The following is a 137,041-nucleotide window of genomic DNA, read 5'->3' as shown; positions in this document are numbered from 1 at the left end:
GAGATTAAATTCAAGTCATTAAATTTGTGGGCAAGGGCCTTTACCTGTTAAATCCTATTGTGTGTCCTGAATGGGGTTAAACAGGGTCTCACCAGGTGGTGCGCACACCTTTCAACCCCAGCTCTAGAAAGACCGGCAGGCAGATCTCTGTGACTTTGAAGCCACCCTTGTCTATGTAAAAAGACCCTGTCTCAAAAAATAATAATAATAATAAAATAATAATAATAAACAGGGTCTCACGTATCCCGGGCTGTCCTGGAACTCTGTGTGTAAACGAGGGTGCCCTTGAACTCATCAGCGTCCTGTCTCCACCTCCTAAAAGCTAGAAATAGTCTTATCCCACTGCAGCAGGCTTGTGGAAAGTCTAAACCAGTCAGCTCATCTACTTAATCGCCCTTGCTGTCAAATGCAATGACACTATTCTCGGGCAGACACCATGCTGGGCCCAGTGTGTTTGACCACGTTATTACTCACAGTCTGTATTATTACCAACAGTCAAATTCTAATTATGAAGAGTCCCGGGACAAGCGAAAGGAGCCCGCACTGGGAGCGCAAGCATTCGCGCGTCCCCTGGTGGGTACCTGTGGAACTACACCAACGTCAGGAAGTGGCGCAGCAGGTGCAAGACCATCCGAGAGGCGGAGCCAGGACACAGATTGTTCAGAGTTATTATTGGCTGAAATCACTGTCACTTGTGGGGAAAATAGACGGTGAGGGTTGCGGCTCGACTTCTGGATCGGAAGGCTGACCTCTGAAGCTTGTAGTCCCCAAATGACCTTGCTGTCGCTTTGATCTTGAGCACGACCCAGCGTCATCTTCACTGTCGTAGACAGCTGCCTCCCTGAGAATACCCTGGCGTGAGTCTCACTTTGAGCGAGCTCACAGTGCGGCTCATTTCCTTAAGGGGAGCCTGCTCACAATCCTGGTTGCCGGCCCCCAACAGTGCCCTTTCTTCCTTCAGAAAACCATCTTCTGTGTCATAGGGGCCCTGATATCATTCCTCAGAGGACCCTGGAATCATTCACCCCTCTTCAGGGCTCCTCACACATGGGATCCTGCCTTGTTCCCCATATCCTCGGGATTTCCCCAGATCACCTTTCCCATACTACTCAAAATAGTCACATACCTTTTTTTTAAATTACTTTGAGATTTTTTTTTGATGGCTTTCAATCCAAGGGGATCTTTGCAAAGACTTCGGTGGTCCCATGAACAAAAGAAGACAAAAAGCTTTCCCCTCCCTAAATTGGGAAGGAAAACCCAAGACAGATCACCTCCTGAGAGTGGAGCCTTCCGTTGGCTGAGAGCTGACTCGCCAGACACAAAGACCCGGGCCCCATCCTCAGCACTGGGGAACTGATCTGCCCCAGCTCTCTGCAGGAGAAAACAGGATGATCAGGTTTCCAGGTCACCCTCTTCTTGGATTCATAGAGAATTTGAGGCCAGCTCGGGATACAGGAGATACAGGCAGGAGGCAAAGCTAGCTGGTAAGGGAACTTAGCATTGTGTCCCTTACCGAATAGGACATTGCTTGTGGAACTGGACTCTTGTTCTTCATAGCCACAGGGAGGATCTAACTGCACTCGGCACATATGTTTTATAAAGGGCTTTTTTAGGTTTTTAGTTTTTTAATTTAGGTTTATGTTTATTATTTATGTACTGAGTGTTTTGCCTGCTGTGTGTCTGTGCGCCAACACGTTCACCTGGTGCCCAAGGATGTGGCAAGCCTCCATATGACTGCCAGGAATCAAGCCTGGGTCCTGGAGCAAGAATTAGATGCTCTTAATCACTGAGCCAATTCTCCAGTACCAAGTTTTTAAATTTTATTTTACATATGTAGGTGTTCTACCTGCACGTGCGTGCACCACAAGGATGCAGACTAGGGTGATGGATGTCCTAGACCTAGAATTACAGACGTGTGAGCTGCCATGTGGGTGCTGAGGATCAAACCCCAGTGAGAGCAGCCGGTGCTCCTAACCACTGCACAGCCTCTGTATCCTCAGTGAGAGAGCAGCCAGCGCTCCTAACCACTGCACAGCCTCTGTATCCTCAGTGAGAGAACAGCCAGCGCTCCTAACCACTGCACAGCCTCTGTATTCTCAGAGAGCAGCCAGCGCTCCTAACCACTGCACAACCTCTGTATTCTCAGAGAGCAGCCAGCGCTCCTAACCACTGCACAGCCTCTGTATTCTCAGAGAGCAGCCAGCGCTCCTAACCACTGCACAGCCTCTGTATTCTCAGTGAGAGAGCAGCCAGCGCTCCTAACCACTGCACAGCCTCTGTATCCTCAGTGAGAGAGCAGCCAGCGCTCCTAACCACTGCACAGCCTCTGTATCCTCAGTGAGAGAGCAGCCAGCGCTCCTAACCACTGCACAGCCTCTGTATTCTCAGAGAGCAGCCAGCGCTCCTAACCACTGCACAGCCTCTGTATTCTCAGAGAGCAGCCAGCGCTCCTAACCACTGCACAACCTCTGTATTCTCAGAGAGCAGCCAGCGCTCCTAACCACTGCACAACCTCTGTATTCTCAGAGAGCAGCCAGCGCTCCTAACCACTGCACAGCCTCTGTATTCTCAGTGAGAGAGCAGCCAGCGCTCCTAACCACTGCACAGCCTCTGTATCCTCAGTGAGAGAGCAGCCAGCGCTCCTAACCACTGCACAGCCTCTGTATCCTCAGTGAGAGAGCAGCCAGCGCTCCTAACCACTGCACAGCCTCTGTATCCTCAGTGAGAGAGCAGCCAGCGCTCCTAACCACTGCACAGCCTCTGTATCCTCAGTGAGAGAGCAGCCAGCGCTCCTAACCACTGCACAGCCTCTGTATCCTCAGAGAGAGAGCAGCCAGCGCTCCTAACCACTGCACAGCCTCTGTATCCTCAGTGAGAGAGCAGCCAGCGCTCCTAACCACTGCGCAGCCTCTGTATCCTCAGAGAGAGAGCAGCCAGCGCTCCTAACCACTGCACAGCCTCTGTATCCTCAGTGAGAGAGCAGCCAGCGCTCCTAACCACTGCACAGCCTCTGTATTCTCAGTGAGAGAGCAGCCAGCGCTCCTAACCACTGCGCAGCCTCTGTATCCTCAGTGAGAGAGCAGCCAGCGCTCCTAACCACTGCACAGCCTCTGTATTCTCAGTGAGAGAGCAGCCAGCGCTCCTAACCACTGCACAGCCTCTGTATTCTCAGTGAGAGAGCAGCCAGCGCTCCTAACCACTGCACAGCCTCTGTATTCTCAGTGAGAGAGCAGCCAGCGCTCCTAACCACTGCACAGCCTCTGTATTCTCAGTGAGAGAGCAGCCAGCGCTCCTAACCACTGCACAGCCTCTGTATTCTCAGAGAGCAGCCAGTGCTCCTAACCACTGCACAGCCTCTGTATCCTCAGTGAGAGAGCAGCCAGCGCTCCTAACCACTGCACAGCCTCTGTATTCTCAGTGAGAGAGCAGCCAGCGCTCCTAACCACTGCACAGCCTCTGTATTCTCAGAGAGCAGCCAGCGCTCCTAACCACTGCACAACCTCTGTATTCTCAGAGAGCAGCCAGCGCTCCTAACCACTGCGCAGCCTCTGTATCCTCAGTGAGAGAGCAGCCAGCGCTCCTAACCACTGCACAGCCTCTGTATCCTCAGTATACTTGGGGATGATTGTCAAGTCAAGCATTATGACATGTCAGCAGGAGGTAACATGAGGGGGGTAGAAAGGGCTTGTCCTGGTGTGGTGATAAAATTCCTGCACACAGTATAGCTGTTCTCCAAAGGTCCACACACTGGTACAATCAACTAGGCAATCTAGCCAGTTCCACACAGCCCCACATTGGTTTGGGATATGTATGTATTCAAAGGTGGAGGTGGGTGAGGTTGCTCTTGTATGTGGTGCTGGAGGTCAACACTGGTGTCCTTGCCTCTCCCTTCTCTGATTTTGTATGTGGGCATGGCGCACCATGGCTGGGATAACCTGCTCTGAGGCCGAGTCTCTTTCTTGCTTTGTTTTGAATCCTTACTTTGCTTGTTTGTTTGAAGCCAGGGTCTCATTGTGTAGCCCTGGCTGTCCTGCAGCTGCCTGTGTAGAGAGACCTTCCTGCTGAGACCTCCCCAGTACTAGGACTAAAGATGTATACCGCTGGGTCCTGCGTGTTAGTTTATTTTTAATTTATTGTATGTGTATAGATACGGAAGCACGTGTGCCCACATTGTTGGATCCCCTGAAGCTGGAGTCCCAGACGTGGTGAGTTGCCCAGTGTGGGTGCTGGGAACCTCACTCGGGTCCTGTTGGAGAGCAGCCTATGCTTCTATTCTAACGGTGAAATATCTCCCCGGCTCACTCATTGTTTTCACAACATTTGAACATTTATTAGGTCTGGGAACACACTAGTGTGTATAGGTCGGGGAACACACTAGTGTGTATAGGTCGGGGAACACACTAGTGTGTAGAGGTCTGGGAACACACTAGTGTGTATAGGTCGGGGAACACACTAGTGTGTAGAGGTCTGGGAACACACTAGTGTGTATAGGTCTGGGAACACACTAGTGTGTATAGGTCGGGGAACACACTAGTGTGTATAGGTCGGGGAACACACTAGTGTGTAGAGGTCTGGGAACACACTAGTGTGTATAGGTCGGGGAACACACTAGTGTGTAGAGGTCTGGGAACACACTAGTGTGTATAGGTCTGGGAACACACTAGTGTGTATAGGTCGGGGAACACACTAGTGTGTAGAGGTCGGGGAACACACTAGTGTGTATAGGTCGGGGAACACACTAGTGTGTATAGGTCGGGGAACACAGTAGTGTGTAGAGGTCGGGGAACACACTAGTGTGTAGAGGTCTGGGAACACACTAGTGTGTAGAGGTCTGGGAACACACTAGTGTGTAGAGGTCGGGGAACACACTAGTGTGTAGAGGTCTGGGAACACACTAGTGTGTAGAGGTCGGGGAACACACTAGTGTGTATAGGTCGGGGAACACACTAGTGTGTATAGGTCGGGGAACACACTAGTGTGTATAGGTCGGGGAACACACTAGTGTGTAGAGGTCTGGGAACACACTAGTGTGTAGAGGTCTGGGAACACACTAGTGTGTAGAGGTCGGGGAACACACTAGTGTGTAGAGGTCGGGGAACACACTAGTGTGTAGAGGTCGGGGAACACACTAGTGTGTAGAGGTCTGGGAACACACTAGTGTGTAGAGGTCGGGGAACACACTAGTGTGTAGAGGTTGGGGAACACAGTAGTGGGTAGAGTTCGGGGAACACAGTAGTGTGTAGAGGTCGGGGAACACACTAGTGTGTATAGGTCTGGGAACACACTAGTGTGTAGAGGTCGGGGAACACACGAGTGTGTAGAGGTCGGGGAACACACTAGTGTGTAGAGGTCGGGGAACACACTAGTGTGTAGAGGTCGGGGAACACACTAGTGTGTAGAGGTCGGGGAACACACTAGTGTGTAGAGGTCGGGGAACACACTAGTGTGTAGAGGTTGGGGAACACACTAGTGTGTAGAGGTCGGGGAACACACTAGTGTGTAGAGGTTGGGGAACACAGTAGTGGGTAGAGTTCGGGGAACACAGTAGTGTGTAGAGGTCGGGGAACAGCTGTCAGAAGTCATGCTTTCTACCCTGGGGTCAAATTCAGACCATGAGTCTGGACAGTGAGCACCTTTACCACTGAGCCATCTCTTTGACCCTGCTTTCGTTTTTGTTGTGTTTTGTTGTATATACATGTATATCATATATATTACACATATATGTATGTATATAACAATTTTATTTCTTATATTTATTTATTATGTATAGTGTTATTTATTTATTATGTATACATATTTATCATGTATACAGTGTTATTTATTATGTATACAATTCTGTATACATAACTATTATTGATTATAATAATAACTATAACTAATATAATAATAACTGTTATTTATCATTGATTATGTATACAGAATTGAACTCAGAACCTCTGGAAGAGCAGCCAGTACTCTTAACCTCTGAGCCATCTCTCCAGCACAACCATTTTAGTTTTTAGAGGCTTATTTACTTTTACTTTATGTGTATGGGTGGTTTGCCTGCCTGTATGCTTGTTCACCATAGGCCCTTGGAGGTCAGAAGAGGGCACCTGACCAATCCCCAGGAACTGGGGTTACAGAAGGTTGTGAGCTGCCATGTGGGTGCTGGGAATTGGACCCGGGTCCTCCGGAAGGGCAGCCAGTGCTGCTATCTCTCTAGTGCATAATATGAAGCTAGTTAACTTCGACTCTCAACTGACAGTGCAGAGTTACGAGAGGCAGTCTCGTTAAGGACGAACCTCAGACCCGATTAGCCCAGGCACCTCTGTGGAGCATTTTCTTTCTTTGTTTTTAAATAGGGTCTCTCTAGGTAGCCCTGGCTGGCCTCTGCAGACTGAGTGCTCGGGTTAAGGATTCAAGGACAACACAGGAGAACATGAACTAGAACAGATGGCTTTGCTAGGGGCTTCAGACCCCAGCAAGTCCTCCCTCCTTCCCCAGAGACCAGCTCTGAGTCAACTCTCTTTGCACCCAGACTTCAGCCAGTTCCTCTTAGTCTGGAGAGAGTTGTGCTTCATTTTCTCTTTCTCATTGATTATTTTGGCTTCCCGTTTGCTGCTGGCCATGGGTGCTCAGGCCTGTGTTTGCCATGCTTGGGCCTGCTAGGTCCCCTTACTGGGACTCAAACCTGGGTCTCCTTCCATAGCGCTGTGCTCTCTTCACTGCCAAGAGCCTCCCCTTTGGCTTTGTCCCATTTGTAAATGCAAACTTGCTTCATAGACAGTGTGGCACTGGCAAGTAACCATCAATACCTGAATTTGCCGCTTTGTTACTAAATGACCTTTTGCTGGGCTGACCCCACCAGAATGCCGTCCTCAAAAATCATGAAAAAGACCCGGCTGTGGTGGTGTGGTGGTGCAGCCTTTAACCCCAGCACTCAGGAGACAGAGGGAAGTGGATATCTGTGTTTGAGATCCTATGTAGTGAGTTCTAGGACAAGCAGAACCACAGAGAAACTACACACTGTGTCCAAAAAAAAAGAGTGAAGTCCTAGAGGTGAGAGCACAGCACCCACACTGGGGCAGAACCCCTGCCTCTCAAGAATCAAGCAGTATCATGTCTTTAATCCCAGAACTCGGGAGGCAGAGGCAGGTGGATCTCTGTGAGTTCGAGGCCAGCCTGGTCTACACGAGCTAGTTCCAGGATAGACTCCAAAGCTACAGAGAAACCCTGTCTCAAAAAACAAAAACAGAAACCAAAAAAAAAAAAGGAAACTAGACAAAGAATCCCCCAGTGAGGGGCTGGAGGCATGGCTCGGTGGTAGAGCTCCTGTCTAGAATCCTCTAGTGAGGCCTGGGGGTGTGGCTGGGCAGTGTGCTTAAACAGCATGTACAAAATCTTGAGTTTTTGAGTTTCAGCTCCAGCATAGTAGGAGAGAGAATGGTGGACTTGTTAATCATCTGTCATTGGCTTCGCTCTATCCAATCAGCTGACTTGTATTTTCCCTCATTACGTGCCTGCCCACATGCGCTGAGCCTGAATCACCACCACCTCTCCCCTGGATGGTTGCCAGCACCTTTGGCCGAGCTGACCTAAGATGACAGGCACATGAACACTGAGGTTTAACTTTGACCCCATCCACCTGCCCCTCCCATGCTAACCAATGAGTTTATTTACAGACATGCTGGGGATGGGATCAGGGCTTTGCGTAGGCTCAGCCCACATTGTATCAGAGAGCTCCACCCTCTGCCCTACCTGCTTGCAATCCTTCCTTGAAGGGTGACCAACTAGGTTCTTGTTTCTCATTCTTGCATGTGTGGCATGCACACAGATGTTTGGGGGGGGCGTGCTTTTCTGTGGAGGCCTTAACTGCAGATCCTGGGGGAGCTTCCTCCGCTGATTTTCACCTTACTTTCCAAGGCCTCAGGGTCTTGGGGAACCTGGAGTTGTGGGGTTAAGCCAGGAAAGCTGCTGGTTTGCCCTTGCTTGGGCTTTCCTGTCTCTGGCCCCAGTGAGCTGTGATTACAGACTACCACCTGGGTGCAGAGTACCCAAAGTGAGATAGTCCCCTCCTGTGGTGAGTGCTTTAACCACTGAACCAGCTCTCTCAAGGCCCTGTTTTTTTGTTTTTTTTTCCCCCTGTTTTTTTGTTATTGTTTCGCTTGAAACCAAGATCTTGGGCTGGCAAGATGGCCGGCAGGTAAAGATGATGCCCCACTCAGCCTGAGCCCACTGAGACTGACCTGAGTGGATGCCCAGGACCCACATGAGGACTGACCCCTTCGGGTTGTCTTCTCACAACCTGGTGCTCTCCTTTCTTCCTCTCTCAGATGTAATAAAAATTAAAAGTCAGATTAAATGAAAAACAGGCTCTCTCAAGTTCATTAGCCTGGATCCTTGGAAATCCTTCTGCTTCAGACTTCCAGTTGCTGGGATTACATGTGCGAGACGCCACACTCAGCTCAATAAGATGTTTTTTAAGATGTAGGCTGTGGCCGGGTGGTGATGGCGCACACCTTTAATGCCAGCACTTGGGAGGCAGAGGCAGGCGGGTCTCTGTGAATTTGAGGACAGCCTGGTCTACAGAGTGAGTTCCAAGACAGCCAATGCTACATTGAGAAACCAAACCAAACCAAACAAACAAAAATGTAGGTTGTGCACCACATGCGTGCAGTACCTGTGAAGGTTCCCTAGAACTGGAGCTAGGAATGGCTGCGAGCCACCTTGAAGGTGCTGAGAAATGAACCTGGGTCCTCTGCAAGAGCAACAAGCGCTCTTAACTGCTGGGCCATCTCTTGACTCTAGTACTCAACTAGATTTTGACTGACCTAGATGAGTGGCGGGGGTGTCCAGGGCTGCTGAGTTTCCATATTCAAAGTGAAAAACTCCCAGGCCTTGTAGCCTGTGCACACGGAAAACTGAAGTTATCAGATCAGGAGTTCGGTGTCAGTCTGGATTCCACAGGCAAGTGGATCTCTGTGAGTTCCCGGGTCTGTTTTAGAAAACAAAACCAGAAGCAGTCAGTAAAATGCTTGCTGCACAAACAAGGGAACCTGAATTAGATCCCTAGTACCAAAATAAAAATCCAGGCATGGGCTGGGCGGTGGTGGCGCACACCTTCAATCCCAGCACTTGGGAGGCAGAGGCAGGCGGATCTCTGAGAGTTCGAGGCCAGCCTGGTCTACAGAGTGAGGACAGCCAAGGCTGCATAGAGAGACCCTGTCAAGAAAGAAAGAAGGGAGGGAGAGAGGGAGGGGTGGAGGGAGGGAGGAAGGGAGGGAGGGGGAGGAAGAAAGAAATAGAGAAAGGAAGAGAGAGAGAGAGAGAGCATGCAGGAGAAGCTAAATGCTCCCTTTGGGGCGGAGGTTGTAGCTCGGAGGTAGAGAACATAGCGTGCAGCAGGCCCTAGGTTCAAGCCCCAGCACCACCCTCAAAACCCGCCCTTGGTTGATCCAGCTGCTAATGCAGGGTGTGCTGCCTGAGAGATGGCCAAAGTCCCATCCTCACAGACAACAACAGATGGGAAATGCACTTGATTCTGAGAATCCAGCAGCTTTAGAGTCAGGAAACTGAACCTGTGAGTGGGGGCTGTAACCCTCTACAACAAAGATCACCCGCTCAAGAGACAGGGGTGGCACCAGCAAGTTAATCGCCTCATCAGTCTGGACCTTTCATTGCTGTGTACGAGGACTTAGTTTCCCATACCCAAACGCTGAGCAGAAGCACCAGGACGGGGCTGATGAGATGGCTCGTGGGTAAAGGGGCTGGCCATCAGCCCGATGATCCAAGATTGATACCTAGAACTGACACCTGTGTGGTCTCCTTTGACATTCACACAAGTGTCGTGGTGGGCTTGTTCCCCCAATGCAGAAATAAGTGTAACTGAAGTAATAAAAAGGAAGATATATCGGAAGTGCTAAAAGGGCTACCTAGCAAAGGCTGCACACGCAAACCAAAAGTATGCTAGCGGGCTTCCTCGCAGCTATCCAAATCCTCCTTCCTTCCTTCTCTCTCTCTGTATGTGTGTGCATGTGTGCTTTTCTGAGTTTGTTTGCATCACAAGCTTACAGGTACTCATCCAGGCCAAAAAGGATCAGATTCCCTAGGACCTGAGTCACAGATACTTGTGAGTTAAACAGGTGCTTGGAACTAAACCTGGGTCCTCTGCAAGAACAGCAGTCTTGCCGGGCGGTGGTGGCGCACGCCTTTAATCCCAGCACTCGGGAGGCAGAGGCAGGCGGATCTCTGTGAGTTCGAGACCAGCCTGGTCTACAAGAGCTAGTTCCAGGACAGGCTCCAAAACCACAGAGAAACCCTGTCTCGAAAAACAAAAAAACAAAAAAAAAAAAAAAAAAAAAAGAACAGCAGTCTCTCTCTCTCTCTCTCTCTCTCTCTCTCTCCTACTCCCTCTCCTCCCCTCCTCTCCTCTCCATGGTCTCTCACTGAACCTGGAATTTACCATTTCACCCAGGCTGGCAGGCTATTGTCTCTGCCTGCTTTCCACATGGGTGCTGGAGATTCATTCATGTCCTATCGCTTGCTTACTGCAACCCTCACTGTTGGGTTTCTTTCTCTCTTTTTTTCTTTTTGTTTGTTTTGAAACAGGTCTCTCAGTGAGGACCAGGCTGGCCCCAAAGATCCACCTGCCTCTACCTCCCAAGTGCTGGGATTAAATGTGTGCACCAAGAATAAACAAATAAATAGCCAAGCATTGGTAGCTCTCACACCTCTAATCCCAGCACTCAGGAGGCAGAGGCAGGTGGATCTCTGTGAGTTTGAGGTCAGCCTGCTCTTCAGAGTGAGTTCCAGGACAGTCAGGACAACACAGAGAAACCCTGTCTCAAACAAAACAAACAACGGCGTACACCACCACACCTGCTGTAAGGGCTCTACTACTGAGCTTCATTTCCTGCTTTCTGACTTTATTTTTTTTAATATTTATTTATTTATTATGTATACAATATTCTGTCTGTATGTCTGCAGGCCGGAAGAGGGCACCAGACCTCATTACAGATGGTTGTGAGCCACCATGTGGTTGCCGGGAATTGAACTCAGGACCTCTGGGAAGAGCAGGCAGTGCTCTAAACCACTGAGCCCCTCTGAGAGACTTTAAAAGGTCACATATAGCCGCATGTTTGTCTGTGTGTGTGCATTTGTGTGCAAGTGCCTCAAAGATAGCAGAGGCATCAAAGCCTGCTCTTGTTTTGAATCAGTTCTGGTCCTTGGGAAGAACAGCATACACTCTTGGCCCCTGAGCCACCTCTGCGATCTAATGTATGTAATGTGTGTAACATATGTCATCTGTTTGTTGTCTGGTAGGCTCTTGCCATGTAGCCCAGCTGGGCTTCACAGAGATCTGCCTGCCCTTCCCGCCATCACAGCCCTCCTCGGTCAGCTTTCTATCACTGGTTTACAGGCTTGTCCCTTCTTCCTAACTGTACTTTACAAGTCCTTACATGAGGACTCTGAGTTAGGTGAAAAGTTACCCGGCCATTTAGGAAAGAACTTTTTTCTATTTTCAAATGTGTGTGTATGTGTGTGAGTGTGCATTGTGTCCAAGTTCCTTCAGGGCCAGAAGAGGACATGGGATCCGCTGGAGACACAAGTGTCTGTGAGCCACACCCAGCATGGGTGCCAAGGAACTAAACTTGGCCTTAGAGGGAGCACAAGTGCCGGTCACTGCTAAGCTATCTCCAGCTCCTGAAATTATAGTCTCCAACTTCCTATATAGCTGAAGATGACCTTGAACTTCTGTTCTTCTATGCTTTTAAAAATATTACCAGCTGCCGGGCGGTGGTGGCGCACGCCTTTAATCCCAGCACTCACTCGGGAGGCAGAGGCAGGCGGATCTCTGAGTTCGAGACCAGCCTGGTCTACAAGAGCTAGTTCCAGGACAGGAACCAAAAGCTACGGAGAAACCCTGTCTCGAAAAATCCAAAAAAAAAAAATATATTACCAGCTGATTAGGGCTGGAGAGATGGTTTAGCAGTTAAGAGCACTGGCTGTTCTTCCAGAGGATCTGGGTTCAATTACCAGCCCCTACATGGTAGTTCACAACTGTAACTCCAACACCCATGGCTAAAACACCAAAGCAGATAAAATAAAAAATAATTAAAAAAAAGAAAAAAGAAGCAAACAAACAAAAAATATTATTAGTTGGGCACAATGGAGCACACCTTTAATCCCAACACTCAGAAGGCAGAGGCAAGTGGATCTCTGTGAGTTTCATGCCAGTCTGGTCTACAGAATGAGTTCCAGGACTGCCAGGGCTGCTACACAGAGAAATCCTGTCTTGAAAATCAAAAATAAATAAAATAAGTAAAAGTATTAACAAGAGTGAATGCTTTTAATTCCAGCACTTGGGAGGCAGAAGCAGGTGGATCTCTGAGATGTAGCTAGTTTCAGGGCAGCCAGGAAAACATGTCTTGAAAAATCAAGTGTGTGTGTATGGGTGTGTCATATGTGAGTGTATAAAATATAATTATTACTATCATTTTTTTTTGGTTTTTCGAGACAGGGTTTCTCTGTGGTTTTGGAGCCTGTCCTGGAACTAGCTCTGTAGACCAGGCTGGTCTCCAACTCACAGAGATCCGCCTGCCTCTGCTTCCTGAGTGCTGGGATTAAAGGCGTGCACCACCACGACCCGGCTATTACTATTATCTTTGAGGCAAGGTCTCACGTGTAGGTCAGGCTGGCCTTGAGCTGAACTCACCCTCCTGCTTCTGCCTCCTCTGCTGTGACCACAGGTGTGGGTCAGTAAGGTTTATATGTGCTGGGGATGGTACCCAGGACTTCATGCGTGCTACGTGAGCTCTCTATCCACTGAACCACACTCAAGGTCCCAGAAATCTTTATTTTGCTGCCTGGGTACAAAAAGGACAAGCAGGAACCAGGTTTGGTGGTATACAACTGTAATCCCAGCTCTCAGGAGGCTGAGGCAGGAGGGAGGATCAGGAGTTCAGGATCTGAACTGAAGGCCATCCTGGGCTACATGAGACCTTGTCTCAAAATCAAGCAAAACACAGGAGGCCCCAGGAGAAGTGGCACAAAAGTTAGGTCATTGGCTTCTAATGCACCTAAAACTGACAGACGCTTTGTGGCCCACGAGGGTACAAGATGCCCCATATGAGCAGAATGCACAATGGTACGCGGAGAAAACAGACAGGTTTCAAATACCAGCCCCGATCAAGATCCGAGTGTATTTCAATCGAAGAGCTGCTTCTCCCTGAGGGATCCCATCACCCTCTGAGGTCCTATGTACAAGACACTGCTAAATCCGTTTTTAATTTCCATGGGAAAGTTAAAGGGTTACTTAACAAAATAACTATCCAGGGCGTAGAGGCCCAGTGTTCTCTGTGCAGGCTTGTCCCTGGGGATTGCAGCTCCTGAGGAAGCCTCAGCCTCTTGGCCTCACCTGGCCCCTTCTTCCCCTTGTCCCCTAGATTTGATCACCAATTTGTAGGGACCAAAGAAAACACGTGTGACCCCTGTTTTGCCTGCCCCCCCCCCGAGAAGAGTCTGAGTGCTGGTGGCCTCATCCCTAGCCAGAGGGTACAGGGGCCTCTCACTTGTGAGGGTGCCCCCGCATACCGCACCGCAGGCAGACTGTCTTGGATGCTCCAGGGGCTGTGACAAACGGGCATATAGATTTAGTTCTGCTCTTCCACAACGTCATCCACACGGCATCCCAGCCGCCCTTCCTGGAGAGGGATGCTTTCTTCTGCTGCCTCCTGTCCCTGTGTTCTGATTGTGGGTTTGTTTGGTTTTCCTCTTCCTTCCTTTCTTTTTGTACAAAGTCAGCGGTGGTCTGGATGGGCTGTTGTTCTTACTTGTCAGTGTTCAGGTAACCCAAGTGCTTCAGCAGGTACAGTTCTGTTGATCAATTTGCTTCCGACAGGGTTCCATGGTGACGGCAACACCCACCCCACTGCGGCCAGATGTCATCCGTGTCACCTCGCTCCAGGTGTCAGTGTCTGGGTCATAGCATTCCACACTGTCCAGAAACGTGTGGCCATCATAGCCTCCTGCAGAGAGAATGAAGAGATGGTCATCTCCCCCAGAGGACTCAATCAAATGCCCATGAAAAGACAACAGAAAACAGGAAGGGGAAGCCACCCGTCTGTAGCACATGGGGGATGAGGTGGAATGAAGCCCAGTGGTAGAACCCTTGCCTAGACTTCCCAGTGAAGCAGGGTGGAGGCGTGGGGGGTGGAAGGGGGGTGGGGAGTAGCTCAGTGGTAGAACCCTTGCCTAGACTTCCCAGTGAAGCAGGGTGGAGGCGTTGGGGGCGCAAGGGTAGTGGGGCTTGACTCAGTGGTAGACCCCTGCCCAGAATCCCCCAGTGAGGGCTGGGGCTTGGCTCGGTTACAGAACACTTGTCAAGCATCCGGGTGTTCCTCAAGTTCCGTCCTCAGCACCGGATCTTTTTTTTTTTTTTTTTTGGTTTTTCGAGACAGGGTTTCTCTGTGGTTTTGGAGCCTGTCCTGGAACTAGCTCTTGTAGACCAGGCTGGTCTCGAACTCACAGAGATCCACCTGCCTCTGCCTCCCAAGTGCTGGGATTAAAGGCGTGCGCCACCACCGCCCAGCTCAGCACCGAATCTTAAGAAGAGATATGGACACAGAGTCCTCTCCACCCCGACCCACTTCTTAGTCCTCACCGAGGACATAGATCCTGCCCTGGTGCACAGTGATCCCCAGTGCACTCCGTCGGTGCTTCATGGGGGCTACAAAAGTCCAGGTCTCTGTCTCCACGTCGTAGCGCTCCACGCTGTTGAGCTGGTCCTTCCCGTCGTAGCCCCCTGCCGCATAGATACAGTTGTGTAGCACACAGACCCCTAAACAGAAGCACAGCGGAGAGTCACTCTGAGGCCTGGTTTAAGGGGGCCCTCAGAAGCCACCTTCCTCCCTCAGCATTCTTTCCAGGAGGAACCCCTTAGAAATCGAGCTGGAATTTGGTGTGGAGGAGCAGGCCTGCCATCCCAGTGCTGGACAGGCTGGAGGATCGTGAGTTCAAAGTCATCCTCAGCTACATAACGATTCTGAGGACAGTCTGTTTGATCCTGACTCAAAACAAAACAAAAACAAAACAAGATGGAAGAGAGGAGGGCGGTCTTCCAAGACTGGGCTGGGTAGGGTCTTTCCCGCACACCCACTCACCTGCCCCACTTCGGATGGTATTCATCGGTGTGACCATCCGCCACTCATTCCTCTCGGGATAGTAGCACTCTGCTGAGTTGAGCCGGTTGGTCCCGTCAAAGCCCCCCACTGCATACAGCAGGCGGTTGAGCACAGCCACTCCCACGCCTATCCTCCGCGTCAACATTGGTGCCACTAAGTGCCACTCATCCCGATCTGGCTCGTATCTGCAAAGGACACGATTCCACCATGGTCACCCCAGGAACCACAGCTGGCCTCCTTACAGTGAGCCCCACCATCTACCACCACTTGTTTTTTTACTCTATTTTAGAGCTAGGGTCTTGCTATGTAGCCCATGCTAGCCCAGAATTCCAGATCCTCCTTCTTCAACCTCCCAGTGCTGGGGTGACAGGCAGGCAGCACCTGCTGGCTGATGCTTTATTTCTCTCAAGGGAGGGGTGTTAGCAGCTCCATCTCCAGAGGAAGAAACTGAGGCTCACAGCCATCAGCTATGGAAGTGACAGCCAGGTCCTGTCCCTCAGCAGGTTCACCCTTTTTGCTGCATCGCCTGTGAGCTTCACCTCGCCAGAGCTCATGGCCTCACATCAGAAATGCGGGGTAGGACATTCAGGATCACCAAGGGACATCAGTGCATGTGTCCAACTCCAGAACCCAAGAAAGTCTGACAACTAGGCTACCGCTCAGACAGTACTCCTCCAAGCAACATGATCAGAGATGGGGTGAACGCGTCAGGTTGGCCAGCAGCATCCAGTCCATACCTGTGTTCCTGGAGTTATTAATAGTGCCCCTGTCCTTCTTGAAAGCGGCCCGCTCAAGGTGACACATCGCCCCACCATCCTATTCACAGACCACACATTAGAGGCCCCTAGGGCATAGGTTTAAAACTCCCTTTGCAGGTTGGGGATAGGGTTATCAGGGGCAGAGGGCTGGCCGAGCATGCACAAGTCCCTAAGTTCTATTCCCAGCACCAGGAATATTTTTCAGTTTTTCTCATCTTCCTACCTTGCTTCAAGCCCTAAATGTGTGGGGGATAGTTGTCTGTCTGGAGACAGGGTCTCTTATATCCCAGGTTGGCCCTGAATTTGCCATACTGCCAAAGACAACTTTGAATTCCTGATTCTTCTGTCTCTACCTCTCAAGCGCTGGGATGACAGCGCTTATATGGTGTTAGGCAAAAGCTCTGCCAGTCACAGCCCTGGCTCTTTTCTTTCTTCCCTTCTCTCTTTTGGCAGTACTGGAGTTAGAACCTAGAACTGGGTGCAAGCCAGGGACCAGTGCCCTACCACTGAACTACGTCCCTGGTCTGATGATACATTTTATCATAATTATACACAATTAGCATAACGTATTTCATGTATTGTGGTAATTCCCATAGTCCCCAGCTGCTGATGATTCCTATAGGTTTGGGACAGCCCTCCAGTACTTCCCAAGTCTGGACACTGAGGATGAACATGCCATCTGCTCTGCCTCCTCTGGGGGTGGGAAGAACAGGTGCCCTCCCTTTGGGACCCCGTGCTCACCTCTCCACGCTGCTGTGGTGGATGCAGCCGTGGGACCCCCCGACTGCGTAGATGTGGCCGTCTATGACCCCCACCCCGATGCGGTTGCGCGGCACGCTCATAGAAGCACAGGGTGACCACTGGTTGGTCATGGGGTTGTAGCAGTCCAGGGCACTGGAGTCGGTGTTGCCATCGGGCGAGTTGTTGCGGCCGCCCACAGCATACAGCAGCCCGCCCACCACGCAGCCAGCCAAGCCGCTGCGTGGCACCTGCAGATCGGCCAGGCGCAGCCAGGAGCCGTCGCTCGGGTTGTAGGCCTCCAGGTAGCTGAGCGACTGTCGGAAGTAGCCGCCCGCTGTGTAAATGAGGCGGCCCACCTTGGGCGCGCGGCAGGGCACGGACTGCGTGGGCTTGTGCAGCGTGAGCTCCTGGAAGATCTGCACCAGGTAGTCCTTGCAGCGCGCGTCGGCCTGCAGGATCTCGCACTTCTGCAGCTGCGTCTGCAGGAAGTGTGGCGTGAGCGCGTGGCAGCGCACAGCCCGCAGCAGTGCCTGCACGTAGAAGCGCCGCTGAGGGCAGTCGTACTTGACCCAGTCGATGCACGCGTGGAACACCTCCGACTCGCAGCGCACATTCAGATCATCGCGGCTGATGAGCGTGGCCAGCTGGCAATGCGATAGGTTGAAGAACTCCTCCTGCTTGGCCACCTGCAGGGAGCGCAGGTGAGAGGCTGCGCTCTGGGAAGCCCTCCTGGCCTAGCACCCACACAAAGGGTACAGGGCACACAGTGGGGTCTCTTTATGCATCTGTATTGTTTGATTTGGGTTTTAACTTTTAAAAAATGTATAGCTAGGCATAGTGGTTTACGCCTGTAATTCCCCCATCACTCAGGAGGCAGAGGCAAGAGAATGTCTGTCAATTCAAGGCCAGCCTGGTCTACGTAGCCAGTTCCAGACCAGCCAAGAGGACACTGTAAGATCCTGTTTCAAAAATAAATAAATAATTGAATCTAGTCTGGCCTTTAATCCCAGCACTTGAAAGGGACAGACGGGAGAATGTCTGTGAGTTCCAAGCCAGACTGGTCTACATAGTAAGACTTGCTCTCAAAAGGTACATTTGTTTATTGGTTTATTGTGTGTGTGGAGCATGCCACAGTTCATGTCTGGTGGATAGTTTCTCGCCTTCCATGTGGGTCCCTGGGATTGGTCTTCAGGTTTGGCAGTGAGAGCCTTTACCAGCTCAGTAAGGAACTGGGTTTGTTTGCTTGGTTGAATGGCTAGTTTTTGAGGACTTCACTTCAACCCCCAGGATTCATATTATGGAAGGAGAGGATCAACTTCTGCAAGTTGTCTTCTGACCTCCACATGAACTGTGGCACATGTATGCCCCCTAAATAAATACAATAAAAACTTTAAATTAATAAGAAAAAAAATATAGGAGGTCAGCATGGTGGCACACGCCTTTAATCCCAGCACTTGGGAGGCAGAGGCAGGGGGATCTCAGTGAGTTCCAGGCCAGCCTGATCTACAGAGTGAGTTCTAGGACAGCCAGGGCTGTTACACAGAGAAACCCTGTCTCCAAAAACCAAAATAAAATATAAAATAACCGACAGGCTGTGTCTCAGACTGGCATTTTTCCGATGCAGGGCTATTTTGTACAGATGATAGACACCTCAGGAACGAAACAGAAATTCAAGTGGGCCCTGGTGGTCCAGGTCTCACACTTGGGACCCTGACACACGCGAATCTCAGTTTCCAGACAAGCCTGGGCTATGAAAACCAGCGGTCTCAAAAATCTAAATAAATAAGCAAAATACATTTATGCTGGTCCATATGGGTGTGTGTTGGGGAGTGGCCTGGAACTTGCTATGTAGTAGAGCAGACTGGCTCCAACTCATAAAGCTGCCTGCCTCTGCCACACACCTGGTTTATGTGTGGTGGGAGGGAACCCAGGGCCCATGTGTGCCGCCAGCTAAGGCATGTTATGCGTGTTTTGACCGCCACCCATCTTGTGAGGTCAGGTGTGGAACTGTCCACCTGAGGGTGACATATGCATATTCAAAAAGATGTTAGAGCATTTCAGACTTGGGATCTGGGGACTGGTGATGTTCAGAATGCACTGTCATGTCCAGGGCACAGCCTCTCTGGTCACTGCCACCTGTGCTGCTGACTGTGACGTTTCCAGGGACTTTCCTCTTACCTTCCCTTGAAGACTTCCCGCACTAAGAAATGAAAACGAAAGCAGTAACATTACCTGAGACCAAGAAAGACCAAGCAAGGCTGTAGCGCTCTCTCTCTCTCTCTCTCTCTCTCTCTCTCTCTCTCTCTCTCTCTCAAGGTAAGGTCTCACTGTGTGGCCCAGAGTGGCCTACAACTCTCAGTGATCCACCAGCCTCTGTCTCCAGAGTGCTGGGATTAAAAGCACTGGCCATCACATCTGTCTTGTTCCAACTTCTGACCCCAGAGAAAGCAGGCTGCTGACACACTGTGAGAACTTATCTTCCCTGTTCTTAGTGTCTCCCAGATTAGGGGCTCATAACCTGAGTTTTCAGTCCAGCAATATGGCTTTGTGGGTAAAGGCACTTTCTGCCAAGCCCTATGACCAGAGTTAACCATAGAAGCATATATAAGGTAGAGAGAACCAGTTCCTGCCAGTTGTCCTCCGACCTCCACACAAGACCAGCCTGTCCATGTGTACAAACACACATGTGAACAAATGTAAAATTAATTTTTACTTTATCAGGGTATGGTAGTGTGTGCCTCGTGATCTCAGAATATGACAGCAAGGACAGGAGTTAAAAAACAGCTTCAGACTGAGCAGTGGAGGCACATGCCTTTAATCCCAGCACTTGGGAGGCAGAGGCAGGTGGATCTCTGTAAGTTCCAGGCCAGCCTGGTCTACAGAGCAAGTCCCAAGACAACCAGGTCTACCTGTCTCCAAAAAGAGACATTGTCTCAAAAAAAAAAAAAGAAAGAAAGAAACCAAACAAAACCAAAAAACAAAACAAAACAAAAAACAAACAAAACCAACAGTACACCTAAAGAAGACAATCCAAAAAATGAAGTCCTGGGGCCGTGGCTCTGCAGGAAGACTGCTCACCTAGCAAGCACAAAGCCTGGGTTCCACTTCAGTCAACTGTGAGCGTGAATGTCTGTAATCCCAGTACTGAGGAAACTGAGACAGGTGAGACAGCTGCAGAACCAGATTAGGGCCAGCCTGAGCTACAGGAGCCCCTGGGGGGGGGACAAGAGGGCCAGCCTGAGCTACAGGAGCCCCTGAGGGGGACAAGAGGGCCAGCCTGAGCTACAGGAGTCCCTCGGGGGGGACAAGAGGGCCAGCCTGAGCTACAGGAGTCCCTCGGGGGGGACAAGAGGGCCAGCCTGAGCTACAGGAGTCCCTCGGGGGGGACAAGAGGGCCAGCCTGAGCTACAGGAGCCCCTGGGGGGGACAAGAGGGCCAGCCTGAGCTACAGGAGTCCCTCGGGGGGGGGGGGACAAGAGGGCCAGCCTGAGCTACAGGAGCCCCTGGGGGGGACAAGAGGGCCAGCCTGAGCTACAGGAGCCCCTGGGGGGGACAAGAGGGCCAGCCTGAGCTACAGGGGCCCCTCGGGGGGACAAGAGGCCTTCCTCCAGACTCCTTGTGACAGCTGAGCCCTCGCCCTCACTCACCTCCCCGAAGTGCATGTAGATATACTCCCGGGCACGCTGGTGAAGTTCAGTGCAGCCAATCTGCTCGGCGAAGTTGGCGATGCCAATGGCGTTGCTGGGGTCCAGCTGCTGCACGAGGAAGTCGCTGCAGGCTCGGACCACGCTGTCAATCTGATACATGACTGCCCCGTTCATCACATGCAGCACGCACTTCTCGCCCACGGAGATGGAGGCCGTGTAGGCAAACTCAATAAGTCGCTCCATGACCTTAGGGTGGATGCCTTCTATGGACACCACCTCCATGCCCTGCTCCCGAAGCCCATTGGTGAACATGGCCTTAAAGACCGGGCTGGAGGAGGCCAGCACCACCTTGTGAGCCATGAACTGGGCAGCTGGGGTGTCTTCGTATTTGACCTGCAGCGTCACATCACAGAGCTGCTGGCTCAATCGGAGCTCGTTCATGATGCCGAAAGCCTGCTTGGTGTGGTCCTCTAGCGTGTAGCTGAAGGTGCGGTTGCCATCCTGGGAGGGCGTCACCTCGGCCTTGCACTCTGTGGATGCATACATCACCGCGTCCCCTGACCCCTCGGGGCACTTTGACCCTAGAGGCAGGAACTGGCTGCTGCGGGGAGCCCCGCTAGGCCTGGGTTCTGGCTGCATGGGGTTCCTGGTGAGAAGGTACAGTTCCACCACTAGTAGTTAGGGGCCTGGAAGGAGGGAAAAGACAGGGCTGGGAACTGCACGGTTAGGCCAGAGCCTGCCACGCTTCCTTTTTCCTTTTGATCCTTTCTTTTTATTGATCCTTCTTTGTGCTGGGATTACGGTGTGTGCTACTATGCCCATCCAGGCTTCCTTTTTTGAAAAACTATGCAATGGTTTCTAGAGCAATTCGCCAAGCCAAGTAAACTGGACACACCCGGCTCCATTCAAACTAAGTTCTCCCCAACTCGCTAGCCTGAAGGCCCGGCTAAGAAACGCGCCACATCATGCCCCTTTCTGCTCAGAACCAACACCCTTCACCGAGCCCAAGAGTGGAAACCCACCTCTGGCCTGCCAAGTCCCGTGGAGTCAGCCCCTTTCCAACCTCCTCACTCCTCTGTCCCAGCCGTCCTGCCCTCCCTTCCAACAAGTCAAACTCCTTTCTTCAACACCTCACCAAAACTTAGAGAGCCTGCCAAGTGTGTACTAGACACTGTTCTGAGCTCGAGAGACAGAGCAGGAGGACAGAGAAGGCCTGAAAATACAACCAAGTGTGTAGAGGAAACACGAAGTGCCCACGTTCTGGGACAGAGTGGGGCATCAGGACCGCCCACGGTGGGCAGCAGGGACTGAGGAGACCCTTGGAGACCTGGGGCCAGGGGCCGTGGAGAGAGGGTCTGCAGCTGGCTCCCCAGGTTCTGGGGTTCAGCTCGAGTCGCACCCCCCACCCCGTGTTGTGTCTATTGGAGCACCGTGGGGGGGGGGGGATGAAATGCTCCAAGGGCCCCAGTAAGTGAGCGACTGTCACGCGTGACCACACTCTGCCGGAGCTCAGGCCTGGCATTACGCAGGGGGCTGTGCAGCGGCGACCCGGTGCCCGGTGCCTGCTCGAGCGGCCACTCCGTCGCTCGGAGGCGCAGCCCAGACGCCTGGAGAGCCCGCAGGGCCTGGTCCGGGGCCCGGCCCCGGTGCGGCGCACTCACCCCGCCATGGCCGCGCTCCGCCTCCGCCTCCGCCGCGCGGGTCACGGTGACTAAGCACAGCGCGCCACCCTGTCACAATAAGAGTCCCGGGGCGCCGGCCGCGGGCGACCCCTACCCTCCACTCGCCGGCCGCGGCCGCCAACTTACGCGGGCGGACGGGCTCGGCTAGTGCGCACTTGGTGGGGACACGCGCTCCCCCCCACCAAGTGCACGGCCCCACGCGCGACCGCGGACGGCACTCGGAGCTGACTCCCCACCGCATCTCCGCGGGCGATCGCTCACCTCCGTCCCACCCCCCGGGTGTCTCTGTTGGTGCCACGCGTCCAATCCGCGCCGCCGGGCCGCCACGCGCCACGCTTCCGGGAGGAGCCGAGGGGGACCCGGGGGGCCTTGAATCCGGGGCAGCAGTGCTGCGGGGTCGCGGGCGGCACGCGTGGGAGGAGCGGGAGGGCGGAAACGAACGGCGGGCACACAGAGGCGGTTCCAGCCCTTCCTGCAGGTGCCGGGCGGAGGGAGCAGGGCGTGGGTCTGGGCGGCCCTAGGAGCCTGCCTCCGGGTTAGGCTGTCTGTACTCCTGCACCCTCGGACCCTCCCACACCCCACGCGGTCCAGCTAGACCCATCAGCCTGGTCGAGATATACATATATCTATTATATATATATATATATGTATGTATGTATATATATAGCTATAATATATATTCTTTTAAAATAACTTTAATGTTTTTATTTCAATTTGTAATTTACTTTGGTGTATGGGTGTATGGGTGTTTTGCCTGTATATATGTCTGCATACCATGCGCGTGCGGTGCCTTCTGAAGTCACAGGTGATTGTGGGCCGCCATGGAACTCTGGTCCTCTGCAAGAGCAGCAAGTACTCTTAAATGATGAGCCATCTCTCCAGTCTTATAACTTACTTTTTTTTTTACTTATTAATTTTATGTATGAGTGTGTTTTGCCTGCATGTATGTACGTTTGTATGTACAGCACATGAATGCTTGGTGCCCACGGAGGTTGGGATTGTTTGGAACTGGGGATGCAGGTAGTTGTGAGCTTGCGGGAGCTGGAAATCAAGCCTGAGTCATCTCTAAGAGCAACCAGTGCTCTTAACCACTAAGCTGTCCCTCCAGCCCTGTAGCTTCTTTTTGAGACAGGGCCTTATTGTATATCCCTGGCTGGCGTTAAACTCACAGAGACCCTTCTACCTCTGCCTCCTGCGCGCTGGGGTTAAAGACGGTTACATCACTCAGGGCTTGTTTACAGGAATTTTTGTGTTGTGTGTACTTGAGGGCAGGGGACCACTTGCAGAAACCCATCCCAGCTTCCCCTCGGTGGGGCCTGGGTAGAACTCAGGCTGTCTGTAAATTTGGGCAAGCAAGCACCTCCACCTGCTGAGCCATTTTACTCTCTCTCTCTCTCTCTCTCTCTCTCTCTCTCTCTCTCTCTCTCTCTCTCTCTCTTTCTCTCTCTCTCAGAGGTATGGTATTCTTTGAGGGCATTGGAATACCCAGGTCTGCCTCTGTGTTTCTCACAAACTTTTGATATTTTTATGGTAATAGATACTTACGGCATTTATGATGGAAAGTTATTTCCTGAACTGTCAAGATGGCTCAGTGGATAAAGAAGCTTTTGGCCAATCCTGGCAACTCGAGTTCCATCCCTGGCATCCAGATGGTAGAAGGAGAAAACCAACTCCTACAAGTTGGCCTCTGACCTTCATATACACGCATAAAAATAATTTTGAACAATAAAAGTATTTCTTTCTTTCTTTATTTATTTATTTATTTTTTTGATTTTCGAGACAGGGTTTCTCTGTAGCTTTTGGTTCCTGTCCTGGAACTAGCTCAGGCTGGCCTTGAACTCACAGAGATCCACCTGCCTCTGCCTCCCTAGTGCTGGGATTAAAGGCGTGCACCACCACCGCCCGGCAATAAAGGTATTTCTTATTGGTGCTGGAGAGAATGGCTCAGTGGTTATGAACACTGACTACTCTTCCAGAGGACCAGGTTCAATTCCCAGCCCCCATATTACGTTGGAGCAAACATTTGTAACTCCAGTTCCAGGGGACACAACATCCTCTTCTGGCCCCCACAGGCACCAGCACCATGAAGACAAAACACCCAAATGAATAAGGAAAAATAAAAATTATAAAGTATTTATTATACTACTATTATTTTGTTTTGTTTGTTTGTTTGTTTTGTTTTTGTTTTTCAAGATAGGGTTTCTCTGTGTAACCCTGGCTGCTTTTCTGGAATTTCCTCTGTAGACTAGGCTGGCCTCAAACTCATAGAAATCCACCTGCCTCTGCCTCCCGAGTGCTAAGATTAAAGGCATGTGCCACCATTGCCTGACAACATTTATTATTTGATTGATTGATTGATTGAGACAAGATATCATTACGTAGCCCAAACTGGGATTACGAATTTGTATTCTCTCTCAGCTTTATTTATTTTTTTAAGTTAATTGTTTGGTTTTTTTTTAAAAAAAAATTTATGTGCATTGGTGTTTGGCATGGGTCGTTGGGTCCCCTGGAACTAGAATTACAGACAATTGCAAGCTGCCATGTGGGTACTGGGAATTGAACTTGGGTCCTCTTGACCCTTGAGCCATCTCGCCAGCCCCCAACTTTACTTATTTATGGTTGAGACTGTGTAGCCCAGGCTGGCCTTGAACTCAGAGTGAGTCTCCTACCTCAGCCTCACAAGCACTGAGGTTTTAATACAGCCACCACGATTAACCATATACTTTTTATTTTTTTATTTTATTTTATTTTTATTTATTTGTTTATTTATTTATTTATTTATTTTGGTTTTTCGAGACAGGGTTTCTCTGTAGCTTTGGAGCCTGTCCTGGAACTACCTTTGTAGACCAGGCTGGCCTCGAACTCACAAAGATCCACCTGCCTCTGCCTCCCGAGTGCTGGGATTAAAGGTGTGCGCCACCACCGCCCGGCAACCATATACTTTTTAATTAAGCGTATTTATGTTTAGCACCTGTAAAAAGAAATGCCAGTGGAAGAGATGTTGGTCTGTGTGGGAAATTCCTGGAAACTGAAGTCCGCTTTTTCAGGACTTGAAACTAATGGAGAAGAAGCTGCAGTTCCAGGCTTCTCCAGGGGTGGTGTCTTATCACACTCTGCCTGGTGTCCTGACAGGCTGGCTAAAACCACAACAGCTGTATCTCAAAGTCCAATCTACAGGCCCTGTGAACTGGCTGAAGAGATTTATTAAAACTCATTCAGCTGGGCAGTGGTGGTGCATGCGTTTAATCCCAGCACTCGGGAGGCAGAGGCAGGTGAATCTCTGGGACTTCAAGGCCAGCCTGGTCTACAGAGCAAGTTTCGGGACAGGCTCCAAAGCTACACAGAGAAAGCCTGTCTCGAAAATCCAAGAAGAAGAAGAAGAAGAAGAAGAAGAAGAAGAAGAGGAAGAGGAAGAACAACAACAACCTCGTTCAGGTATTTATCACATGACAATGTAACCGGCAAAGGATTGGACTCAATTCCTATGTCTTTTTGTAAGTTTCTGACTTAATAGCTGGAGGTACTGCTGTAGTGTGGAATATTATACAGCCAGTTAAAAGAAGTGAGATGGAGCTGGACTTAGAGATGAAGGCCTGTCATTTCAGCTGCCGTGGAGGGAGTTGGGAGAATGAGAGGCTCAAGAACAACTTGGGAAATAGTAAGACCTTGCCTTACAATTATTTAAAAAGCAAAAGAGAACGCTGGAGAGTTGGTTCACCAGTTAAGAACTCACTGGGACCAGAGCTCACCACACCAGGTGACTCACAAATGCCTGTAACTCCAGGTCCCAGCCGATGCCCCATTTCTAACCAACACACACACACACACACACACACACACACATTTTTTAAAGAAACCTTTTTAAAGCCAGGCAGTGGTGGCCCATACCTTTAATTCCAGCACTTAGGAAGACAAAGACCAGCCTGGTCTACAGAGCAAATTTCAGGACAGCCAAGCCTACCACAGGAGACCCTTTCTCAAAAACGAAAACTAAACAAAAATAGGAGTTGTAGAGATGACTCAGTGGTTCAGTGCACTTGCTGCTTTTGCAGAGACCGGAATCTGTATTCTATTCCAGGTACCCACATGAGGGCTCACAGCCATCTGTTACTCAGTTCTATAGGACCCAAGGCCATCTTCTGGCCTCTATGGGCACCATGCAGGTAGGTGGTGCAAAGACATACATGCAAGCAAAATATACACATAAAAACATAAATAAAACTATCAAAATAAAAAGAAACCTGGAGGGACTTGGCTGCAAGATGACCAAAAAAAGGAGAAATAATGGTCGTGCCAAAAAGGGCCGCGGCCATGTGCAGCCAATTCGCTGCACTAACTGCGCCCGCTGTGTGCCCAAGGACAAGGCCATTAAGAAGTCCGTCATTCGGAACATCGTAGAGGCGGCTGCCGTCAGGGATATATCCGAAGCAAGTGTCTTCGCCGCCTATGTGCTCCCCAAACTCTATGTCAAGCTGCATTACTGTGTGAGCTGTGCTATTCATAGCAAGGTAGTCAGGAATCGATCCCGGGAAGCTCGGAAGGACAGAACACCCCCACCACGATTTAGACCTGCTGGTGCTGCACCACGACCTCCACCAAAACCCATGTAAAGTGGCTTCATAAAGATAGAAGAAAACACATTGGAAAAATAAAATGGAACTTAAACTTTAAAAAAAAAAAAAGAAAGAAACATGGACTCTTCCGGTCTCTTTGGCCTCGGCGGCAGAAGCAAGATGACAAAAGGAACGTCATCCTTCGGAAAGCGTCGCAACAAGACGCACACGTTGTGCCGCCGCTGTGGCTCTAAGGCCTACCACCTTCAGAAGTCTACCCTGCCAAGCGCAAGAGAAAGTATAACTGGAGTGCCAAGGCTAAGAGACGAAACACTACCGGGACTGGGCGGATGAGGCATCTAAAAATTGTCTACCGAAGATTCAGGCATGGATTCCGTGAAGGGACAACCCCTAAACCCAAGAGGGCCGCTGTTGCAGCATCCAGTTCATCTTGAGGATTTCAATCTGTCTAAATAAATGTTCTGGTTTCCAAAAAAAAAAAAAAAAAGAAAGAAAGAAAAGAAACCTGGATGGGATAACACACATCTGTAATCCCAGCATTTAGTAGGATTACCTCCAGTTCAGAGCAAGCTCGGCTACCTAGCAAGACCTTGTATCAGAAAACAAAAGAATAAATGATGAAAAAAAGAACAGTTTTAAAAGACATTTACCGGGCTGGAGAGATGGCTCAGAGGTTAAGAGCATTGCCTGCTCTTACAAAGGTCCTGAGTTCAATTCCCAGCAACCACATGGTGGCTCACAACCATCTGTAATGAGGTCTGGTGCCCTCTTCTGGCCTTCAGACATACAGACAGACAGAATATTGTATACATAATAAATCAATAAATATTTTTTTAAAAAGACATTTACCACAGAGGAATATGGAGCAGAAGGGTTGAATGCTTGAGAACGGCCCAGGCTACATAGTAAGACTCTACGAAAAAAAATAAAATCCAGGTGCCACACACCTTTAATTTTAGCACTCAAGAAGCAGAGGCAGGGGCTGGTGAGCCCTCTCTCTAGCCCATGTTTTTTTGGGGGGGGGCAGGGAGGGACAAGGTTTCACTGTGTAGCTTTGTCTGTCCTGGAACTCTGTCTGTAGACCAAGCTGGACTGGCCTTGAACTCACAGAGGTCTGCCTACCTCTGCCTCTGGAGTGCTGGGATCAGACATTTTTAAAAGTAATTAATACTTTTTGTATTTTATGTGCATTGGTTTTTTTGCTTGCATGTATATCTGTCTGTGCGAGGGTGTCAGATCCCCAAGCAATGGAGTTACAGTTGTGAGCTGCCCTGTGGGTGCTGGGAATTGAACCCAGGTTCTCTGGGAGAGCAGTCAGTGTTCTTAACCGCTCGGCCATCTCTCCAGCTTCTTAGGCTCTGAAATTTTAAAGACATTCTTGGCTACATAGTAAGTTCAAGGTCAACCTGGGCTGCATAGTGAGACCCTATTTCAAAAACAAAAAACAAAATGGGAAAAAAATTGCATTTCAGGTTATTTTTCCCACAGAATATTTCTGGAAGTTCCCTACAAGTCCCAGCTTTTTAAAACCAATATTTAAATAGGGAACTGGGTGTTTTTTGAATTTAGTATCAGAATTCACCGCCAAACCAACACTCCAGGAAAGATAGAAGTGTGTGTGTGTGGGGGGGATTCAGGCTTCTCAGGAACTTGCCTTCTGGGAAGGACGATCGGGTTTTTTTTAAAAGGTTATTTATTTATTTATTTATTTACTTATTTATTTATTTTTGGATTTTCGAGACAGGGTTTCTCCGTAGCTTTTGGTTCCTGTCCTGGAACTAGCTCTTGTAGACCAGGCTGGCCTCGAACTCACAGAGATCCGCCTGCCTCTGCCTCCCGAGTGAGTGCAGGATTAAAGGTGTGTGCCACCACCGCCCGGCCCTGTTATTTGTTTATTATACAGTGTTTTGCTTGCATGTATGCCTGCACACATGAAGAGGGCACCAGATCTCATCACAGATGGCTGTGAATCACCATGTGGATGCTGGGAGTTGAACTCAGACCTCTGGAAGAGCAGCCAGTGCTCCCAACCTCTGAGTCATCTCTCCAGCCTTGTTTTTGTTTTGTTTTGTTTTTTTCTTGCGCGTGTGGCCTGAAACCCCAGCCGCTTTTAGATGCTTGTAGTTCCCAAGATTACCTCAAGGAGGCGCTCTGCCACAAGTCCCTCGGCCACAAGTCCACTTCTGACTGATGCGATTCCCAGGGCTGCTGCAAGGTGGCGCGCTGCACTTCAAACAACTGCCGACGTCCTTCTCCGACCCACACCCTGCTCCCCGAGCCCGCCCACCAGCCTTGCAAGTGCCAGGGATCATGAACACGTCTGGGACATGCTAGGGATGGCATGGAAAACAAGCGTTGCATAAACACACATCAGACCTCTGTATCCCCCCCAGACAACAATGCAGAATCTTCGAGGGAGAGTTAGTCTAATCTAACCAGCCGCCTCTAAGAGCAAGAAATACCAGAAAGGCCCCTCCCACATGCCCCCCCCACCGCACCCCAATCCTCGCCCCAAGGTCGTCTTGCTAAGACACTGGCATGGGAACTCAGCGTTTACAGTTTTTTCATCTACCAAATGGAGGGTGTAGCTCAGTGGAGCTCTTGCCTAGCACGAATCAAGTCCGGGGTTCCATCCTAGCACAGTAGAAGCCGCGTGCGGTAAGGCACACGCCTTTACCCACAGGAAACAACTCACAAGTTTAATAAAGTTGGCTTTGGTTTCATAGCATGTTTGAAGCCAGTCTGAGCTACAAGAAACGTTGTCTCAAAGTAGGGTCTGGGGTGTGCGCTCGCGTTGGACCCAGAGTGAGCTGGCCTTGACATACAGAACCAATGAGTCCATGGACCTGCACGCAGCTCAGAAATGCCCAGCAAGCCACCGCCTTATCGGTGCCAAAGACCATGCATCCATCCAGATAAATATGGCTGAATTTGAGACGATCACAGGCAGTGGAGGAAGAAAACGGAGGAAAGTTGCCCTCTGATGTGGCCGCTGGGTACCCACATACATAACAAGGGCACAGAATACGTAAATAAACAAAAGTTTTAAAGACAGGGTCTCTCCCAGCACTTAGGAGGCAGAGACAGACAAATCTCTGTGAGTTCCAGACCAGCCTGGTTTACAAGATCAGTTCCAGGACAGTCTGGGCTGTAACAAAGACAAACACCAAAACAAATAGAATTAGAAAAATAAAAGAACAGGGTGTCACTGGTAGACCAAGCTAGCTTGAACTAACCTTCAATTTTAGCACTCAGGAGTTCCTGGCCAGCCTGGTTTACATATTGAGTTCCAGGCCAGCCGGGGCCGCACAGTGAGAGCCTGTCTCAAAATAAAGGACTAATAAACAATTTTTTAAAGTTTTTAAAAAGATTTATTTAGTTCGTGTGCATGAGCGTTTTGCCCGCATTTGTTCTGTGTAGCATTCGAACGTCCAGATGTGGACAGTGGATGACCTGGAACTGAAGTTACCAATGGCTATGAACCACCACTTAGGTGCTCAGAAGGAAACCAGGTCCTCAGCAAGAGCAGCAAGTATTCTCAACTGGTGAGCTATTTCTCCAGACCCAATAAATCAAACTTTTAATTTATTTACTTGTTTGTTTACTTATTTTGTTTTTCAAGGCAGGATTTCTCTGAGTCGTCTTGGCTATCCTAGAATTAGCTCTGTAGACCAGACCAGGCTGTCCTGGAACTCGCAGAGATCTGTCTGCCTCTGCCTCCCAAGTGCTGGGATTAAAGGCATGTACCACCATTACCTGGCAAATAAAATCTTAAAGATGATGATTAGGGCTCTCTGGTGAAAATAAATAAATAGATGAATGCATTTATTCTGAAAGATCCCAGTGAGACCGGCAGCTCGAATTGTTTTATTGTAGTTTGTTTGTTTTTGTATGAAGAATCTGACTCCATGCTCTGAAAGCTCGGCAGTTGAGATCTGGCAAAGGCTCCAGGGTTAAATTTTTGGAGCCAGGCTTGTTATCTTTCTCCACAACTCTGCCAATCACTCATCCTGCCAACTGTTAGCACACCCTACCTATCTAGACTTCATCAGCTTCTGAGCACCCTTTGCCCCTGGAACTCTGGGAGTCACAGGGTACCTGTGGAGGTCTGAATCCGGGCAAGTCCCACCTTTGTTCAGAAGTCTCTGGGTTCCACCTGCCTCGGAGCCAGATCACAGGCCTTCCTCAGAATCAGTAACCACAATCTGCCCTTCCATCTCAAGTCTCCCCATGCTGCTGCTCAGCTTCTGCTCCAGCCACACTGAACGGCTGCTTGGGGGTTCCCAGCTCAAGTTACATCACTGCCTGTCCCCTTTTCCATCACTCGCATCTGATGGTCCATGTCAAACTGCGAGGAGCGTGCATTTAGTCTGTTCCTGTTATGGGACATTCAATCCAGTTCCCTTCCTTTTTCTCTATCCCTGCTGTCTGTCTTCGGCTGTTTCCTTTAGACGATGCACTTATTAGGGGAACCAATCTGTTCTTGCGAAGGGTCACAGTGGGTTGAAAAGCATCAGTCCGAAGAAGCAGGCACCAGGGTCCGGTCGGCTGTGGCTGCTCCTGGACTGCCAGTGGAGCAGCTAGTGTCCACCCTGTCCCGATGGGGAGAAGAGTGTTCTGATGGGCTGGAGCTGCGATCCAGGCTTGGTGGCAAGCAGCGTCTCAGGCCACCACCCGAAGGCCCAGCAGCACTTGGGGACCGCTGCATGCTGTTGGAGGAGTCTTGGCTGCAGGGCCGGCGGCCACAGCAGAGCAGTCGCAGAAGCGCGTGACGCAGGTCTCGGTTGGTGAACGTGTAGATGATGGGATTCAGGAGCGAGTTAGCCATGGCTAGACCCAGGAAGGGGTCAGCTTGCAGGAGCACGGGACACGCGCGGGCTGGGCACGCTACATCCAGCAAGAGCAAGAGAAACAGAGGTCCCCAGCAGACCACGAAGGCCAGGAGCACCACGCTGAGCGTGCGGAGCAGGGCCAGCGACCGTGGCGTGTGCCGCGATCGCGAGGACGAGGTGGCCCTGCGGGACCCGGGCCGCGCACGCAGGCGACGCGCATTGGCCCGCACCTGGCAGTAAATCCTTGCATAGAGTGCACAGATGGCAGCCAGGATGCCCAGGAAGGCCAGCACACAGAAGAGCACGTAGGCCTTGGCATAGAGCGGCAGCACAGTGGAGCAGGTTTCCAGGCGTCCCAGGCAGTTCCAGCCCAACGCCGGCAGCAGCCCGAGCAGCAACGACGCGCCCCAGACGGCCACCGCCATCGCCAGTGTGCGAGCGCGACCTGCGGCGGGTGCGGGTCCTCGACGGGCCATGGTGAGGTGGCGCTCCAGCGCAATGGCTAGGAGGCTGAGCACCGACGCGGCAAGCGCCACGAAGACACCCCCCTCGCGCGCGAACCAGAGTGCAGGCGACAGGCGCAGCGTGAGAGGCCCCGACAGCAGGATGTTGGTGGCGTAGGCCGCCCCGGCCAGCAAGTCCGACAGGGTGAGGCTTCCCAGGAGCAGGAACATGGGCGCGTGGAAGCGAGGGTGGCGACCCAGCACCAAGAGCACCGCCAGGTTCTCCAGCACGATGAAGGCGCACACAGCCAGGCACACTACCGCATCTGCGCGCAGACCCGCGCCGGGCTGGTAGCGCGCCCCGCGCAGCTTGCCCGTGTAGTTGTAGTGAAGGGCGATGACCTCGCTCACCGGCGCGGGCCGCAGCAGCCCGGACTCCATGAGCCGCCCGCCGTTCACTGCGGAGAGGTCCCTGCTGTGTCCCCCTTGTTGTCAACCAGACCAATGTGCGAAAGTCTATGGGAGGCAAGAACAGTCAGCATCTAAAAATCCTGGAGAAAGAGCCCTGGAAGAGGGTCCCTAACCCCTGAACTCTCCCACACCCCCAAAATTGTCCTCTGATATCTACACATGAAAACAAACTAAATAAAGTTAATAAAGTATTTGTTTGTTTGTTTTAATAACTAGTCATGGCGGCCATATCCCTATTCCAGCAGTCCAGGAGCAGACAGGAGGACAGTCTATGGGAAAGACGGTGGAGGAGTAAGCAGGGCCTTTTGGTGCACACCCGACAGATGGAGGCAGGAGGATCAGTAAGATCAGCTACGTAGTAAGTCTGAGGCCAACTTGGGCTCTGAGACCCTGTGCCAAGATGAAGTAAAATAAAAAGGAACTCCCATAACACAGAAGCATACTCACTCGTAAACAAATGAGAATTCAGAAAATCACGGCTACACAGACAACCCCAGACAGGGACATGTAGCAAGGAAGGAGTGCAGGGAACCATGAGAATACATTTCTACACGAAACATTCACACACAGATTCGATGACAGAAGCCACCACAGGGGCTCAGCCCTGGCAATGGTCTCACACCCAGTAGCACAGGCCACAATTTCACAACCTCCACCCACAACCAGCCTGGGGCCCAGCGCCCCACACCACACATGCTTTGATACACATTGACTTTTGCATGTTTTTTTTTAAAAAAAAAGAAATGTCATCCCCATAAGGCCCCAGCGAAAAGTTGATCCTGGCCACTCCTTACCCAGTTTCACAGCCACAGGACGATGGGAACCTCGTAGAGGTGCACATGTTCTTAAATCACAATGACTCCCCTGGCCTGCCAACAACCCTTTGATCCTCTCAGCAATTCTTCCTTCAGTCCCAGTCTACAGATGAGCAAAAATGGGTTCTTAAAGAAATACCTTGCAAGGCTGGCAAGATGGCTCTGGGGTCAAGGACTAATAACTAATAACTAATAACTTCAGTTTTGTGTCTGGAATGCACACAAAGCAAAGAGAGAGCCAACTCCCACAAACTGTCCCCTGACCTCCACATTCGTGTTGTGGCATGCATATATTCACAGTCCCACCCAACCATCCACCAACACACACACGCACACACTCAAATAAGTAAATGAGATTTTAAAAGGGGTTTTTGTTTTGTTTTGTTTGGAGACAAAGTCTTACTTCTGCCTCCCAAGTACTGGGATTAAAGGTACACACATCACAATGTTCTGTAAAATTTTACAAAAAGAAATCCCTTGCATAGAAGCCTTGGGCTCAATTTAAAATAAAGTGCAAGGCCACAGGTTCCCTATGCTGGCCTCAAACTATGCGGCTGAAAATTACATTGAATTTCTATCCTCATGCCTCTGTCTCCTGAGTTAGGAGTTACAGGAACCTGCCACCGTCCGGTTTATATGACATGGGTCCATGGGCTCTCTGCATACTAGGCATGCCCTCCACCAACTAAACTGAATCTTGGATCCTCTTAGTCCAATTTTACATCTGAACAGAAGAAACCCACGCCGGGTGTGGTGGTGTACACCTTTAATTTCATGGATCCGGGGGCAGAGGCAGGTGGATCTCGGTGAGTCTGAGACCAGCCTGATCTACAGAGTGAGTTACAGGACAGCCAGGACTACATAGAGAAACCCTGTCTCAACAAACAAACAAGAAAACAAAACAAAAGTAGATGCAAAGGTGTCTGTTTCTCTCACACAGTCCACAAAAATAGTGACAGAATTCACAGAAATACCCTTAGCAGATGAGAAAACCCAGGCCTGGGGGACAGATTTCTCAATACCAGGAAGGCAGAGGAACAAAGAAGGTCCTAGACAGTTTCAGAGTCGCACAGGGGACTAGCTGAGGAGACAGACAGACTTGGAGGTACTGGTTGGGCCACTCTGGGTTCCGGAGAGGCATCAAATACAGACAGGGTTATACAGCATTTTCTGCTCTGGTATACTCAGCAGAGGGTCGGGACTTTTGTACCACACCCCAGTCCCCTGACCTGCTTGGGGAAATGAAAAGTTTGCAGGAGCCCAGCAAGGCTGAGTTGGAGGATTCCTGGGGTCCACACTCCTTCCCAGCAGGGGACCTGCGAGTACCTCTGGGGTTTTAGTTTTCTCTGCTGGGGGACGGGGGAGGTCTATAATAATGGTCCTAGAAACTTCAGCAAAGAACGCTGTGCCCTTCCAGCCCCGCAGTAACTCCAAGGAGCCGAGTCCCACTTCCTGCAAGGTCCCCAGTGCTGGACACTCACCTCTGCGCCCGGATAGTGCGCCCAGGGCTGTGCGCCTGGGAACACTGCACAGCTGCTACGCGGGCGGGGCTGGCTGAAGGTGGCAGGCCTGGGGGCGGGCCCGCGAGGCGGAGTGCAGGCGAACGCCAGCAATTGCCCCCTTCTCCTCCCAGCCGCGGTTGCCAGCCTGTGCCACCCGCCGCGGCACCGGAGAGCGCCCTAGCGGCGACTGGTACCAGCAAGTCCTAGCTTCTCCCTCGGGACCCCTCCCAGGGACACTCGGGGTGGGAGGGTCCAGAATCGCGGGGAAGGGAGGGCCTTTCCAAGTGAATTACTCCCCTATTCCAATTAAGGGGTTCAGTCTGTCCTCTGATACCTGGACTCCTGATCCTGTATCCCAAAGACACCTTAAGGGCGCAGTACCTGAGCAACGCAATTTATGAGATACTTTGAGTGGGCGTGACTGCAGCAATCTTCAGTCCTCACCGGAGTGGACAAGTCTCTGCTCTGGCAGCACAGGTCCCTACCCCATTTTCCGGACACTCTCAAGGGGCTAGAGAGGTAGGGACGGGTGCAAGCCAGATGACGATGGGGGAACTTCCAGGTCCCCAAATAAGTAAGATCTGATTCCTCCCGCCCTGCAGCTTCTCTGTCCCGGCCGCATTTCTCTGAACCTTTAAATCTCAACCACAGGATATAGCATTTGCTGTGTTTTGGGAGACAGGGATTTTTGTTTTGTTTTTTTGAGTCAGGGTTTCTCTCTCAGTAGCCCTGGGTGTCCTGGAACTCGCTTTGTAGAGCAGGCTGGCCTCGAACTTAGATCCTTCTGCTTCTGCCCCCCAAGTGCTGGAATTAAAGGCATGTGCCCCCACCGCCCGACTGGGGACAGGAATTTGACGTTGTCTTGAGTACTTTTGAATAAGTAAGGCAATGAATGGATGTCTATTTGCAGTGTGTCTTCCCTGAGGTCTATTTTTAAATTTCTTAAAATTACACTTATTTATGTATTTTGTGTGTGTGTGCATATGTGTATCATGTCACATGTCATGTGTGTGGCGATCAGAGGACAACTTGTCGAAATTGGTTTTCTTCTTCCTCTGCTGGTTAAGTCCCCAGGATTGAACTCAGGTTGTTGGGCTTAGCAGCAAAAGCCTTTCCGCTCCGAGGCATCTCTCTGGCGTCTCTCAGAGCTCCTTCGTATGTTGCTCTCTGTCTCTCTTCCTCCCTCTCGGTGTCGCTTTCCCACGCCTCTCACGGACCTCTTCTCCAGCAGGCTAGCCTCAGCTGGCTCTACGCCCCAACCTCCTTTAATTCTCAAGACGTTCCCGCCAGGGCCCAGCTCTACAAGTCTCAGACCAGCGGCCACAGTCTGGTTTCCGGTGTCTGTTTGAGTGACCTTCCTGGGACCATACCCTTTGCCCAGGGTCACTCCAGCCTCAGCTGGTCAGATGTCGGGGACCCCGTGAGAGGTGAGCACAGTTGTTCCCGGTGGGAGGAATCTCGAGAAGTCCCAGACTAGGTTGTGCCTCTGGTGAACCCCCTTGAAGAGGTCTCCAGTCCGGCCCCCTAATGTAGCCCTTTGGGGATTCCTTAGCTTCAGACCCAGCTGTTCCCAGCGGGCAGAACCGCTCTTTCCAGTTTTAACCAATCGAAACCACCCACTCAGGCAGCATAGCCAATAGGATGATTGGGGCCGGACCTTAGGTGCCTGGTTGTTCACAACTCCAAGGCCCAGGCTTTTCTCTGAGTGCCTGGGAAAAGAGCCCCCGGGTCTTGCCTGGTAACCAGCAGGCGCTCAACAAATGGTTTTCTTTATCAGAGGGGAAGCAGTGTGGGAGGTGGCTGCTTCACACCTCCCAGGCGACAATATCACCTCCTGTGAGTTCTGCCAAGCACTGAGAATTTTCAGAACCGCCACTGGCCATAGCTCCCAGACCCAGCGGCCTCCGCTCCTGCAGGCTCCTGGTCTTCTTTTCTACAGACTGTGACTGCGGGACTCATCCTGCTGCGACCTGGACAGATGTCACGAGTTCCCTGGACCACCCATGCTTCTGTCCCTCACTTCACACACTGCCGCTGGGATTTTTCCCTCACCTACTCCAAAGCCTGCCACATCCCTAAGTCTCTCCAACTAAGTAGCCCACTCAGCCCCATTTCCTGACAGCTACATTCTTAGTTCCAGCCCTACTAATGGCTTCCTTATTCTTCAAGGAGCCTGGGCCAGCGAGATAGTTCAGCCAGACAAAGCACTTGCTGTGGGTCTGCTAGGTGGCTCAGCCGGCTACCACACCTGATGACCCGAGTCTGATCCTGGGAAGAAGAGCCAGCTCCCCAGAGGTATCACATGACCTCCACAAGAGCACCGTGATGCTGGGGCACCTGCATACGCACACTCATCTCACACACATACACACTCCTCCCAGATGCGTGCACACTCGTCTCACACGCACACTAAATTCTAACACGTAGAAGAATAAAAACAAAAGCAGAACTTTAGAATCGGTCAGCACTGTTTCCTGAGTGCACCTCCTCACACGGGCCTTTCATAATTTAAACAAGAGGAGGACCGGCAAAGCGTTTAGAATATGAAGCCAGAGTCTTTTGCTTCGAAGCTGCTGAACAGAGATTTTCCAGGGTTCGCTACCGGACACTGATTGTGTCTAAGTTCTGTAATGTTGATCGTGGGTACTATTTGTCACCATTGTATCTCAGAGAGGAATTCGGAAGGGCGACAACCACACCCCAGGCATCCACAACACCGCACCCAGTCCCCACTGCCACCCACAGGTACAGCTAGAATCCAGCCCTGGCCCCCACACTCCTGCCACAGCCTGCCCCCAGGCTTGTCTAGGCCACTCACCTGCCCAGCCTGTTCTGCAGCAGATCCTCAGGCACAAAGGCTGCCACGCCCATGCTGTGCCCACTCTCTGGGAGGCAGGGCTGCGCCTCACCAAGGGGCAGAAATGTGCTCCCCCTCAGACCACCGACAGCCTGCATCAGAGCCAGAGGGACATGAGGGGCCGCTGATTCTCACTCTTCCCCTGCCTTCTTCAGGCTCAACGTGAACACGGCAACAAGTGTGACCTGAGTTTCACAGAACCAGAGCTCAAAGATGCTAGAGGGACACTCAGGAGCACTAACCCAAAGTCTACTCTCAAGCGCGACTCCTTAGCTCAATGCCTTTCCCTCAGATGGCAGGGGATTATTGTCGTTTGTTTCTCTTTGATTTAGTTGGTGTTTTTCTGAGGAAGGGACATGCACACCTCTGCACCGCATGTGCCTGTGGACATCAGAGGCCAATTCTCTGGAGTGGCTCTCCTCCCATGTGGGTTCTGGGAGCCCAACTCGGGTTGTCAGGTTTGATGACAAATTCCTTTACCCACTGAGCCATGTTGCTTTTCCAGGACTTTTGTTTTGGGAGACAAGCTCTCATGTAGCCTAAGCTGGCCCAATTCCGGATCCTGTTGCCTCCACTTCCCAGCTCTGGGATGACAGGCATTTTCCGTTCTGAAGCTGGAACAACACAGGACTCTGTGCACGACAGACAAGCATTCTGCCAAGTGAGGTCCAGCGTCAGCCCTGCTGGAGTTTGCTTCTTCCTAGGGGTCCCCTGTGGTCTCTAAGACCAGTGTGGAGGTGAGGTCAAGATAGCATGGTGCCGAGGGACACACCTTCTCCAAGATGCTGGGTGAGTCTGAGGAATGACTCCACCCCTCTGCTCTCGCCTGTCCCTCCTCAGGCTTGTAGAACTCTGCAGAGGAAAATCTAAGCTCACCTACCTACAAGAGCCCTCCTATACAGCTCAGGTATGTTTCAAAACAAAAGCCAAGCACTTGTGTGGAGAAGAGGCCCTGATCGTTTCCTCCCGGTGACCCCTTGAGCCCCCTTCCCTCTCAAGTACTAGATTTGGAAGCCTGGCATCAGCCTTCTCATTCCCTCTGTCACATTTGTTCTGCAGGCTAGGCGAGAAAGGGAGAGGAACGGACAATCGTGCAGAAGCCTTGGACCAGCACATTCAAAAGCCTGCGGGCTGGAAAGCACCTACAGTAAAAGACACTGAATTCACTTGGCATGGTGTGAGATCGGCTGAGGGCAAGGATGGAACAGGGAGGGTGGAGGTGGGACAAGAATCAGGTCTGGCAGGGCCTTGAATACCAGGCCTAAGAGGTGTGACTACCTCCTCACTGTGTGGCTGGGCACTGCTTGCTCAACCTCTCTGACCTCAGTTTGTTCACCCCTGAAATGGAGACACAAGAGTGGTTTTATCTGACAGTGCTCACCGGTACCTTAATCCCAATCCTGTCAGTGAGAGGGGAGCAGAAAGGCGGGGTTTAAGACCAGCTTGTGCTCTGTACCAAGACCTTGTTAGAAAATAGATTTTCCGCCCTCCTCAGCCAAAAGTAAAATCGGACTCTCAGGGCTGCGGCCGTAGCACAGTGAGCAGAATGCTTGCCCTGGGTGCCACCCCCAGCACCACAGGAGCCTGGCATGGTGCAGCATGCCCGTGATCCCATCCCTTCTAAGACGGAGGCAGGAGAATCAGAAGCTCAAGGTCATTTTCAACTCAAAAGTAGCCTGAGACCAGCCAAGACACATGAAATCCTGTATAAAAAAAAAAAAAAAAAAAAAAACAACAAAGGGGCCTGGTGTGGTGGCAAATGCCTTTAGTCCCAACACTCAAGAGACAAAGGCAGGCGGATCTGTGAGTTCAAGTCCAGTCTGGTCTACATGGCAAGTTCCAGGACGAAACAGAGAGTCTTGTCTAAAATAAAAAGTACTAAAGGGGCTGTAAGGATGGCTCATCAGGGGGCTGGAGAGATGGCTCAGTGGCTAAGAGCACTTACTGCTCTTCTAGAGGACCTGGGTTCAAGTCCTAGCACCCACATGGCCGCTCACAACTGTCTGTAACTCTAAGATCTGACATCCTCACACGGACATACATGTAGCAAAACACCAATGCAAATAAAATAAAGATAAATTTTATATAGATCGATAGATAGATAGATATCTAGATAGATAGATAGATAGATGGCTCAGCAGTCAAAAGCACTTGTTTCTACTGTGGAAGGCCCATGTTCGGTTCCCAACAGAAATGGTGGGGTGGCTTACAACCTCCTTTAACTCCAGCTCCAGGGGATCAGATGCCCTCCTCTAGACTCTGCATGCCCTGTACCCATGTGTACAGACTCAGGCACATAGACACACGCAAATACAGATAAATAAAAACAAATCTTTAGCCAGGTATGGTGTCACACGCCTTCAATCCCAGCACTCGGGAGGCAGAGGCAGGCAGATCTCTGTGAGTTTGAGGCCAGCCTGGTCTACAGAGCTAGTTTCAGGACTGGCTCCAAAGCCACAGAGAAACCCGGTCTTGAGTAAACAAAAAAAAAACAAACAAATGTTTCCAGTCAAGCCTGATGACCTGAGTTTGATTCCCAGGATCCACATGGTGGAGGGAGAGAACTGGCTCCTGCAAGGTGTCCTCTGACCTCCACATGTGGATGTGCTGTGGCACAGATGAACTTTACATACATGCATCTACACACAGATTATATATATTTTATATATGTGTGTAGTCCTGTCTGTCTTGGAACTCACTTTGTAGACCAGGCTGACCTCAAACTCAGAGATCTGCTTGTCTCTGTTTCTCAAGTGCTGGATTAAAGGCGTGCGCCACCCCTCCCTGGATAGAGTGTATCAGCTCTGAGATGATAGAATTTACATACTGAAAAAAAAAAGAATTAACCTACTGCAAAATTCTAGGTCAAATGTGATGGTGCACTTCTGCTATTCCAACACTCAGCATTCAGAAGGTAGAGACAGAAGAATCAGGAGTTCAAGGCCATCCTCAGAGTTACCCTGAAGTTTGTGGGACTGCTGTCACCGCCCCCAAAATAATCAATTTATTATCTTATTATAACCATGTACTGAGAATGAAGTGATATCTCACTGCTTTGAGCAGTTCCTATCTTCATTCATTTTTTTTATCATGATGTAGCCCAGACTGGTCTCAGACTCACAGAGATCCTCCTACTTCTGCCTTCTATGTAGACCAGGTTAGCCTCCAACTTGAGGCAATCCTCCTGCTTTTGCCTCCCAGTTGTTGAGATGAGAGGCACGTTCCACTCTCTCTGCCATGCTGCCCAAGGTGTCCCGGAAGCCCCGATTGTGCCTCAGCCGTCGGGGTAGCCAGGATGACAGGAGCGCGGCAGGTGCCTGGAACTCATTGATCACTGATCACGCCTTGCAGTCACCATTTTCCCTGCCCTTGCTCCGTTCACAACCCTCTGTAGCTCCCTACTGCCCTCTGATGCTGTTCAAGCCGCGAAGCCATTGGCATCTGGCTCTAGTCCTTGGGCCCCAATACTGGCAGCTTCTGCTGCTTTACCTTTGAACCTGTGGCCTGCTTCTCCTCATCTTCAAAACCCCCAGGAGCCTGGGGTTAGACAGGCAGGTCAGAGTTGGAGTCCTGGCTGCAGCTGTCTGGTGTGTGTAGGTGGAAGGGGTGCTTTCATTTGTGAGCCTCGGTTTCCTCATTAGGTTTTGATTTTTGAGACAAGGTCTCATCTTATAGCACATACTGGCTTGGGACTTGCTATGTTCAAGGCTGGTCTTGAACTCAGGGAGATCCACCTGCTGCCTCTGCCGCACAAGTCCTGGGATTAAAAGTGTGCACCACCACAGCTGGCTGCTTTTAAAGTTTTTTGTTTTTTGGTAAGTGTGTGGATATTTTGCCTGTATATTTGTGCACCAAGTGCATGCCTGGTGCCCACAGGAGCCAGAGGAGGGCACTAGAAACCCTTCAGTTGTAGATGGTTGAGAACCACATGTGTACTGGGAATCGAACCTAGGTTCTCAGGAAGAACGTACAGCAGCTATTGCCTTTGCTTTGGTTTTTGTTTGTTTGTTTGTTTTTGTTTGTTTTCTTTTGTGACTTGATTTCTCTGTGTTTAGCCCTGGCTGTCCTGGAACTCTGTAAACCAGGCTGGCCTCAAACTCAAGGATTTCACTTGCCTCTGCCTCATCCTGGGATTAAGGGCTGTGCCACAACTTCCTGTACTTTTTTTTAATGATTTACATATTTTTATTTTACATGCATCGGTGTTTTGCCTACATGTATGCCTGTGTGAGGGTGTCAGAGCCTCTGAAACTGAAGTTACAGACAGTTGCTAGCTGCCATGTGGGGGCTAGGCATTAAACCAGGGTTCTCTGGAAGAGCAGCAGTCAGTGCTCTTAACCACTGAGTCATCTCCCCAGGCCCCACTTGAACTTGCTTTTAAAGATTAAAAAAAGTGGGGGCTAAAACAATAGCTCAACATTTAGCACCACTGGAGTGCTTCCTGAGGGCCCAGGCTCATTTCCCAGCACCCACATGACGGCTCACAACCATTTGTAACTGAATTCCCGGGGTCCCCAAGGTACCAGGCATGCAGACAGACATGCAAACAAACGTTCATACAGATAAAATAAATATCACTGTTGCTGCGCAGTGGTGGCGCACGTCTTTATTTTATTTTATTTTATTTTTGGTTTTTCGAGACAGGGTTTCTCTGTGGTTTTGGAGCCTGTCCTGGAACTAGCTCTTGTAGACCAGGCTGGTCTCGAACTCACAGAGATCCGCCTGCCTCTGCCGGCGCACGTCTTTAATACCAGCACTTGGGAGGCAGAGACAGGCAGATCTCCGTGACTTCAAAGCCAGCCTGGTCTACAGAGTTGAGTTCCAGGACAGGCTCCAAAAAGCTACAGAGAAACCCTGTCTGGAAAAGCCAACCAACCAACCAACCAAACAAACAAATAAAAAATCCACCTGTTGTAAACAACCTATCAGCTGGAGTAGGGGAAAACAGGCTACTCTGATTGGCCAGGCTGAACAGGCTGGAGTTGAGCTCTTCTCAAGGTTGGTGAGCGCCTCTGTGGGCCCTAAGGAGTCCTCAAATGATAGTAAATTGCCTCTCTGGCATCTGAGTTAAAAAGCCCATAGGCTCTGGAAGGTCAGAAGTGCAGGCAGGGGTTGGTTGGGTTTGAGATGCCTTCCAGACATCACGTGGTTCTTCTGAGTCATTGACCCGAAACAAGCACACACTTGATGACTTGGTGTCTCATATTGTTTTTATTGCTTTTATGAAAACATAATTCCATATTGCTTTGTGGAATACAATTGAGAATTATAATTAATATGAGGTATCATTTTCCTACCGGGAGCTACCTGGCCTCCCTCCGCTTCCTGCCTCGACTTGACTTTCCATTGCATTTCTAGCTGTACAACTCAACTCTGTTTTCTTTTCTTTCTTTTTGGCTTTTTTTTCTTCTTTCTTTCTTTCTTTCTTTCTTTCTTTCTTTCTTTCTTTCTTTCTTTTTCCTTCTTTTTCTTTTTGATTTAATTATTATGTATACAGTGCTCTGCTTGAATGTTTGCCTGCAGGACAGAAGAGGGCACCAGATCTCATTACAGATGGTTGTGAGCCATGAAGTGGTTGCTGGGAATTGAACTCAGGACCTCTGAAAGAGCAGCCAGTGCTCTTAGCAGCTGAGCCATCTCTCCAGCCCCTGGTTTTGTTTTTTTTAGACAGGGTTTCTCTGTGTAGTCCTGGCTGTCCTGGAACGTCCTTTGTGGACCAGACTGGCCTCAGACTCAGAGATCCGCCTGCCTCTGCCTCCTGAGTCCTGAGACTAAAGTCGTGTCTGGCTAAGCTGGTGTTTTTGTGTTTCTTGGTTTATCTTTTTGCTTTGGTGAAGTAACTTTCACAGAACGTGAGAAGTAGTAGCAGTTTTGATTCATTCCATGTTGTGAAATGTTTTGCTTTGTTGGTCTTGACACTGAGTCTATGCTGTGTGTATGAGTATGCACCCATAACTGCCCCCAGCCCCAGGGAAGATGCCAACGATCCTGCTCAGCTGCCTTGTTCCTGAATCTGGTGTCCAGCAAACCCCAGAGTTTCCCACAGCACTGGGGTTCCAGGCATACTGGCCACACCCAGCTTTGCATGTGGGCGCTTGGGACTCAGGTTTTCATGCTTGCACATCGAACGTTCTTACCTGTGTGTGCGTGTGAAATGGAACATGTGTGAAGGTCACGGAACATTCGGAGGTCCCTTCTATCCTTCCGCCATGAGGGTCCTGCGGCTCAGACTCAGGTATTACATTGGCAGCAAGCAGCTTTACCCACTGAGGCGCACTGAAGGCCCTGTTTCTCCAGTCCTGACAAAGGAGGCAGTGAGTTTGTTTTTGAGACAGGGCTCATGCAGCCCAGGCTAGCTTCAAATTCCCCGTGTAGCCGAGGATGACCTTGTTATTCCTGAGTTGTTAGATTAAAGGGCTCTCTCTCTCTCCCCCCCTCTTTTCTTTTCTTTTCTTTTCTCTTCTTTCTTTCTCGTTTATTTCTTTCTCTCTCCTTTTAACGAGGGACTCACCTCAGGCACCCATGCTGTACAGACGGAAGAGGCATGAAGTGTGACTCTAGACAGTCACGAGGCGAGTGGTACAAAGCGATGGCTGTGAGGATGTACGTCTGTCTGCTCGTCACGTGTCTTTAAGCCTGTGTCTTTTATGGCAACAACTGCTCTCCTGGGAGGGAGTTCAAAGTGTGATATATTTCATCCAGGGAGTGGGAACTTGCTGGAGGTGAATGGAAGTATTTTTTTCTTTTGAATAGCAGAGAGACTTTGCTAATTTGAGGAGTTAGTGTCTCAATGTCCCTGGAGAAAACCCATCTTATAGAGAGCCATTCCACGGCAACTGTCATGTTTGGATCTCATGCTGCCAGATGAATTTCTTTTTCTCTTTTCCCCTCTTCCTTCTTTCCTGATATTTTTGGTGGAACTCATTGTCCTCCGCAGGCTAATGCTCTCCAAGTGTGTGAGGTAGTGGTCACAATCTCAATCACACTCAGGGCACTGAGTTCCAGGCCTGTCTGGGCTACACAGTTAGTGCCAGGCCAGAAAGGTTCACATAGTCAGGCCCTGTATCAGAAATCAAGGGCCGCAGCAGGTGTGGGAGCTTTTCAAGAGCAGGTGGAGGGAGTGGGGCGGCCACTCAGCTCTTGAAAAGGACTTGAGTTTGGTTCCTTGCACTCAGAGGAGGTGGATCACAACTGCATGTAATTCCAGCTGCAGAGTACCCAACACCCTCTTCTGGCCTTCATGGGCACCTGCACACACATGCACACACACACACACACACACATTTATTCTCTTTCTCATACGCACACACACACACAGAGAATTTAAAAAGTCTTAAGAAACAATATAAACCAAGAGAAAGGCCAGCTGTGAGAGGCTGGGACGTGTCTCAGGTGGCACACTTGCTTGCACAGCATGTGTGAGCCATGGGTTCCATTCCCAGCCCCACATAAATAAGTGTGGTGGTACAGACTTGGCATCCCAAGATGCAGGAGGTAGAGGAAGGAGGACCAGAAATTCAAAGTTGAAGATGATGAGAGGGCTCAGTGGCTAAGAGAACTGATAGCTCTTCGGTTCAACTCCCAGTACCCACAATTTGACTCACAATCATCTGTAGCTTTGCTCCAGGGAATTCAAAACTTGTGCCAGCAACAGGCACACACGTGGTACACATACAAACTTGCTGGCACTCACATATATAAAATAAAGATAATTAATTTTTAAAACATTGTCTATAAAAGAGTGTTCAAGGCCATCCTTAGCTACGCACAGTGAGTTGGAGCTCAGCCGTGACTGTACAAGATGCTCCCAGAAGGACTGGATTCCATATTCTTCTCCCTCCAGCCAGGTGTGCTGTGGCTTCTTGATATTTTCCCTCACCACCCTGTGGGTGGCCGAGTGCCCAGGCTTGCTTCCCCTGCTCAGTATTACAAAAGAGACCTATGGTAAATGTCAGCCAAGGAAAAGGTCAAAGTTCGAGATTAGAGGCACATTTTCTACGGAACCCCAGTTGCTCTTGCAACATATTTCAACCAGGAAATCCCGATGGGGAATCACTGGTGCACATCTCAAAACGGCAGATGGTGGCAAGAACTCTTTTTGTGCTGTTGTCTGAGTCAGGGTTTCCTTGAGAAGCCCAGGCTAGCCTCAAAGTCACAAGGCTAATTTTCAGCTCATAGTAATTCTCTTGTGCCAGTCTCCTGAATGCTAAAATGGCAGCGGGAGCCACCACAGCCGGTTGAATTATTGCCTCTAGAACATGAGGAAGAGGGCTGGGGATGTAGTCTGAACTTTTAGGAGTTGGTTCTCTCCTTTCACCATGTGGGGCCTGGGGTCGAATTCAGGTCATCAGTTTTAGCAGCCAGTGCCTGTACACTCTGAGATATTTAGAAATCCCCTGTTACACCCATTCTGATTGTTCATTGTTTTTGTTTTGGGGTTTTGTTTTCTTGTATTTCTTTGTTTGTTTTTCGAGACAGGGTTTCTCTGTGTAGCTTTGTTTGTCCTGGAACTCACCCCCATTGACTAGACTAGCCTTGAACTCACAGATTTGTAGTTGGCATTTTCTTTGGCCAACCAGCTCCCAAATAAAGACATAGAGACTTATTATTAGTTATGAATGCCTGACCTTAGCTTAGGCATTTTTAACTTAATTTAACCTGCTTCATCTACATTTTGCCTTGGGACTTTTCACCTTTCTTTTATTCTGTACGTCTTACTTTCCTGCTTTCTCCATGTCTGTCTGTCTGGCTCCTGGAGTCTTCATGTTGTCTCTTTCTTTCTCTCTTTTCTTTCTCCCTCTTAAACACCTCCTCCTCAGTCTCCCTGCCTGGAAGTCCCACCTATACCTCTTTCCTCGCTATTGGCTGTTCAGCTTTTTACTAGACTAATCGGGTGCCTTAGGCAGGCAAGGTAAAACAGCAATACATCTTTATAAAGTTCAGTGCAGCTGGGGTCACATCTTCTGGGTGTGAGACCTGGGACTAGTCATGCCTATGGATGGCTTGAATACACGGAGCTTGTTCTCACGCCAGAGAGGTCTAAGTGCTTCAAAACACTAGAAAAGGACCTTCAAATGGCTCAGTGGGGAAAGGTGCTTGTTGACAAGCCTGGGAACCTGCGCTCAGGACTGAAGGAGAAAAGAGACTACACCAAGTTGTGCGTATATATTCGAGCCCACCAGAGGCATGACAAGCCTCAGGTGTCTCACCCAGAAGTTGTGACCGCTGCTGCAGTGGAATTTGAGTGGCCAGGAGAGGAATCTCATGCTAGAGCTAGAAAAAGCCCAGCTTCCACAGCTTGAGGTCAAAAACCGTCAGCAAGGCTTCGTGAGGGGACGGTCCGGAGGTGTGGCAATGGGCGTGGATTCCAGGGCTATGACAAAGCGGCCTCAGATAAGGGCCTGCAGGGGCTCGCTGGCGCGCCTGCGCGGTGAGATAAGGTGGGTGTGGTGAGCCGAAAGGAGGTGGGCAAGTGCAGGGTGGGGCGGGGCTTGCTCTATGACCACGCCCACCCGTATCCGGGTGCTCCGGGCCGCCAAGATGGCGCTGACTATAGAAACTCGGGTACCCGCAGCGGCCGGAGCCGGGTCCGGGAGCCCCACACCGGGTACTGACTAACGCTGTTCTAGCCACGGGGCTGCGCTCGAGCGTTCGCAGTTCCCCTGACCTCGGGGGGCACCTACGTCCTTCCTCCCCGGCGCGTCCATGAACTCCGTGTCGCCGGCCGCGGCGCAGTACCGCAGCCGCAGCGGGAGCCCGGAGGACGCGCGCCGGCCCGAGGGTCGCAGGCCGAGGGGACAAACCCGGATCCCAGATCCCAACAGCCTGGGACCTTCGGGGTCGGGCGGGGCAGCTCTAGGCTCATCTGGAACCGACCCCGCCGAGCCTGACGAGGTGGACAAGTTCAAAGCCAAGTTCCTGACAGCCTGGAACAACGTCAAGTATGGTGAGGAGGGGGTGCAGAGGTGGGTGTCAGAGAGTCAGCGAAGCAAACCGAACCTTAGCCCTGGCTTGCGGATGGCCCCACCCTGGTGGAGTCACCTGCAGGTCTTCCTCCCTACACACTCGGGGACCTACTACAGGTAGGTTAGGAATCCTTTTCAAGCCCCGCCCTTTGCTCCTGTTTGACCTTGGCCAGATTTCCTTGCTTTCTGGCAGGCTGTTTGCTACCCTCCAAAAATAGGTGCTGTAGTAAGAACAGAGCTAGCAGGTGGTGTGGTTGACACCTGTAGTCCCAACACTGGGAAGGCTGAGGCAGGAGGGTTACCAAGAGTTTTAGGCTACTCTGGGCTACATAATGAGTTCCAGGCTGACTTGATCTCCTCATAAGACTCTGCCTTTTAAAAATTGGGAAATGGGGACTAGAGAGATGGTTCAGAGATAAAGAGCCTTAACTGCTCTTCTGTATGACTGGGTTCAATTACCAGCACCCACATGGCAGCTCACAACTGTCTGTAACCTCAGTTCCAGGGATCCAACACCCTCACACAGACAAACATGCAGGCAAAACACCAAAGCACATTTAAAAAAAATCAGAAAAAGACCAGTGAGATGCCTCAGTGTTAAATGCATTTGCCACCAAACCTGAGGACTTCAGGACTGTCCTGGTGGAGCCAACTCTAGCAAATTATCTACCCTCCAGGCCCAAGGTGTGGCACTTGTCCACACACATACACAGGCTCACATACAAAAAATATAATGTACTTTGCATATTTTACAACAAAAATCAACTGTTAAAATAGAATGGCCCTGATTCCCTGAGATAGTGGTGGACCCTTATGAGGGTGTAACCAAGTCCCACCTGTGTTTTAGACAGGCATGAATTTTGCACAGCTGCCCCAAGATTCTCAGCTAGCACCAGGCCCATCTCACCGTTGTGGAATGGAAGGCCCATTGCTGATTCTTGAGTGCTTTAAGTTGCTGGGAGCTGCTTTGTGTCTCCCCAGGTTGGGCAGTTAAAAGCCGGACCAGCTTCAGCAAGATCTCTACTGTTCACCTCTGTGGGCGACGCTACCATTTCGAGGGAGAGGGTGAGATGTCCAACCTGGGGCAAGGGTTGGGGGGGGTCTCTCATGGGGTTCTCCTTGGTTGACAAGCTGACTAGTTGACTCTCATAGGTGACATCCAGCGGTTTCAAAGAGACTTTGTATCTCGACTATGGCTTACATATCGCCGGGACTTCCCACCCTTATCTGGGGGTAGCCTGACCTCAGACTGTGGCTGGGGATGTATGTTACGAAGTGGTCAGATGATGCTGGCCCAGGGCTTGCTCTTGCATTTTCTTCCTAGAGGTGAGTTGTGTGTGTGTGTGTGTGTGTGTGTATATGTATGTGTGTCAGTAAAGTAAGACTTCAGTTGGGCATAAAGCAAGTCCCTAGAGACAGCAGTGCAAGCTCAGTTCCCTGGACTACATGAAAATCTTTCTCAAAAAATTAAGAAGCATGTGCTACCACACCTTTAACCCAGCACTTGAGGTGGAGGAAGGCAGGTCTCTGGGAGTTTAAAGCCAGCCTGGTCTACAGAGAGTTTTCCAGGACATCCAAGGCTACACAGAGAAACCCTGTCTCAAAAAAAAAAACTAATTAGGAATTGGAAGATGGCTCAGCTGTAAGATCATTTACTGTTCTTCCAGAGAACTTGGGTTTGATTCCCAGCACCCACATGGCAGCTCATACCCCTAGGGAACTGCAGTTTCTGGGTCTGGCACCCCCTTCTGGTGTTGAGTACCAGGCTGTCGCAGAGCTCTGAAATACTTGGAAGCAAAACACCCCTGTACAGAAGCTAAAAGTAAATAAAATTTTATTTTAAAAAATGAGTTTTGTGTGTGTTTGAAAATGGTAGGTCAGTTTGGAACTTACCTAAGTGTTAGGATTACATGTCAAATAAGAGGGAATAGGAAGGTTGTCCCCCCACACTACATGTTTTAACTACAAACTTCATCTCTTCTGCAGACTGGAGGTGGGTGGAGGGCACAGGAGTAGCTTCTTCTGAGATGCCAGGGCCTGCCTCTCCCAGCCGCTACCAAGGGCCTGGTCGTCGTGTGCCCCCACGGTGGACTCAGGGTACACTGGAGATGGAGCAGGATCGTTGGCACCGGCGGATTGTGTCCTGGTTTGCTGACCATCCCCAGGCCCCCTTTGGGCTACATCGGCTAGTGGAACATGGGCAGAGCTCTGGCAAGAAGGCAGGAGACTGGTACGGGCCCTCTGTGGTGGCACACATCCTCAGGTAAGATCCTTTGCAGGGCAGATGGGGCTGCTGGTTACCCCAGGGACTCAAGCCTGTCTGCTTTCCTGCCCTCAGGAAAGCTGTGGAGAGTTGCTCGGAGGTCACCCACCTGGCGGTGTACGTCTCTCAGGACTGCACAGGTGAGGCTGGGAGCAAGCTTCTAACTGGAGCCAGTGCTACCCCAGGCCCTCATTCCTCAGGGGCTAATGTAAGTTCTGGAGTGAGGGCATTTGGATATAGATTCTAGGTACAATCTGTGGAGGTGTAGTCAGGGTTCCCTCTCCTGCAGAACTAGAAAGTCAGATGAGGGCTTCAGGATGAGAAATTGTCTTCACCCTTCTACATGCCAACCTCACTTTAAAAAAAAACAAAAAACTATGTTTATTTATTTGTGTGTTTGGGGTGGGCCTGTGTCATGGTGCATATAACATGATAGGGGTGTGGGTATTCTCCTGTGTGTTCTAGAGATCAAACCTGGGGCATTATGCTTGGCATCAGGGCCTTTACCTGCTCGACCGTCCCATGAGCCCGGTTCACTCTTAACTAAAAACTATTCTGATGTGTCTGAAGTCTGGGCTCCTTGGGCTCATCAGGTGTCAGGGTTTAGTGACTCGGTGATCCAAAAAACTACTGGGTTGGCAAGATGGCTTAGTGCGTGAAGGCGTGGCAAAGCCTGGCAGCTAGAGTCTGACCCTGCAGCTGAGTTTTCTAACGTCCAGTTGTGTGCTGTGTAATGTACATCCCTTCATGGTCACATACAGACACACAATAATGCATTTTTTTTTTTACAAAAGGCCCAGATTGGTAAAGGCTCATTTGGCAAAGGTTTTTGCTGCTGAGCCTGAGGAAGTGGCTTGGATTCCTGAACCCCCATGGTTGAAGGAAGAGAACTGACACATACAAATGAATTAATAAAAAAGTGCTCACAGCAGATTGACCTGATGTTAGCTGTTGTTTTCTTCCAGGTCATCTGACTATATATAGCTTTGCATGTGTTTAGCTAGGGTCTCATAGCCCAACCTAGCCTCAAAGTCATATGTAAGAATTAAGAGAATAGCCTTGACTTCCAGACCTTCTGCCTGTAGAAGATTGCAGTTTAAAAGGAGCCTTTTGGGCCAGGAGTGGTGGCACACACCTTTAATCCTTAGTAAGACCCTGTCTTAAAAAACAAAACAAACAAACAAACACAACCAAAAACCGTCCCACTCCTTTAGAGGCCAGCCTGGTCTACAGAGCGAGTTCCAGAACAGCCAGAGCTGTTACACAGAGAAACCCTGTCTCAAAACAAAACCAAGGCGTGTGCACATGCACTTTTGTGTGGAGTAAGGAAACAGCTCAGTTGCAAAGAACTGAAGAACTGAGTTCCATCACCAGAGTCTAGGCATTGTAGGAGGTGCAGACGGAGTGATCCTTGAGGCTGTCGGCAGCCAGCCTCAGGCCAGTCAGAGACCTTGTCTCAAAAACCAAGGTGGGGTGGTCCTGAGGAACAAGACTGAAGGTTGCCCTCTGACCTCAAGAGTCCACACATAGGCATAGACATCCATACACACGTGAATATCCAGCCACACATGAGGGGCTGGGTGGGGCTGGGGATGTGATTTAATGGTAAAGGGTTTATGTACACTGACACACAAAGCTCTGAAATTGACCCCCAGCACCCCAAGTTTAAAGTGAGGCATGCTGGTACGTCTCAGAATCCCTGCATTACTAGGATTATGGCTCAGCTGGTAGAGCAATTCCCTGGCATGCATAAAGCCTTGAGTTCCATATTGAACACTGTATAAGCCCAGTTTGGTGGCACACATCTATAATCTCAGCACTTGAGGCAGGATGGTCAGGCCTCAGTCATTCTGGCTACCTAGAGTTCTAGGCCCGTCTAGGACACATGAACTCCTCAGGTCCTCACTCTTTTTCTTAACGCCTGGAGGCTCCAGGATTATCTGGAACTTGGTGCACTAGGAATACGTTCTTTGCTGATGAGCATTCTTTGCTCACCTAGAGTTGCAACTCTGGTGTGCTCCTGGGGCTTGAAGGCTGGGTAGAAAAGTGATCTGCTGACCTGTCCCTGTCCCCACAGTGTACAAGGCAGATGTGGCACGCCTGGTGTCGTGGCCAGACCCCACAGCCGAGTGGAAGTCTGTGGTTATCCTGGTGCCTGTACGACTGGGTGGTGAGACCCTTAACCCCGTGTATGTGCCCTGTGTGAAGGTAAGTGTCTCCTGGTGTGCACCTCTGCCTGGGGGCTCCACACTTAACAGTCGGGGTCAATCATGGGTGTCATTCTTTGGACCTGTCTGCTGTGTGTGTCTATGTAAATGTATGTGGTGTGTATATGCAGAAGTGAGAGAAGACACAGGGTTTCTACTCTGTCACTCTGCTTTTTTTTTTGTGACAGGTCTCTCACTAGCCTTGGAGCTGGGGTAGCAACCAGCAGTCAGTCCCCATTTCTGCTCCAACAGTACCAGGTTACAGGCATGTGTGGGTGTACCTTGGTTTTTACATAGGAACTGATGTTTTGAACTCATGCCCTTGTGTTTGTCAGCAAGTGCTTTTATCCTTTGAGCCGTCTCCCCACCCCACCTTGTTTTATGAGACAATTACATGCACATTCTACCATACTTTTGATAGAGGTTCTGGGGACCAAATGCAGGTCATGAAACAGCTGCAGCTGATCCATTTACTATCCTGGGGGCTGGGATTCAAACCCAGTGAAATGAGCCAAATTCTGAGTGTGTTGTGTAGAGTGAACATTCTGTTTGAGAACAAGCTGGAATGTTCTGGAAGACTGGGGAAGGAACTCAAGATGGAGCTCTGTGCCAGGTTGCACACTCACACTTGAGTTTAATCCCCAGCAAGTAAATATATTTTCTTATTAAAAACAGACCTGTCTTCCCGAATCCAAGCACTTGAGAGGCTGAGGCAGGAGGAACTAGACTCAAAGGCCAAACTCAGTTACTTAGCAAGTTCAAGGGCAGCCTAAGCTGTGAGGGAGGCCCCATCAACAAAAGTTTGGCACTTGAGCCAGGTAGTTGTGGTACACACTTTTAATTCCAGCTTTCGGGAGACATGGGCAGGAGGATCTCTCTAAGTTCAGGACAGCCAGGGCTACAGAGAGACCCTGTCTTGAAAAACAAAACAAAAAGGTTGGCATTTCAATGTGGACTTTAAAGGGCCAGGGGTGGTTCTGGTGGAGCCAGAGGAAAGCCCCTCCTTGGCCTTCTAGAAATTAGCTGAGGAGCTAGAGAAGTCTCTCAGGGAAAGGGGACAGCATGACAGGCTCAACCAGAAAGCCCCTGGCATGTTTGCACTCAGGACAACCAAGTTCCTTCTGTAAGATGAAGGCACCATTTCATCTGTCACCTTCACCCCTCTGCACTGTTCATTCCCAGCTACACTGACCAGTGTGGTGTTTGCACATGCTTTTGTTTTGTTTTTTTCAAGACAGGATTTCTCTGTAGCTTTGGAGCTTGTCCTGGAGCTAGCTCTTGTAGTCCAGGCTGGCCTCAGACTCAGAGATCCACCTGCCTCTGCCTCCTGAGTGCTGGGATTAAAGGTGTGTACCATCATTGCCCGGCTTGCACAACATTCTTTCTCAAAGGTCTTCACTCTTCTGCCTTCACGGGAGACTCCCCACATACAAACCCAGCCCTGCTAGCTCTTTGCTGACAAGTCTCTTCCTGAAAAGTGCTGGCTGTGTAGTGGGTCTGGAGAGCTGTATCAGAGCACTTTTTTAGCATTTGCAAGGCCAGGCTTTCCTCCCAGCACCAAAGTAATTCAATAAAACTTGGTGTGGTGTCCTGTCATACTCCTGTAGTCCTGGAGGCTGAGACAAGAAAATCTAGTGCTGAAGGCCAGTCTGGGCTCCATAGGGAGACCAACTCAAAATCTGTCCTCTTGCTACACTCCTGGTACTATATAGTTAGTATTAGGGAGGTAGTGGATGCAAGGAAGATCAGAAGTTTAAGGCAAGCCTTGGCTATAACTAGTCTATCAAAAAAAAAAAGTGCTGGGCAGTGGTGGTGCACTTTTAATCGCAGCACTTGGAAGGTAGAGGTGGGTGGATCTCTGTTCAAGGCCAGCCTGGCCTACAGAGTGAGGTCCTATTTTAGAAAACAAAACAAAACAAAAACAAGGTAAAAAGTGGTTAGAAGGCTGGAGAGATGGCTCAGTGGTTAAGAGCACTTGCTGCTCTTCCAGAGGTCCTGAGTTCAATTCCCAGCAACCACATGGTGGCTCACAACCATCCGTAATGAGATCTGGTGCCCTCTTCTGGCGTGTGGGCATACATGGAGACAGAATGTTGTACACATAATAAATAAATAAATCTTTTTTTTTTTTTTTTGGTTTTTTTGAGACAGGGTTTCTCTGTGGTTTTTTGGAGCCTGTCCTGGAACTAGCTCTTGTAGACCAGGCTGGTCTCGAACTCACAGAGATCCGCCTGCCTCTGCCTCCCGAGTGCTGGGATTAAAGGCGTGCGCCACCACCGCCTGGCCAATAAATAAATCTTTAAAAAAAAAAGTGGTTAGAGTAGTGGTTCTCATTCCCTTTGGGGGTTGTCACGGGGTCACCTAAGACCATCAGAAAATGCAGATATCTACATCATAATGATAATAATTATTCATGCCAGGCAGTGGTGGCGTACGCCTTTAATCCCAGCACTCGGGAGGCAAAGGCAGGCAGATCTCTCTGAATTTGAGGCCAACCTGGTCTACAAGAGCTAGTTCCAGGACAGGCTCCAAAGCTATAGAGAAACCCTGTCTCGAAAAACCAATAATAAGAATAATAATAATAATTCATAAGAATAGCAAACTTACAGTTATGAAGTAGCAATGAAAATAATTCTATGGCTGGGGAGCATGAGGGATTGTATTAAAGGGTCACAGCATTAGGAAGGTTGCGAACCGCTGGGTTAAAGATGGCTCAGTGGTGAGGAGGGAACATTGCTCATGGAAAGGACCAGGTTTGATTCACAACACACGTAATCTAACACCCTCTTTTCACACACTGCACTAAGGTGCATAACCAACGCACAGATAAGACACATATACAGGCCCACCAGCACTTGGGACGCAGAGGCAGGTAGATGTCTGTGTTTGAGGCCAGCCTGCTCTACACAGCAGGTTCCAGGATAGTGAAACCCTTAGAAAAACAAAAATTAAAAGCCTGTTAGGTATGTAGCCCTTCCCATAGTCTTCACATCTGGCAGCTAAGTTTCTGTTCTAGAATATCAGTGCCGTCAGGCTAGTTTGTTTAGCATGTTGGCTGCTCAGTGAGTCCCCTGGCTTTGTAGCTGCCAGCTATCTTGTCTCTACAGGAGCTTCTGCGGTCAGAACTCTGCCTGGGCATCATGGGGGGCAAGCCCCGGCATTCACTGTACTTCATTGGCTACCAGGGTAAGCCATGGCACCTTTCCGGGGTCACAGCCTTCTGCCTTCCTCTTCCCACCCCAGTTTACATTTGCCCCTCCCAACCCCCCACAGATGACTTCCTGCTCTACTTGGATCCCCACTACTGCCAGCCTACTGTGGACGTCAGCCAGGCTGACTTTCCCCTGGAGGTGAGCTGGTGGCTTTGGGTGGGAGCTGCAGGCACAGTCACAAAATTGGGGTCCCTCAAATCTCTCCCATCTGCCCAGTCTTTTCACTGCACCTCACCTCGCAAGATGGCCTTTGCCAAGATGGACCCCAGCTGCACCGTCGGGTTCTACGCTGGGAACAGGAAGGAGTTTGAGACTCTCTGCTCGGAGCTGATGAGGGTAAGCTATAATTGTGGGGCTGTCTTAGCAGTGGAGTCCCAGCCTACCATGTGCTGAGCTGACAAACACGGGTCTGGGACAGTAGCACATTGTCTGTGCTTGACATCGAGGTAGACTTTTTCAATCAAACTTCTTTTGTCCACCACCAGGAAGCTCATCTCAGAATAGGAGAACAAAATGAAGGGTGCCTGAAAAGCTTGTGTCACTGCTGGGGTGGGGGGAGGGTACCTGGGTGCTCACCACTAGTTCCAGGGTAGCTGTTCACAGGCTGAGCAGTTGGTTGTGCACTGTTCAGTTGCTGCAACTGATTCTGGATGACCCTGAACTGAGACCACTCTCTTTCATCCTTCTGCAGATCCTCAGCTCCTCCTCAGCCACAGAGCGATACCCCATGTTCACTGTGGCTGAGGGCCACGCTCAGGACCACAGCCTGGATGCCCTCTGCACCCAGCTCTCACAGCCCACATTGCGGCTGCCTTGCACAGGACGCCTCCTGAAGGCCAAACGGCCCAGCTCTGAGGACTTTGTGTTTTTATAGTGGGAAGGGATGGGGAAAGATGCCAGACTATTTATTTTTTTATTTATGTCATGTCAGGTATGGGATCTGGAACTCCGATGGCAGTGATGGATTCCCTGTCCTCATGTCCCCCATCCTCCCAAACACAGCTGAGACCTGTCTAGGCCCCCAGGTTGGGGCTGTGCCCTTTAGCTGCCCCCAAGTCCCCTCAGGAGCCAGGGATGGAGAGTGGGCTCCAGGGCACTCACTCAGGGCCTGATTCAAGTTCTGTAGCCTGCACTGGATCACTGTACTCACTGGTCCCAAAGCCCCTGTCCTGGAGAACCGACTGACTGCTGGGTAGAGGCTGATAAAGATGCAGACTTGAACACGCTGGGGTTGCTTGACTTTTCAGGCTGACTTGTACACAGCTCCGACAGCCTGTTTCTACACTGACAAGAGACAGCAGCATCCTTGCATGCAGCCAGATTTAGACAGGTTTGGGAGGTATATAGCCAACAACTTGGTTGTGGAGGTAACCTGTGGCCCTCATGGGTGGCTCTGCTGTTTCCTCCTTTGGCGACCCAACTGGCGGAAGTGCAGCCTTTTGGGGTTGAGACCAAAGGCCTGCAATCTCTGTCGGCTGAATTTGTGACCTCCAAGTGTCACTGTGGGGCCCAATAGCCTGGCCTTCTTGTTCTTCTGCCTCTGGGAAGCTGGCTTCTCTGGGCTGGCTGTATGTGCCAACTCCTTGGCTACCTGGCTCTCAGACTGGAGCCTCTTCCCACAGGTTCCATCAGGCATGGATAGCTGTTCCTGTGGGTTGGCCTTGCCCCGCGACTTCCCTGTGGCTTCTGTGGGCATGTCTGTCCTATAGGAGAAAAAGTCAAAGTTCAGGTCAGCTTGCTGTTCAAAACAGGCAATGATCCCCCACTTTTTCATTGTTTGAGGCGGGTCTCATATAAGCCAGGCTAGCCTCAAACTCTGCATACTGAAAGATGCCCTTTAACTTCTGATCCTGCTTTGTTTTTTGGGGGGGAGGGGGTAGGGGGGTTGAGGTATTGAGTCCGTCTCACTAATATAGATAGCTCTGGCTGTCCCAGAGCTCACTACTGTAGACCACACCACTGGCCTTGAACTCAGATCCTTCTGGTTTATACAGTGCTGGGATAGGGCTTTCTACTGTCAGGTAACCCTGCTCCAGCCCATAGTCTCTCTATGGATCCCGATGGCCTCAGCTTCCTGAGACAACTGTCATAAATACGACAGCTACAAATTAGCTAGACTAGCTGAAGCCATTTATGTTAGTCAGCTCCTTGTAACTTAAGTACAGTAAGAGTGTGTCCCAACTGAGTCTAGTAAGGAACGACAGCCATCCTTATAACAGCTAACAAGCCTGTAAGGTGCTTCTAAGAATTACTCTGTTCAGGCTTTGGATGAAACTCGGGACTTGAATCATGCTGAACAGTCTCACCAGATGTGGTGGCACACACCTCCAATCCTAGCCTTGTGAGGCAGAGGGAGACCATCCTGGTCTACATAGGGAACGCCAAAGACAGCCAGGACTATTCAGGCCCAGTCTTCACCCCATAATGACAAGCTGTAGCTGTGGAGTCGGGCTTGCTTCAAACTCATAAACCCTGCCTTTGCCTCCCTAGTGCTAGGGCTACAGGTGTGTACCACGTGTCCAGGTCCACTGATCCTTATTCTGAGTGTGCCATGCATGAGCTCAGTCTTTGAGCCATAAAGTGACCTTACTGAGAGGAACAGTAACTGGTCTAAAGATGCCACAGCTGGGTGTCAGCTGGCCCTGCTGCTACCATCCTCCCCAGGCCCGTGCTTACTCTTCCTGGCACAGTGATTTGAAGATCTGTCTCTTCTTCCACAAGTTCTGGGCCTTCTGGCTGTACGCCCGCTTCTCCTGCATCTCTTCTTGCTCTGACCTGTGGGTCAGGGGTGTTCCAGAAGCTGTGCAGACTGGTGGGCTCCCCCCATCCCCATCCCCCTGCTGTCACCTGTACATGCAGGTCTTCTTTAGGGAACACCAGCGGTTCAGTTCCTTATCATCAGCTGCAAGGATCTGCATGAGGAAGAAGGTGTCTGCTGTGTGGTTCTGGGGTCTGCCTCAAGCCTCAGTCACTCAGAGTTGGGGACAACTGAGTTTAGTGTTTTTCCTGTTTTTGAGGCAGGGTCTCATGTAGCTCAAGCTGGCCTTGGATTTCCTGATTCTCCTGCTTGTACCACCATGCCGGCTCTTTTTTTGAAAGTCACTGCACAGCTCAGGCTAGCTTGTAATTCACTGTAGTGCCCTACCCACCTCACCCTCTCTAATGCTGGCCTACATTAGCACTATTTAACTCTTCTTATTGAAGTCCAGACCTTGCCTCTCCACAGTGAATATCCACCTCCCATTCTCTGGGCTTCTCTACTTTCCCTGCCAGCCCTGGTTCTAACCTCCTCGGTGCTGAGCCCAAAGTCACAGGGCACCACAGTGCGGTACTTGAAGCGACAAGGCATGTCGTCGATGATGTCCTCATAGTCCAGCCGGTAGTATTCATCCAGGTACTCCTCAAAGGTCTTGTCCCCTGCTCAGGAGACACAGCCAGGGTGTGGCGTGTTCAGGGCCTGGGAGCCATGCGCCCACGCTGCCCGTCATGCCGTGTACCTTACCAGGGTCAAACATGGGTTTCTGCTGCCCCACTGCAGCTGCAAAGGGAGACTTGCGCTTCTTCTTGCCTGTGGAGGGGGCCTCACGAAGCTTCTTCCGAGGTTGTCTGGGGTCATAGTCAGCGTCCATCTGTCAGGAAGCACTGGTCAAATCAGGCCAGTCCTAAACACCCTCTGGACACTCACTGTCCTTAAGGTCTCACAGCCCATTCGGGCCTCAAACATGCTGTGCAGCCAAGCCTTGAGCTCCATCTCATGGAAATCTTCTGCTCTGCCAACTGCACCCTACTTGGACCTCAGATCAGTGGTACTTACATTAAAGTCAGGGTCCTCACAGTGCAGCCCCTGCTGACTCCAGCCTCCGTCTTGTTCAGGTCCGCCATATGTGTCCCAGTTCCAGTCATCTGGTTCCACAGAAGGCAAAGTAAGGACAGCACATAGGTTACATACCTGAGCCCTGGTCCCCTAGCTTTGTAAGGACACACACCTTCGAGGCCTTCTTCTTCCTCAAACTGTGGCTTCTCTTCCTCCGCCGTGCCATAGAAGGCATCTCCAAAGCATTTCTGCAAGGAAAAGCCAGGCCTAAGACAGCAGAATCCGCACACTTGCAGCTCAGCTTCTCCATGCCAATGCTAGCATAGCTCACCAGTCTACTGTTTGGTTTTAGGAGACAGGGTTTCATGTAGGCCAGGCTGGCCTAAACTCACTACGTAGTAGAGGCTAGCCTTGACACTGTGATCCACTTGCCCCACCTCCTGAGTGCAGGGATTACAAGTATATGAATGGTAGTTTTTTGCTTTTAATGAGACAATCTTTTAACCCAGGCTGGTGATCCTTCCTTCTGTTTCAGATTCCTAAGTGCTAGGATTATAAACTCATGCCCAACTTGTGTGGCTCTTGAGCCTCCCAAGACCTTGTTCCCTGCAAAGATCTCCTGTGTGCTGGAGCCCTCCACATGGCCACCTGTTGTCTAGGTTGCATTTCACACAACTCTACTGTGTTCTAGCTCTGCAGGACTCAACCCTGTCATCTGTGCCCATCACCTGTGAGCTGTCATCATCCAAGATCCTACCTACACTAGATATGGTACACACCTATACTTCGCACTAAGGCCGAGCCCAGGAGATAAGTAGCAGGCTAGCCTAGGCTACAGAATGGTAGGCATGGTGGCACACACCTACAACCCTGAGTACCTGAGAAGCAGGAACAGGAGGTGGTAAGATTGAGGTCAGCCTGGATACGTAGTGAGATTCTTTTCTCAAAACAACAAAAGACATCCTGATAACATGTCCATGACTCAAACTCCTATCCTCCTTGCACGACATCAGACTGACAGAACTGCGACCATTTTCTGTATCTAGTGTACTGTCTGGAGCGCTCTTGATAGACAACAGGTGGTGGCTGAGTTATAGCCTCCCAGCCCCACAGTAACTAAGAAAACAACTGACTGCACGTGCCATGCGCTAACCTGGGTCATTCATTAGTTTGGGTGGGTTTTTTCCCCACACCTCAATTGTTTTGGCACTTGGGGCTAGAACCCAAAGCTAGGGAGGGAGTTGCTCTACCATAATCATGCCCCAGACCCTCACTGGGAGACTGTAGGCAGGTTTCTACCACTGAACCATGCCCCTCCCTTCACATGCCAACCCCTCTCCAGATTTTATGTAGCCAGTCCACTATGTATCCCAGGCAGGCCTTGAAGTCATGCAGGAGCCCTGTGTGTAGCCCACCATTCCTCTCGGGCCAGCCCTTCCAGTCCTTTCCTTGGTCCAAGGCAGTGCTCCAGTAGGCCTTACCTTAAAGCAAGGGAAAGGTCCTGAGAGGTCAAGTCATTTCTTGAGAGCACATAGCCAGGAGGTGACCTCTGGTCCCACGAACAAGTTCCCAAGCAGTCATACCTGCATGAGCTGGTCATGCTGGGCAGGGTCAAAGTCATCCTCCAGGTCCTGCTCTTCAAGGCCCAGTGTCTCGTTGCCAGTGACCTGCCGCAGCTTCTCCAGCTTGGCCAGAATCTCCTTCCTCTTTAGGTTCTTTAACTGTTTCAGCTCCTCCTGCTTCCTGGCCTTCTCCTGTGGGACAAAGAAGCTCAGCATTCCTGAGAGGCAGAACCTTGCAGACAGGGCCTCCCAATACAAGCAGTTTCCCATTTTCTTTGAGACAGGCTCTCAGGTAGCTCAGGCTGACCTTGAACTAGGGATACTCTAGCCTCCAGGTCCTGAGCTCTGAGAAGACAGGCATTGTCTGCTATGCCTGGTTCCTGCAGGGATCCCTTCAGTGCTTAGGTGAAAGCTAATGCTTTGGTGCACACTAGTATTCTAGCCACTGAGTAGCTGAAGATGGCTTAACTCTTTCTGTAGACCAGGCTGGCCTTGAGCTCGTGGTGCCCTGCCTCTGCCTCCCAGTACTGGCAATACAGGTGACTAGCACCATGCCAGCGTAGTTTTACTATTTATTTTATTATTATTTTGACATAGCCCATCATGACCTAAAACTCAAGAGATTCTCCTGCTTCTGCCTCCTGAGTGTTGGGATTAAAGGTATGCACCACCATCTTCTTTTTCTTCTGTAACTTTGTTCCCCAGGTTGGCCTTGAACTCTCGACTTAGCTGGGGCAGGCCCAAAATTTTCAGTATCTGTGCCTTGGCTCTGGAGGGCTGGGAATCTCTGGCACGCACTGCCACAACTAGCCACACTCACCCTCTTCTTCCGCTCCCTAGTCTCTTCCCTCTTCTCCTTCCTGCGCTCATCCTTGCGACGCACAGATGATGCAATGCTACGTGGGTACGTCTTGACCTGTGGGCAGGAGAGGAGCCCAGAGGGACTTCAGACATCATATGGGGCTGAAGCTCCAGACCCTTGGGCAGCCATGTCCTCCCTGACCCAGGCCTTGGCACACACCGAGGCTGAATCAGGCTCCTCAAAGCGGAAGTTGTACTTGTGTTCAAAGTCTTCCTGCTTCTTCAGGAATAGCTCCCCTTCATCCGAGGAGTCGTCCACTGCCAGCTGGACTGGAGGTCCAGGAACCCTGAAGGACATGATGGAGTTATAAGGCTCAGGAACACCAAAGATCCCGGGTCAGACACCAGCTTGTTTTATCCCCACAAGAACTCTACAAGGAATGAGCTGGTCAGCTGGTTCAGCAGGTGTGTGCTGACGCCCTAGAGCCTGCGTTCCATCTGATGGGACCACACGGTAGAAGGAGGGAACTGATTCCCACGAGTGAAGCCCCACCCCTGCAAACACATAAATGTAATGAAGAAATTAGAAATAATAATTTAAGAAAAAAGCCAGGCAGTTGGTGACGCACACCTTTAACCCCAGCAGTTGGGAGGCAGATACAGGCAGATCTCTGTGAGTTTGAGGCTAGCCTGATCTACAGACCGAGCTCCAGAATAGCCAGGGCTACACAGAGAAACCTCTCAAAAAATAAACCAAAAAAACAAAACCCAAGCTCAGTGTCTGTTGTTGCCTGGCCTGGATGCCGGAGAGTATCTGAGGAACATGCTGGGAAGAGGAGGTGGCTGCTCACCCGTCCTCCATTTCTTCTTCTTCTTCTTCTTCCTCCTCCTCCTCCTCCTCTTCGTATCGTTTGTTGAGAATATAATCCCTTAGGAATTGTTCCCCCTCATCCAGTCCTGGGCTGTTCCAGTATTCCTTGAGGTGTGTCTATGGGGAGAGAGGGTGTAACAAGCTCAGTACCTTGGGGAGGGACCTCAAGAATTGTAATTTCATAGTTGATCTAGAGCAGATAGAGTAGCACCATTCTGTGCCTTTTCCCGTTTTGGGATCAGGTATAGCCCAGGCTGATTTTGCACTAACTGCAATCCTGTCTTAGCCTCTTGAGCACTGAGATAACAGATGTGGACAACCACACCTGGCCTGTATTTGCCTCATTTTATTCACTGAGAAACTGCAGCACAGAAATTGTTCATGTTTATCTTCAATGAATGTGCCTTTGGTTTTGGTGCTGGGGACAGAACCCAGGGGCCTGTGCATGCTAGGTAGGCACTACCCTCGAGCCACGACCAGCTGCTCACTGGAGGGTTCAGGGAAGATGCTCTACCACTGAGCCACACCCCAGTCCCTCAAGTGTCCTTGGGTACCTGGAAGTGGAGGATGAGACAAAGCTGTACCAGGTAATTCGGCCCCGGGGACCACATCTGAGGACTCACCAGTTCTTTCAAGGTCTCAGAGCTGTGGATCTCCTTTTGGCCCTTTAGCCACTCAACGTAGTCCACTTCCTCCTGGGCCTATGGAAAGCCAGCAGTGAGCTCCTCGCGAGTCCAGCTGCCCTGTCTCCAGTCCAGGCATTCCAGCAGATCCCAGGCACTAACCTTTTCTTCCCTACTCTTAGTGTGTTTCTGCAGCAAACCAGAGCCACCTTCCCCAGCGCTGTCCTCATCACTGCTGTCCTCCACGAAAGCTCGGAAGCTACACACGCCATGGGAGAGACTTCAGCACTGGTGCACGACCAGCCCTGAGCTCTGAGACGCTCAGTGACACTATGAGTGTATGCTGCTGGTACTGCAGCAGCTATCCTGTCCCCCACTTAGTTCCTGCGCCCGTTGCCACCAACCCCAACCCAAGCTCACCTTTCCTTCAGTTGCTTTTGTTCTTCTACGTAGCTCTTCGAGGATGTTTCCTGCAGAAGAGGAATTGATGTGGGTCTCAAGCCAGCTATGAGCCCTCAAGCCCCTGGCCAGCCATTTTTCTACCCACCTTGAGCCTCTGGTCAAAAGTCTCCCCATCAGAGTTGTCCTCGTCAACATACTTGCTGTGCAGAGAACCATACAGAGTTTAGCATGCAGTGCTCAGGCACAGGAGCTCAACAATGTCTTGACTTCACAATGGCTTTACTAGGCACTGATGTCTATTTAGTATCTCCTCTTCCCAAAGAAATCTTTTATAAGTGAAAGTATGTATGTAATGTGCGTGTGTATGTGCAGGTACATTGCATGTACATGGCTGCAGAGGCTGTGTCAAAAACAATAGAAAAAAATAGAGAGCCATAAAGGACATATGTAGTCTTGACTGGCCTAGAACTCACTATGTAGACCACAGTAGCCTAGAGCTGACAGTCCCCTGCCTCTACTTCCAGAGTGCTGTGATTGAAGGGCTGTGCCACCACACCCAGCCTTTCTTATTGCTCACTGCTGCAGCAAGGCTTGCTCCACCAAGCTCCTGCAATCCATAGGGGTGACAGGTACATGCTTGGCCATGCCCAACATTTAACATGGCTGCTAGGGATCTGAACAAAGTCCTCTAGCTTTAATGATAAGTGTTCTAACCCAGGGTCATTTAGTCTACCCCACCCTTGCTCCCAAGGTAGGGTTTTAGCATGTAGTTTTACCTGGTCTGTAACTGGCTACCTGACTAGTCTGACCTCAAACTTATGACAACTCTCCTGCTCCTGTCTCTTGAGTGCTGGGGTTAGAGGTATGTGTTCCACAGACTGGCTAGAACTCTTTAGTTATAAATGCATTTTTACTTCACAATATTTTCCTTTTCTTTTATTTCCTCTTTATTTAAACAATATGAGGAGCAAACCAATAGTTTTGCACATGGAAGACAAAGCAGTCCACTGAAGCCTATGCCCCTGACCCTTGTATTTTTTTTTAAATATTTATTTATTTATTTATTTATTATATATACAATATTCTGTCTACATGTATGCCTGCAGGCCAGAAGAGGGCACCAGACCTCATCATATTACAGATGGTTGTGAGCCACCATGTGGATACTGGGAATTGAACTCAGAACCTTTGGAAGAGCAGGCAATGCTCTTAACCACTGAGCCATCTCTCCAGCCCCTTGTATTTTTTTTGGGGGGGGATTTTTTTCAAGACAGGGTTTCTCTGTAGTTTTTGGTGCCTGTCCTGGAACTAGCTCTTGTAGACCAGGCTGGCCTCGAACTCATAGAGATCCGCCTGCCTCTGCCTCCCGAGTGAGTGCTGGGATTAAAGGCGTGTGCCACCACCGCCCAGCCCCTTGTATTCTTTAAATTATTTATTCTTCTTCTTTTTTTTTTTTTAATGTACATTGGTGCTTTGCCTGCATGTATGTCTGTGCGAGGGTGTCAGATCTTGGAGTTAGAGACGGTTGTTAATTGCCATGTGGGTACTGGGAATTGATCCCAGGTCCTCTGGAGAAGCAGTCAGTCAGTGCTCTTTACAGCTGAGCACCGACCCTCGTGCTTTTTTATATTACTTATGTATATGTGCATGTGTTTATATGCTACATGTGTGTGGATGCCTGTACAGGTAAGAAGAGGGTGTTAGATCCCTCAGAGCTGGAACTACAGACAAGTGGTAGCTGCCTGATTTGGATGCTGGGAATTGAACTCGTGTCCTCTGGAATAATAGCAAACACTCCTCACTCCCCTCACCCCAAAGGATCTCTCTCTGTAGCTCTGGTGTCCTAGAACTCGCTCTACAGACCAGGCTAACCTCAAACTGAAGAGATCCACCCGCCTCTGCCTCCTGAGTGCTGGAATTAAAGGTGTGCACCAACACTTTCTGGAACAAAAAGCACTCGTAATTGCTGGGTCATCTCTCCAATTTTGAAAAACATTAAAAATGTTGCTCCTTTCATCATGTGTGTGTGTGTGTCTGGTGGGGTTGTGCATGGAAGTAGGAAAACCTTTACTTAAGATTCACAAAGCACTGCGTTCTATGCTTTCAGTGTTTGACAAGGACAAAAGTAGAGGATCCCTTAGTGCTGGAGTCATAGATGGTTGTGATCTGCTTGGCCTGAGGATTAGGAAGCGAATCCTGGTCTTCTTGAAAAAAAGACCTTTTCTTAGCTGGGAGGTGGTGGAACACGCCTTTAATCCCAGCGCTCGGGAGGCAGAGGCAGGAGGATCTCTGTGAGTTCGAAGCTAGCCTGGTCTACAAGAGCTAGTTCTAAGACAGGCTCCAAAGCTACAGAGAAACCCTGTCTCAAAACAAAACAAAACAAAAAAGACCATCTCTCTAGCCTAAGATAAAAATTTTAATTTCAATTTATTTATTGTGTGTTTATGTGTGTATGTATGCATGCCGCATGTGCATGTGGGGGTCAGTTCAGGGACTGAAGCACCATTACTTGCTAATCCTCCCACAGGCCACCACACAGTGGAGGCTGGCCCAGACTCTCCATCTTCCTACTTTCTTTTTGTTGTTGTTGTTGTTGTTTGTGTGTGTGTGTTAAAGACAAGGTTTCTCTTCTCTGTATTTCTCTGGCTATCCTGGAATTCACTATGGAGACCAGGATGGCCTCAAACTCAACAGATCCATCTGCCTCTGACTCCCAAGTGCTGGGATTAAAGGCGTGCAGCACCACAGCCTGGCTCTAAGTTTTTATTTATTTTTTACTTTTTTGTTCCACATGCATTGGTGTTTTACCTACATGTATGTCTATGTGAGGATGTTGGGTCCCCTGGAGTTAGAAACAGCTGGAGCTGCTATATGGGTGCTGGGAACTGAACCTGGATCCTCTGGAAGATAATTCAGTACTCTTAACCATTGAGCCAGCTCTTGAGCCCCCTCCATCTTCCTACTTTTATCTCTTGAGTTCTTAGAGTTGAGCATCTCCATGTTTGGCCTCAATCTTAAGTGATTTCTAATTGCAATGGGTTTAGCAGTACACAGACCTACACATATATTCTCAGTGGCCCTCCAGTCTCTGTCCCCATGCGGTGAGGAACTGCTCTGAGCTCCTGGTGGGAGGGGCCTAAGACTAAGGGCAGAACACTGAGGTTCTGCTCCAAGGGATTCCCCTTACTGTGTAGTATTGGGCTTTCCTTCTCTCTTTTTTGCAGACAGGCTCTCACTAGGTAGCTCTGGCTGGTCTAGTATGAAGACCAGGCTGATATCAAACTAGCAGAGATCAGTCTGCCTCTGCCTCCCAAGCTATGCAAGCCAGAGGACCTGAATTCGAGAACTGGGCCCCACCCATATAAAGGCAGGAGAGAATGGATACCAGAGCTGTCCTCTGAGCTCCATATACATGCTGTGGCATGAGCACGTGGGCCCAGCCACTCTTCTCCCTACAATAATAATAAACAGAGCTGGCAAGATGGCTCAGCAGGTGAAGGCTTTTTGTTTGTTTGTTTGTTTTTTAAAAGAGATTTATTATTATGTATATAACATTCTGCCTCCAAGTATGCCTGCATGCCAGAACAGAGAACCAGAACCATGTGGTTGCTAGGAATTGAACTCAGGACCTCTGGAAGAGCAGTCAGTGAGTGTTCTTAACCTCTGAGCCATCTCTCCAGCCCTGTTTGTTTGTTTTTTGAGACAGGATATCACTGTGTAGTCCTAGTTGTCCTAGAACTCACTCTGTAGACCAGGTTGGCCTCAAACTGATGGAAATCCACCTGCCTCTGCATCCTGAGTGCTGGAATTAAAGGCATGCACCATCATTGCCCAGCTCAGGTAAAGGCTTTTAATGCCAAACCTGCAGACTTGAGATTTGATCACTGGCACCCACATGGTGGAAGCGGAGAACAGACTCCAGAATTTATCCAACTTGAACGTGTACTATGGAAAATAAATAAATTTGGAATGTTAAATTGGGGGCTGGAGAGATGGTTCAGAAGCTAAGAGTACTAGCTGCTTTTCCAGAGGTCCTGATTCAACTCCCAGCACCCACATGGTGGCTCACAACTGTCTATATCTCCGATTCCAGGGGATCTGGCATCCTCACACAGGCATAAATTTAGGCAAAACACCAATGCACATAAAATAAAAAGAAAATTAAAAAGAATGATAAATAAATAAAATTAAGAATGTTAAAAAGATCAGATATAGTGGAACATGCCTTTAATCCCAGAACTCGGGAGGAACAGATGGATCCCTGAGTTCGAGGCCAGCCTGGTCTACAGAGTGAGTTCCAGGACAGCCAAGGATACACAGAGAAACCCTGTCACAAAACAAAAAAATACCACAACCAACAACAAAAACCCACCACTAGCAAAACCACCCCAAAACACTTCATGGTCCCCAGAGAACTGGCGGCTAACAGGTGGGCTGAGGGCCTCCTTACCCCTCCTTCTCTAAGATGACCTTCCTCTCGTAGTCCTTCAGGTACATGGGCTCGACTTTCTTCTGCTTGCCGACTTTCTTCTGCTTGCCCGAGGCTGCTGGCTCCTCCTCACTCTCTGAAGACGAGGTTTCGGCTGTGGGCCAGTGAAAAGATACCTGTTGTTGCTCTAACTGCCCTCTTCCCCAGGCAGAGAATCCCACGGGCAGGGCTGGGAGCAGACATGAGTTCTGAATCCCTGCCAGTCACTTCCAATTGTAAAATCGTAAACCATCCTAATTCTACCTTTGTTTTTCCAGGGACAGAGTATAATGTAGCCCAGGCTAGACTAAAACTCACTATGTACAAAAGAAAAAAAAACAATCAACCAAACAAAATCTTTAGGTGCAGATATAGCTAACTTGATAGTGTTTGCCTATCAAGTCCGAGGCTCTTTGTTCAATTTCAGTTATGTGGCACACACCTAATCAGTATTCTAGTATTCAGGAGGATGGAGGCAGGGGGATCAGAAGTTCATTCACATTCTTGGCTACATAATAAGTTAGAAGCTAGTCTAGGTTACATGAGAAATGATCCTTTTTGTTGTTGTTGGTTTTTGTTTTTCAAGATAGGGTTTCTCTGTAGTTTTGGAGATGTCCTAGAACTCAGTTTGTAGACCAGGCTGGCCTCGAACTTACGGAGATCTGCCTGCCTCTGCCTCCCGAGTACTGGGATTAAAGGCATGAACCACCACTGCCTGGCTTGATAAATGACCTCAATAAATAAATAAATAAATAAATAAATAAGCAAGCAAGCAAGCATTTCTGGCCTGGTATTTTAGACTTATAAATTCATAGAGGTAGCTTTCTTAAGTGCACATGGATGCCAGAGGTCACCTTGCCCGTGACATTCCTCAAATGCATCCACTCACTTTGCTTTGTTTGGACTTTTCAAACAGGGTTTCTCGGTATAACCTGGCTGTCCTGGACTCACTCTGTGTAGACCAGGTTGACCTCAAAATCACAGAGACCCGCCTGCCTCTGCCTCCCCAGTGATGGGATTATGGCCTATTCACCGCCACTGTGGTGTCTGCCACCTCACTCAGGATGGGAAACAATTGAATTCCATCAACATTGTGGTACTTAGAGAAGCAGCCCCCTCCATACCTGTCCTCTGATAGAAGGTAGCATCTTTCTGGTAAATTCGGGGATCCTTTTTCTTCAGCAAGGACAGGGTCCTGTAAAAGTCTCTCTCCTGCTGGGGGTCAAATTCCTAGAGCAGGAAAAGGAGTGGAGCTGACTTCAGAAGGAAGGCCGGCAGGGCGTGAGTAGGGGCTAGTGAGGAGGACAGATGCAGCAGGGACCCGTGGGGGAGGAAGAGGAGTCCAGATGAAGAGAGGCAGGTATGGTGCTGGGCGCATGTGGGCAGAAAGAGAGCGGGACAAGGAGGTCTGTCCTGAAAAGGACAGGCTGGGCAACAGAGCAGGTGCGTTGGGAGCGCTCTTGGGTGGACCACTAGAAGGCCACGGTTAAAGCTGCTGTGGACAGACAGGGCTGCTCCATGGGGAATGGGAAGAGAGGTCCCTAGGGGACAGAAGGGTTGGACCACTAATCAAGATGTGGGGTCAATCTGTGATGATAGAGGATAAAGTGATAAATCATATCACAGGAGATGTGACAATCCCTAGGGATGGGTAAGGCACTGGCTGTCACGTAAGGGATGGGGGAGGTGTCTTAACTGCCTTGGGACTCTACTGATTTAGGGGAAGCTACCTCCTGCAAATTGATGGGCGGCCTGGAGTCAAGTAATGAGGATTTGGTGTCTTCTAGACATGGGGCGGGTGCTGCTGGTAACTCAAGGAACTAGGGTGTGGGTCCTAAGGTTCCCATAGCCCCTATGTGATTAAGGTTAGGGGCTCTGTCCTCTTGGGGAAGCAGGGAGGATTTGGTAATTCCCTAGGTACAGGGAGAACGCTGCTTGTTTCTCAAGGGCCTGGGATGGAGGTCTCGGGATGTGCCTGCGTGACCCTACGAGCGTGGGGCCAGACTCCCTCTGTGTATCTAAGAAGGAGTGCTGTGCGAGGCTTGAGGCTTGAAGCCAAGTAAGGAAAGCAGGAAGATTTAGTGACTACTAGGAAGGGACTATCTGTCACTCAAGGGGTTAGGAGATAAATCCACCCTTAGGATATAGCACCCCAGCGAGAGCTCAGTGGGTGGGAGGTTTGAGCTCTCTTCCAGAAAGAAGGGTGATTCCTGGGCTGGGGGGAAATGCCTGTCACTCAAAGGATGGAGGCGAGTCTTGAACGCTCCCAGACAACCCAGCCGGGTCAGGGAAAGCCCCAAGTACATCTAGGTAAGATGGGAAGCCTGGTGGCAGAACCTTACCACATGCTCTTCGCTGGAGTCAGACTCGGAGCTGGAGTCGCCGCCGCCGTCCGGATCCCCATAGCGATCCTTCACTGTGGGGTACACACGGGTTCCCCACAGCCACCATCACCTGATGCACCCTCCCCCAGGGCCCCACATCCCGGCCTACGCAGGCGCCCCTCACTCACGCCGCTGCAGTTCTTCACGCTCCCGGTAACGGCTGTAGCGTGCGGCAAAAGCTACGTTCACCCTCAGGGACGCAGAGCCGTGTGGTTCCGGCATGGCGGCTGTGCGGCCTAGTGCGCACGCGCGCAACCTCCCCCTCCCCCTCCCGGTGTGACCTCTTCTAGGCACGCCCGCTGAGAACGTCTCTGAAGGAGCAGCTCCGCGACCGACGCACCTGGCTCCACCCCCGACCCTTCCGGGATCCTGTTGGCCTTTGCTTTGCAGGCCACACCCACGGGCCAAGCCTCTGCGGGGAAAGGCCACAAGCCACCGCCCACCCTCCTCCACCCTGCCGGCTCCCGGCACCCAGCTGACATCTGGGGGCCCCTTTCTCCACTCGCGGTTTCCTGCCTCCCTTCCGTTCCGACAGCACCCGACAGCTGCCCCACCCAGCTCAGTTACCCTGACGCCCTGGGAATGACCGTGTCGTCCCTTCGCCCCACAACTCCCACAGCCACGCCATCCCCCCCCCAGTTTCATCACACCCACATCCTGAAACTCCGAATACCCCATCCCATACTCCCAAATCCGTCATCATGCCTAAGTCTTAAAGTAATGAGCCAAAACATTAAATGACCACACAAAACGGTTTCTTTCCATAAAGCAATAAATATATATATTTCAAACTCTGTACAACAGACTGGAAAACAAACTTCCAAGAAAAAGATTAACACTCACTATTCTTTTAACTGATTCCAAATGTTTTCCCCTCCCCCCTCCCATGCCCAAAGTAGGTGGCTCACACTTCAGGTCTCTGTGCACAACCTGCCAAGGTCACCAGCTTCCAGGAGTTCAGGAGGTGATGACCTCACTCTGAGGCTAAGGCTTTAGACCTCTGCCCTGAGGTCTCCGCAGCCAGGTGCAGGGAAAACTGAACCGTTTAGGTGGCTGTTGCCGGTAGGAGCCCCTTCTCTGTCAAACACACCAAATGGAATGAGAAAAACAAAGAGAAACGTCCCCCAAACACACTCACTCAAGAAACCAACACCAATAAACCACAGACAGCTCCTCCCACTCCTTTCTTCAATAGAAGGAGTGAGGAGCGAAAGTTTCTTTCCTCCTTTTGTTGACTCTTAACCCTGTGAGGCTCCCTGGCTGGAGACAGTGGCCCCGGGTCACACTGGGATCACCATGTGCCTCTGCAGGATGTCCATGAGGTTCTGAGCCCCTCTCTGCCGGGCCAACTCCAGGGGGGTGAGACCCGAAGCGTCCCTGTGATGGAGATCAGATTCGGGAGCTAGGAAGCTGACCACGGAGGCGTGGCCCTCTCGTATCGCCAGATGGATGGGGAGCGAACCAGTGCCGTCCAGGGCATTGACATCAGCACCATGCTCCACCAGGACCTTCAAGGTGTCCAGGAACCCGGTGCGAGCTGCATCGTGCACTGGACTGGTACCAGAGGCATCCTGGACATTGGGGCTAGCGCCTTGCTTCAGGAGTTCCAGAGCAACTGCTGGACTTCCAAACATCATGACCTATGGGGGTAGGGAGCAGAAAGTTAGGAGGTTCCCACTGGAAAACAAATCCAGAGTGCCAGTGAAGGGGTCCTTCAGTGAACAGGGACACCCCAGGAAAGACAGCCCCCCCCATCCAGGGAGCTGTTTAGGACCCGGATCACGCATACCCAAGGTTCACTGAAGATACAAAAGACCCTAACTACAAAAGTGACTCTCATGAAACTTTAAGGGGCCAGGCATTAGGACCACTCCTGTAATCCCTGCACTTGGAAGGCCCAAATAGGAGGATAGCCTCAAATTTAAGGCCAGCCTGATATACAGAGTGAGACCGCTCAGAAATAATAATAATAATAAAGTAATGAAGAAGAAACAAAAACAAAGAGAATAGAAAGGAAGGGGAATGGGGAAAGGAAGTGAAGATAAAAACTCTGAAGTAGCTGGGCGGTGGTTGGAAGGCAGATGCAAGTGGATTTCTGTGAGTTCTGTGAGTTCGAGGCCAGTCTGGTCTACAGAGCAAATTCTAGGACAGGTTCCTAAGCTATTTTAGGAACACTGTCTCGAAAAAAGCAAAACAAACAACAACAAAAAGAAAACTCTCAAGGAACCAGGAGCCTCTCTCAGGAACAGGGCTGTGGGAGATCCTAGAACTGCTAAATCCCTCAGGTAATGCAACTCCACCCATCTTCGGAGAACTACTTAGAATTTTTGCGAAAAAAGATGCTCTAGGGAATTTGGGTCCCCTTTGCCCAGGGAAAACTTCTTTAGACATAGGCATGATCTTCAGAATGTATGAGCATCCATGTAGAAGTGGAACCCCCCATAAATGCCACCCCACATTATGGGGTCTTCAAGCAATAGGGAATTTTTGTAACTGGGACGCTCAGAAGATTGAAAAAAAATTCACACCACCTTCAGAAATGAAGACTTCTCCTCACCCCCAAATAACCAGAGACCCTTAAAAAGGACTCCTACAAAAAATGGCTATCTCCTACTTTTCTGAGATCGAATGTCTTTTTAGAAGTTCCAAGAAATGAGCTGTCCCCAAGGACTGGCATGAAAAGAAGCTGAACCCCAACCCACCCGCGGAATAAAGGTCTGCAGCGAAACTGAATCTTCTAGGCTTGATGACTAGGAATTCTTTAGAGCTGAAAAGTCATCCCCTCCCCCACCCCGTCCGCACCACCCCACCCAACATTGGTGCAAACAAGGAATGGTGCTCAGGGGATCACCTCACCAACCCGGTCAGGAGACTAGGAAGGATGCGATGTGGGAGCCGGCTGTCAGCCAGGCCTCACCTGCAGGGCCGTCTTGCCGAAGCGGTTCAGGGCGTCGGGATGCACCAGCTCCCGGTGCAGGAGGCGGCGCACCTCTTGCACGTCGCCACGGGCCGCTGCGCCACTCAGCCGGTCGCCGACGCGGACTTCTTCCAGAAGCATCGTGACACGGGTGGTCTGTGAAACCCACCCAGTCTCAAGCCCAGTCCAGGTCAAGGCTGAGGAACCAGCAAGCGCTGGATCAGAACACTAGGGCTTCCCTTCCCAGGAGCTGCAGAGCCACTGGGGCCTACTCTATGGTGACTCCCCGGCCGCAGACCCTTCGGTCCCGTACGACCCGGTTCTCGCACCCGGCTCCTCCCCCTGTCACCGTGAGAGGAGGCGAGGAACCCCGCCCAGCCCTTGGGCGCCCGCCCCTTGGGCCAGGTCTCCCCATACTCACCCTCCCTCCTCGGCCTGGGCGGGCGTGGTCTGCTCCGAGCCGCTCTCACCGGCCGCTGTAGTCAGCCGTCAGCAGGCGAAGGAGCGCGTCAGACGCCCCGCCTAGAGCGCCCTTGTTTTCTTACGAACTCGCAACACAGTAGCGGGAGCCGGTTTGCCCAGCGCCCGACCTCCGTAAGCCCTGCCCACCTGGGACCCAGCCAATCAGAGTGCGTTGCCGGGAAGGTTTGTCTCGCCCATAGAGGTGGTGCGCCTCGTGATTGGCCAGCGGGCGGCAACCAGTGGGGCTGCCCGCCACCGCAGGGTGTTTGGTTTTTCAAACCCGACGGGCGGGAAAGAGAGGAAAGCTTTAACTGACCCCAGGAAAGAAGTTGGAGACAGGCTAGCGCGGGCTGATCCTGGGTCTTTAGCGCCTCCGGGAGGAATGGAGGCAGGACTGGAAGCTCTCAGAACTGGAATATTCTATTTATTTATATACCCCGGAAGTCCTAATGAGCTCTTACTATGAGTCGGGAACTTAGTTCATTCATTTTACTGCTGTGCAAGAGGAACGGCCTCCTGGCGGTCAGGTGCGCGCCTTCATATATTTTTTTGTTTGCTTTAAATTTATGAGACAGAGTCTCACTATGGCCCTGTCTGTCCAGGAACAACTCACAGATATCCACCTGCCTCCACCATCAGTGCTGGGATTAAAGGAGGGGGCTTTTTTTTTTTTAGAAAGTGTCTTGGAGCCGGAGCCAGGCAGTGGGGGGCCTTTAATCCCAGCACTTGGGAGGCAGAGGCAGGCGGATCTCTGAGTTCGAGGCCAGGCTGGTCTACCAAGTGAGTTCCAAGACAGGCTCCAAAACTACACAGAGAAATCCTGTCTCAAAAAACCAAAAAGAAAAAAAAATCCAGGAAAGCAAGACAGAAGACAAGGCTTATCCATTGAAAGACATCCTGTTCTTCCAGAGGACCCAAGTTTGGTGCTCAGCACCTATAGACAGGCAAGAGGAGTAATGAAAGACAGTCAGACCCTGTCTTCAAAAAAAAAAAAAAAACGAAAAAACATCCAGGCGCACATCTTTAATATCAGCCCTTGGGAGGCAGAGGCAGGTGAGTCTCTGTAAATTTAAGGCCAGTCTGGTCTACAAACCGAATTCCAGGACAGCATAGACTGTTACACAGAGAAACCTTGTCTTGAAACACCCCCCCCAAAAAAAATCAAAAGAAAAATATGCATGAGCAAACGCCCTGAGGTTCAAAGTGTGTGATGAGATGGGAAGGAAGAATGGGTGGGTGGGAAGGTGGGCTGGTGGCTGCGGAGTGGTGTGCAAAACAGACACCTTCCACTTTTAACAAGCTGGGAAGCGCACCAGGGTTAAGTGGGGCAGTTATGGACTGCGGGATTTTAGAGTGACCTCTGGTGGCTACAGAGGGAACCATAGAGAGATAGGGAACAAAGGGGAGGGTGCAGAGGAAGCAGGGTGCAAGATTGGCGACTTATGGTCAGTCCCAGTCCATAGCCAAGAAGCACATCCACAGCTGTTAGATTTATTTCAATGACACCTAAAGCTCAGATGGAGGGCCAGCAGGGCCTCGGCTCAGCAGCCCAGAGCTGCCCAAGGCAGGTCATTGCAAGAAGGCACTCGTGGAGGGGGAGGGGCTGTTCGGCCCTCTACATGTAAAATCAGGATGGGAGAGCTCCAGTCTAGACAGCTGAGTGAGAGGTACCAGGTGCTGGCTGCCAGAATGTGTTATCAGTGCCCTAACCCAGCATGAACACACACACACACACACACACACACACACACACACACACACACACACCCCATCTCTCTATAGTCTGCAGTTCAGATCTGGGGAGAGAGAAGCCTCATGTTCAAATCCCCACTTCTTCTCCTTTTTAGCTGGTACGAAGCTGATAATCTGCAGAAAAAGATGAGCAGGGACCATCTTAGAACCGAGAAAGGGGAAATAGAGTCCTCCAACACCCACAAAATCTATCCTGGGTCCCAACGCACAAAATTACCCCTGGAAATATTTCACAGTGCTTAAGGCTTACAGGGTTGGGACATGGGTGGCTGGATGGTAGAGTTCCTAACTATTGCGTGTAAAGCCCTGGTTTCCGTCCTATTGCCATAAAAAAAATTAAATTAATTGAAAAAAAACCTTATTTAGATCAGGATGAGTTCCACACAGGCGCCTTCCTCTGATCGCCAGGACCATATGCAGGCAGCATAAGTGCTAAGTGTCACCATCTTTTTCAGACCTTATGGTCACCATGTAGCCAGCCCACCACCCCATTTTAAAGATGTGTAAGCTGAAGCGCAAGGAAGCATGCATGGTAAGGGAAGGGTTTGGGGCAAAACATGCTCTTTTGGAACTGTCCCAAATATCATCAAAGTCATCAGTCCCCATGCCCTTCATCTTGTATCTCATTGTCCCAGAGAGCCAGGCTCTTACCCCCACTCTGGGTGATGTAGCGAACCCAGGGCAGGGCCTGGTACCCACTTTTCTCGATGATCTTCATGTAACGGACCTGGAAAACAAAAAAAGAAGTGGCCAAGAACTAGGGATGTAGCTCAGCAGTAGAGCTTCCTTCCAGAGTCACTGGTGAGGAGCTGGGGTCTGAGTCGTGGGAGAGTCCCTGTCTAGCCAGTCCCTGGGTTCAGTCCTGGTATGGAGGGTTATTGGTGGGGGGAAGATGACGAGAGGTGGAAGGAAAAGTGATGGCCTGTGTAAAGAGAACACACAGGGCATACTTTAGGATACAATATGACACAAGCTGGGCATGACAAGCACAAAGAGGGAGTGATCCAGGCCAGTAGGGAAAAGGAAGTAGAGAGAAAATACAGAACAGAGCTGGGGACAGGACAAGAGAATAGAGAATACTCTGTGGGCAGGGGAGGGCAGGTGAATAGTGACTGAGCAAGGGGAGGCAGAGAGGGGAGAGCCCCAGCCTGAGAACAGAAGAGGCAACATTCAGAGCAGAAGACAAAGGTGGGGGACCTGGCATGGGGACACATCCTAGGACTCTCATCCTGAGCTTGGGAATTCTAAACTCAAGGCCAACCTGGGTTGTGTGGTGAGTTTGAGACCAGCCTGGACTCAGTGTGAGTCCTTGGCTAATAGCCAGCTTGGGTTCCAAACAAACTAATAACACCTGCTGTGGGGGCGCACTCTGGAAACAGAGGCAGGCAGGTCTCTGCTTGAGTTCAGTGCCAGTTGGCCTACAAAGTGAGTTACAGGTCAGCCTGGCTACAGTGAGATCCTGTCTCAAAAAAACAAAAACGGGGGCTGGAGAGATGTCTCAGTGGTTAAGAGCACTCTGGCTGTTCTTCCAGAGGACCCGGGTTAGAATAAAACACTCTGTAACTCCAGTTCCAGAGGATCTGACACCTTCTGACCTCCACAGGGACTGTATGCACGTGGTTCACAGACATAAGCAGGCAAAACGCTGATACACATAAAATAAATAAAAGCTCAAATGAATAAGTAAGATGTGAGATGAGAGGTGATTGGAGCCTCACCTGGATGCCAGAAACGGTAAAGTATGGGATCTCAAACTTGACCCCAATAGGTGGCCGGCCCTCCACCTCCTCAGTTTCCACGCTGGGGAGTCCGAAGTGGGCACGCATCAAGTACTCTTTGCCACCCTGTGGACACACAGAGGCATCAAACTCTGTGGGTGGTCCGCCTCTGTCTCTCAGGCAACCCTCACAGCAGCCTCCACAGAGGATCATCCATTATACAGATTTCAAAGTTAAGAGAGCTCGCTGAGACCCATAGGAAAAGTCTAACTCCTGTCCCTCAACTGGAGAAAACAGACAGGCCAAATCTAACAGTGGCTGGGTTCAAGGCAAAGGTCCATAGTTCCAGTTACATTGGAAACTAAAGCAAGAGAATCAAAGAATACAAGTTCAAGACCACTCTGGGGTACAGAGTGAGCCCTTGTGTCAAGAAACCAACGGTCCTCAGGAGGCAGAGGCAGGCAGATAGATCTCTGTGAGTTTGAAGCCAGCCTGATCTACAGAGCAAGTTCCAGGACTGATGGGGGAGTGTCATATATCAATCTGTTGATTTCCTTGGTTAAGCAATAAAGAAACTGCTAGGCCCATTGGATAGGCCCACCCTTAGGTGGGTGGAGTAAACAGAACAGAATGCCGGGAGGAAGAGGAAGTGAGGTCAGACTCCACAGCTCTTCTCTCGGGAGCAGACGCAGGAGAGACGCCATGCTACCTGCTCCAGGGAAGACGCACACCATGACCCAGCTCCGACCCAGTATGGACTTAGGCTAGAATCTTCCCGGTAAGCGCACCTAGGGGCGCTACACAGATGATTAGAAATGGGCTAGTCCAGGTGTGAGAATTAGCCTAGAAGAGAATGGGCCAAGCAGTGTTTAAAAGAATACAGTGTCCGTGTAATTATTTGGGGCATAAGCTAGCCGGGCAGGGCAGGTGGCTTGGGTTTGGAGGACGCAGCCCTGCCGCCGCCCCTATTACTACACAGGACAGGCTCCAAAGCTACACGGAGAAATCCTGTCTCAAAAAACAAAAAGAAACCAAGGGTGCGCAGAACAGAGGTAGAACAATAGGGTGTTCAGCCCCCATGTCTCACTCTCACGTAGGCATGCATGCATGAATCACCAACCCTGAGGTGCAGCTACGGCTTGGTTGGTAGTGCTGCTCTGGGCTCTATACCCAGCACCACATAAACCAGGTGTGGCGGTACCTGTGCTCCTGGCACGTAGGAGAGAGAGGGAGGTCACACGAGACCTTGTCTCAAAAGAGTAAAGATGTGACTGGAGATGACTCAGTGGGGAAGAGCACTTGCTGCTCTCCCAGACAACCCACGTTTGGTTCTCAGAAGCCACAAGGCAGTTCACAACTAGCTCAGTTTCAGTGCCAGAGATCCAGTGTCTTCTCTGACTTCGCACATACTATATACAGGGAAAATACTTACACTTATGAAAAGATTTAAAAAGTCAGCTGGGCAGTGGTGGCGCATGCTTTTAATTCCAGAACTTTGGAGGCAGAGGCAGGTGGCTTTCTGTGGGTTCGAGGCCAGCCTGGTCTACACAGTGAGTTCCAAGACAGCCAGGGCTACACAGAGAAACCCTGTCTTAAAAAACAAAAAACGAACAAACAAACAAAAATTAAAAAGTCAATAATAAAAAAAATAAAGGACTGTCAAGATTATGAAGCAAGAAAGGCACTTCCGGCCAAGCCTGCCACCGAGTTCGATCCATTGGGGAGGAGAGAACCAACTCCTATAAGTTATCCTCTGGTTTCCACCTGTGCCCATGGTGCACACACACACACGAAATTAACACAGAATAAAGCCACTAGTGCTCAGAATGTGGAGAATGTGGTCACAATTGGACATTATAGCACACACTTGGGAGGCAGAGGCAAGCAGATCTCTGTGAGTTCGAGGCCAGCCTGGTCTACATAGTGAGTCTAGGCCTGCCATGGATACACAGTGAGACCCTGTCTAAAAAACAAAAACAACAATATCAGCAAAAAGAATGTGGGTCAGGGCTGGAGAGATGGCTCAGTGGTTAAGAGCACTGCCTGCTCTTCCAAAGGTCCTGAGTTCAATTCCCAGCAACCACATGGTAGCTCACAACCATCTGTAAAGAGGTCTGGCGCCCTCTTCTGGCCTTCAGGCATACAGACAGAATATTGTATACATAATAAATAAATAAATAAATAAATAAATAAAATTAAAAAAAAAAAAAGAATGTGGGTCAATTGTCATCCATCCCATTTCACAGATGAGCTGAGTCTATGAAGGAAACACCAGGAACCAAAGCCGTATCCCTAAGGACTTATGGGGAAGGGAGATGTTATTTCAGGAAGGTTCAGTTTCTCCACCTTGGTTTGGTTTGGTTTTTCAAACAGAATCTCATGTAGCCTAGGCTAGACTTGAAGTAGTTATGTGTTTGTTTTATCCTCCTGCCTCCACCTCCCAGCTGGAAGGAAGGCAGACACAGTCACACATCTAGTGTACCCCACTTCTTCAGCCTCCATGATAGCCATGTGCATACTGATGAGGTCTCATGTGGTGCAGGCAGGCCCCACCACCACTAAAGCCCCTCTCACCCTGGATCCCACCTTTCCTAATACTCACAGGGAAGGACTTGATACTCCAAATGACAACATTCTTCTCGGGCACATACTTGGCACTGCCCACACTGGTCTTGAAGCGTGGGGAATCTGCATCGCTGGGTACGGGCACAGATATTTCCACGCCATTGGCCACTGACTGCTTCTTAAATTGCCCCTTAGCCTGTCAGGAGAGAGAAGGAGGCAAAAAGAATTCAACCTGAGCAAGATTAGTGTTGGGTGCTTGTGATCCCAGCTACTCTGGAGGCTGAAGCAGGAGGATGTCAAGTTCAAGGCTAGCCTGGACTATAGAGACAGAGTTCAAGTCCAGCCTGGACTATAGAGACAGTGTTCAGAGTCAGCCTGAGTCAGCCTGGACTATAGAGGCAGTGTTCAGGGTCAAAAAAAAAAAATAATGACAGCTTGAATTTTGCAGGAAAATGGATGGAGCTAGAAAACATTATTTTGAGTGAGGTAACCCAGACACAGAAAGACAATTATCACATGTACTCACTCATAGGTGGTTTGTTAAACATAAAGCAAAGAAAGCCACCCTACAAACCACAATCCCAGAGAACTTAGACAACAATGCGGACACTAAGAGAGACTTACATAGATCTAATCTACATGGGAAGTAGAAAGTAGAAAAAGACAAGATCTCCTGAGTAAATTGGAGCATGGGGACCTTGTGGGGAGGACTGAAGAGGGAAGAGGAGAGGCAGGGAGGGGAGCAGAGAAAAATGTAGAGCTCAATAAATATAAATTTAAAAAAAAAGAAAAGAGGGGCTGGAGAGATGGCTCAGTGGTTAAGAGCACACTGGCTGCTCTTCCAAAGGTCCTGAGTTCAATTCCCAGCAACCACATGGTGGCTCACAACCATCTATCTATAAGGAGATCTGGTGCCCTGCTCTGGCATGCGGGCATACATGGAATGTTGTATACATAATAACTAAATAAATCTTTAAAAAACAAAAACAAAACAAAACAAAAAAACAAGAAAGAAACCTAAAAAAAAACAAAACAACAACAACAACAAAACACTAAGAACCCTACATCTTGATGGATAGGCGACAGGAAGTGAGCTGACACTGGGCATGGACTGAGCATGTGTGAGAGCTCAAAGCCCACCTCCACAGTGACACAACAAGGCCACACCTACTCCAGCAAAGCCACTTCCTGTGAGTTTATGGGGCCAATTACATTCAAACTATCACATCATATAAATTACGAAAATGTCATAAACTGGGTGGTGGCGGCAACAGTGCACACCTTTAATCCCAGTACTCAGGAGGCGAAGGCAAGCAGATCTCTGTAAGTTGGCTTCTGTTCAGACCAACTTGGTCTACTTGGCAAGTTGCAGGACAACCCAGGGCTACATAGAGAGAACTTGTCTCAAAAAAAAAAAAAAGAGGGCTGGAGAGTTGGCTCAGTGGTTAAGAGCACTGCCTGCTCTTCCAAAGGTCCTGAGTTCAATTCCCAGCAACCACATGGTGGCTCACAACTATCTGTAATGGGGTCTGGTGCCCTCTTCTGGCCTTCAGGCATACACACAGACAGAATATTGTACACATAATAAATAAATAAATATTTAAAAAAAAAAAAAAAAAGAAAAGAAAAAGAGAAAAAGAAAATAGAAAAGAAAAGAAAAGAAAAGAAAAGAAAGAAAGAAAGAAAGAAAGAAAGAAAAACTACCTGGGCAGTGGTGGCACATGCCTTTAATTTTAGCACTTGGAAGGCAGATGCAGGCAGATCTCTGTGAGTCCAAGGCTAGTCTGTTCTACACAGTGAGTTCCAGGACAGGCTCTAAAGCTACACAAAGAAAACTTGTCTCAAGGGCTGGAGAGATGGCTCAGAGGTTAAGAGCACTGCCTGCTCTTCCAAAGGTCCTGAGTTCAATTCCCAGCAACCACATGGTGGCTCACAACCATCTGTAATGAGGTCTGATGCCCTCTTCTGGCCTGCAGGCACACACATAGACAATATTGTATACATAATAAATAAAAATATAAAAACTTCCTGAGTGCATGCCTCAGCACTCAGGAAGCAGATGCAGGTGGATCTCTGAGTTTGAGGCCAGCCTGTTCTACAAGAGCTAGTTCCAGTACAGGCTTCAAATCTACAGAGAAACCCTGTCTCAAAAAGTAAATAAATAAATGGCTTTGCTGGAGTAGGTGTGGTCTTGGAGGAAGCATGTCACTGTGGAGGCGGGCTTTGAGGTCTCACACGTGCTCAGTCCATGCCCAGTGTCTCAAATCACTTACTGTTGCAGTGGATCAAGATGTAGGACTCTCAGCTTCAGCACCATGTCTGCAGACACAATGCCATGTCCCACTATGATGATAATGGACTAAACCTCTGAACTGTAAGCCACCCCAATTAAATGTTTTCCTTTGTAAGAGTTACTATGGTCAAAAAAAAAGTTACTGTGGTCATGCTGTCTCTTCACAGCAATAGAAACTCTAAGACACCCATTCACATAAAATAAAAACAAAATTTAAACCAATAAGGGGCTGAGAAGATCATTCATCTCTAGACCCAGCCCTTGGGAGGCGGAGCAGAGGCAAGCAGATTTCTGAGTTTGAGGCCATTCTTGTCTACACAGGGAGTTCATCCAGGGTTACACAGTGAGATCTTGCAAAGATCTGAAGAGATGGCTCAGGGGTTAAGAACATTAGCTGCTCTTCCAGAGGACTCCACTTTGAGTCTCAGAACCCACATGGAGGCTCACAACCATCTATAACTCCAGTTCCAGGGGATCCAGTGCCCTCATCTAGTCTCTGTGGGCACAAGGCAGGCAAGTCTTGCATGGCAGACATGCATGCAGGTAAAACACACACACACACACAAAGTTAAGGGAAAAAGAGTTAAAAACATGGTGCCTGTGCGGAGAAAGACTCCTCCCAGAGCTCACCTTGACCATGATCTCCACTCGGCTGTGGGAGAATTTCTCAATGACTGATTCGATCCAGATCAGGGGTTTGACCTGCAGGCGGAGGAGGCAGTGTTCAGAGATTCTGACGCCTGCCCTTGATTCACTGCCCACCACTTCCTTTGTGTCAGGCTGGGCCCCATCTCACCTGGGTGCTTAGGCGATAAGACATGAGTTCAAAGTCCCCATCCGGGGGGATGAAGGAGATGGTTCGGTCATTGTCAAAGCGTGAAAGCCTCACACACTGGTGGAATTTCACATCTTCCAGCTCCACAGACTTATTTTTGCTCCCTGAAACTCGGAGTGGAGAGAGCAGAGTGACCCTGGGGCTGAGGAGTGTGCTCCACCCCACCTTTGGGTGCTACCTTCTCCAGTCTGCAGAGGAGGCCCAGGGTCTAGGCTGAGTGGTAGTGGTGGGACCTGAAACAGAAGCCCAGCGTCTGGCTCCCACCCCAATCTTCTGCTTTCTATTTTCATTTTATTCTTCTAAAAATTTTAGCAAGACTTTTTTTTAATTTTTGTTTTTTTGAGACAGTCTACATAGCCTTGGTTGTCCTAAAATTCCATATGTAGACCAGGCTGGCCTCCAAATTAGAGATCCACCCATCTCTTCATCCCAGGTGTAGGATTAAACACATGAGCCACCATGCCCAGCACAAATTTTAGTACTTTTAATTAGATGGAGGTTTGTGTGTCTGAGTGATTGCGTGTGTAAGCGTGTTCGGTGCTCACAGAGGTCAAACATGGTGTCAGAGCTCCTGGAGCTGGGGTTATAAATGGTTGTAAACCACCTGAAGTAGGTGCTCAGATCCTCTGCAGGAGCGAGAAATGTCCTCAGACACTGGGAGCCTCTCCAGGCTCTAATTTTCCCTTTGTACTGTGTGTATGTATGTATTATATGAGTTCATGTGTACATGTGGAAACCAGAGGTTCTTCCCTAAATTATTATTACATTTACTTATTTACTTGGGAGGTGGGGCATGTGTGCCCCAGTGCAAATGGAGGTCAGAAGACAGCTTGTAGAAGTCAGTGCTCTCATTCCACCATGTGGGTCCTGGTTACTGAGCCCCGGCCCTTTTCATGTTTAACAGATTGCTGTGGATGCGTGAGGATAGGTGTGTGGCTGCCACGCCTCTTCCCTCCCACCATGTCAAGGCTCCACGCTGTTCAATCTAGCTGGCCTGTGAGCTTCTGAAAGATCCTCCTGTCTCAACCTCCACTGCATACATCAGTGCTTAGACTTCATGGGGCTGGAAAGATGGCTCAGGGGAAAAGAGCACTGGCTGCTCTTGAAGAGGATCTAGGTTCAATTCCCAGCACCTTAATGGGGCTGACATGTAATTCCTCAGGTACCAGGGGATCTGGCACCCTCTTCTGGCCTCTGTGGGTACTACATAGACATGATGCACATACAGAAAAAAAATACCCATATACATAATAAATGAACAAATAAACATGTAAACAAAATCTTTAAAAGGAGTTGGGCAATGGTAATACACACCTTTAATCCCAGCACTCAGGAGGCAGAGGCAGGTGGATCTCTGTGAGTTCGAGGCCAGCCTGATCTATACAGCGAGTTCCAGGACTGGCTCCACTCAAGAAAAAAAAAAAAGGAAAGGGAAAAAAAACCCTGTCTTGAAAAAAAACAATAAATAAATTAATTAATTTATGAATAAATAAATAAAAGATCTTTAAAAGGAATGCTGAGATTTCAGATGTACACCAGCACTTCTGGGTTTTTCTGTGTGGGTTTAGGGATCTCATTCAGGTGTTTGTGGCCAAGTGATTTCCCTGTTCAGCCTTCTCTCTAGCCCACTGTCTTATCTTTTGACAAAAAGTGTCTCATTCAACCTGGAACTCACAAACTAGCAAGCAGGAATGTCCAGAGAACTCTGAGGATCTCCTCCAGTGTCACAGAGCAGATAAACACCACCATGCACACCTTTGTATTTGATTTGTTTTGGGAACAGGGTTTCACCATGTAATCGTGGCTGATCTGGATCTTGTTATGTAGACAAAGATCCACCTGCTCCGCCTCCTACATGCTGGGATTAAAGGTGTGCGCCACCACTGCCTGGCTTCTATGCCTGCTTTTTTATTTATTCGTTTGTTTATATTTTATGTGCATTGGTGTTTTGCCTGCATGTACAGCTGTGTGAGGGTGTCAGATCTTAGAGTTACAGTTGTGAGCTACCATGTGGGTGCTGGGTCTCCTGGAAAGGCAGACAGTGTTCTTGACTGCTGAGCCATTTCTCCAGCCTCCAAAGCCTGGTTTTTGTTTGTTTGGTTGGATGGTTGGTTTGGGTTTTCCTCAAGACAGGATTTGTCTGTGGAGCCCTGGTTGATCTGGAACTCACTCTGTAGACCAGGCTGGCCTTGAACTCGTGGAGATCAGCCTGCCTCTGCCTCTGGGTGCTAGTGTGAAAGGTGTGCTTGGTATGATCTTTGGAGACAGGGTTTTATGTAGCCCAGAACAGCTTCACATTCACTAAGTAGTTGAGAATTACCTTGATTCCTGCTTCTACCTCCCAAATTCTGGGATTACTCTTATGTAACACTATGCTTGGCTTGACTTGGCTTTTCTTGTTTGGCTTTATTTTACAGTGTGTATGTGTGTGTGTGTGTGTACATTTGTATGCGTGTGTATATTTGTATGCGTGTGTACATGTATACATTGACACCGGAGGACAATACCAGGTGTCTTTCCTCAGGTGACATCCACCTTTTTTTTTTTTTTTCCTGAGACAACATTTCTCTTTTGGCCTGGAACTTGTTGATTAAGCCCCCTTAGCATTCTTAGTGCTGCAACCATTTATCTCTGCCCATTTCTTATAACCCATCTGCTACCCTAACCAGATGACACTGAACTCCTCACCTTCCTGCCTCAGCCTCCAGAGTGCTGACATTACAACATGGATTACTCTGTCTGTCTGTCTGAGAGATGTTTAAATATTATTAACCTGTCTGCTCCCACTAGAATGTCAAGGCTTGATCAGCAGGCAGCTCTCATTAACAAAGAAAGCATTTGTTAGGTGAACTTTGCTGCTGAGACACAAGGCTCCATTATGAGAGAGCATGTGAACACTTATCTCAGAACTGGCCTCCGTCTAGGGGTAGCCCCTCCCCGGGAAGGGGTTCCCCCCCAATCTTACGGCCAGTAAGCTCAAAGAGCACTCGGTCATTGAGGCCCAGCCGCAGCTCTGGCATCCCAGACAAAAACACCTTCAGCTTGATGGTGCCCACAATCTCGCTGAGCAAGACACTGCCATTAGCATTGACCTGCAAAGGGGGTATCCCAATGTGGGGTGTCAACAGGTACAGAGTCCCCCCTCCTGCCCCCAGGACATGAGGCACAGAAGCTCACCAGAAGATTAACAGACTCTATGACGTCAATGAAGACCTCATTCTTCTTGTACTTGATCCCCTCGGAGCGCCACGACACGGCATTGGTGACTGTGGATGGTACTCGAGACTTGCCTGTCTCCAGCTTGTTGCCCTGTTGTGTGATATACCTATTGGGGAGAGCAGTGAGGGTCTCAGCTAAACCAGGGACCTCTCAGAGGGAGCAGCCTCCCGGTCACAGGCACCTTCTCGTACTCACTCCTGCAGGATCTTGCTGTCTGTGGTCTGCGGAAAGCCGAAGTCCATGAGCTCGTCCAGCAGCTCGTACACAATGACAAAGTTATCACGGATGCTCTCCTCCTCCAGCTCCTTAAAATACTCACAGAAGACCTGGGCGTGGGGTTCCAGGGAACACACTCAGCCAGTAAGCAAATATGGACAACCTACTTACTCTGTGCCTGGGCTGCAAACAGAGAGACAGGCTCCCTCCCATGGAGCAATTTAATGAGGAAAAGTGATAGCCACGGGTGATGGGGTATATCATATTCAACATGCCAGCGTGGGAAGGAAACAGCAGCGGAAACCTACACCTTGAAGAATCTAGACTGACAGCTAGAGGGGTTAAAATGGGTTTTCTGGGTGTGGGGATGGTACAGGGGTTGGAAGAAACCAGCACCTTGCTTTAGGTCAGGACTCTAGAAATGAGCAACACCCCAGCCCCTCCCTGGGGATTCTATGCAGGGGCTCTACAAAGGAGCTACACCCCAGCCCTCCAGACTGTTGCTCTGAGACAGGGTCTGGCTATGGAACCTAGGCTGGGCATGAACTTTCCATCCACTTGCTGTAGCCTTCAAAGCTCTAGGATGAGAGGTCTGATCCATCTTGTTCTCCCTAAGAAAAAAAGTGTGGAGGCCATGTATGGTGGGTCATGTCTTTAATCCCAGAACTCAGGAGGCAGAGACAAGGGGTCTTTTTGAGTTCAAGGCCAACCTGGGCTATATAGTAAGTTCCAGGATTAAATAGAGAGACCCTGTCTTAAACAAAACAAAACAAACAAAAAAGTTGGGGCTGGAGAGACGTTCTGGGGTTAAAAGCACTGTGTCCAGGTTCAGTGCCCAGCACCAAGACAGCAGCTCACAACGGTCTGTAACTCCAGTCCCAGCAGAGCCAACATTCCATCCCGGCCTCTGTGGGCACTGCATCCCTGAAGCACATAGACATACGAGCAAGCAAAATACCCATATACATAAAATTAAAAGTAAATAAATCTTAAATAAAGTGTATATCTTATAGATCCATGTTCTGCACCACGAATCTGTGTATCTGTCAGGTGTATAGGGCCAGTGATGTGATGTAAACAGAAGAGAATAAAACAGAGTAAATGGATGTAATTCTCTAGCAGATGAAAAACCAACATCAAAGCAAAACAGACGAGACAGATGGCTTAGCAAGCAGTCACTTGTTACCAAACCTGATGACCCTGGGACCCATGTGCTGAAGGCTAGCTGTCTCCTGATCTCCACACCCATACCTCACACACATGTGCACACACATGTGCCGGTGCACAGACACACACACACAAAGAACTAACTGAATACATGTAATACATTCCAATAAAAAACTAGGTACACCTGTGCCTGGAAGTTCAAGGTCAGTTGGGCTGCAAGAGAGCCTGTCTCAAAAATAAATACACAGACATGACTACCTGAACTAAATTGAGCAGTCAGCATCCTATTATGGAGAGGGATGTAGGAGACACCACTTCTGGGGATCTATAGGCCATTAATGGTTGCTAGGGTGGGGAGACATCTTTTTTCTTTTTCTTCCTTCCTTCCTTCCTTCCTTCCTTCCTTCCTTCCTTCCTTCCTTCCTTCCTCTTCCTTCCTTTCTTTCTTTTTGTATGTGTGTGTGTGGTTTCTCTTCATAGCCCTGGTTGTCCTGGAACTTGCTCTGTAGACTAGGCTAGCCTCTAACTCATAGAGATTCACCAGCCTCTGCCTCCCAAGTACTGGGATTAAAGGCTTGGACACCACCATTTGGCAATAAACAAACAAACAAACAAACAAACAAATAAATAATGATGGCCTTCCAGAGGCTGCAGAGCTAGCTCAGTCATTCAAAGCACTGGCTGCTCTTCCAAAGACCCAGGTTTGATTCTCAGCACCTACATAACAGCTCAAACCATCTTTTAACCCCAGTCCCAAAGGATCCAATGCTCCATTCCAGCCTGCTTGGGCATGTGGTTCACAGACACACACTCTAGCACACCCATACAAATAAAAATAAATTTTAAAGAATTTGAAAATTCTTTTCGGCTGGGTAGTGATGGTGCACACCTTTAATCCCAGCGCTAGGGAAGCAGCAGCAGGATGTTTTCTGTGAATTTGAGGCCAGTCTGGTCTACAAAGTAAGTTCCAGAACAGTCAGAGCTGTTACACAGGGAAACCCTGTCTTGAAAAGAAAAACCAATAAAATAAAATAAAACAAACTTCCAGATGAATATAAAGTACACATGTATACACGAAAGACAAGCTCGTTTCCTGAAGTCTCTGCTCTATCCCCGGGATGTCTCACTACACATCTACAAAGGTTCTAACATCTGAAACACCCAACATCAGGGCACGCCCAGCACCGAGCACACTGATGCTCAACCTGCATCCCCCATTTGAACCTTGTTCTGCTCAAACCCCTTAGCCTCCACTCTATGCACACCTCAGGGCCTTGTTCACCTTGCCCTCTGGGGGGGACACTTTCTCTGTCTTTCTTCACCTCCAAGGCTCCCTTTTCCTATCCCTTTCTTCCCTTCCCGTTACAACAGCACTCCTGTTGGGTTTGTAGGCACAGAAACAGCAGGGAAATGGAACTAGACCCCAAACTCAAATCTGGGGGCGACTCTTCCTAATCCAGTGGTGAGAGGAGAGAGAAGGCTTTAATGGGCATGTCATGGGGGAGAGGGGGAGCACAAATAGACAGACAGACCAGCTAGCAATGAGAGGCCAGTACCTACCTCCACAGTCTTGTACAGAAAGGAGTACACCAGAGAGGCATTGGCGTTCTTCAGCGTGGTGGCCACCACTGGTACAGTAAGGTTAAGGAAAAAGAGCCATTTTCGAGGGAGGGGTACTACATGTCTCCTGAAGTCCCCACCCCATTTCTCCTACCCCTTACCCCACGCACTGTGTAAACTGGTCTCAGTACATCGCCCGCCCTCTAGATCAAGTTCTTGGCACTCCTGCCCAGCATGGGGTGGATGCAGTAGAGGTTGCTGTGTTTGATCCACAAGAAGTGTACTCGGCCATGGCTCAGCAGCGGGGCCAGCACACCCTCCTCCTCACGTTGCATAAGCAGTGGCATGAAATGGTCAATCTCCGACATGGGCACGTCACCTTTGTAGTTTCGGCTAATCAGGGGCTAAGGACAGGAAGAAAGGACTCAGCCATCACCAGTACCCAGACCCAGGGTTCAGGGGCCTTAGGATGTCATATTTTCTTTTCTCTAACCCTCCTTTCCCATATACACCTGGCCTCTATTTTTTTTATGGAAGGGATGGGGAGATAGTACCTCACATAGCCCAGGCCAGCCTTGTCACTGAGGATGACTGTGAAGTCCTGGTGCTCCTGCTTCCACCTAGCTAGAGCTATGAAGACAAACCCTCTACCAGCTGGGCTGTGGTGGCGCGTGACTTTAATCCCAGCACTCAGGAGGCAGAGGCAGACGGATCTCTGTGAGTTTGAGGCCAGCCTGGTCTACAAGAGCTAGTTCCAGGACAGGCTCCAAAGCTACAGAGAAACCCTGTCTTGAAAACAAACAACAACAACAACAAAATAAACTCTACCGAGTAAACTACATCCTTAGCCTATCTTTCTTTTTCTTTTCTTATTTATTAGACAGTTTCTCTATGGAGACCCAGCTGGTCTCAAACTCTCAATCCTTCCTGCCTTGGTTTCTTAAATGGTGAGATTACAGGTGTTTGCCGCCACACCATGCTCAGTGTCTAATTCCCACAGACTTGTTACCTAAGTGGCGTAGGTAAGGCTCCACTTCTGTATGCCTCAGTTTCCGTGCCTGTTAAGTGGGTACATAAGACCCACAGTTAAAAGTATACTGGGTCCATATGAAGCTCAACAACTTTCTACTAATGAGTGCTGTGCTGGGGAGAGTGGGAAGTGGTAGCAGGAGGAACAGCAGTGCATCTTGGCTGTACAGAAGTTCAAAGCCAGCCTGGGCTACATGGGAGTCTGCCTCAAAACAGAAGACAAGGCGGATCTCTGTGAGTTCGAGACCAGCCTGGTCTACAGAGCTAGTTCCACGACAGGCTCCAAAGCCACAGAGAAACCCTGTCTCGAAAAAACAAAAAACAAAAAAACAAAACAGAAGACAAAGGATGAGGGGCTTGAGTAGAGCTCGGCAGTGGAGGACTGGCCTAGCATGCATGAAGTCCTTGCGTTCATCCTCAGCACTTCAAAAGTCAATCCAGCATCAGTCAGGGAGGCTGGATGAGAGTCTGAGACAGGAGGATGGCGAAGCTACAGAGTGAATCTGAAGCAGGCCTGGGTAACTCAACCATCTCAAAGCAAACATTAGAGAGGGGGCAGTGACGGAGCTCAGTGGGAGAAGAAGGGCTTGCCACCAAGCCCGATGGCCTGAGGGTCGTCCCCAGCACCCACATGGTAGGAGGACAAGTAAGAAGAGCACTGGGTAGTGGTAACACACATCTTTAATCTCAGCGCTAGGAAGGCAGAGGCAGGAGGATCTCTGAGCTCGAGGTCAGCCTGGTCAACAGAGAGAGTTCCCAGACAGCCAGGGCTACACAGAGAAACCCTGTCTTGAAAACCAAACAACAACAAGAACAAGTAAGAAGAGGATTACAACGTGGCCTAGAGGTGCTGTGTGGTTAGCTCGGGTTCCATCCCACCACTGCGGAAGAGGAGGAACCTTTGCTAAGGAGTCCAGTGCCTGCCTCAGTCTTTTTTATATATAATGTATTTTTTCCATTTCATTTTACATCCCAACCACAGTTCCCCCTCCATGCCTCCCCAGTCTTGAGACAGGTGTCATTGTCTCCATTTTCTAGACTGAGAAAGTAGGGGCTTTAAACCATGGCCACAAAAAGTAGACAAGCTGACCTGAACCCTTCTTCATGAACTGTTCTTGTTCAAGAGTATTTTATTTCTTTGTTTTGTCTTGCTCTTGTAGCCCAGGCTGGCCTTGAACTCCTGAGCTCAGGTCATCCTCCTGCCTCAGCTTCCAGAGTAGCAAGGTTTAAAGGTACACAGTACTTGATATGGTTCCTTCCACTGTCCTTATTGTTTGCTTGTTTGTTTTTGTTTTTCAAGACTAGTTTCTCTGGGGAGCCCTTGCTGTCCTGGAACTAGCTTTGTAGACCAGGCTGACCTAGAACTCAGAGATCCGCCTGCCTCCCGAGGCCTGTACCACCAACGCCCGGCTCCGCTGTTGTTATTGTTTTTTCACATGCACTGTTTTTTGTGTGTGCACGATGTGTGTGCAGCAGTGTGGGTCCATGGCTAGTGTGTGTGTGGTCAGAGGACAATTTATGGGTTTTCTCCTTTTCCCTTACTTGGGTTCGAGGCTGAAACTCAGGTCACCAAGTGGCTGTTTGATTTTGAGGCAGTGTATCATGTAGCCTCAAATTCTCTTGGTCCCCTGAGCCTTCTGCCTCCACCCCCAAGTGCTGGAATTACAGGTGTTTATACAGCGCTCTGGGATCAAATCTAGCCAGCTCACAACTGAGGCACATGCCCGGCCCTGTCCATTTAATTACTTTATATTTTATCCTTTTATTACAGGGCTCTTTTTTCATCTGCTGCTATGATGGCCACTGGAGAAGGGACTGGCAGCTTGCAAGGAGAAAGGGAAGGCCTTCCTCTCCGGATAGTTACACTGTGCGAGTTTATTGAGCTCTATGGTTTGCAGAAGGGCTGTGCTCACTGGTTCAGGGCGCTCATATGGTAAGGATCTTTCTTATTCCCATTTTACATATAGGGAAACAGTAAGGCAAGAAGTAAAGCCCCTTGCCGCAGACGCTGGCTGGAGGGGGCGGGTCCCCGGCTCCGGGACCTGCGCCAGCGGCCTCTCCCGGGGTCCCTCGATCCCTTGCCCCCTACCTCACCTTGCCCTTGACGTCCAGAATGAAGACTGCCGAGGCCGACATGGTGGCAGCCGGTGAAGCTGAGAGGCGGGAGCGAGAGGGAGAGGCAGCAGCGCAGCTTCCTTCTTCCTGCGGAAGCGCCCTCACCTAGGTGAGCCGCCAGGTGAGCGCGTCTTAAAGGGGAGGCCGTCAGGTGAGCGCGTCTTAAAGGGGAGGCGGCCAGGTGACCGGCGTGGTCGGCAGCAACGCTGATACTGCTTCTGGGGCTGGGAAAGGCAGAACTTGAGGTGTGTCAGCTGCCCTGTCTGATTTGCTTTTCTTTTTTCTGATTTTCTTTTGGTGATCAACGATGCCTGGGTGGGGATTGAAGAGACGGCTCAGCGGTCAAGTCATTGACTGCTCTTCCAGAGGACCTGGGTTCAATTCCCAGCACCCACATGGCAGCTCACAACTGCCTGAAAATGCAGTTCCACGAGATCTGACACCTTCACACCGGTGCACATAAAATAAAGCTAAATAAATCATTAAAAATATTTTTTAAAAATGCCCGGGTGGATGATGAGACCCCCAGGACACGTGTCCATTGATCTGGCTACCATCCATTTATCGCCCTTTCCGACACACCTTCATCCACATCAGCATCCATCAACCCAGCCATACATACAAGCTTCCGTTCATCCACTAGGGTGTTAATCTGCTCATGTATCTATGGACCTTGCTCTCTCACCCACAAATGCCAGTCTCTAACAGACTTAGCCCCACTCACGGAGGCACGAACAGTTTCTGTTGGTGCCCCAGTGCCACCACCAGACAGATGTTCAGTAATGTCAGTCCTTCTCACTCACTCGCACTATACATTTTTTAATAATTTATTTATTTGCATCTTATGTGCCCGTATGTCTGTGTGAGGGCGTCAGGTCCCATGGAACTAGAGTTACAGACAGTTGTGAGCTGCCATGGTGGTTGCTGGGAATTGACACGGGTCCTGTGGAACGGCAGCCGGTGCTCTTAACTGCTGAACAATCTCTCCAGCCCCATACACTACACATTTTACAACTTTGTTTTGTTTGTTTTCCCCCAGAAACGGGGTTTCCCTGTGTAGCCCTGGCTGTCCTGGAACTCTGTAGACTGGACTGACACTAAATCCACTCGTGTCTGCCTTCCCAGTGCTGGGATTAAAGGTGTCACCACTCCTGACCAGTTTTTTTGTAATATTTCTAATTCTAGAAGGAAGGTTGAGATTACCGAGGATGACCTAGTCATTACGCCGTTCAGACCTGCCTCAGTTTTACAAGTCTTGAGATTAAGGTCACGAGCTACCACACCTGACTTTGTTTTTTGTTCTCTAACATCATTTATTTATTTAATAGCCCAGGCTGGCCTTAAACGCAAGATCATCCTGTCTCTACCTTCCAAGTGCTGGACTACTGTTTCGCGGAGTGGGGAGAAAGGGAACCACCTCAAAACCTTCCCGGAGTCAGCAGCGTGATGCTCTACCAGGGAAGAAACGTTTCCTGAACGGCCGTCAGGGGGCGACACAGCCCGCTTGAGCCTCGTTGCCGCAGCCACCCCTCTTCTTCCCTCCCCTAGCCCCTCTACCCCGCGGGCTAGCCAGCCAGTCGCAGTCCTTTATCTGGCCGGGAGTGCGGAAGACTCTGAGAACAGCCCCGGGGATTGTCCTAAGGCAGAGGCAGGGCGCCTGTCGGTAGAGTTACTCAGCCAGCACTGAGGAATCCCAGCACAGAGAGTCAGAAGGCCACATAGCCAGGTTACTAAGTCACAATTCTGTTGTTCTATGTTTTTACCGTCCTGTCGGGCGGAAGTCCCACCTTGGCATGAACCCGGCAAGGGCTGTACCACTGGTTACACTCTCAGCCCTTAAAATATTTTTGATGGCAGAGGCAGGAGGATCTCTGTGAGTTCGAGACCAGCCTGGTCTACAAGAGCTAGTTCCAGGACAGGCTCCAAAACCACAGAGAAACCCTGTCTCGAAAAACCAAAAAAAAAAAAAAAAGTTTTTGATGGGTGCCGGGCGGTGTTGGTGCACGTCCTAAATCCCAGCACTTGGGAGGCAGAGACAGAAGGATCTCTGTGAGTTCGAGGTCAGCCTGGTCTACAAGAGCTAGTTCCAAAAGTTACAGTCTCCAAAGTTACAGAGAAATTCTGTCTTAAAAAAAAAATGTTTAAGGCTAACCTTAAACTCCCAACAGTTTCACCACACCCTTCCTAATAGCTGCACCATCTTCGGGCTTGCTATAATTACTGACAGATAATCACACATACACCTTTTTTTAAAGACCTATGTAGTACAGGCCTTTCTATATGGCCAAGAATCACCTTGAACTCCTGTTGAGACTGCTCCACCTTCCAAGTGAAGGATGATGTACATACCCTACCACAGTGCATTGACAGAGTAGGCAGTTGGGGTGTGGATGTGCAGTGGTGGGGATGGAACCCAGGTTTTGTGGGGTTTTTTTGTTTTTTGGATTTTTCGAGACAGGGTTTCTCTGTGGTTTTGTAGCCTGTCCTGGAACTAGGTCTGTAGACCAGGCTGGTCTCGAACTCACAGAGATCCGCCTGCCTCTGCCTCCCAAGTGCTGGGATTAAAGGCGTGCGCCACCACCGCCCGGCTGAACCCAGGGTTTTGTGTATGCTAAACAAGCACTCTACCAGCTAACTACAGCCTCCACTCTCTAAGGGAATGCCTGAGGCAGGGTGGAGCACACCCCAAGGGGGATCTCTGTGAGTTCTGGGCCAGCCCGGTCTACACAGTGAGTTCCAGGACAGCCAGGACTGTTACCCAGAGAAACCCTGGCATAAGAAAAAGAAGAAGGAGGGGGTAGAGAAGAGAAAGGGGAGGAGGGGAAGAGGGGGAGGAAGAGGAAGGGAAGAGGAAGTAGTCGTAGTCATGGGGGGTCACAGGAATGCACGATCACGCCCAGTTCTATGGTGCTGGGGGTAAGTCCAGGGTTTCTTGCTTGCTAGGCCCATGCTCTACCAACTGAGCTCCTGCCTTAAGGTTTTAGGTAGCCTCTGCTCATGGAAATGAGATCCTTCCTGATCATCAGCTGACTCAGGGCAACCTGGGCTCATCTCATCCCTGAGGGGAGGGAGGGTGCAGATCCCTGAGGCTCACTGACCACTGACCTGCCAGCCTAGCCTGGCCACTGTGAGACAAAGTGCACACACGCGCACACACACAGACACACCCAGGTGCACACACACGGTGTACTCTCACACACAGGTGTACACACACATGGTGTACTCACACACACAAGTGTACACACATACACACACGGGTGCACACACATGGCTGCACTCACACACACACAGGTGTACACACATACACACACGGGTGCACACACATGGCTGCACTCACACACACACGGTGTACTCTCACACACAGGTGTACACACACATGGTGTACTCACACACACAAGTGTACACACATACACACACGGGTGCACACACATGGCTGCACTCACACACACACAGGTGTACACACAGACACACGGGTGCGCACACACATGGTGTACTCGCACACACAGGTGTACACACAGACACACACAGTGCACACACGCACTCACACACTCACACACTCACACACTCACATGCGCACACACACGGGTGCACACACACATGGTGTACTCACACACACAGGTGTACACACACAGGTGCACACACAGACACACACAGGTGCACACACACATGGTGTACTCACACACACAGGTGTACACACATACACACACGGGTGCACACACGCACTCACACGTGAGCACACACTTGCGCAAGCACACACACGCACACACTTTCCAAAAACAAGGTGGGGAGCCCAGCTGGTGGCACAAGCTTTTAATCCCAGCCCTCTATCTCCCTGCAGAGACAGGCAGATCTCCACAGTGATTTTCAGGCCAGCCAGGGCTACAGAAAATAAACAGAACAGGAGGCAGGCAGATCTCTGTGAATCTGAAACCAGCCTGGTCTACAAGAGCAAGTTCCAGGACAGCCTTAAAAACTACAGAGAACCCTGTCTCAAAAACAAACAAACACAAACAGGAATAAAGAACAAGGTGTGTTTGTGGGGAGGTGGCCAGTGAAATGACTCAAAGACAGGTCCCACAGGACTGATGGATTATCTGGTAGCTTGTCCTTTGACCTCCACACACATACACAAAACATAAATCTAATATAATTTTAAAGCAAGGTGGATGTCTCCTAAGGAGGGGTACATCTGGGATTGGCCTCCAGATTTAAATGTGCCTGGCACAAAGCCAGCAACAGTCTCCTGGGCCCGAGATGCTTTCACAGGGTAAATGGAACTTAGAGTCCTGGGCCCAGCTCCCTGCCCTGGAATCTGAAACTCAAGGCCTATTTAGCTAAAAAATTCATGAAACTGAGCGCTTCAGTGGGAGCAGAGAACAGACTAGCTCTGTCTCCTCTCAGCCAACCCAGCCCTGCCGGGCCTGGCCCAGCCCACTCCGGCTCAGTAGCCATCACCATCCCCCAGAGTTGGTGGCCTCGCCCCAGTTTGTCCCAAATATCTTGTCCTCCCCCAGACCTCAGCTTCTACTTATCAGCCTCCTTCCCTTTTCCTCTCCTCTTACTCACCGTGATGATGGCCTGCTGTCTCTCTCATACCTTCTGTGGTCCCTAACCCTGTACGGTTAGTTTCCTGCTGGCCTCGGGCACAGGGTTTCATTCCATAAGGGCCCTAGATGTAGTGACTATCCTTCCCATCCTACCCCTGCCCCTTCATTGTAAAATATTCTAACCAAAATGTCTGGATTATGTAGGGAACAGCCTCTGGAGAAAGGGCAGCCCAGCCACTGGGCCTGAGAGTTCAGGGTAGAGGGTGGGTATGCCAGCCAGTCCTGTAACAGGTAGGGACTGAGGGATGCTGGGGGATCCTGGAGGTCAGGTCCACTTTGATGTGTTAAATAGGCACCTCAGCCTGTGGTCCCTGGTTAGACTTGGCACTCACCATCTTTCTTTCTTCAAGTCTTTCTTTGTCTCAGGTTCCCCTGTGGAGAAGTGCCTCTGACCCCCACCCATCCTGTGCCCTGGGCAGGCTTGTAACCACGAGTATTCTTGATGGTTTTAAGTTAAGGTGTCCAGCACCCCAGGCTGGCCTTGAACTCCCGAGTGCTGGAAAGTCAGCCTATGCTTGTACATACTGTACATATTGAATTTCAATATCTATTTTAAAGCATTTACATTTTTTTTCTTTTATTTACCTGTTGGGGGCGGTTCCTGTGCCAGGGCAACACCAGGGACGATCACAGGGCAACTTGCAGCAGGTGGTTCTCTCCTCCAGGGATCAACTCCCTTGGCTGCCTTAAGCACCTTCTTTACCTGTTGAGCCCACCTCACCATTATTTGAAGACTTTTGTGGTAGAGGAATGAGGAGAATGCTTGGTGGGTAAAGCCTGAGAATCTTCCCGAGCCCCCACAGAAAAAGCCAGACGTGGCAGAAACACAGTGGGTCCTTGGAGCTGGCTGGCCAGCCAGGATGTCAGGAGGCCACCCGGGTGTTCTTGCTTTGTTGTTGTTTTTGTTTTTTTTTTTTTGTTTTTTTTTTTTGGTTTTTCGAGACAGGGTTTCTCTGTAGCTTTGGAGCCTGTCCTGGAACTAGCTCTTATAAACCAGGCTGGCCTTGAACTCACAGAGATCCACCTGCCTCTGCCTCCCAAGTGCTGGGATTAAAGACATGTGCCATCGCCCAGGTGCTCCCAGTTGTTCTTGTGGCTAAGCCAGGGTCTCACCCCATCCCGCTGGCTGGCCTGGAGCTCCTTATGTTAGCCAGGGAGGCCTTGACTTCAGAGACTCCTACTCACTCCCAAGTGCTAGGATTACAGATGTGCTCTGGAAAAAATGAAACAAAAAATAAATATTTTTTTCTTCTTAGAGACAAGGCTTTTCTGTGTAGAGCCCTGGAGATCAAAGGTGTGTGCCGCCACCACACCCAGCCGTGTCTCTCTGAAAACTGTCATTCGTTCACGCTATTTCCATACAAATGTATGCCCACATGTCATGTCTTACCAAACTCACTTTCTCCTCATCCCCCGCCACCCCCAATGCTATATGGGACCAAAGGACTAAATATATAATTTGACAAAAATATGCCCAGGAATCTGCTGTACAATTTTGGAGAGGATATGGGCTTCATAGTCCTGCTTCCTGGGATTTAAGGCCTTGTTCCTCCCCATGCTCACTGTGTGGCAGTGGGGAAATTGCCTAACCTCTCTGAGTTCTTTCTTCATACTGGAAAGTTGATATAAAGATTTCACACAGGACAGGAACAGGAGGAGAGGAGAAAGGGGAAACTGTGGTTGGTATGTAAAATAAATGAAAACAAAAAGAGACTTCATATAAAAATTTGTACCTTGCCAAGCAGTGGTCCACACACCTTTAATCCCAGCACTTTGGGAGGCAGAGGCAGGAGGATCTCTGTGAGTTCAAGGCCAGCCTGGTCTACAGGAGCTAGTTCCAAGACGGGCTCCAAATCCACAGGGAAACCCTGTCTCGAAAAACAAACAAAAAAATACAAAACAAAAAAACAAAACCAACCAAACAAACAAAAAACAACTGTTGTGACGAGAGGCTTGGTTCAGAAGTTAAAGCTCTTCCAAAGGACCTAGGTTCAATTCCCAGCACTCACATGTTGGCTCACAACAGTCTGTGATTTCAGTTCCAGGATCCAATGCCCTCTTTCGATGCATTAAACCTTGGTCTCTATTACAGCCACAATTATCTCTTTAAAAATTAAAAAAAGTGGGGGGGAGCCTAGGAGGCATAGAAGTCTTTGTGCTTCCAGATGAGCAGTAGGGGAACCTGGAATGTTAAACACGGGGAGTTGTTCCTGCAAAGGAAAAGATGCTTACCCTGTTATCTGCCCAGAGTGCTGGGAGTAGGCATGGTTTATAGCCTGGTAACCACGGTGATAACTGTGTGGCCTGGCCAGCACCACCCTCGATCCTCCCCCAGACCCTTATCAAGAGCTTGTCAATCTATGATACCTATCTTTAGCCAGGCGGAGGTGGCGCACTCCTTTAATCCCAGCACCTGGGAGGCAGAGGCAGGCGGATTTCTGGTCTACAGAGCAAGTTCCAGGACAGACTTCAAAGCTACACAGAGAAACCCTGTCTTTTTTTTTTTTTAAATATTTATTTATTTATTTCTTATGTATACATTATTCTGTGTGTATGCCTGCAGGCCAGAAGAGGGCACCAGACCTCATTACAGATGGTTGTGAGCCACCATGTGGTTGCTGGGAATTGAACTCAGGACCTTTGGAAGAGCAGGCAATGCTCTTAACCACTGAGCCATCTCTCCAGCCCGAGAAACCCTGTCTTGAACTAATTAATTAATTAAAGAAAAGAACATTGCTCTGCTGGCCATGGTAATCTACACACACACACACACACACACACACACACACACACTGCTGAGTAGTATATACTCTTAGTTTCTGAGTCATTTCTCCAGCTCCTTATTTAATTAGCCTCATAATATTTGTTTTATTATAATTTTATCTGTATTTGTATTTGTTCCTTTGAGTTCAGTGCCCTCAGAGTCCAGAAGAAGAGAACATGAGATCCACTGGATCTGGAGTTACAGGTGGTTGTGAGTTGTCCAGCATGGGTGTAAGGATCTGAAGTGCTCTCTGCAAGAGTGAGTGCTAAGTGGAGCCGTCTCTCTAACCCTTATTTAAGTTTCCGAGATGTTTTCATGTAGCCCAGGCTTTCCTGAAGCTGGAAGTTCTGATCTATTTGTACACTGTGCCCAGCTCTTTGCTTCCTCCCATGGTCCACGAAGAGCCAGACTAAACTAACAGACTCTTACAGTTTCCTCCCTCCCTGTTTTTCTCACTTTCTTTCTCTGCAGTGGCTGGGGATGGAGGTCCTGAGCCTCACTTGCTAGGCAAGTGCGCTACCACAAAGTCACACCCTCTTCCCTTTCTCTATTTTAAGCATTTTCCATTTTAACTATTTTTTTTTTTTGGTTTTTTTCGAGACAGGGTTTCTCTGTGGCTTTGGAGCCTGTCCTGGAACTAGCTCTGTAGACTAGTTTCGAACTCACAGAGACACAGAGATCCGCCTGCCTCTGCCTCCCGAGTGCTGGGATTAAAGGCGTGCGCTACCATCATCACCCGGCTTAACTATTTCTTTTATTTTTTGGTTGTTTTTTTTTTCCCGTTTGTTTGTTTGTTCCCAAGACAAGGTTTCTCTGCACAGCCCTGGCTGTTCTGAAACTCTGTGTGTAGACCAGGCTGGCCTTGAACTCAGAAATCTACCTGCTTCTGCCTCCAACTCCTGAGTAGAGGGATTAAAGGCATGCTCCGCCTGGCACTCCTGAGTGGAGGGATTAAAGACTTGCTCTGCTGCTGCCCGGCACTTTTACATTTTTAAAAACTTGTCTGTGTCACTGGCATGTGTGGTAGTCAGATGAAAACCTGCAGAAGTTTCCTTTCTCCTTTCACCCTGTGGGTCTTAGAGATGTTAACTTTGTGGCAAATGCTGAGCTATCTTGCTGGTCTCGGCTTTCCTTTCTTAAAAGCGATATGTACTAAAAGGGGCAGAAGTCAAGTCCCCACAATCATGTTCGGTTTCCTGCCACCTGGATACCCCACCTTATTCTTGAATGTCATGGAAGAGATGTCTTCTCCCATTCAGCATTTTAACACTTCTTTATTTTAGATGGTGTCTGTCAGTGTTTTAAACATTTCACTGCCCAAAGAAAATTGCTTTTGTTTATTGAGACAGGGTCTCATATACCCCAGGCTGGCCTTCAGCTCTCTGTGTAGCTGAGGCTGGCCTTGAACTACTGCTCCTCCTTCTTCCGCCTCCTGATTGTTGGGCTGGTACCTGTGTGACACTACACCTGGCGATAATTTTTTTAAAAAATGGCCTCACAGTCAGACAGTATTGGTTTTTTTTTTTACTTGTTTGTTTGTTTGTTCCTTTGTGAGTGCACCACACGCACGTCTGGCACCCACGGAGGTCAGAAGAGGGTGTCAGATGCCCTGGAACTGGAGTATAGATGGTTGTGAGCTGCCATAGGTACTGGAAACTGAACCTAGGTCCTCTGCAAGAGCAGTCAATGGTCTTAACAGCTGAGCCATTTCTCTAGCTCCTCCACCTTAGTTTTTTTGTTTTGTTTTTCGAGACAGTTTCTCAGTGTAGCTTTGGAGCCTATCCTGGAACTCACTCTGTAGACCAGGCTGGCCTTGAACTTACAGAGAACTACTAGCCTCTGCCTCTCTCAGGTGCTAGGAGGCAGAGGCAGGCAGATCTCTCTGAGTTCAAGGCCAGCCTGGTCCATAAGAACTAGTTCCAGGACAGGCTCCAAAGCTACAGAGAAATCCCGTCTCAAAATCCCAAAACAAACAAACAAACAAAGGTGTGCTTGGCCACCGCCCAGCATATGTGCGTATATACATACACAGACACACACACACACACGTACACACACGTACACACACGTACACACACACACGTACACAGATCGCAAGAAAGAAAGAAGGAAAGAAAGAAAGAAAGAAAGAAAGACAAACAGAGAAAAGAACTCACTATGTAAAACAGGCCAGCTTTGATCCTCCTACCTGGGCCTCCTGAGTGTGCCACCGTGCCTAGATCTCTTCTCCTTTTGCACTCTGAGGCAGCCTGTTGCCCATATTGGCTTTAGATTTGCTCTGTAGCTGAAGATGTCCTCAAATTCTGATCCCCCGCCTGACTCCCGAGTGCTAGGGTGCTGAGGTGACAGTGTGCTCAGCATTCTCTTCTTTACGAAATAGCCTTTTAAGGTCAGACATATACCTTTAGTCCCAGCACTTGGCGACAGAGGCAGGAGGATCTCTCCTATTCTGGACTACATAGCAAGTTCCAGGACAGCCAGGACTGTAGTGAGACTTAGTTTTAACAACAACAAGCTAGAATCATCAGAGAGGAGCGAACCTCAATTTAGAAAATGTCTCCATTAGACCGGGCTGTAGGTAAACCTGTATGGAGTTTTCTTAATTAGTGATTGATGGGGGAGGGCTCAGCCTATGCTGGGTGGTACCATCCCTGGGCTGGTGGTCCTGGGTTCTATAAGAAGGCAGGCTGAGGGGGCTGGAGAGATGGCTCAGAGGTTAAGAGCATGGACTGCTCTTTTGGAGGTCCTGAGTTCAATTCCCAGCAACCACAAGGTGGCTCACAACCATCTGTAATGGGGCCTGGTGCCCTCTTCTGGTCTGCTAGCATACGTACAAACAGAATATTGTATTCATAATAAATAAATATTTAAAAAAAAAAAAAGAAGGCAGGCTGAGCAAGCCATGGGGAGCAAGCAGTAAGCAGCACCCGTCTATGGCCTCTGCATCAGCTCCTGCTTCCGGGTTCCTGCCCTCACTGCTTTTGACGATGAGCTGTTGTACGGAACTGTGAGTGAAATAAACCCTGTCCTCCTCAAGTTGCCTTTGGTCTTCTGTCATGGTGTCTCAATCACTGCAACAGTAACCCTAAGACAGAGAGATAGCTCAGAAATTAAAAACATTTGCTGTTTTTGTAGAGGACCTGAGCTCAATTCCCAGCATTCACATGGTGGTTCACAACTGGGTTAACTCCAGTTCCTGGGGATCCATCCCCCTCTTCTGGCCTCTGAGGGAGGTCACTGCATGCATGCACTTGGAGTGTATACATACATGTAGTCGCTCATACCCATAACATAAAAATAATTAGAGGCCAGCCTGATCTACAGAGCTAGTTCCAGGACAGGCTTCAGAGCTACCCTGTCTCGAAAAAAACCAATAAATAAATGAATAAAAATAAAAAAAATCTAAAAATCTTTACTAATGACTTACTTTTTACTTGTCTATGTGTCTGTGCATGCATGTGTTTCCCATAGTTCTTATAGAATCAGCATTGGCACTGACACCCTTTGGATCCTTTACTTTCCGTGACTTCTCTCATGACTTCATCAGTGAGACTACTCCAGGATGAACGTGGTTGGAGTTTCATCTTTCTACCGCTTGACTATTTTCTTCCTTTTGTTTTTATATATCTATGTGTATGTGTGTGCACATATGTGAGTAAAGTGCTTGTAGACGCTAAAAGAAGGCATCAGATTCTCTGGAGCTGGAGTTGAACTCAGGTCTTTAGGAAGAGCAGGTAGTGCTCTTAGCCACGAAACCATTTTGCCAGCACCCCTCTCCCCGAGGTCTCACTATGTATATAGTCCTATCTAGTTGGCCCAGAACTAAAAGAGAGCCTCCTGTTTCTGCTTCCCCAGTGCTGGGATTAAGGATTAAAGTGAACCACCGGTCCTGGCTGCCACAGAATTAACCGCTCCTCAGTTTTTATTCCCTTTTGACCTGTGTTCAAACTCCCAAGTTTTTGACAATCTCATGAATGGACACCTGACAATTTTTTCTCTTTTCTCTAGCTCACAGTCAGAGATCAATACCCGGGAAAAAGAATGAGTTGCTGGGCCGTAATGACTCATGGCTTTAATCCTTAGCACTCAGAAGGCAGAAGCAGGAGGATCTCTGAATTCGAGGCCAGCCTGATCTACAGAGCGCGTTCCAGACAGCCAGGGCCACGTGGAGAAACCCCGTCTCGAAAAACAAAAACATACAAACAAATAAGAACCACTGACGAGCAGCTGCAACCTACTAGGTGTGGTTCACCGAGAAGAGTGAGCCGCGAGAGTCACTGGAAATTGGAAGGTGGCCGCCCCCCAACTCCCGGTCCTGGCCACGCCCCTCAGGCGCTGGGCTCCCATTGGTGTGCGCGCTGGGGGCGGGGTCAGCCAGGGTAGGGCGGGGCCTGCAGCGCGCGTTGCCTCCCGCCGGCCTGGGTTGGGGTCGCGCTGGCTTCCGACTCGGCTCCCCTGCGGTTACCGCCATGGAGGACGATAGGAAGGACGGAGTCTATGGTAGGAATTGCCTCCGGCCTGGAGGTCGCCTGTGTGACTTGGGAAGGAGGGGGGTTTTGAAGAAGGACAACATCTGAGAGCCTTAAAACACTCGTGGCTGCAGCCAGGACGAAGGCCCTTCTGTCCGCGCCCTCAGGCCTCTGCATCCTGCGCTGGTTAATCCGGAGCGTTTGTCCCCAGCCCAGGTTGTCGCCCGTATCCCTTCCCTAGGATTCTCAAGCTTACTCCCTTCCTCCTGAGCGATGGGCCGGGGAGTAGGGCGCATGCTCCTCCCCTGGAGGTCCCGTTATCTGGGAGGATTAGATGGTGGGCGGGGGAGGGGGCGTGCGGCAGTAATAGATTGGGGTCTGGGCAGGAACAGGGCCCCGACCTCTCCACATGTCCTGTCTCCTCAAAAGCCCAATGTTCTCTGCATCTCTGCCATTTACACCCACAAGTAGCGGTCCCAAGCTTTGGTGGGGAAACTAAGATAAGGTTGGATGCACCTGTACACAGGGGTTGGGCGCATACCAGTTCAGGGAAGGGCAGAAATAAGGGTGCCTTTGATGAGGGCAAGCGAGGAGCAATTAAAAAACTTTCCCTGCCTGAGAGGATTATTGCGGGGGGTTCAGGAGACTGGGACCCTACCCTCTGTGAGGCCTGAGGGCAGCCTCAGCTACTTGGAGTTGGGGGTGGGGCCAGGATGCGGCTTTCTCACCCCACCCGACTCCGGGTTCCCATGAACTGGGTGTTGAACTCTGAGCCTCCTTCCTCTTATCTATTTTGGGTTCCCTGGGGGCCCAAATCTGTCACGAGCCTTAAAAGTGGTGACATGGTTGAGACTATGGCAGAGGAGCTCTACCCCCCCCCCCCCCCCCCCCGTTCTTCCACTTTGTGTGACAGGAACTTCCTGGAAACTGCTAGACTCTAGAGTAGTGGGGAGGGGGCCGGAAACGGTTCAAAAATAACTAGAGAAGCAAGTAGGCTCTCCCTGAGCCTCCTCTTGTTTCCCTGGTACTGTGCCCTAAAGAAAGAAATGAATGGGCAGATGGGAGAGGCTGCGACCCACCCTGCCCAGCCTAAAGGACCTAGCCTCCCAGGGACTTTCTGGGGGCACTTGAGTTGCCAGCCCCAGACCACCAGAGGGGCTCCCTGTCTGAAGCCCCAGGCTCTGGGGTCACTCGTGCTGTGCAACTCTTGGGTGTGGTTGTCTGTCTCTGGTGTGGGAATCTCAGTCTGAGAGTGTGAGTATGCTTGGGTGTCGCGTCTGAGGGTATGTGTAGTTGGTCTTCTTGACGTCTGTTTGGAATAAGAATGGGGCAGAGTAAACAAGGCTTTGATTTGCCCACGCTTGAATTTGGCTAAAGGGTGAGACTGTGTGGGGGTGGGTGTGTGGGTGCAGAGGGAAGCTCTGTACAGGATGGAACTCAGGGCCTCACTCCTGGTCAGTAAGCCATGGGATTGAAAGCTGCCAGCTCTTTTGTGTTTAGCAAGAACTGGAACCCAAATGGAGTCTCGTGTGCTCAGAAAGCACTGAGGGGTGGGTGGTGGTGGAACCCAAGGCCTGGAGCAAGCTCTGCAAGCAGACTGGAACTCAAGGCAATGCCATGCTCAGGCTGGGAATGGACGCTCAAGGTTTTGTGGGTGTGTTGCCAAAACCCAAGGCCTCAAGCATGTTCAGCAAGTGGTTGGGCCTAGACGTCATTCGGATGCTCAGCCAAACACCCCCAATTTCAGACCCCCAAGAATTTATCAGACCTTTCGCAGGCAATGGTCTGCCTGGGGACACACAGCAGTCCACCAAGCAGAGAAACCCTAGACCGTGTGAGGGTGGACAAGAGAACTAACATGTAATTGTAAGTTGTTATGGTTGTAGAGCACGGAAGAGCCACTAGGGTCTATTTTAAGAGATGAAGGTTGGAGAGTGAAAGCCGGGTGAGATGGATTGAGCGAGACAAGTGTGTTTCAGGCAGAAGGAACAGAAAACAAACCACAAGCTTGCTTAATATTTTCCCCTACAAGACTCGGGGAACCTGTGAAAGAGGCCCTACCTGGCTTCTGCAGCCAGAGCCATCTTAGTTGACAGTGGAATTTTTCTCTTCTTTCTTTCTTCCTCCGTCCTTCCCTCCTTCCTTCTTCCCTCCTTCCCTCCCTCCCTCCCTCCTTTCTTCTTCCCTCTCTCCCTCCCTCCCTCCTTCCTTCTTCCCTCCTTCCCTCCCCGCTCTTTCCCTTCTCCCTTCCTTTCTTCCTTATGGATACTGAAGATTGAATGAACCAAGAGCCTCAAGCATACAAATCTCTGAGATAGGTCTTGCTGTGTAACTCAGATGCCTTAAACTTGGTCTTCTCTTTATGCTGCAGCCTTTACGAGTAGCTGAGATTTCAGGCCACCAAGCCTTACTTTAGGCAGGATCTTGTTTTGCCTGAAACTTAGCCTATTTCACCAAAATGAAAAACCTGGACTATTTAGACATCCCCATAACATTCCTGCAAAATAGTTTAAGCTTTCTCTCTAAATTCACGGTGTAACCAAAAGGCTGATCCTCTTACCTTCAACTTTCAAATCTTGGGATTATAGATGTGCACCACCACACCCAAGTTATTCAGTGCTAAGGAAGGAACCCAGGGTTTCCTGTATGCTGGATAAGCACGCTATCAGTTGGGCTCAATGTCAGCTTTCCCTTGGACATAATGGCTAATCCTACGCCATTTGGCTTCCCATTCGTCACTGTGCCCAACAGGAGTGGCTTCAGATAGACCCAGCTTTAAATCAAAGCTCTGATTTTTGTTTCGTTTTTGTCTGTTTGAGACAGGGTTTCTCTATGTAGCCCTCTTTGTCCTGGAACTAATTTTGTAGATCAGATCTCTCTCAGAGATCCACCTGCCTCTGCCTCCCGAGAGCTGGGTTAAAGGCGTGTGCCACCACTGCCTGTTAAAGGTTCTGATCTTTACGTGCTCTGTAACTCTAGGTGACTGGATGGCCCTTCTGAGCCTGCATCATTACGTATAAGGCTTGTGGATCACATGTAGTGCAGGCTGGACTCACTACCTAGCCAAGAACACCCTTCAATTTATCATCTTGCTCCACCTCCTAAGTGCAGAGATGACAGGCATGTGCTACCATGCCTAGCCAGGCTAGCGTTTTCTAATTTATTGTTGTTTCCTTCCTTCCTTCCTTCCTTCCTTCCTTCCTTCCTTCCTTCCTTCCTTCCTTCCTTTCTTTCTTTTTTTTGAGACAAGGTTTCTCTGTAGCTTTGGTGCCTGTCCCAGAACTAGCTCTTATAGACCAGGCTGGCCTCGAACTCCCAGAGAACCGCCTGCCTCTGCTCCCAAGTGCTGGGATTAAAAGTGTATGTACCACCGCCCGGCTGTTGCTGTTTATTCAAGACAGTGATTCTCTGTATAAGAATCCTGGCTGTTCAGGAACTTGCTTTGTAGACCAGGCTGGCCTCAGATTCACAGAGATCTGCCTGCCTCTGCCTCTCAAGTGCTGGGATTAAAGGCATCCGCCACGATTGCCCAGCTCGGACTACTGTTTTCAGGGATATCTGGGAAGGCCCTGTTTTCAGGTGACCCTGGGGCTGGTGTGGTGGTGTGGAGGACATAGCTTTTCTTTGAACTAATGGACAGGCAAACCTGTGTCTGGGAAGAGTGAGGCAGGACTGGGCAGGGCAGGAAGTGCCTTTCCCAGCAGATAACATGATTCTGGAAGGAGGTAGCAGCTCCACAGGAAAGGGAAATGGCTCAGGGCCTGGCATGAGCAAGAGAAGATTCTAGAACCCAGAGCAGGGAAGCACATAGTGAAGGTTGGCTAAAGAGGAGACTTCTTCGGCTGAGTTTGTAGCTGTTGGCACAGTGCTCGCCAGGCACACATGGATTCCCGTGTTCTCTACCTGGTATCTGATAAACCAGGCAAGTGGGTGTCCCAGCTCTCAGGAGGTGGGGGCGGGAAGATTAGAACTCAAGGTCATCATTGGCTGCACTCAGGTCCTTATGGCCAGGGTTTTACCCACAGTCGTTTCTTTGGGAGTCCCCCACACCTGTATCTCTTTAGTCATGGTTTTTTATTTTATGTGATGGGTATTTTGCCTGCATGTGTGTCTGTACCATGTGGAGGCTTAGTGCCCAAAGACGTCAGAAGAGGGTGTTGGGTCTTCTAGAACTGTAGTCCTGGATGGTTGTGAGCCACTCTGTGGTGCTGGGGAAGGGTTCTCTACAAGAGGACCAGCTCTCAGTGAAATACAGTGTAGCTGACTGAAGATACACAGTGTAAGATCACTGGCTGCTCTTGCAGAGGACCCTTCCTTCCCCAACACCCCTGTGGTGACTCAGCTATCATCAACCAGGGGACCTGGTCCTCTCTTCTAACCTCCGCAGACACCAAGCATGTGCACTGTGCTCAGACGTAATACATACAGGCAGACACTCGTATAAAATAAAATGAATAGGTCTAATTTAAAAGTTTTGGGCCAGACCGTGATGGCGCATGTGGTTAACCTTTAATCTCAGCATTTGGGAGGCAGAGGCAGGCGGATCCCTGGGAGTTCAAGACCAGCCTGGACTATAAGAGAGAAACTCTGCCTGTGGGGAGTGGGGGCAGGACACGGACACAGGGAAGGGGGACAACCTCGGCCAACAAATAAACTAGGCAACAACAAAAGATTGTTTAAATACATACTTTGTAGCCTTCTCCAAGGATGAGATTAGCCCTGCTTTGCTGGGGCAGAACAATGCGCAGCTTTGTACCCTGTGAATTTGCCCAGAGGGAATGGTGTGGAAGACGAGACTAGAGGTGTGGGTGACATTCCTTTGGTTCATCCCAGCACCAAAATCAAGGCGCTTAGGAGACAGAGGGTTAGAGATGTGCAGGGTCTGTGTCCTGTAGACAGCATCTGGAATGAGAGTAAGGACAGTTGCTTTTCTGTTTTTTTTTTCTTGTTGTTTAATTCTGAGTGGAAGTGTCCATGTGTGTTTGGGACGGGACCCCTCGCAGCTCAGGCTGCCCTCAAGCTCTCTATTGAGCCAGGACTGACTTTGAACTCCTAGCCACTGCCCTTCGCCTTCTGCTGGCTTGGGGGACCCTGCTCAGTTGATGTGGTGCAGAGAAAGGACCCAGGTTTCTCAGGCATGCAAAGCCAGTGAAGCCTGGCTCCACCCATGACACCTGTAGCTTTTATTATACTTATTTATTTATTCATTCATTCATTTTCTTGTTTTGTTTTTTGGTTTTATGAAACAGGGTTTCTCTATAGCTTTGGAGCCTGTCCTGGAACTTGCACTGTAGACCAGGCTGGCCTTGAACTCACAGAGATCCTCCAGCCTCTGTCTCCTGAGTGCTGGAATTAAAGGCATGCGCCACCACCACTGGCTCATTCATTCATTTTCTGAGACAGGTTCTCTCTACTTAACCCTGGATACCCTGGTGCTCAAAATGTAACCAGGTTGGCCTCGAACTTACAGAGATCTGACTGTCTCTACTCCCTGAGTGCTGGGATTAAAAGTGTGTACCACTAACCCAGTTTTTAATTAATTATTAATTTTTTTGATATAAGCTCAAGCTGGTCTAGAATTCACTCTGCAGCCTCAGTTGGCCTCGATTTCACCATTCTCCTGCCTCCGTAACTTGAGTGCTGGGATCGTTGGCCACCTGGCCCTTTCTCCATCTTTTGTCTCTATACCTTCACTGCATGGGCACTGCCCCCAAATCCTTGTCAGAAGGACTTGTCTCAGTGGCTGAGATGTCCATTCTTTAGGCCAGGCCCAGACGTCTGGGAAGGCAGGAACTGTGTAGGCGAGGCCTTGGACACTGGAGCCCTTGACTTAGCCAGTGTTTGGAAGTTGTGGGGGCTGGGTGTCACTTGATGTCCTGGCAAAAGCATTATGACAGACTGCCTGTCTGAGTTCCCTTATCTCCCAAACCTTCGATGAGCCCTCATGCCTGGCTTGGCAGGACCTGCCCCCACTGTTTTCACAATCCAGCTACCCCCTTTCCCCCACCACCCTTGCCTCTCTCTCCCTGAGTCTTGGTCTGATTTCTTTTGCTCTTAACCTCATGGAGAAGACTAGGTAAGTTACACAAAACGAGATTTAACTTCCTATTTGATTCATGGTCACCAGGCTTTATCTGGTGGTTTTCTTGCTAGAAGAAATCCGAGAGTCAGTGAGCCCACACATGTGTGTTGTGTTTTAGTTCTTGCTATGCTCGGTTGGAACCCAGGGCCACTGCCATGGGAAGCAAATGCTCTTCCTTAGAGCTATACCTTAGCCCCTCACTGAGGGCGTCTACTCAGGAGTTTCACCTCTGAATCATACCCCCATGTCTCACTGAGGGCTTGTCAGGGTTACTGCTGCTGTGATAAACACTGTGACCAAAAGCACCTTGGGGAGGAAAGGGTATATTTGGTTTACATACCCTGAATCTCAGTCTACTGAAGGAAGCTAACTCCAGGAAATCACTGAAGGAAGGAACTCAAAATAGAGGAACCTGGAGGCAGGAGCTGATACAGAGGCCATGGAGAGATGCTGCTTACTGGCTTGCTCCTCATTGCTTGCTCAGTCTGCTTTCTTATAAAATCCAGGACCACCAGCCTAGGGGTGTCCCCACCCACAATGAGCTGGGCCTTCCCCATCAATCACTAATTAAGAAAATGCCTTACAGCCAGATCTTATGGACACTGTATTAGGATTCTCTAGACTCAAGAGTCTAGAGTAACAGAACTTATATGAATCTCTCCATATGTACAGAAAGGGGTTTATCGGAATGGTTTACAGGCTGTGGTCCAGCTAATCCAACAATGGCTGCCTATGAATGGAAAGTCCCAGAATCCAGAAGTTGCTCAGTCCAGGAGGCTGGACGTCTCAGCTGGTTTTCAGCATACTCTGGAATCCAGAAGAATGGGCTCCAATGCCTGTGAAGGAATAGACTTGCTAGCATGGCAAGAACAAGCAGTCGAAGAACAAAACCTTCCTTCTTCCATGTCCTTTTATAGGCTTCCGGTAGAAGGCATGGCCCAGATTAGATCTGGATTAAAGGTCTAGATTAGAAGTGGATCTTCCTACTTCAAATTAAGAAAATATTCCTCACAGCTGTGCCCTCTTTTTTCTGGTTTTAGATCCAGATATAGTCAAGTTGATAGCCAAGAACAGCCATCACAAGGCATTTTCTCAGTTGGGGCTCCCTCTTAGATGACTCTGGCTGTGTGGCGTTGACATACAATTAGACACAGGGATACCTGGCCGGGGCTCTGCCGTGGAGCTGCATCCCCAGCCCCTCACTGGAGGATTCTAGAAAAGGATTCTACTGCTGAATCATTCTCTCTCTCTCTGTGTGTGTGTGTGTGTGTGTGTGTGTGTGTGTGTGTGTTTTGAGACAGGCTCTCACTAAGTGACAAGGCTGACCTTTTTTGGGGGGGTGTACAAAGAGAAATGGTTTATTTTGGATCACAGTTCAGGTCTGTCACAAGGGGAGGGTAAAACAGCAGGGCTTGAGGTGGTCACATGGCGTCCACTGTGTGGTAAGAGAGTGAGTGATGACTGTATTAGGGGTGGCCTTGCGCTCATTCTGTACTTGTCTTTGTCACCCTCCCTCCTCAGTCTCCTCAGCAGCAAGGATGACAGACAGTACTGTGTCTCCACACCTGGCTCTTATTTTAAAGCCACCAGGGCTCAATCCAGAGGCACACCTCCCTTTCCCTAGTCACCTCTCAAAGGCCCTAGTCTTTGTCTTAATACCTCCCAGGGGGGCTAGAGCTGCAGAGATGGCAGACTGCATTTAAACCTCTACAGGCCAGAGCTCCCAGACAATTGCCAGATGAGACATGAGAGGGCTTTTCTGTTAATCCAATCTCTGGTGGTCACTAGCCTCAGTTTACCTTCCTGTCAAGTGGGGTCACGCATTAGCCTTTTCTAGTTTCATTGTTTTTCACTGCTCACCGTGTGTGTGTGTGTGTGTGTGTGTGTGTGTGTGTGTGTGTGTGTGAGAGAGAGAGAGAGAGAGAGAGAGAGAGAGAGAGAGAGAGAGTGTGAGAGAGAGAGAGAGAGAGAGAGAGAGAGAAGAGAAGAGGGGGGGGGAACAGAGGGAGGGAGAGGAAGTGAACCGGTGACTGCGTGAGCTAGAGCTAGTGAGCAGGGAGCTCCAGAGGCCAGAAGTGTTTAATCCCCTGGAGCTGGAGTTACCAGAAGTCAGCTGTCTGTGTGAGCAGTATGAGCTCTTAACTACTGAATCGTGTCTCCAGTCCCCTGTTCTACTGTGACAAGGTCTCACATAGTTCAGGCAGCTTTTGAAAAAATTGTATCTTGCCGGGCATGGTGGCGCACACCTTTAATCCCAGACAGGGAGCCCACAACAGGCCAAAGTACAGAGACCACCAAAGACCAACTTGGTGAACCGATGAGTTTAACTGGGGATTACTTACAGGAATATGGGTGAGGAGTTACTTAACAGCAGCAGAAATGACTAACCAGCTGCATCACCAAGGCCCACCCCAGCACGAGTGGCAGCTCACACAGCTGGGAACCTGGAGCACACCGCACAGCCGGCAGGCAGCTGCTCAGGTTGGAGAGCGTCCTTCCCAGGTGCCTGGGTTGTCTAAACCTCTTCCAGGCAGCTCTTTTTATCAGAGTGTTTGTAGCTTTCCTCCTCTCCACAACACTCCTTTATTGTTTGTTCTGGAAGGGAGGGGCTGTTCTCCCTGAGTTTTTGAAGCTATTTTGTTTTTGTTTACCTCCCTTTTTAAGGAGCTTTCCTACAGGATAGAATGTTTTCTATCTACGCATAGCAGAGGAGGCTGCTACACACAATGCCTCAGTCCTTCCAGTCTGGTGGGTGTGTCTGTCTCTGTGTGTGTGTGTGTGTCTGTATGTGTATGTGTGTGTGTGTGTGTGTGTGTGTGTCCTGCCAAAGGGTTTCAGGAGTCCGCCTGCCTCTACCTCCTAAGTACTGGAAATAAAGGCGTGCACCACCACACCCAGCTGAGTGCTTAAATGGATTCTTAGAATTCTATCTTGGATCCCCACTGTTGCGCATCAAGTGCTTTTACCCGTTTAGCTGTGGCCCCAGTCAGTGACCTTGAGCTTCCGACTCTTCTACCTCTATTTCCCAGGGGCTGAGCAGCTCCTGCTTGTACACCCTATTTATTCAGCCCTGGGAGCAGGACTTCACGCCTCCTCGGCAGGTGCTTTAGCAACTTCCTCCTCTCTCTCTCTCTCTCTCTCTCTCACTCACTCTACTTTCTGTTCATATTATCTGGCATTGTGGTTGCAAAGACCCAGCCCTTTCCCATCCTGCAAGCATTAGATCAACCTCTTGATGAGAAACTGTTAGCTCTTACAGCTGCTGCCCTTTTTAAAGTTGCGTTTCTTTATTGTGTGTGTGGGCTGCAGGCAGTCAGCTCACTTCATAGCAGGCACGCAGAGGCCAGAGGATCCTGCAGGAGTCAGTTCTTTGCCTTCAATATTGGCGACAGTGCCTCTTCTTCTGATCCACTTCACCTCCTCTGCGTTTTAAATTCTGTCTAAAGGTTAACCCACGTTCCATCTCTGAGATAGAGCTGTCAGCTGCTGGACAGTATAGACTCCCATAAGCTCTCCTCCCTAGACAGGTCTTATGTTCTTGCTGAGTCCCCCTTGGTGGCTCCCACTTGCCCATCAAACCTATTTGGGGTGGACAGCTTAGGAGCCCTGGCAGGGGTGGGTTACCCCAGTTGACCCTGAAAACATCTAATATTCCCTTATCTTGTCTCCCACTTGCGGTACCAGCCTTCCTATCAGAGACACAGTTTCTTGTAGCTTTTCATGCTTCTAATAGTTTGAGGTTTTATATATTCGCATGATTAGTTCCTGTGGAATTTTCTGCCTCTGAGTCAGGGTTATTTTTTCCACTTACATATCAAGCATACTGACTTAAACATTTTTGCTTTATCTGTAGACCCTCAGTTTCCTATGTGATCTCCAGTTCACCCTCAGTTTCCTATGTGATCTCTGGTCTTCCTAAGGTTTCCTAAGGGCACCTTCTTTTTTTTTTCTCTCTCTCTCAGTTTTTAGAGACAGGGTTTCACTGTGTGGCCTGTAGTCTCAGCTGTGTTGGCCTTGAACTCACAGAGTGTAGAGAGGGCACCTTCTTAATGCTGGGTCACACATGTGTGACACCAGGCCAGCTTTAAATTCTTGGCTTGGTTTCTGTTTTTTGACAGTGTCTCACTGTGTAACACTGACTTGGGACTTGCTCTGTAGAGCAGGTTGGCCTGGAAGTCACAGAGATCCACTTAGCATGTCTCCAGAGTGCTGGGAGAAAAAGTGCATGCCACAGTGGCCTACTCAAGGTTTTTTTTTTTTTTTTTTTTTGGATTTTTTCGAGACAGGGTTTCTCCGTAGCTTTTTGGTTCCTGTCCTGGAACTAGCTCTTGTAGACCAGGCTGGCCTCGAACTCACAGAGATCTGCCTGCCTCTGCCTCCCGAGTGCTGGGATTAAAGGCGTGCGCCACCACCGCCCGGCTACTCAAGGTTTTTTTTTTTTTTTTTTTTTTTTTTTTTTTTTTTAAAGAAATTCTTTATTATGTATACAATGTTCTATCTGCATGTATGCCTGATCACCAGAAGAGGGCACCAGGGCTCATAGATGGTTGTGAGCTCATAGATGTGGTTGCTGGGAATTGAACTCAGGACCTCTGGAAGAGCAGCCAGTGCTCTTAACCTCTGAGCCATCTCTCCAGCCCTACTCAAGGTTTTAACATGCTTAAAAATATGTATTTACTTTTATGTATGTGTATGCATGAGTACCTCCATGTATATATGTTCATCATGTACCTGGTACCTTAGCGGTAGGAAGTGGAGGAGTCTCAGCTCCAAGAACTGGACTTCAGGAAGAGCTGTTATGTGGGTGCTGGGAACTGAACTCTAGTCTTTTGCAAGAACAGCAAGTGCCGGGCTGGAGAGATGGCTCAGTGGTTAAGAGCACAGGCTGCTCTTCCAAAGGTCCTGAGTTCAGTTCCCAGCAACCACATGGTGGCTCACAACCATCTGTAATGAGATCTGGCGCCCTCCTCTGGCTTGCGGGCATACGTGGAGGTAGAATGTTGTATACATAATAAATAAATAAATCTTGAAAAAAAAGAAGTAAAAAAAAAAAAAGAACAGCAAGTGCCTTCAGCCACTGAGCCATCTCTCCAAGCCCCAAGTATTTAAATTTTTTAGCCAGGATTTAGCTACATACTCAGGGTGGCTGCCACTCAAGGAAGTTCTGCCTCAGTCTCTCAAGTGCTGGGGTGACACTTGTAGACCAGCCACCAAGCCCAGCGTTGGGGGAAAGAGGTGGCCTGGGACTGAGACTAGGGCTTTACAGAAATCAGCCCCCTCAGCCCTCTGCTTCAATTAAAGGAACTGGTCTAAAGCAGGCCGCCTTTGGGCTCAGGTCAAAGCCCAGCACAAAAGGAGCAGTGTCACCCTGCTAAGTCAGGCCGGGAGACCCGCTTGCAAATGACCTTGGCAGGTATGAGATGACCTTGAGGCCTCCGTGAGTGTGGCTGGGGTCGTGTGAGCCTGCCTGAGGGAGCCATTTGAGGACGTGGTGGTTGAAGACTTTGTTTGACTGTCCTCAAGGCACTGTCCAGCTCGGAACAGAAGCAACTTGTTGCCCAGGACCAATCTACTCTGTCCACTGCCAAATCTGGGTGAGGGCCTTCGTGAGGGCCAATGATGTGAGGGCTGTGGGGCTTTCGAGAAACACGGGTTTCTTTGGGAGTTCTGGTCAGCCTAGGCCAAGGCTTGGAGCTTTTAGCCCCGCCTGTTTGCTGATGCCTGTGGCTTTGGGGTCAGGCAAGGCTGGCCTCCCTGCAGTGAGCCAGAGCAAGGGAACTGGCTTTCTCTAGGGACAGCTGATTAGAAAGCGGAGCCCAGCTGGGTGTGCTAGACTTTGTGGTGGCAACTGCAGGTATTAATAGTTTTTGTGTGAGGGTGTTCAGCTAGAACTCACGCCTTACACGCTAGGCTCTACTCCTGAGCCACACCCCTGCCCCTCACAGGGCGGGGCAGGAAGGTTCTAGGTTGTAGCTCTATCACTGAGCCACGCCCTGGCCCCTCACTAGACAATTCTAGGCAGGTACTCTACCCCTGAGCCAAGACCCAGCCCCTGGCTGAGGAGGGTGGATTCTAGGTAGCAGCTCTATCACTGAGCCACACCTCAGTGTGGTTTGGTTTTGGTGGTTGTTTTGGGTGTGTGAGGTAGTGATGAGGGTACAAACAGGGACTTGGGATTTTCACCATGTATGTTGGATACCCTCGTATTTTATATATATATGTGTCTGTGTGTGCATAGATATATATGCCTATGATGGTATACATATCACACCAACTGTATATCCTGCTTCTTTTTCTTTTTGAGACAGGGTTTCTTTATGTAGCCCCTGGCTGTCCTAGAACTAGCTCTTGTAGACCAGGCTGGCCTCAAATTCACCGAGATCCACCTGCCTCTGCTTCTCAAGTGCTGGGATTAAAGGCATGCGCCACCACCACCTGGCTACCCCCCTTCTTCAGTTTGCCTCCTGGTGGATATATGGAAATGCACACTGTATACCTCCTTGCCCGCTGTAGATCGTGATCCCAGCTGTGCCCCATGCTGACACCTGCCCTTGATCCCCACCTTGATTGAACACCTGACAGTGCTCCTTAAGCCCTAGTGCCAGCTGCTACCCTGGCTTTCTGTGCCCTATCCTCAAGGCCAGGATTGGCATTTTTCTGCTGCTATTGTGAATCCCAGACTGGTCTTGAACTTGATTTTTAAAAAATCTTTATTTATTTTTATTTTATGTGCATTGGTGCTTTGCCTGGATGTATGTCTATGGGAGGGCATCAGAACCCCAGGAACTGGAGTTACACACAGTTGTGTGTTGCCACATGGGTGCTGGAAATTGAACCCAGGTTCTCTACAAAAACAGCAAATTGGCTGGACAGTGAGTTGTATGCCTGCCTAAACTACAAAAGACTCTCTCTAAAAAAAAAAAAGCACCAATAGCCCCCCCCCAATTTCATTCATGTATTTGAGTTTTAGCCCAAATAATTTATTTTTGGTTGCTTGTTTTTCTGTTGTTTTGTTTTTTGAGAAAGGGTTTCTCTGTGTAGCCTTGGCTGTTCTGGAACTCGTCTGTAGACCAGGCTGACTTAGAGATTCACCTGCCTCTGTCTCCGGAGTCCTGGGATTAAAGGCGGAGCGCCACCACCGCCCAGATGTCTGCCTGCTTTCTTTCCTCCCTGTGCCTCAGTTTCCATCTTGCATGGTAGAGCAGTCGGGTGATCTTTTAGAGTTGAGAAGTATTCCTGGATGCATTGTTGCGTGGGTCGGTGGAAGGTGGGTGGATGGAGGGTGAGGCCAGAGCCCGGCGGAGCCACCTCAGGCTCCTGGATGGATGCTGGGTGAAGGTGGGGGGCTGGGAGAGCTAAATCCGGCCTTCCAGTGAGTGGCGGGAGCAACTGCAGCCCCGCCCGGCCCGGCCCCCTACGTCGGTCCCTCCCTCCCTCCCTTGGTTATTTGGCTGGGGCCTGTCTGACCGGTTTGGGCCGTCCCGCTTGCTACTCTGGAGGAGCTGCTGCCGGTGGCGGCTGTGTCCAGGAGGGCACGGACCGCCTGGGTGCCGTCGGGGCCGCACTGCAGTGATGGGGAAGGATTCGCAGCATTACTACGGGAAGCATGGTATGCGAGCCCTCCTAGTGCACCCCAGGGACACCAGCGGGGACCTTGGACTGTCAGGGAAGGTTGCAAAAGGGAGGGGGAGTAATTGCACTTGAATCTTACGTAGTCCGCCCACCTCCCGGTCCCCCTTACCGTCTCTGCTAGCTCCCACAGCTGCCTCAGACGCCGTTCCACTCTCCTACCTAGTACCAGGCCGACACCCATCCCTAGAGCACCTGCACCTCTACACAGTGAACTTTGCGTTCTTTGCTCTGGTCCTTGTAAACCCTTCCAGGCATTTTCCTTGGGCCACAGCAAGCTGATCAGTCAGCTGGTCACTCCCAGGGACTCTAGTCCCTGCTGTAGTCTCTGATGACCTTGGGTGTAGTCCCCTGGAGGTAGGATGCAGGTACAGCTCAATACTCCTTATGGTTTGGGGAGCCTGGGTCCCCCAGCTTCCTTGGCTGTTTCAACTTCTCATCCACCCTTGTTTAATCTTGTTGACTTTCAGGGACGCCTCAGAAATATGACCCCACCTTCAAAGGACCCATTTACAACAGGTAGGAGGCCCTGCCTTCCTGGGGGAGAGGGGAAAGGATGGGAGAATGTGTCTCTGTTCTCCAGCAAAGCAGGATAAACCATTGCGATGTGATTCAAGAGCTGGTTTCCTTAATGTTCTAGACTCCTCCCATTGGAGCTGAGAATGGAATTGAGCCGCACAAACCTTAGGCATATATTATGCCTCTGCCCTTACATGGATCCTTTTTTTAAAATTTAATTTACATGTATTTATGTGTATGTATGCTGGTATGTATGTGTGTGTATTCTGGTATGTATGTGTGTGTGTACGCTGGTGTGTATGTGTATGCTGGTGTGTATGTGTGTGTATGTTGGTGTGTATGTGCATGCTGGTGTGTATGTGTGTGTTTGCTGGTGTGTATGTGTGTGTTTGCTGGTGTGTATGTGTGTGTTTGCTGGTGTGTATGCTGGGTGTGTATGTGGGGTGTGTATGTGTGTGTATGCTGGTGTGTATGGGTGTGTTTGCTGGTGTGTATGTGTGTGTTTGCTGGTGTGTATGCTGGGTGTGTATGTTGGGTGTGTATGTGTGTGTATGCTGGCGTGTATGGGTGTGTATGCTGGCGTGTATGGGTGTGTGCGCTGGTGTGTGTGCTGGGTGTGTATGTTGGGTGTGTATGGGTGTGTATGCTGGTGTGTATGGGTGTGTATGCTGGCGTGTATGGGTGTGTATGCTGGCGTGTGTGTGTGTTTGCTGGTGTGTATGCTGGGTGTGTATGTATGTGTATGCTGGCGTGTATGGGTGTGTATGCTGGTGTGTATGGGTGTGTATGGGTGTGTATGCTGGCGTGTGTGTGTGTTTGCTGGTGTGTATGCTGGGTGTGTATGTTGGGTGTGTATGTGTGTGTATGCTGGTGTGTATGGGTGTGTATGCTGACGTGTATGGGTGTGTATGCTGGTGTGTATGGGTGTGTATGCTGGTGTGTATGGCTGTGGTATGTATTTGTCACTGTGCAGTGTGGAGGTCAGAGAACAACTTGCAGGAGTTGGCTTTCTCCTATCATGGAGTCCCAAGGATCCAAAACAGTTGTCCTGCTGGGCCATCACTCTGGCTTCTCTCCCTCTCTGCCTCAGTACTAAACAGTGGCTCTACCAGTGGGTGACATTTTCACTCCTACTTTTTGTTTGTTTAGTTTTGTAGTTTTGTTTTTGAGACAGGGTCTTTGTAGCCCTGGCTGTTATGGAACCCTCTATGTAGACTAGGCTAGCCTTGAACTCACAGAGATCCATCCATCCATCTACCTGTCTCTGCATGAGCCTTCTACACATAACATTTATTTGAGCTGGATGTGGCTTCGCAGTCCTGTGATTCCACCTACTTGGGAGGCAAGAGGATCAGAAGTTGAAGGCTTGGGGAGGAGATTAATACATTCATAATATATTGCATGGAATTCTCAAATTATTAATACAAGTATTATTTAAAAAAGAGAGTCCAGCCGGGCGATGGTGGCGCACGCCTTTAATCCCAGCACTCGGGAGGCAGAGGCAGGCGGATCTCTGTGTCTCTGTGAGTTCGAGACCAGCCTGGTCTACAGAACTAGTTCCAGGACAGGCTCCAAAGCCACAGAGAAACCCTGTCTCAAAAAAACCAAAAAAAAAAAAAAAAAAAGAGTCCTGAGCCTGGTCTGCAGAGTGATTTCCAGGACAGCTAGGGCTACACAGTGAAACCCTGTCAGAGTTCTGGGTTAAAAGCATGTACTGCTATGCCCAACTTTTACTTAAAATTACTTTAGATTTAATTTTTTGTGTATGAATGTTTTGTCTGCATGTGTGTATGTGTTGAAAGAGGGTTCAGATCTCCTGGAACTATATGGTTGTTTTGCCTGCATTTATGTCTGGTTTGTGTGCCTGCTTGGTATCCAAGGAGGCCAGAATAAGGGATTGGATCCCCTGGGACTGGGAGTCTCCAGGTCGGTGCTGGGAAACAAACCCAGCACTCTTGAACCTCGAGCTAGCTCTTTAGCCACTCTCTTTTTATTCGTGGTTATTATTTCATTTCCTTTTCCTTTTTGTTTTGTTTTTCAAGACAGGGTTTTTCTGTAAACAGTTCTAGCTGCTCTGGAACTAGCTCTGTAGACTAGGCTGGCCTCTAACTCAGAGAGATCCACAGGTCTTTGCCTCCCGAGTGCTGGGATTAAAGATGTGTGCCACCACTATCTGGCTAATGACTATTACAAGAAAGAAAGAAGGAGAGAGAGAAAGAGAGAGAGAGAGAGAGAGAGAGAGAGAGAGAGAGAGAGAGAGAGAGAGAGAGGGTGGGGGGGAAAGAAAGAAAGAAAGAAAGAAAGAAAGAAAGAAAGAAAGGAAAGAAAAAAGCGAAAGAAAGAAAGTTAGTTCCAGGCCTGCCCGGGTGACTTTCAGAGATTCTTTCTCAAAATTTTAAATGGGTTTGTTTTATTGATTTTTATATGTGTGCTTGCCTGCTTGTATGTATATATATCATATGCATGCCTGCTGTCCACTGAGACCAGAAAAAGACATTAGATCCCCTGGAACTAGAGTTACCGATGGTTGTGAACCACCATATAGATGCTGAGAATTGAGCCTGCATCCCCTGGAAGGGTAACAGTACTTTTTGTTTGTTTTGTTTTCCTTTTTTGGGTGAGTTGGGTTTTGGAGACAGGGTTTCTCAGTGTAGTTCCTGACTGTCCTGGAACTCACACTAGACCAAACTAGCCTTGAACTCACAGAGATCTGCCTCCCTCTGTCTTCCAAGTGCTGGGGTTAGAGGTTGGTGCCACCACACTCAGCTGGATGAATTTCTTTTTTTTTTTTTTTTTTTTTTTGGTTTTTCGAGACAGGGTTTCTCTGTGGCTTTGGAGCCTGTCCTGGAACTAGGTCTGTAGACCAGGCTGGTCTCGAACTCACAGAGATCCGCCTGCCTCTGCCTCCCGAGTGCTGGGATTAAAGGCGTGCGCCACCATCGCCCGGCCATGAATTTCTTTTTAAAGTGTGATGGATTAAGAAGTGTGGCCATTGGATGACTGGAGAGATGGCTCAGCAGTTAAGAGCACTTGTCCAATGATAAGAACTGGAGTTTGGGTCTCAGCTCCCACATAGCAAGCCAGGTATCTCACAGATAACCTGTAACTCCAGTGCACGGTTCTGGCTTCTGCCTGTGCACAGGTACATAGACGTACACACAAAAAATGTAGGGCCAGAGAGACAGCTCAGTAGTTAAGAACATTTGTTCCAATTCTAGATGACCAAGATTTGTTCCAGGCACCCACATAGTTTCTGGGGATCTGTCTAGTACATTCTTCTGGCCTTTACACGAGGCACACACGTGATGCACACCCATGCATGCAAGCAAGCACTCTTACACATAAAGTAAAAATAAGTCTTGGAGGAATGGCTAAAAACAGCTGCCTACCCCCAAACCTGATGATCTGTCCCTGGCACCCACATGGTAGAAAGAGAGAACCAGCTCCCAAAGTTGTCCTCCTGCACACACACACACACACACACACACACACACACACACACACTCGTGCACACACACACACACACACTCGTGCACACACACACACAATCAGGAAATGTAAAAGCGTTACAATGCAATGACTTGATGGCTCAGCCTTTGAGAGCACTGGTTGCTCTTTCAGAGGACTCAAGATTCAATTCCCAACACTACATGACATTCAGGGGACCTGACGCCCTCTTCTGGAGTCCATGGGTACTAGGCGCATACATGGTTCACAGACATACTATGCAGGTAAGACACCCATAAACATAAGTAAAAGTAAAAATTTTTTAAATGCATGTAGGCCAGCAGCACTCAGGAGGCAGAGATAGGTGGAGCTCTGTGAGTTTGAGGCCAGTCTGGTCTACATAACAAGTTTTAGGCCAGCCAGGCTACATGGTGAGCCCCTTTTCTTTTTTCTTTTTGGTTTTTGTTTTGTTTTGTTTTGTTTTTTTGAGACAGGGTTTCTCTGTGTAGCCTTGGCTGTCCTGGAACTCTCTCTGTAGACCAGGCTGGCCTCGAACTCAGAGAACCGCCTGCCTCTGCCTCTGCCTCTGCCTCTGCCTCCCGAGTGCTGGGATTAAAGGCATGCACTATCACCGCCCGTTGAGACCCCTTTTCAAAAAAGAAAAAAAAAAAGGCACATACTTCTTAGCCCATATTTCAGATTTCTCATAAAAAGGGGTGTGTCTAAGGTCACGTGCACTGATGCTGCTCTGCTCCCCAGGGGCTGCACAGATGTCATTTGCTGTGTGCTGCTCTTCCTGGCCATCGTGGGCTATGTGGCTGTGGGCATCATAGGTGAGCTCCGGAAGGGAGAGGACTTGGGTTTCTCCGGGGGGGAGGGGCCGGCACAGGCTCTGGGGCACAGGGTGGTACTGTGGCTATGAAGTGACAGAGCCTCAATGTCCCTGGGTCTCTCCACAGCCTGGACCCATGGAGACCCTCGGAAGGTGATCTACCCTACTGATAGCCGGGGCGAGTTCTGTGGGCAGAAGGGAACAAAAAATGCGTGAGTTTATTATTTGTGTGCGTGCACTAAACTACACCCCCATGTGGAGGGCCGAGAATTTGTACTTTCCTTCCATCATGTGGTTCCCAGAGATGGAACTCATGTTGGCAAAGTTGGTGTCAGGTGCCGTCACCCTCTGAGCCCTCTCTGGGCCCAGTAGGTGAGAAGTCTTGACCAACTCCATTCACCCCCTCCAACCCCAGGAACAAGCCCTTCTTGTTTTACTTCAACATCGTCAAGTGTGCCAGCCCCCTGGTCCTGCTGGAATTTCAGTGTCCCACCCCTCAGGTAACATGTTCCACCTCTTCCCACAGCGCTCTCCTCACAAACATCGGGGTACCTCTGTTGTGGGGTCCCCGTGTCCTGATTCCACACCCCCTTCATTCCACCCCCCAGATCTGTGTGAAGCAGTGCCCGGATCGCTATCTCACCTTTCTGAAAGCACGCACCTCCCCAGACTTTGACTATTACAAGCAGTTCTGCGTGCCTGGCTTCCAGGACAATAAAGTGAGCAGAAAGACCCCTTCAGCACCTGCCCAGGGAGGGGAAGACGGGAGGGGAATGGGAAGTCGCCCTGCTCAGGGATTCACTTCTTCCCACTCTCTCTGCAGGGGCTGGCTGAGGTGCTCCGCGATGGGGACTGTCCAGCGGTTATCACCCCCAGCAAACCTTGTGAGTATTGGGGATCCCACAGGATCAGCGAATCTGTAAGGGCTCATCTGATAGTCTCTATGGTCCCACAGTGGCCCAGCGGTGCTTCCCGGCCATCCACGCCAACAAAGGGGTCCTCATGGTGGGCAACGAGACAACCTATGAGGACGGAAATGGCACCAGGAAGAACATCACGGAGCTAGTGGAGGGCGCCAAGTGAGAAGGCAGTCCTCTGTTATTTTCCCAGGGTGGGTGGGACTGGAGCTTTCCTTCTCTGGGTATGATCTGAATCTCTTCCGCCCATAGGAAGGCCAACATGGTTCTAGAGGCTCGGCAGCTGGCCATGCAGATATTTGAAGATTACACTGTATCCTGGTACTGGATTGTAATGTGAGTTGGAAGGAAGGTGGCTGTCCCCTGGCTACTACATCTGTGAGCCTAAGGACAGTGTCACTCATGCTCCTGTCTTATCCCCAGAGGTTTGGTCATTGCCATGGTGCTGAGTCTCCTGTTCATCATCCTGCTACGGTTCCTGGCAGGCATTATGGTCTGGGTGATGATTGTCATGGTGATCCTGGTACTTGGCTATGGTGCGTCTTCCCCTTCCCCCTAGGTTCTTCCCTGCTTAAGGTCTGCAACATGCCAATGTCATTTGCCCTGGTGACATCTCATCAAAAGTGTCATCTGAAGCCTTCAGATGTTTTCCACTGCTTAACTGGCATGTTTGTGAAGCTGTTCACACTACTGTTGTAGAGGCTTTGAAGCAGCCAGAGCCCATCAAGAGGCGATAGATGAGATCTAACTAGCTGAGGCTAGGCTTGTTTTCTCAGGCGCTGCCTCTTTCCCTCCAGTGAGGGGCTGGTGTGAGGCACAGTGGGTAGACCCCCTGCCTAAAGTCCCCCAGTGAGGGGCTGAGGGCTTATCTTAGTAGTAGAACACCTGCAGAGAATCCTCCAGTGAGAGGCTGGCATCCTGGCTCATTGTTACAATGCTAGCACACGCAAGGCCCCTACCACAGTTCCTCTGAACTTGGAGAACCAGGTCTCAGTTTGATATTGCAGTCAACAACAAAAGACAGTAATGAAGATATCTGCTTAGGCTAGCAAATAGGCTTGTGTCCTGTGGTGCCAGGATGCTGGATTCAAATCCCAGCTTCGCTGCTTCCTAGCTCTGTCCTCAGGCACATGACTAAGCCTCCCTGTGCGCAATTACTTCCACTATCTAATGGGAACAACTAATGTTTCCTACTTGGAGACTCAGTGAGAAGGCAGTGATGTGGTAGTATGTGATGATATCAGAGGAGGCCTGTGCAGGGCAGAGGCCTAGTGTGCAAACCAGTGGCCCTTGTTCTGACTGAGTTTTCTTCTTTTTTTTTTTTTTTTTTTTTTTGGTTTTTCGAGACAGGGTTTCTCTGTGGTTTTGGAGCCTGTCCTGGAACTAGCTCTTGTAGACCAGGCTGGTCTCGAACTCACAGAGATCCGCCTGCCTCTGCCTCCCGAGTGCTGGGATTAAAGGTGTGCGCCACCACAGCCCGGCTGAGTTTTCTTCTTTTGTGTTTGTTTGTTTTGGGGGGTTTCGAGACAGGGTTTCTCTGTGTAGCCTTGGCCTCAAACTCACTGTGGAAACCAGGCTGTCCTCAAATTCAGAGATCCACCTGCCTCTGCCTTCTGCATGTTGGGATTAAAGGTGTGTGCCACAACTGCCCGACATTTCTTCTGTATTTTTGTATTGTGTTCACTTATTGTGTGTGTCTGTGTACACACATATGTGTGTGCATACACGTGTACCACGCTGTGTGTATAGACATCAGAGGACAAGTTGCAAAAGTGGTTTCTCTCCTTTTACTTTGTGGGTACCAGGAATTGAACTTAGGTCATCAGGCTTGGCAGCAGGTGCCTTTAATCACTGAGCCATTGCTGGCCCTTATTCTGATATTTTCCCTTGGAACTCAATCTGAAGATCCAGATATTGAAACACTTGTGTTAGCATGGTGGCACATACCTATTATCCTCTGCCAAGGGAGGCAAAGTCAAGAGGATCATAAATTTGAATATAGATCCTGCCATATAGTCTCAAAAAACAAAAGACAAAAGTTGTTCATGTTAACTATGGTCTGGACTGTTGTTGATAATTTAGCATGATTTTTATTTAAATTTTGAGGCAGGTATATACTCAGTGTATATAGCCCTGGCTGGCCTAGAACTGTATCTTTCCTCTGACTCCCCACTACTGGCTTTAAAGAGGTGTGCCGCACCTCGATGGCTTCAGGTTGTCATCAGGTGGGGAGCATCCTACTACCCATTCATACTCATTTATCAAGCAAGAGCCTGGTCTTTTTTTTTTTTTTTTTTTTTTTTGATTTTTCGAGACAGGGTTTCTCTGTAGCTTTTGGTTCCTGTCCTGGAACTAGCTCTTGTAGACCAGGCTGGCCTCGAACTCACAGAGATCCGCCTGCCTCTGCCTCCCGAGTGCTGGGATTAAAGGCGTGCGCCACCACCGCCCAGCCGGTCTTTTTTTTTTTTTAAGACTATATTTGTTTATTATATTTAGTTTCCTGCCTGCATGCATACATGCATACAGAAGAGGACACTAGATCTCATTACAGATGGTGTGAGCCATCATGTGGTTGCTGGGAATTGAACTCGGGACCTTTGGTAAAACAGTCAGTGCTCTTAACCTCTGAGCCATCTCTCCAGCCCCATGAGAGCCCAGTCTTATAGTAAGTTCCAGGCCAGCTAGGGCTACCTAGTGAGACCCTGTCTTAAAAAATAAACAAAAAAGAAAATTACTATCTGGGTTGTGGCTATCTGCAGGAATATTTCACTGCTATATGGAGTACTCAAGACTGAGGGGAGAGGCGGGCTCGGACATCTCCTTGGTGGACCTTGGCTTCCAGACGGACCTCCGAGTGTACCTGCATTTGCGGCAGACCTGGATGGCCTTCAGTGAGTTGGGTCATTTGCCCCCCCCATTTTTGCATTATGGGAAACCTTGGAGGGATTGGGGTGGACTCCCAAAAAGCTCACTCTCAGTTTTTATAGAAATCATTTAACGCCTTTAATCCCAGCACTTGGGAGGCAGAGGCAGGTGGATCTCTTGTGAGTTCGAGGCCAGCCTGGTCTACAAGAGCTAGTTCCAGGATAGCCACCAAAAACTTCAGAGAAACCCTGTCTCGAAAATCAAAAAAAAAAAAAAAGAAAGAAAGAAAGAAATCATTTAATTGTATGTTACTTTATTTTTAAATCTATTTCATTTCTTATTACTTTTAATTTTTTAAAAATTATGTATAATATTTCCTTTTTTTTTTTTTTTTTTAAAGATTTATTTATTTATTATGTATTCAGTGTTCTGCCTGCATGTACATCTGCAGGTCAGAAGAGGGCACCAGATCTCATTACAGATGGTTGTGAGCCATCATGTGGTTGCTGGGAATTGAACTCAGGACCTCTGGAAGAACAGCTAGTGCTCTTAACCATTGAGCCATCTCTCCAGCCCGTATAATATTTCCTTGTTGGGAGGGGACATCTATGCCAAAGCCCTGCTGTGTGGAGGTCAGGGAACAACTTTCATTACCAGTTCTCTGCTTTACTTGTGGGTCCTGGGAATGGGACTAAGAGCATCAGGCTTGGCGCGAGAGCCTGCAGCTGATGAGCCTCCTGGTGGCTGCCCATCCTTCTCCACAGTGATCATTTTAAGCATCCTGGAGGTGGTTATCATCCTGTTACTCATCTTTCTTCGCAAGAGGATATTAATCGCCATAGCCCTCATCAAAGAAGCCAGCAGGTAGCCGGAAGAGCCAGGGATGTGCCTAGGGTTTCAACCTGAGGCATCTGGCCCTGACATCTATCTCTGTTTCTCCCCAGGGCTGTGAGACATGTCATGTGCTCCATGCTCTACCCACTGGTGACTTTCTTCCTCTTGTGTCTCTGCATTGCCTACTGGGCCAGCACCGCTGTGTATCCACTGCTCAACTGTCAGTCTGTGATCCCCAGGGACAAATGTCCCTAAATGTCCTGCAGCTCAGGGTGGGGTTGGACTGTGTGGTCCTTTTCCCATGGCTCTCTTTATTTTAAAAATTTCTAGACTGGGCAGTAATGGTGCATGTCTTTAATCCCAGTACTCAAGAGGCAGAGGCTGGCAGATCTCTGTGAGTTCGGGGCCAGTCTGGTCTATAGAACGAGTTCCAGGACAGTCAGGGCTACACAGAGAAACCCTGTCTCACAAAACAAAACAAAGCAAACAAAAAATGTCCTGTTACGTTTATATATTTTGGGTAAAGGGGCAGCAGTATTCAGAGGTCATAAGACAACTTGCCAAAGTCAGTGACCCTCTTGAGTAGGTCTTGTGTGTCCAGCTCAGGCCATTAGGCTCGGTGCCTTTATCAGATGTCTCCCTGCCCTTGTGGCTTCTTCCAGACAGAGCCTTACTCTGCAGTTCTGCTTTCCTGCAACTCGCTGTGTAGCAGTCTTTCTCTTCCCTCTGCCTCCCGTTTTGGGATTACAAGGGTGAGCCCTACTCCTGGATTCCCCCGACTCCTTGGATTACCAGTCCCAGATTTCAGTTTCCTTAATGTGTGCGCAGCTTCCTGTCTACCTCTAACGTAGCTGTGTACAAGATTTTCGATGACACATCCTGCCCGCTTTTGGGGCAAACCTGCAACCCAGAGGTAGGCATCCCTGTGGGAGGACAGGCGTTGCCCCAGCAGCCTCCCCTTGACGATAATTCAGCAAATGTGTGGCACTTGCTCTGTGTGTTGGGCTTAGTAGAGTGGAGCTCTCAAGCCATTGCTGATTAGGTAGTTTTTCAGGGGAAGGCAGGAGCTGATCAACTTGGCTGTCCCCCACCCCGCATGCTGAACTGTATACATCTTCCCTCCCTGTGGTATCACTTTTTGTCCCTCTACCCTTTTCTTGACTTCTGGGGTGTGTGTGTGTGTGTGTGTGTGTATGTGTATGTGTGTGCGCACGCGCGCGCGCACACATGTGCGTGTGGTGTGTTATGGGTACATATGTGTTTGTGGAAATGCCCTGCTCTGTATCTCTCAGCCTGATTCCCTTCAGACAGCATCTCTGCTCCCTGTAGCACTGGAGCTACAAGCGAGCACGGGACACACCCAGCTGTTTATGGGAGTGATGATGGAGGCTTGAACTCAAGTCCTCATTTTTAAGACCCCTTTCCTACTAAGCCATCTCCTCAGGGCCCCACAACACCTTTCTCTTTTGTAATGGGTAGTCTTGCTTCTAGGACCTGCCCTGTGGTCCAACATCAGCCTACTCTGAACTTCTGACCTGTGTTCTGTTGGGGCCTCTCGCCCCTTCCCCAGACATTCCCCTCAGCGAATGAAAGCCGCCTGTGTCCCAATGGCCACTGCCAGTTTGCCTTCTATGGTGGCGAGTCTGCCTACCACCGTGCCCTGCTGGGCCTGCAGTTCTTCAATGCATTCATGTTCTTCTGGCTGTCCAACTTCGTGCTGGCGCTGGGCCAGGTGACCTTGGCCGGAGCCTTTGCCTCCTATTACTGGGCTCTGCGTAAGCCTGAAGACATGCCTGCCTTTCCCCTCTTCTCTGCTTTTGGCAGAGCGCTCAGGTAACGGGGAGTCGGGTTGGGAAGAGAAGGGACGCAGGGAATTCCTCTGGCTGGGCCACTGACCGCCCCTGTTGATTTCAGGTACCACACAGGCTCCCTGGCCTTCGGCTCACTTATCCTTGCTGTCGTGCAGATCATCCGAGTGACGCTGGAGTACCTGGACCAGCGCCTGAAAGGTGCCGCCCTGCCTGGAGCTTCAGCCAGGGCCTGGGCTGGGTCTTGCTTGAGGGGCAGGAGCCAGAGCTAAGCCTCTACCTTTCTGTTAGAGGAAGGGGTGCTAAGAGGCAGAGGAGCAGCTAGAACAGCCAACTGAACTGCTTAGAGTTCCTATTGTTGAAGGGGAGGTCCAGCAGGAGCTGTGGACCGTTGAGTCTGGCTAGCAAGACTGGACTAAGGCTTTCTGGTTTTGTTTTTTGAGACAGCGTTTTACTGTGCAGTCCTGGCTGGCCTAGAACTCACAGGTCTGCCTGCTCCTTCAACAGTGCTAGGGCTGAAGGCAACGTCACCACCCCTAGCTGTCTTGGTTTGAAAGGCTGGCATCCAACTCACTAAATAGCCAAGAATGACCTTAATTCCTGATCCTTGGAGATTCCTTTTGTGGGTCAGCACCTGGATCGATTGATTGATTGATTTTGAGCAGTCTTGCTAAGTTGTCCAGGTTAGCCTAGTAGTTCAGGCAAGCCCCAGACTTGTAATCCTTACTGTCTTGCTGAACTCTGGGGTCTCTACCAAACCAGACCAGTCTCTTCCTACCCCTACATCTCTTCTCCTCTTTCAGCTGCACAGAACAAGTTTGCCAGGTTCGTCATGGTCTGTCTCAAGTGCTGCTTCTGGTGCCTAGAGAAGTTTATCAAGTTCCTGAATAGGAATGCTTATATCATGGTGAGCGGTAGTGCTGGTTGCTGCAGCGGGGTGTGTGTGTGTGTGTGTGTGCGTGTGTGTGTGTTAGTCCCCCGTGTCCATCCCACGGACCTCGGACTTTCTCTTCATTCTAGATTGCTATTTATGGCACCAACTTCTGCACCTCAGCCAGAAACGCCTTCTTTCTGCTTATGAGAAATATCATCAGGTTAGGGGACACACACACCTCCTCCCCCAGCCTCTCTCCCTGTCCCAGCCCCCTCCTGGCCCCTTTTTCAACCAGCCTTCCACTTATCTTGCCTCCTCTCCCAGGCTCTGAGCCCACATTCACACTTATTCCCTCAATCTCCTACAGGGTGGCCGTCCTGGACAAAGTTACTGACTTCCTCTTCCTGTTGGGCAAACTTCTGATTGTGGGTAGTGTGGGTGAGTGTCGCCATTGGGTGTCCCTGCTGGGTGTGGAAGCCTGGTGGGAGTGACCTGTGACCCAGTGTCAGGCACAGGTCATCTCCCACTGAGTCTTCCTGGGGTCTCAGCCATCACGCATCCTTCCATTGTAGGCATCCTAGCCTTCTTCTTCTTCACCCATCGGATCAGAATCGTGCAAGATACAGCTCCGCCTCTCAATTATTACTGGGTCCCGATACTGGTGAGGACCTTTGGGTACACAGGGTCTGGGTAGAAGCAGGGGTGGGGAGTTAGGGTTTGCTCAGATTCTTTTGGGGGCACAGTCATTAGTTATTGGTCCCTAAATAGTCACCTACTGTATACAAGCACAGAGACGGAGGGACTTCTCTTTAACAGGTGCTAGTGTTGTTACTAACTTTTAATTTGTTTGTGTGGGGCGGGTGCACTTGTGAAAAGTCAGAACAACTTGTGGGGATTGCTTGTCCATACATGTTTCAGGAGTTGAGCTCAGGTCATTTGCCTTGGTGGTAAGTGCATTCACCCACCATTACTGAGTATATGCACACCAGAAGAGGGCACCAGACCTCATTACAGGTGGCTGTGAGCCACCATATGATTGCTGGGAATTGAACTCAGGACCCCTGGAAGAGCAGCCAGTGCTCCTCGCCATATCTCCACGTCCTCCACTCTTCCTTCCTTTCTTTCTTTCTTTTTTATTTTTGGTTTTTCGAGACAGGGTTTCTCTGTGTAGCCCTGGTTGTCCTGAAACTAGCTCTGTAGACCAGGTTGATCTCAAACTCATAAAGATTCGCCTGCCTCTGCTTCCTGAGTGCTGGGATTAAAGGTGTGTGCTACCATTGCCTGGCCCTATAGGTCTTATTATTGTCGTAGTAGGATGGTTTTTTATTTAATTTTTAAATACTAATTTATTAATTTTGTTGTTTTGTTTTTTTGAGACAGGGCTTCTTTTTTGAGACAGGTTTTCAGCTCTCTTGGCTGGCCTTGAACTCACAGAGATCCACCTGCCTCTGTCTCTCGAGCGCTGCAATTAAAGGCATGCGCCACCACCACTTGGCCTAATTTTTTTTCTTAAGATTTCTTTACTTTCATTTTATGTGTATTGGTGTTTTGCCTGAATATATGTCTATATACCACGTGCATGTGTGATGCCCATGGTGGCCAAAAGAAGGCATATAATTCTCTGGACCAAATGACTGTGAACTGCCGTGTTGATCCAAGGAATTGACCCCAGATCCTTTGGAAGAGCAGCCCATACTCTTATCTGTTGAGCCATCTCTCCAGCCCCCCTCCCTGCCTTTTTTTTTTTTTCCTTGATTTCCCACTGTGTCACCCTGGCTGGGCTGGAACTTACAGAGCTCTGCCTAGCCCGGCAAAGAACTTTTGATCTTCCTGCCTCCCAACCCTAGGATTACAGCTAAATCTTGTCATGCCAGGCAAGACCTTACAATTTAGATGCATAGGGGCATTACCTAGTGATGATCTGATGACACACACCTGCCATTCCAGCACTAGGAAGCTCAGGCAGAAGAATCAGAAGTTCAGTGTTGGCCGGGCGGTGGTGGCGCACGCCTTTAATCCCAGCACTCGGGAGGCAGAGGCAGGCGGATCTCTGTGAGTTCGAGACCAGCCTGGTCTACAAGAGCTAGTTCCAGGACAGGCTCCAAAGCCACAGAGAAACCCTGTCTCGAAAAACCAAAAAAAAAAAAAGAAGTTCAGTGTCATCCTTAGCTTTGTAGGGAGTTCAAGGCCAGCCCTGATCTAGGCAGAGGGAATAGTGGAGACCTCGAGGTCTGGCTCTACCAGAAATGTGAGAAGACTGCTGTGGCGTGTGGAAAGTCAAGAGACTAACAGGATAAGACGCCAGACCGCAGATGTTTGTGTTAGTTCTTGTCTGCAGGAGCTCAAGCTGGACAGCAGTGGCACCCGCCTTTAATCCCAGCACAGAAGAGGCAGGCAGCCAGGACTACAGAGAGAAATTCTCTCTCAAAAACAAAAATGGGTGGGGAAAAAAAGAGTAACTCCTACTATTTTTTCCATGTGTGTAGGACCAGTTACACGTACGACAGCGCATGTGTGTGCAGGCAGAGGCCCGAGGTTAATATCGGGGTGAATTTCTGACAGGGTCTCCTGCTGACTTTTGGGCAGTCTAGATATCCAGCTGGCCCTGGAGACCGGCTGCCATCAGCCTATGTACTGAGTTACAGGTGGGGTATGGGTGCTGGGATCCTAACTCCATCCCTCAGTTTTGCACAGCAAGCCCTTTATCCACTGACATCTAGATATCCAGGCAGTACTGGAATTTGCTGTGCAGCCCAGGCTGGCCTCAGACTCAGGCTCTCCTTGTGTTGGAGCCTTCAAAGTGATGAGATTATAGGCCCAGTGCAATGTGGGATTCAACTTCACAATGTCCCAAACACACATAAAACTGCAGCTGGGTGAAGCCTAAAGGGGACACACACAGTACTAGAACAGGGTGACGTGGGATCAGACAGCAGATGCAGTTTCCGGAGGCCGGGTCCCTGAGGACTTGCTTTAGAGCTGAAAGCAGAAATGGTTACTTATAACCCGGACAGCACGTGCAAAGGCACTGAGGCTGGAGAAAGCAAAGGAGCATTATGTAGCTGACTGGTTTCTCCTAGCTGAGGCATGGAAGATGCTCTTTCAGGTGAGACCTGGTCACTCAGGCCTGTTATCCCAGTCCTTCAGAAGCAGAGGCAGGAGGGTCAGGAGTTCAGTGTCATCCTCGGCTACTTGGTATTTTGAGGCCAGACGGAGATGTACGAGACTGTCTCAAAAAAAAAAAATTTATTCCAGAGAGGGCCAATTGGACTGTGGTGGCTCATACTGAGGCAGGGGGCTTGTGAGTTCATGGCCAGCCTGGACCACAGAATAGCACACACATACACACACAAGCACAATACCATGTGAACGTCTGGAACTCTAGAACTGTGCAGATCCCCAGAGCTCACTGGCCAAACATTCTAGCCAATCAGTGAGCACCAGTTTATCTCAAATAACTAAGGTAAGGGTCCAGCAAGGTGGCTCAGTAACTTGCCAAGTCTGAAGACATGAATTCTGTGCCTTGGGCCAGATGGCCAACTTCCTTCTTACCTCCGTTTGTGCACTGTGGTGTATGCACACTCTGAGGGGGGAGATATGTATGTGCAAACACACATTTAAACTAAGTGGAGAGAGAGGACTCCAGATACTGACCCGGCCTTCACACACGCCATCAGCTGTGTGGTTTATGCTTCTCCTCTCAGCACTCAGAAAGCGGAGGCAGGAGGCTGGAGAAGTGGCTCTGTGGTGAGGGGACGCCGCACTAGCACAGGACTCAAGTCCTAGCCACTGCTCCAGGCTGTGATTCCTGTTCCAGGGATCCAATGGCCTCTTCTGGCCTCCCTGGACAGTTGTACTCAGGTGCATGTGTGCATATGCATAATCAAAATAAATCTTTTAGCCGAGTGATGGTGGTGCACACCTTTAATTCCAGCACTTGGAAGGCAGAGGCAGGCAGATCTCTATGAGTTCAAAACCAGCCTGGTCAACAAAGTGAGTTCTAGGACAGCCAGGCCTGCTTCACAGAGAAACTCTGTCTTGAAAAACAAAGCAAAACAAAAAATCTTTCACTGAGGAACAACAGGAAAAGATTTACTCTCTGTGTAGCCGCATTGACATGATAATAACCTTTTTTTTTTTGAGACAGGGTCTTGCTGTGCGGCCCTGGCTGGCCTGGAACTCTGTGTAGACCTTGGTAATCTTTGCCCACACAGACCTGTTTGCCTCTGCTTTCCAGGTGCTGGGGTTAATTACCACCACACCAGACAAAAATAAATGTTTTAAAGGGCTGGAGAGATGCCTCGGCAGTTAAGAATACTTATTGCTTTTGCAAAGGATCTGGATTCAGTTCCCAGGATTCATGTGGTGGTTTACAACCATCTTTAACTCCGGTCCCAGGGCATCTGATGACCTTTCCTGATATTGGGTATCAGGCACATACATCGTGCACATACAAACATGTAAGCAAAACACTCACACACATAAAAAGATTAAAAAGAGGGTTGGAGATATGGCTCAGAGGCTAAGGTTGTTCTTCCAGAGGTCCTGAGTTCATTTCCCAGCAACCACATGGTGGCTCACAACCATCTGTGATGAGATCTTATGCCCCCTTCTGGTGTGCAGGCAGAACACTATATACATAATAAATAAACAAATCTGTTTAAGAAAAAGGTGAGGCAAGAGGATTGCCATAAGTGCTACGACCGCAGACAGCCTCTGGGCTCGTGAGAATGAGAGGTCTCACGCTAAGGAGAACAGTGGGGTTCTGAACCGAGCTGGACTAAAACAAGGTGTTCCTCTTGTGTAGACAGTGATCATTGGCTCCTATATGATTGCACATGGCTTCTTCAGCGTCTACGGCATGTGTGTGGACACATTGTTCCTCTGTTTCTGTGAGTGACCCCTTTATCTCAGCCCAACAGGGGCCCTGACTCCCTTCTCCCCAATGGACAAGGAAATCCCTCCTCCCACAAAAGCACCACCATCATCCCAGAGTTCCCTGGGTCCTGGATATCCCTTCTACTAGGCCATGCATGCTTCCTCACCGTGCTCCAAGCTAACTGTTCCTCACCCTCCTATCCCCAAGCTGTAGCTGGAACACTCTGCCCCTGGGTCTTTGGCTTTGAAATTTCTGGCTTTGTTGGGAATTAGAGCGGGTCCATGGCTGCCACTAACTCTGGTCTCCACATGTCTTTTCTCCCTCTACCCCCTTCTTCTCTCCCCACACCTGCTGGCCTCTTCCCTGTTTTTCCTCTGCCCCTCTTTTCCATCCCCTCCTTTCCTGACCACCCCATTTTTCACCCCCTGCTGGTTCCTGGGGGGCCCAGGTGAGGACCTTGAGAGGAATGACGGCTCTCAGGAGCGACCCTACTTCATGTCGCCCGAGATGAGAGACATCTTTTTGAAGGGGAGTCCGCAGGAGGGCAAGCAGGAGGAAGTTGAGGAGGAATAGAGAGTGAGGGAGACTGGCGAGCAGGCCAGGGGGCCTCTGGAGACCGGGTTTGTGCATGTGACGGGGCTCCCCTGACCGGGAATGTGGGGCTCCTGTAGTCATTTCCTACCCTTCCTTCTCTTTCCCAAGACTAGGAAGTCATTCTACCACTGAGCCACACCCCCATCTTCCCACAGGGGGATTCTAGGCAGGGGCTCTACAACTGAGCCAAGCTCCAGCCTCATGCTGGAGAACTCTAGGCAGGGGCTCTACCCCAGAACTATGGGATCTATGTCCCTAGCCTTGTTTACTTCCTCTTTGGGAGACAGTGACTCACTCAGTTGCCCAGGCTAGCCTTGAATTTACCTTAAAAGCAGGTCTTGAGCCTGGGCTTGTTGTCTCAGCTTCCTAAGCACCTTGGGTAACTGGCCTTTGCTGCCACGCCCTGCTCCTTCACGTGCTGCTTCCTAACCCCTGAGGCTTCTCTCTGGCCCTCCGCTCCCGTCCCTGTTCCCCATCTCAACCCCTCCCTGTTGCTCCCTCTCATCGCCTGCTCTGGGGCTCTGTCCACAGTGGAGGATCTGGAGAGAAATGACGGTTCAGCTGAGAGGCCTTACTTCATGTCTTCCACCCTCAAGAAACTGTTGAATAAAACCAACAAGAAGGTAGCAGAATCCTAAAGACATCTGCCTCCTGGCCCTCTCAGGAAGCTGGGATCCGGTGCTTGGGTCAGATTCCCCAGCTCATCGGGCTTGCCTAAAGTCACATCACTGCCTCTCTGCTACCCTCCCCGAATGCCCATTTCCGGGAGATGGGACAGTATGGGTGCCTCCAGTTCTCACTGGCTCAGATGGTGCCAATACGGTGAAGTGACTTGAAGTCGAGGGCGGGAGCTGGCCCGAGGATGTCTGCAGAAAGCTTCTTTGTACTTCCTGTGCCCCTTCCAGCCGAGGGAAAGACTGGATGAAAGCCCCTGTAGGTGGGCTCAGTGAACCCCAGATCCAAGCTTCCCCTACCTGCTCCTGCTGGAACAGATTGGATCTCCATGACTGATTCAGCCCAAGGGCTGACAAATGCTTTTCTCATTCTTACCACGTTTTAATCTAGACATACAGTAAGGGTCTGTCTTTTTTTCCTCCACCAGGCTCCACAGCTGGAGGGAGCCACCGAGTGCCTTCATTTGTAACCCCACCTCTAGCCTGGAGGTGGCTGGGGTCACAGGAAGGAAGAACTGAAGGACTCTTCCTGATAAAGAGACAGTGTGGGGGAGGGGCTGATGCAAGGAGTGAGAGTGGTGGTGGGAGGTGGGGCCTCTGTTAGAGCCTCCAGAGTGGCCTGCCTGAGGGCTTCTTAATGGAAAACTTGAGGTTCACGCTGGAAGATGAAAGAGGACAGGGCTGCTGCCCCGCCCCTTTCTCTGCCAGGAATCCACACTGCTGTCTTTGTAAGAGGAAAGAAACTTGAGTTCACCCAAGGGATGGTTTCCGGGGATGAGGTGGGTGTTCTTTCACCTAACACTAGAATCTTCTTGCCAAACTTCTCGAACTTGGGGGCCAGTTGACTGACCCTCCACTTTGTCTTTGCCCAGGCCCTCCCTCACCCCTCTTTGCCTATCAGTAAGATACCAGGATGGTGGAAGCAGCCTGGGTCCCTCAGTTTCCTGTGCCTGCCTGTGTGCCATCACTGGCCCTTCCTCCCTGTACGCCCAGCCCTGTGCTTACGTAATTGCATTCCAACCATTAAATAAAGTGCCTCTTGTATGGATCCTGACCTGCATGTCTGTGGGGGGAATGTGGGAAACTCTGGGCGTCTCTGAGCTATGGCAGCTTGCTCAAAGGGAAGAGGAGGGATGAGAACCCAGCCTTGCTCACCTCCAGAGCTACCTCTGCAGCTTCTGTTGAGTTTCCTGTGCACCCCTAATGAACAAAAGGTTTCGATTAGGAACTGATCCAAAGAGCCCAGAAACACCTCCTCCTCCCTCAGTAACTTCCCTGCACACAGTCGTCCTGCCCCTGAACCTGATGTCGCACAATCGAGGAGAGCTGCTCTTATTTTTAATT

General features: G+C 49.7%; 7 protein-coding genes, 1 long non-coding RNA gene and 2 pseudogenes across 18 annotated transcripts; 5 read left to right on the top strand and 5 right to left on the bottom strand.

Moving 5' to 3' along the window:
• Positions 1 to 12,815: 12,815 nt before the first annotated feature.
• On the bottom strand, positions 12,816 to 22,537 carry Keap1 (kelch like ECH associated protein 1). 2 transcript variants are annotated; one of them, XM_075966655.1, is made up of 6 exons: positions 22,251 to 22,537; positions 20,308 to 20,993; positions 16,661 to 17,346; positions 15,141 to 15,346; positions 14,642 to 14,818; positions 12,816 to 14,006 (listed from the first exon to the last, which is right to left on the bottom strand). In XM_075966655.1, exons 2-6 carry the CDS (start codon positions 20,944 to 20,946, stop codon positions 13,840 to 13,842), a joined length of 1,875 nt encoding a protein of 624 aa, XP_075822770.1. In that variant the 5' UTR covers positions 20,947 to 20,993; positions 22,251 to 22,537; the 3' UTR covers positions 12,816 to 13,839. The 2 variants fall into 2 exon arrangements, with proteins under 2 accessions (XP_075822770.1, XP_075822771.1); XM_075966656.1 differs by lacking the exon at positions 22,251 to 22,537 and adding an exon at positions 21,969 to 22,188.
• A 3,703-nt stretch (positions 22,538 to 26,240) lies between these two features.
• Positions 26,241 to 26,679, top strand: LOC142847248 (small ribosomal subunit protein eS26 pseudogene; annotated as a pseudogene).
• Positions 26,680 to 26,693: 14 nt separating this feature from the next.
• Positions 26,694 to 27,006, top strand: LOC142847247 (large ribosomal subunit protein eL37-like; annotated as a pseudogene).
• A 2,905-nt stretch (positions 27,007 to 29,911) lies between these two features.
• On the bottom strand, positions 29,912 to 34,653 carry S1pr5 (sphingosine-1-phosphate receptor 5). The gene is made up of 2 exons (XM_075966653.1): positions 34,606 to 34,653; positions 29,912 to 32,354 (listed from the first exon to the last, which is right to left on the bottom strand). The coding sequence occupies exon 2, from the start codon at positions 32,277 to 32,279 to the stop codon at positions 31,077 to 31,079; it is 1,203 nt and encodes a 400-aa protein (XP_075822768.1). The 5' UTR covers positions 32,280 to 32,354; positions 34,606 to 34,653; the 3' UTR covers positions 29,912 to 31,076.
• Positions 34,654 to 38,203: 3,550 nt separating this feature from the next.
• LOC142847246 (uncharacterized) lies at positions 38,204 to 38,685 on the top strand. The gene is made up of 3 exons (XR_012910133.1): positions 38,204 to 38,220; positions 38,324 to 38,390; positions 38,543 to 38,685. It is a non-coding gene; the product is annotated as an uncharacterized LOC142847246 (long non-coding RNA).
• Positions 38,686 to 47,005: 8,320 nt separating this feature from the next.
• Positions 47,006 to 56,351, top strand: Atg4d (autophagy related 4D cysteine peptidase). 3 transcript variants are annotated; one of them, XM_075966650.1, is made up of 10 exons: positions 47,006 to 47,429; positions 48,430 to 48,513; positions 48,601 to 48,774; positions 49,435 to 49,711; positions 49,787 to 49,851; positions 51,789 to 51,919; positions 55,026 to 55,104; positions 55,192 to 55,268; positions 55,347 to 55,466; positions 55,822 to 56,351. In XM_075966650.1, the coding sequence occupies exons 1-10, from the start codon at positions 47,189 to 47,191 to the stop codon at positions 56,002 to 56,004; spliced, it is 1,431 nt and encodes a 476-aa protein (XP_075822765.1). In that variant the 5' UTR covers positions 47,006 to 47,188; the 3' UTR covers positions 56,005 to 56,351. The 3 variants fall into 3 exon arrangements, with proteins under 3 accessions (XP_075822765.1, XP_075822766.1, XP_075822767.1); XM_075966651.1 differs by having other exon boundaries at positions 47,043 to 47,429; positions 55,374 to 55,466; positions 55,822 to 56,063; XM_075966652.1 differs by having other exon boundaries at positions 47,319 to 47,448; positions 55,822 to 56,063.
• On the bottom strand, positions 56,030 to 70,526 carry Kri1 (KRI1 homolog). Its single transcript, XM_075966649.1, has 19 exons — positions 70,184 to 70,526; positions 70,014 to 70,087; positions 68,796 to 68,901; positions 67,654 to 67,786; positions 63,349 to 63,403; positions 63,222 to 63,271; positions 62,964 to 63,060; positions 62,802 to 62,879; positions 62,159 to 62,295; positions 61,528 to 61,654; positions 61,327 to 61,422; positions 60,528 to 60,698; positions 59,117 to 59,192; positions 58,945 to 59,033; positions 58,633 to 58,759; positions 58,417 to 58,547; positions 57,978 to 58,042; positions 57,807 to 57,905; positions 56,030 to 56,833 (listed from the first exon to the last, which is right to left on the bottom strand). The coding sequence occupies exons 1-19, from the start codon at positions 70,275 to 70,277 to the stop codon at positions 56,512 to 56,514; spliced, it is 2,127 nt and encodes a 708-aa protein (XP_075822764.1). The 5' UTR covers positions 70,278 to 70,526; the 3' UTR covers positions 56,030 to 56,511.
• Positions 70,527 to 70,816: 290 nt separating this feature from the next.
• Cdkn2d (cyclin dependent kinase inhibitor 2D) lies at positions 70,817 to 73,515 on the bottom strand. 2 transcript variants are annotated; one of them, XM_075966648.1, is made up of 3 exons: positions 73,394 to 73,515; positions 72,973 to 73,128; positions 70,817 to 71,695 (listed from the first exon to the last, which is right to left on the bottom strand). In XM_075966648.1, the coding sequence occupies exons 2-3, from the start codon at positions 73,111 to 73,113 to the stop codon at positions 71,336 to 71,338; spliced, it is 501 nt and encodes a 166-aa protein (XP_075822763.1). In that variant the 5' UTR covers positions 73,114 to 73,128; positions 73,394 to 73,515; the 3' UTR covers positions 70,817 to 71,335. The 2 variants fall into 2 exon arrangements, with proteins under 2 accessions (XP_075822763.1, XP_075822762.1); XM_075966647.1 differs by lacking the exon at positions 73,394 to 73,515 and having other exon boundaries at positions 71,184 to 71,695; positions 72,973 to 73,250.
• A 1,396-nt stretch (positions 73,516 to 74,911) lies between these two features.
• Ap1m2 (adaptor related protein complex 1 subunit mu 2) lies at positions 74,912 to 92,021 on the bottom strand. 2 transcript variants are annotated; one of them, XM_075967966.1, is made up of 12 exons: positions 91,883 to 92,021; positions 89,007 to 89,163; positions 88,760 to 88,827; positions 86,012 to 86,142; positions 85,775 to 85,922; positions 85,563 to 85,689; positions 82,559 to 82,707; positions 82,393 to 82,464; positions 79,507 to 79,665; positions 76,905 to 77,030; positions 75,838 to 75,913; positions 74,912 to 75,300 (listed from the first exon to the last, which is right to left on the bottom strand). In XM_075967966.1, exons 1-12 carry the CDS (start codon positions 91,922 to 91,924, stop codon positions 75,278 to 75,280), a joined length of 1,278 nt encoding a protein of 425 aa, XP_075824081.1. In that variant the 5' UTR covers positions 91,925 to 92,021; the 3' UTR covers positions 74,912 to 75,277. The 2 variants fall into 2 exon arrangements, with proteins under 2 accessions (XP_075824081.1, XP_075824082.1); XM_075967967.1 differs by having other exon boundaries at positions 82,559 to 82,701.
• An 11,628-nt stretch (positions 92,022 to 103,649) lies between these two features.
• Positions 103,650 to 136,745, top strand: Slc44a2 (solute carrier family 44 member 2 (CTL2 blood group)). Of its 6 annotated transcripts, none has more exons than XM_075966642.1 (23): positions 103,650 to 103,774; positions 117,925 to 117,973; positions 122,180 to 122,253; positions 122,380 to 122,464; positions 122,668 to 122,752; positions 122,861 to 122,971; positions 123,076 to 123,136; positions 123,208 to 123,331; positions 123,422 to 123,505; positions 123,593 to 123,705; positions 125,929 to 126,060; positions 126,799 to 126,898; positions 126,979 to 127,071; positions 127,697 to 127,781; positions 128,439 to 128,701; positions 128,783 to 128,877; positions 129,480 to 129,583; positions 129,697 to 129,770; positions 129,918 to 129,988; positions 130,123 to 130,211; positions 134,358 to 134,442; positions 134,878 to 135,005; positions 135,555 to 136,745. In XM_075966642.1, the coding sequence occupies exons 1-22, from the start codon at positions 103,744 to 103,746 to the stop codon at positions 135,000 to 135,002; spliced, it is 2,133 nt and encodes a 710-aa protein (XP_075822757.1). In that variant the 5' UTR covers positions 103,650 to 103,743; the 3' UTR covers positions 135,003 to 135,005; positions 135,555 to 136,745. The 6 variants fall into 6 exon arrangements, with proteins under 6 accessions (XP_075822757.1, XP_075822756.1, XP_075822759.1 ...); XM_075966641.1 differs by having other exon boundaries at positions 134,878 to 135,049; XM_075966646.1 differs by lacking the exon at positions 103,650 to 103,774 and adding an exon at positions 117,258 to 117,434 and having other exon boundaries at positions 134,878 to 135,049.
• Positions 136,746 to 137,041: the final 296 nt, after the last annotated feature.

The sequence above is a fragment of the Microtus pennsylvanicus genome, chromosome 3, assembly GCF_037038515.1.
Source record: "Microtus pennsylvanicus isolate mMicPen1 chromosome 3, mMicPen1.hap1, whole genome shotgun sequence".
Classification (NCBI taxonomy): domain Eukaryota; kingdom Metazoa; phylum Chordata; class Mammalia; order Rodentia; family Cricetidae; genus Microtus; species Microtus pennsylvanicus.
This window is presented reverse-complemented; position numbering and strand designations above follow the sequence as displayed.

Bases quoted from the DNA above. Each gene is read 5' to 3' on its own strand.
- Keap1 (XM_075966655.1), bottom strand. From the start codon at position 20,946: ATGCAGCCAGAACCCAGGCCTAGCGGGGCTCCCCGCAGCAGCCAGTTC. The intron at 17,347-20,307 runs GTGAGTGAGGGC...CGCTCCCTGCAG, and splicing joins TCTACATGCACTTCGGGGAG to GTGGCCAAGCAGGAGGAGTT. The intron at 14,007-14,641 runs GTGAGGACTAAG...TTCTCTCTGCAG, and splicing joins GGGCAGGATCTATGTCCTCG to GAGGCTATGATGGCCACACG.
- S1pr5 (XM_075966653.1), bottom strand. From the start codon at position 32,279: ATGGAGTCCGGGCTGCTGCGGCCCGCGCCGGTGAGCGAGGTCATCGCC.
- Atg4d (XM_075966650.1), top strand. From the start codon at position 47,189: ATGAACTCCGTGTCGCCGGCCGCGGCGCAGTACCGCAGCCGCAGCGGG. The intron at 49,712-49,786 runs GTAAGATCCTTT...TCCTGCCCTCAG, and splicing joins GTGGTGGCACACATCCTCAG to GAAAGCTGTGGAGAGTTGCT. The intron at 55,467-55,821 runs GTAAGCTATAAT...ATCCTTCTGCAG, and splicing joins TCTGCTCGGAGCTGATGAGG to ATCCTCAGCTCCTCCTCAGC.
- Kri1 (XM_075966649.1), bottom strand. From the start codon at position 70,277: ATGCCGGAACCACACGGCTCTGCGTCCCTGAGGGTGAACGTAGCTTTT. The intron at 61,423-61,527 runs GTGTGTGCCAAG...TCCTGCCCACAG, and splicing joins AGGAGCCTGATTCAGCCTCG to GTCAAGACGTACCCACGTAG. The intron at 56,834-57,806 runs GTAAGCACGGGC...TTTCTCCTATAG, and splicing joins AAATCACTGTGCCAGGAAGA to GACAGACATGCCCACAGAAG.
- Cdkn2d (XM_075966648.1), bottom strand. From the start codon at position 73,113: ATGCTTCTGGAAGAAGTCCGCGTCGGCGACCGGCTGAGTGGCGCAGCG. The intron at 71,696-72,972 runs GTGAGGCCTGGC...CTACCCCCATAG, and splicing joins TCGGCAAGACGGCCCTGCAG to GTCATGATGTTTGGAAGTCC.
- Ap1m2 (XM_075967966.1), bottom strand. From the start codon at position 91,924: ATGTCGGCCTCGGCAGTCTTCATTCTGGACGTCAAGGGCAAG. The intron at 77,031-79,506 runs GTGAGTATTAGG...GTGTGTCCACAG, and splicing joins GGAGTATCAAGTCCTTCCCT to GGTGGCAAAGAGTACTTGAT. The intron at 75,914-76,904 runs GTGAGGCTCCAA...TTTGTTTTCCAG, and splicing joins TTACCGTTTCTGGCATCCAG to GTCCGTTACATGAAGATCAT.
- Slc44a2 (XM_075966646.1), top strand. From the start codon at position 117,398: ATGGGGAAGGATTCGCAGCATTACTACGGGAAGCATG. The intron at 126,061-126,798 runs GTGAGTTGGGTC...CCTTCTCCACAG, and splicing joins GCAGACCTGGATGGCCTTCA to TGATCATTTTAAGCATCCTG. The intron at 129,771-129,917 runs GTTAGGGGACAC...AATCTCCTACAG, and splicing joins CTTATGAGAAATATCATCAG to GGTGGCCGTCCTGGACAAAG.